This window comes from Malania oleifera, chromosome 4 (assembly GCF_029873635.1).
Source record: "Malania oleifera isolate guangnan ecotype guangnan chromosome 4, ASM2987363v1, whole genome shotgun sequence".
NCBI classification, from domain to species: domain Eukaryota; kingdom Viridiplantae; phylum Streptophyta; class Magnoliopsida; order Santalales; family Ximeniaceae; genus Malania; species Malania oleifera.
In genome coordinates this window covers 114589563-114733741 of record NC_080420.1, presented here as the reverse complement: position 1 = coordinate 114733741, position 144179 = coordinate 114589563, and the positions used below count along the sequence as shown (strand labels likewise).

The 144179-nt window shown below is 37.1% G+C and overlaps 2 protein-coding genes across 4 annotated transcripts; one reads left to right on the top strand and one right to left on the bottom strand.

Moving 5' to 3' along the window:
* The first annotated feature begins 32459 nt into the window (after positions 1 to 32459).
* LOC131152689 (aminopeptidase P2) lies at positions 32460 to 72882 on the top strand. Its single transcript, XM_058104493.1, has 13 exons — positions 32460 to 32955; positions 33932 to 34057; positions 34353 to 34472; positions 34703 to 34978; positions 35245 to 35417; positions 36361 to 36615; positions 38547 to 38698; positions 41805 to 41995; positions 42694 to 42802; positions 43051 to 43205; positions 59777 to 59869; positions 71454 to 71534; positions 72625 to 72882. The coding sequence occupies exons 1-13, from the start codon at positions 32617 to 32619 to the stop codon at positions 72694 to 72696; spliced, it is 2142 nt and encodes a 713-aa protein (XP_057960476.1). The 5' UTR covers positions 32460 to 32616; the 3' UTR covers positions 72697 to 72882.
* Positions 72883 to 73802: 920 nt separating this feature from the next.
* Positions 73803 to 134593, bottom strand: LOC131152690 (long chain acyl-CoA synthetase 7, peroxisomal). 3 transcript variants are annotated; one of them, XM_058104494.1, is made up of 23 exons: positions 134135 to 134593; positions 132584 to 132644; positions 132412 to 132489; positions 132112 to 132183; positions 131915 to 131996; positions 131461 to 131566; positions 131302 to 131378; positions 130503 to 130547; positions 130303 to 130389; positions 104334 to 104423; positions 99055 to 99134; positions 98833 to 98926; positions 97225 to 97313; positions 97045 to 97133; positions 82947 to 83076; positions 82743 to 82861; positions 81058 to 81181; positions 80885 to 80971; positions 75778 to 75881; positions 75617 to 75702; positions 74819 to 74905; positions 74643 to 74729; positions 73803 to 74230 (listed from the first exon to the last, which is right to left on the bottom strand). In XM_058104494.1, the coding sequence occupies exons 1-23, from the start codon at positions 134247 to 134249 to the stop codon at positions 74132 to 74134; spliced, it is 2088 nt and encodes a 695-aa protein (XP_057960477.1). In that variant the 5' UTR covers positions 134250 to 134593; the 3' UTR covers positions 73803 to 74131. The 3 variants fall into 3 exon arrangements, 2 of the variants coding, with proteins under 2 accessions (XP_057960477.1, XP_057960478.1); XM_058104495.1 differs by lacking the exon at positions 134135 to 134593 and adding an exon at positions 132751 to 132799 and having other exon boundaries at positions 132584 to 132669; XR_009136082.1 differs by lacking the exons at positions 73803 to 74230; positions 74643 to 74729; positions 74819 to 74905 and adding an exon at positions 79960 to 80060 and having other exon boundaries at positions 75686 to 75702; positions 134135 to 134587.
* Between the last annotated feature and the right edge of the window lie 9586 nt (positions 134594 to 144179).

Genomic DNA, 144179 nt, shown 5'->3' with positions numbered 1-144179 from the left:
TCGACGAACGTCCTTCTTGGTCATTGACGAGTATGTGTGTCTTGTTGATGAGAAGATACCGAGAGTAAAGAATTTCAGTCCATTAAGGGTTTGTTGATGGATGGATTTTTGTGACTTTTCTACGAAGCCATTCTTCGTCGATGAATGCCCTTCTTTGGCTTGTCGACAAGTACACGTGTCTCGTCGACGAGGCTACGTGGACAACTGTCTGTATAAAGGTTCAAATCATATTTTCAGCGAGGGTTTCATTTCTCTTCACTTTATTTATCTAACTTTCGGTTTCCTCTCCCTTCTCTCTTCAATTTCAGCCCGATTCTTGCATAAATCGACGATCAGAAGTTACCATGATGATCTAGCGATGATTCTCTACAAGATAATCGGAGCAGATTGTTGATTTAGGGTCCTTGGGCACCATCCCAAAATCAGGGTAAGTAAGTTATTTTAGGATTTAAATGATTATTTGGAATATGTAAACCCAGGAAATGTATTAGATGATAAATATACTGGGGGTTGAGTTGATTAAATTGAGGTTGATGCGATTTCAGGGTTTGAAGTTCTGAACGCAGAGGGCGTGGTTTAGGGTTTTAGTAGGCTTCTTAGGAAATAGGTAAGGGGATAGATTAAGTCAGACATTTTTAGTAAATCTATCATTGAATATACAATATTTGATTCAGAAAGGAATATATATATATATATATATATATGAATTAGTATAGTTTTTTGGGAATACTAATGTTGAATTGAGGAAACTTTGAAAACAAAGTTAATATTATTTTGTCAGCAAAATATGTTTTCTTAGGCTAGATAATATATTACAGAGTAGTACTCACTTATGTGTGGTATGAGTATAAATTTTACTGTAAATAATGATATGTGAGAATATTTATGATTTCACAGGATAAACATGATTCGATGACAGTTTTTAGAAAAAAAACCTATAAACATAACAGAAATTATATTTTCAATATATTGTGATATTTAGCTGGCGTAGATGCCGTGATATTTCAGCCAGCCCAGATGTCGTGATAAGATATGTTATAACAGTTATTCATGAAATATTATCATTATAGATATTATACAGAATTATGAAATAATTATATAACAGTATTATGAAATATATTATATGATAGAAGAACCCGGATGACTTAGTTTAGATTCAGAGCACGGTACTGTAGCTATTAGTTCAGGTAGTGCTACCACGCATTTTAGATAAAGTGTGGGAATTGGATAGTCGATTAAGCATCAGGGAAGAGTAGTGTGTCCCTATGGCAATCCGGACCAGGTTGGGTAGGCCAATCGTACTTACATCAGTTTTGGCTTAGCGTGGTAGATCAATCTTTGTTAGGTCCCGCCTATGGGCCGCACAACCCAGTCATATAGGGTTAATATTTGACATCAGCTAGCTATTCATCCAAGGTATGATTTCAGTATTATATAGATATAGCAGATGATTTATATGTATACAAAAAACTAGTATGACACAAAATGTTATATGGAAATATGATTTATTTAGATTTATACATAATAGTTTTACCTGATTTATTAAATGCAGTTAAATTATGTACAGATTTTCCTTACTTATCATATATAGTTTAACATGTATGGTATATGTTATAATACAATAATACTCATGTTGTCACACACTGATATTAGTCTATCTCCTTTATTGAGATGTGTCTCACCCTAGAAATACAAACATTTCAGGATTCTCAGATAGATGAGCGGACCGAGCTCCGAGATAGAGGAGGCTGATAGTGCTACCTTGGCTGAAGGGTAAGTAGTCAAGTCGAGTTCAGAATGGATTTTGTGTAATCTTTTGGTTATTATGGTCCTTTTGGGGATGTATATGTATATTTATGGATACAGTAGAACTCTGGTATTATATATAAGATTAAGTATATTATGGTTTCCGCTGCATAGTTGACATATGTGTATAAACAGGTGTATCCCCGATTCCCTTGGGGTCCGGATTGATTTTGTATATGTTTTACAGTATCAAAGTTATTATTATTATTATGTGGAAAAAAATATAAAGCAGAATTTTGGGGTTGTGACAAATAATTCTTAATTAAATAATATAATATAATATAGTATACATATATATTGAAAGGAAGTCTCAGGGCTTCCTAAGAAGCTTCCTCCCCCCTCTCACTCTCTCTCGTTCTCTCTCTCTCTCTCTCTCTCTCTCTCTCTCTCTCTCTCTCTCTCTCTCTCTCTCTCTCTCTCTCTCTCTCTCAATTTCTTTGTCATTTCTTGGCCGAATTGAAAAACGAACATCATTCTCGAGTCCTAGCTCTGCTCTCCAAGGATTTAACCAGAGAGATTTCATCATTCACACACTGTAGGCACTATTCCAGGGTTAGGGCAAGTGGGCTATATTATGTCAAATTTTACTTTAAAATATGCTTGAACTAAACTGATTACATTAATTTAATTATATCTCATGCTTGAGTTAAATTGTACTACGGGGATTTGATTATATCGGGTTTTCTGATTATATTGGTATTAAATTAAGTAGGTGGATTATTATACATTTTCTATGGTAATTTGTTAAAATTATAATTATTGGACAAATTGTGTGGCATGAGTTAATTTTATATTTTTGCATAATTGAGCAAATTTGGGATTTTTGTGGTGTTTTGTTTATTATGTGATTTATTGAAAATATTTATGCGTTTGATTATAAATTTGATGTTGGGGAAATGTTCAAACTATTATATGGTTTAATTGCATAAATTGTATTATATGTTTTAAGAACCCTGATGGTCATAGTTACAAATGAAAATTGGTGTAGCGACACTATTGTCGAAGTGTTGGCGGTGGATAGTCAATTTGGCCTGAGTATGAGTGTAACGCCACGAAACATACACACCTCTGATACCACATCTGTAACGTATCTCTGATACCACAATTGTAACTACCCGAAACCCAGTGGGGTCCAAGGTACACCTTTCCATATCAAAATTTAAAACAAACATTGGAAACACAATAAACCTCAAATACCATACCAGAGTACTAAAACCATCACCATTATTACATAGATTTCTCCCCAAAAATAATATTACATCTTAAGGTACACAAAAGCATAACTAGTTCAGTTTCATACAAACACTTACCCTAACTCTACTATCTACACCCCACTCTGTAGCTCTTAAGCCTGATTCCCTGTTTGCCCTAAAATGTGAAAATGTTTATTGGGGTAAGACACTTCTCAGTAAAACAGAATAGATTATTATCAGTGTATGACTAATATGAGTTTTAATGTAAGCAAATATATCCATTTATTTAACTTTAACTGAAAAGGGCATTGTAAATTGTACTTACACCAGTATAGTTGAAAACACATATTTTCCTTCAGTTAATAACTCCAGCTCAATAATAGCCCCAAATAAATAAATCTACAATTATGTCTAAAAGAACCTCTCATTCTGGACTAACGATATGTTTAACCCCCATGACGGGTTGTGCGGCTCGAAGACTAAACTTAGCCTTGGCTGGCCTACCACCAAGATAAGTCAAAGTATCTCGTCTGTAAGTCCGATTTGCCTACCGCAACCTGGTCCAGACTCGAGGAGGGTACAACAACTCTTTGCGGTCAAATCAACTATCCCATGGCCTACACTTCCACAATAGTGTGGCTGCACTAATATTCCCACTAGCTACAGTACCGAACTTTCCACTGGTCCATCAAGGTTCTTAGAACATAAAATGCAATTTACATAAATAAAAGAGATAACATGATCATAATTCTCAACACATGATTTGCAATAATCCCTCCCCACCATTCTCAACACATAAATTTCTCAACACTCACGTGATCAGTATATCACCGTGAAATTTACAATCTCTGCATTTTTCTTAACATTTCAAGAATTCAGTATAAAACCACAGTTTTCACCATATAATTCCATAACAAATCCCACATGTTTAATTATGCAGTAAAACAAGCAATTCTCATGCCACACTTATTTGAGTATTAAATCAAAATATAATCGGTATAGTTTGCTGAAAATAAAGGTATGATCACCTCCACAGTTTAATTCAACTTCAAATATATGTTTTACAAGAAAAAGGAGATGATCACCCTACTCACTTTAACTTTTCCCAAATACTTGTATAATAGCAAAATCATCCACATATTCAAGTTTAATCCATTCAATATCTAGTATATACTGACATAATCTATTCCCCTTACCTATTACCGAAGATAAGCCTACCACGACCCAAAATTGAGCTTGTAGTTTTCGGGAGACGGAACCCGAGTCTCCTTAAACCTGGCTGAGGAGATGAATCGGAGCAGAGAGGAGAGAGAGAGAGGATCGGACAGTGAGAGTAGAGACCCAGGAGAACTTAGGAGTGAGAGAGACTCAAGAGAGTGAGAGTGGAGAGAAAGAAAACCTAAAACCCTAAGAGAGAGAGAGAGAGAGAGAGAGAGAGAGAGAGATAAGAGTGTTTGAAAAAATATATATATAAGACCTCCTCACTTAAAGACCCTCGTTAGCTTGAAACCGTCGATGGTTTCCCTAAGCTCCCTGAAACCGTCAACGGTTTGGTCTTGTACCAAACCAATTTATTATTTTTATTATTATTGTTATTTCCCGGTCCTTACAATAAGAATGAGTATGAGGATGTGATAGACAAATTGATATTATAGATATAAACTTTTAATTTAGTTTGGTTGGTTGTGACCAACCAGTTAAGTCTAGTTTTCGGACTGCACAACCCGATCATAGGAGTTAAACATGACATGGCCAAAAAGAAGTTCTTTATACATATTTGTGTATTTATGTGATTATGATCATATGATAAGCTTAAATTATGATATGAAGGAAATTACGTATATTTGTTTATATGTGGTCCACTGTTTTACAATTGCGGGTTTAAGAGTTAAATTATTAAATTAAATATTTACAAATGCAATTTTTATTAGAATAGAATTATTAAATGTATTTATATACTACATCTCATTTTAGCCATACATTGATAATAATCTACTCCATACTTACTGAGAGATGTCTCACCCAATTATTTTCATACATTTTAGATACCCTGAGGAGCCTAACCAAAATCAAAGTAGCGTAACGGAAGCATGGGTGGGATAGAAGAGTTATTTAGAATATATCTTATATTAGTTGTATTTTTTAATGTTTTAGAATTTTACGGATGATAATGTTTGATATTGGAGATATTGTTGCAATTAAGGTTTTTAGTACTCTAGTAAAAATTTGTATTTGAGATCTTTCGCTATATAAAAATTCGGGTTACTACAATATGCGCCTAAGACATATAAGTGAGTGGCGTATAATGGAACTCCATAAGAGAAAATTACTGGAAAGATTGTAAAGTGCATAGTCAATTTTTGTAGGTATCGTGTTTTAGGTAAACATTGCAAAGTAAAATTCAAGTTGTCTTTCCAAAAGAGTAGAGGTATTTTGGATTATGTTCATAGTGATGTTTGGGGGCTTGCAAGGGTACCAGCTATGACGAAGCTCATTATTTTGTTAGCTTCATTAATGGTTACTCTATGAAGCTTTAGGTTTACTTCATGAAGGAAAAGTCAAAGGTATTCTCCAAATTAAAGTAGTGGAAGACAAAGGTTGAGAAACAAATAGGAAAATCAATGAAGTGTCTTAGGTCCGATAATAGGTTGGAGTACAAGTTATATGAGTTTATGAAATTTTTCAGGCATGAGGGAATTGTCAAACGTTTTTTACAATTCATTGAACTCAATAATAAAATGAAGTGGCTGAAATGATGAACAGGACCCTCATTGAGAAAGCTAATAGTATGATACTACATGTAGAATTGCCCAAGAATTAATGGGTATATATAGTTAGCATAGCTTATTATGTCATTAACAAGACACGTTCTACAAAGTTGGATGGTAAAGTAGTTGAGGAACTTTGGACAAGTCAAGAGGTTGACTACTCTATATTTAATATCTTCAGTTGTCCAGCATATGCTCACATTCGTAGTGAGTTTTGATCCAAATTAGACCCTAAATTCAGGAGGTGCATTTTCATTGGTTATGTCAAGTTATGGGATCCAGAGGATAAGAAGGTACTTATGAGTAGAGATGTGGTGTTTGATAAGACATCAATGCTGAGATACAAAGAAGATGAACAAGACAATAAAGTTGACAAGAAGGAGCCAGAGGTGTAGGTGGAGTTTGGTAAACTTTAGGACTAGCAACCAAAGGTGCTTTTATTTGAACAACATGATCAGCGGGAATCAAATGGCCATAGTGTAGCTACAGATAGACCCAAATGCATTGCCCATGCATCCTAAAGTTATGTTTTAAGGGTATGGCTTCCTTTGCTCTAGTTAGTGGTAGTGGAGATCCATATTCTTTCTGGAATGCATTTTTCGATCTAGATAGAAATAAGTGGATGGAAGCTATGATGGAAGAGGTGGAATCTTTACATAAAAATTAGACTTGAGAGTTGGTGGAACTTCCTAAGGGAAGGAAAGTAGTGGTATTCAAATGGGTGTTTATGAAGAAAGATGATATTTTAGAAATAGATGGTAATGATTCAAGGTCAAACTAGTGGCAAAAGGGTACTTTTAGAGGGAAGGGATAGACTATGATAAAGTATTTTCTCTTATTGACCGACCTACCTCCATTCAATTTTTATTGGATATGTCAGCTCAGCTTGATTTAGAGTTAAAGTGGTTGGATGTTAAAACAACATTTCTTTATGGTGATATAGAATAACAAATTTATATGGAACAACCAAAAGGTTTCATAGGGTTTGGGAGGGAGAATTATGCTTGCAGATTAAGGAAATCATTGTATAGCCTAAAGCAATCGCCAAGGTAATGGTACAAGCACTTTGATTCGTATACGATAAGTATTGAATATACTATCTATGAGCATGATTGTTGCGTTTACTTTAGAAGTATATCTAATGGTTCATTTATCTTTCTACAGTTATATATTGATAGTATGTTGATTACTACAAAGAATATATGTGATATCAATGGTTTAAAGTCCTTATTAAGTAAGGAATTTGAGACTAAGGATCTTAGTGCTACAAATAAGATCATTGGGATGGAAATATGGAGATATAGGAAAGATTGGAAGCTTTGTGTTAGCTTTACTGTGAACCCAAAAGGAGGGGGGTGAATTGATATTTTCAAAAATTGAAGCCCTAGGTCAATCCCCTAACAACAGTGTTACACAACCTTAAGGTTAATCTAGTATGGATAAATTAACTCAATTTAAATGTACAGCGGAAATTAGATAGCACAATTAAATTAACCAATCATGCACAGGAAACCTGTAAATGAAGATGACACCCAAAAATGTTATCGAGGTTCATCAAACTGCCTACGTCCCTGCCTTGGCTAACAAACACAAGGATTACCACTATAAGGCTCACTTAATGGGTGGAGTGACACCAAAACAATCAGGTCAATTAGCACAGGGCTAACCTCAACCTTTACAAACAATCATTACCGGGCTGGATTATCGCCCCCTCAGGCCACTCCTGGAATACAACAATATTTCTCAATCAAATATGCGTACAACAGATATGCTTCTCAATTAAGCAGATTATGTACCAATATAATCAATCAACACTTAACAAGATATTATCACCAGAATGTTCAAGAATGTTCTAAACAAGTTATGTCTTTGAAACAAGTTATATTAAATCTCAATAACAAATCAAGGTTTCAAAGATGTAAATCAAATACTCAAACTAACTCAAAGGATTTACTTCAATGAAATATGCACAGGAGTAGTTTGAAAAAATTTTAACTTGTAGGAAATATTTTTGTACAACAAAAACAAAGCTATAGGAATCTTGCAATGACAATGCAAAGATCCTTAAGCTTGCTAGTTTATCCCAACACAAGATTTATAAAATTAAAATTTGTGAGATAAACCTTAGCCAAACTCCCCGAAATCAATATCAAATAATCAATCAATACTTTGGGAGTATTAGCAATATCTACTAATCACAAGCACAATAAATAAGCTCTCACACTACTAAAATGCATCAAGGGAATGGATTTTGAGAGTATTTGGGCAATATGAGCTTTTGGAAGTAGAGAGGATTTTCTGAAATTAGGAATAGCTTCCCAAGAGGGGGGGTGAATTGGATTCTAAAAGTTTCTTTTAATTCCTTTTAAAATACCTTAAACTTCTTTTATTTATTTTAACCAATTCTTGACTTATTTTTTAATTCCTTAATCAATCAAGAACTTAGTTCTTTTATCCAATCAATTAAACACAATCTTCAAAGCAAACAATCAATTTATTTGCCAAGTACAAGTTAAACAACAAATAACCAAACCAAGATATAAAGCATTCAGCAATTTGGTAATATAAGATCTTGAGATAGTTTATTTGTTTGTATAAGCCCTGTGATTATGAATTATAATTTATGCTTACTGAAGTAAAGCCCTGTATAAATAAATCCAATCACTCTTTCCAAATATTTAGAATTCAAATAAACTCTAGGTAAATTTATCTTTGGGGTGTTAACCAAGTAACGTACTCCCGTATGGTTTCCGCAAGATATGGTGTAACCAACGTACTCCCTTTCGGTTTCCGCAACCCAAATCAAAATTGGATTTTAAGTTTACTTGATTTCCAAATATGCATAGTATGTATAATTTAGATATTTAAATCATCCACGCAGTTGTATATGAACTGAAATTAAAGAATAGGGAAAGAGAGAGTGAGACGGAGATTTTTACGAGGTTCGGCTTATACCCAGCCTACGTCCTCGCCTTTGGCAAACCACCAAAGGATTCACTAAACCTATTCCGTTGATGGGTGGAACAAAACCGATTACAACATTCCTTGGTTAAGGCTAGAGCCTACCTTCTCCAAACGATATTCCCTCGTTTGGTCACTCCTTACATAGGCTAGAGTCCGCCTCTCTAAGCAATATCCCCTTGCTTAGTCAACGATCCAAACACCTTGGAACGTCAATGAACTACAAGAAACATAAGATAAAATCTGCGTACAAGTATACTCTCTCAAATAGCAAGTTAGTACAATTTCAGCACTATATACTTAAATGTAAAATATCAATAGTAAATAGAATGAAGCTCAAGTGTAGAATTCACCAATATCCTTCTTAGAAGAGGATTAGCAGTAGGAATTCAAAGGAAGAAGGATCAACACTTCAGAGTTCTCAGCAAAAGAATTTTTCAATGAGTGAGCAAGAGAACTTAGGAAGAACAAGAATACTTTCAACTTCTCAAAACAGATTTTTCAATTCTTAGTTTTTTATTTGTTTTGCAAAACCATGTATTTATAGGCTTTCAAACTTGAAAAAGTTTCCTTAAAGAATTTCCCTATTTATTAGAATATTTAAGGTTCAAACGGCTATAATTTAAAACATTGGAATTTTAAAAATTTGCCCGTTGAACAATTTTTAAATGTCTGACAACAGTGACCTTGTTTCAGTGTTTTGGCCATAACTTTTTCTATATAACTCCAAATTAGGTGATCTTGGTGTCAAACGAAAGCTAAGAGAAAATCCTACAACTTTCGTGTTTATCACTATTTAAAATAATTAGTTCTTGATAGAGAACAATTCACCTCAATGCGGCTATATAAAAACCGACAGCATTTGGGAAAAAAAAACTCGTTTTGGTGCTCTTTATTCCAAAAATGATTTTAACCTTTTTAAAATAATTTTTGACCTTATAAAAATATTATTTAGGTAATTTAAAAAGTATCTAGGTTTAAGAAGTTAACCTAAGAGCTTCAAAATATTTCAAATGATATTTTAAACATTAAAGCACTTACATGAGACTTCTAAAATATTAACACTCTATGTTCTTGAGTCTTCATGCTTTGTCCTTTGATTGAATCCATCTTTTTTTCAAACTTCCATATTCTTTAAGCTTTCTTACTTTGCCTTTCTTTGGATCTTTTGACTTTGATATACCTTGGCTTTCAACAACTTATTCATGTCCTTATGTTCTTCAACAAGTAATTCATGTCTTGGCTCATTTAAGCTTCATTTGATCCTTGTGAGCACTTTAACTTTGCTTCCATCATATTTGATCCTTGTGGGCACTTTGACCTTACTTTCACATATATGAATCCTGAAATATCATTACTCACACAATTACATTAAATTTCACTTGTTTGTTAGCATCAAAACAAGATAACAAGATTTTAAGCCTTGTAAGGCCAACATTTTCACTTAATGATTTTTTCTTATCACTACTAATTCACATAGATGAACTCATATTTATAGACCAAGGCTAAATTATGACCATTTAGGACATGTAGGGTATTATTAAGAAAGTTTTAAAACAATTTAGCAAAGTTATCCCCGTCTAAAAACATTTTAACCTCTGTAAATATTAAGTAACCCAAGAAGATTCGGGTGGCCAAACTTAAGTTCGGTCACCTGAACAGACTTAGCCAATAATTTATTTTTAAACAGTTCGGGTGCCCGAAATTTGATTCGGTTGGCTGAACCAAAGTTAGAGACATTGACATGCGGTTCGGGTGCCCGATGCAAAGTGTGGTTAACTAAACTGACCAATTCGGTTGCTCGAGGTCTAATTTGAACTAAGAATTTCGACAGCCTGAGTAGGCGAGAAGTCCCTTATAAGGGTTCGGTTGCTCGAGGGCAATGCGTTCATTCTTGGTTCTGTAGCCCGATCCAAAGTCAAACTGCTAATTTTCCAGCAGTTTGGGCACTCAAGGAGTTTTGAACTCTTGGGTGGGTTCAGTCGCCCAACCTCACTCATTTTATGCTTATTGTGTTCAATTCAACTCATTTTTATACACCTGATTATGAATGATATTTGTGCAGGACCTAAGCTCTTACTGAACTTACAGTATATCCTATATGCATGACATGTAAGTAATTATTATAGACCTTATATCCTACTTACTATTACAAACCCATATTACATAAAATGAATTTACAATATGAATCCAATTTTCAGGATCTTCATGCTATCATATGCCATTACTTGATCTGCTAAGATGAACCTGCACATACACTTGAAAGCTATCAAATACTAGAGTATCTGTCATTATCAAAACTCGGTGTCACCAATAAGGTCAACATTCTCCCCCTTTTTGATGATGACAAATACATTGTGCAAAAAATGGATATAGCCTTAGAAGGCTCCCCCTAACAATATGCATAATGTAAAACTTTTAAATAATTTTCCATTTAACTTCAATTCAACTCAATTTTCAAGTCAACCCAATTTTTTGCCCCCTTATCCATCTCCCCCTTTTGGCAACAACAAAAAGGGCTATGAAATTAATAGCCTTAGGCAATGGGTATAAAACATTAGTATACAAGCTAAGTTTGGGAATTTTAAAAATTTCGGCAGCATGCCTTTTGAAAACAAGACATTTCCCAAAAAAACAACTTGTATAAAAATGACCTGTTTTGAGTTTTTAAGATCTAACAGTTTATCCACAACTACTCAACTCAAACAGTTCCAGTATGATCAATATATAAAACATAAATACAATTATCATCATGCAGTAGATAAAACATAACCAATTCCATAAAGTCCAAGCTAATAAAAGATACCAATCAATTGTTATATTAATTTTTAGACCTTGAAATTATTAGAAAGCTCCCCCTAAGTTTATGCAAATTATGAGATAGTTAGGAAGCATCTCTACTATGCATGAGACCTAATTTATGTCTAATTTGTATGAACCTATCTTCTGGAAGTGGTTTAGTGAAAATGTCAGCCCATTGTTGAAATGTGCATACAAACTCAAGTGCCACATCCCTTTTCTGCACATGATCACGAAGGAAATGATGTCTAATCTCATTGTGTTCAGTTCGTGAATGTGAGATAGGATTCTTTAAAATGTTGATTGTACTAGAATTATCACATTTAATCGGTACTGTATCGTAGTGCAACCCAAAATCCATAAGTTGTTGTTTCATTTAAAGAGTTTGAGCACAACAACTTCCAACTGCGATATATTCTGCTTCGGCTATAGATAAGACAACTAAGTTTTATTTCTTGGAGAACCAAGAAACGAGAGATTGTCCTAAATAGTGACAAGTACCACTAGTACTTTTCCTATCAACCCTACAACCGATAAAGTCAACGTCAATATAACTCACAATCTCAAAGGTAGTATGCTTAGGATACCATAAGCCTAACTCTATGATTCCAACTAGATACCTAAGGATTCGTTTAACAGCTAATAGATGAGATTCCTTAGGAGCAGCCTGAAACCTAGCACACATGCACACACTAAACATAATATCAAGCCGACTAATAGTGAGATATAGAAGACTTCCAATCATGCCACGATATAATTTCACATCAACAAGGATTCCTTGCTCATATTTGTCAAGTTTGATGGAAGAACTCATAGGAGTACCAAGAGTTTTACTATCTTCCATATTAAATTTCTTTAGCAAGACCCTGTCATATTTAGATTGGCATATGAAAGTTTCATATTTAGTTTGTTTAATTTGCAGCCCTAAAAAGAAACTAAGTTCACCCATCGTGCTTATTTCAAATTCACTTTGCATGCATTCGGCAAACTCATTACACAACTCATCATTAGTGACTCCAAAAATGATATCATCAACATAAATTTGAATGTTAAACATATCGTCATTTTTGGCTTTGATGAAAAGTGTAGTGTCAATCTTGTCGCGGGTAAACTCATTTTTTAGTAGAAACCCACTAAGCCTCTCATACCAAGCTCTAGAAGCTTGATTCAATCCATACAAGGCTTTGGACAACCGGTATACATGATCTGGATATTTATGATTTTTACAACTATGTGGTTGTTCTACATACACTTCTTCATTAATATAGCTATTTAGAAAAGCGCTTTTAACATCCATTTGAAACAATTTAAAGTTTTTAAAAGTGGTATAAGCAAGTAGCATACGTATGGCTTCCATTTTAGCAACTGGAGCATAGGTTTCATCAAAATCAATTCCCTTTCCAGATTATAACCCTGGGCAACTAATCTAGCCTTATTTCTAGTTACTATCCCATTCTCATCTTTCTTATTTCTATATATCCATTTGGTTCCTATAATTGTATGATCATTAGGCCTTGGAACTAGCGTCCACACTTTGCTTCTTTCAAATTGATTAAGTTCTTCTTACATAGACATTACCCAAGACTCATCCTCTATTGCTTCTTTATTATTTGTAGGCTCTTCTTGGGATAAAAAGGCAGAATGACTTACTAGATTCTTCAAGGAAGATCTCGTGGCTACACCACCGGATGGTTCACCTATGATTTGATCTATAGGATGGCTTCTAATAAATTTCCAATCTCTAGGCAGCTCCTGAACTTCATTTTCATTTTCATTATCTTCAGATGATTTATCATTTATTTTTGAATTTTCACTTGCATTATTTTCAATAGATAACTTGTCTAAGCATTTTCTAATGTCAATATCGTCTTCATTATCTTTCTTAGAAAATGGATTAGATTCATCAAATACTATATGGATAGATTCAATAACAGTCTGTGTTCTTTTATTGAAAACTTTATATGCTTTACTATTAAGAGCATAGCTTAGGAAAATGCCTTCATTAGATTTAGAATCAAATTTCCCTAGATGTTCATTATCCCTAAGCACGAAGCATTTACAACCAAAAACCTGAAAAAAGGAAATATTAGGTCTATGGTTGTTCCACAATTCATAAGGGGTTTTATTAAGTGATGGTCTATTCAACACCCTGTTCATGGCATAACATGTAGGATTTATGGCCTCAGCCTAAAAATATTTAGGTAGCTTATGCTCATTCAACATAGTCATACCCATTTCTTGTAATGACCTATTCTTTCTTTCTACCACACCATTTTGTTGAGAGACCTTAGGTGTAGAAAATTTATGTGATATGCCCTCTAGGTCGCAATAATTATCCCATCATTTTTAAATTCAGTGCCTCTATCACTTCTTATGTGAGTTATCTTATAGCCTTTTTCATTTTGAATTCTTCTATAAAGCTTAGTAAACTGTTCACATGATTCCTTTTTATGTGAGAGAAATAGCACCTTTGTGAACCTAGAATAATCATCAACAATCACAAAGGCGTATAATTTTCCACCTATACTTTGCACTGAGTTAGGACCAAATAAGTCTAAGTGAAGCATTTCAAGTGGTCTAGTGGTAGATATGAATTTCTTTTTCTTAAAACATGATTTTGTTTGCTTACCCATTTGACATGCATCACGGACTTTATCTTTCACAAATGGTGTTTTAGGCAAGCCTTTTACTAAATCTTTTCTTACTAGTTTTGAGAATAAGTCCATACTAGCGTCTCCTAATCGCCTATGCCATAACCAACTAGCTTCATTTATTGTAGATAAATAGGTTACTTGTTATAAAACTAAGTTATCAAAAGTAGTAGTATATACATTTTCATGGCGATCTACAGTAAAAAGAACTTTATGATTTGATTTACATTCAACAATGCATTTATCATTTTCAAATGACACCTTGTATCCTTTATCACCCAATTGACTAATGCTCAGTAGATTATGCTTCAAGCTATTAACTAACAGAACATCATCAATGAATAAAGAGGGATCCTTATAGACCTTACCTACGCCAATGATGCGTCCCTTTGCATTGTCGCCAAACGTCATGTATCCTCCATCCTTGGGAGTGATTGACGCAAATTTTTCCTTGTCGCTAGTCATGTGTTGTGAGCACCCGCTATCCAGGTACCACTTGTCCTTGGAGGAGGACAATCTCAAACACACCTGCAAGATAGACTAAGTAACTAACGCTAGTCCCAAAATTCCGTTTGGTCCATGGGGGTTAGTGACTAGATCACTCTTAACTACCCATACTTTTCTAATTTTTACACGTCTATTTCTAAGTGGGCAATCAAATTGAATGTGACCGATTTTTTGCATTTAAAACATTTCATTCTACACTTAGGATCTTTAGGTGGGATTTGAGATTTTGATTCACGAGTGAAATGTCCCAAGTAAAGATTAGATCGTCTAATATTCTTAATGCCATTAAAACAGGGACCCTCTTTACTAAGAGAATTTCTTTGGGCTCCAAGTAGTTTTTCAAAATTGCATTGGGCCTCGGTGAATTTTAAAAACAATTTTGGAGCTATCCTCCAATTTTCTCTCAAGTTCGACAATAGTCAAATCTTTTTCTTTCAAAATCGAAGCAACAATTTTGACCAATTTTCGCATTTCTTTTTCAAATCATCATTTTCTTTGGTCATTTTATTCAACAGTTTAGAGACACAAATATATTCAAATTGCAATTCTCTAAAAGTAGGCATGCTATCAGATTCTCAATCATCAGAAGAGTAATATGAAGATAAAGAACAAGGAAATGATACCTCATCATCATGTGCCATCAAGAACAGATTAGCAACCTTTAAGTTGCTACGGTCCGAGTCTGAGTCTCTGCTACTTAATTTATCCCATGAAGTGTCTGCTTTCACGACTTTCTTCTTTTTCCTAGCATACTTTTTCAGGTAGTGGGCAGTCCAACTTAATGTACCCAACTTTGTTGCAATTGTAACACGTGGGAGCATTAAATTTTTATTTTCTTTTACTAGACTCTCCCTTCTCAGATGTAGACTCCCTATATCTTTTGTATGACTTTCTATTCTTTCTGAAGAATCTGCTGAATTTTCTTGTTAGCATGGCCATATCATCCTCAGAGTTAGGTTCGCTGCATTCACTAGACGTATTAGTGGAAGTTTTCAATGCAATCACCTTTTTCGCCCTAGTATGTTCATTGAGTCTCTCATTTATAGCTAATTCATAAGTAATCAGGGAACCTATCAATTCATCTAGAGCCATGGCCTTAAGGTCTCTACCCTCAGAAATGGTCGTAACCTTAGCTTCCCAAACAGGAGGCAAGTCTCTAAGGATCTTCCTAGTCATCTCATATGTAGGATAGGTCTTACCTAATGCATGCAGTGAGTTTATAATGTGTATGAATCTAGTGTACATGCTCTGAATGGACTCACCTACATTCATCATAAAGGCCTCATATTCACTAGTCAACATATCTATCCTACTATCTTTTACATCCCTAGTACTTTCATATGTGACTTCTAATTTATCCTAGATTTCTTTCGCAGTAGTACATGTCATTACTCTATTAAACTCATTCACCTCAAGACCACAATACAGATTATTCATAGCAGTGGCATTTAAACTAACAGCTTTCATGTCATCATCATTATATTCTTCCTTAATTTTAGGAACTCTAGTTGTACCCTCTGTTTTCATAGGAACATAATTTCCCTTAGAGACAACCTTCCACACCTTCCAATCTATATTTTGAAGGTAGATGCGCATCCTCTGCTTCCAAAAGGTGTAACTAACACCACTAAAAACCAGAGGTCGTGTGGAAGATGGTCCCTCAGGGAAAGGGGTCACGGTACTACAAGCCATCTAAGATCTTTTGCAAAATAACTATTGAGTCTATGCTACGTAGATCTGATACCAATTGTTAGTTTTACCATGAACTTAAAAGCGGGGGTGAATTGGTATTTTCAAAAATTGATGCCCTGGGTCAATCCCCTAATAGCAGTATTACACAACCTTAAGGTCAATCTAGTGCAGATAAATTAACTCAATTTAAATGTACAACGAAAATTAGATAGCACAATTAAATTAACCAATCATACACGAGAAAGCTATAAATGAAGATGATACCTAGAAATGTTATCGAGGTTCAACAAATTGCCTACATCCCCGCCTTGGCTTACAAGTACAAGGATTACCACTATAAGGCTCACTTAACGGGTGGAGCGACACCTAAACAATCAGGTCAATTAGCACAGGGCTGACCTCAACCTTTATAAACAATCCTTACTAGACTGGATTACCGCCCCCTCAGGCCACACTTGGAATACAATAGTATTTCTCAATCAAATTTACGTATGGAAGATATGCTTCTCAACTAAGCAGATTATGTACCAATATAATCAATCACAAGCGCATCCACAATATAGAATATGTAAGCTCAGTGATGTGAATATTAGTGCAAACAACACTCAACAAGATATTATCACCAGAATGTTCAAGAACGTTTTAAACAAGCTATGTCTTTGAAATGAGTTATATTAAATGTCAATAACAAATCAAGGTTTCAAAGATGCAAATCAAATACTCAAACTAACTTAAAAGATTTACTTCAATGAAATATGGACAAGAGTAGTTTGAAAATATTTTAGCTTGCAGGAAATATTTTTGCACAACAAAAACAAAGCTATAGGAATCTTGCAATGACAATGCAAAGATCCTTAAGCTTGCTAGTTTATTCCAACACAAGATTTATAAAATTAAAATCTATGAGATAAACCTTAGCCAAACTCCCCAAAATCAATATCAAATAATCAATCAATACTTTGGGAGTATTAGCAATATCTAGTAATCACAAGCACAATCAATAAGCTCTCCCACTACTAAAATGTATCAAGGGAATGAATCTTGAGAGTATTTGGCAATATGTGCTTTTGGAAGTAGAGAGGATTTTCACTTAATGATTTTTGCTATTCACTACTAATCCACACAAATGAACTCATATTTATAGACCAGGGCTAAATCATGACCATTTAGGACATGTAGGGTATTATTAGGAAAGTTTTAAAACAATATAGCAAAGTTAACCCCGTTTAAAACATTTTAACATCGATAAATATTAAGTGACCTGAGAAGATTCGGGTGGCTGAACTTAAGTTTGGTCACCCAAATAGACTCAGCCAATAATTTATTTTTAAATGGTTCGGGTGCCCAAAATTTGATTCGGTTGGTTGAACCAAAGTTAGAGACATTGGCGCGTGGTTCGGGTGGCCGGTGCAAAGTTCGATTAACCGAACTGACCAATTTGGTCACCTGAGAATTTCGGCAGCCTGAGCCCCTTTCTAAGGGTTCAGTCGCCTGATGACAATGCATTCATTCTTGGTTCGGTAGCCCGAACCTAAGTCAAACTAATGACTTTCTAGCAATTCGGGCGCTTGAGGAGTTTTGAACTTCTGGGGTTCGGTCACCCGACCTCACTTATTTAATGCTTATTGTGTTCAATTTAACTCCTTTTTACACACCTAATTATGAATGATATTTGTGCATGAGTGTTGGGACCAAATGTCTTACTGAGCTTACAGTATATCCTATATGCATGACATGTAAGTAATTATTACAGACCTTATATCCTACTTACTATTATAGATCCATATTACATAAAATGAATTTACAATATGAATCAAATTTTCAGGATCTTCATGCTTTCATGTGCCATTACTTGATCTACTAAGATAAACCTGCACATACACCTAAAAGCTATCAAATATTAGAGTATTTATCATTATCAAAATCAGGTGTGACCAATAAGGTCAATACTTTGGATCTCTTAAAACGGTTATATAGAGAAGATGTTGAAGAGATTTAGCATAAGCAATGCTAAACCATTGTTTACCCCATTGGCAAACCATTTCAAGCTATCTTCAACGCAATGTCCACAATTAGAGGTGGATGTGGAGGAGATGCCAAGGGTACTCTATGCCAATGCAATGGGTTACTTGATGCATGTCATGCAGTGCTAGCCTGACCATAAGGCTATTGAGTAGTTTGCTTGGGACCCCCAAATTTTTTTTAATAATAACATTATTTATGATGTCATCTTTTCTCATACATTGATTTTCCCACTATCTCAAAAGTTAGGGCCCCAATTTTTTTTTTAATGTTAACATTATTTATGATGTCATCTCTTCCCATACATTGACTTTCCCACTATTCAAAAGTAAATGAAATTGTATTTTGAAAAGTAAAAGTAAATGTAATTTAGTTCTTTCTTTTTCAAGTCTCAATGTAATCTTGAATATAAAACGTTAATTAGTTTGCATCTCAAAAACTTAGAAAAATTAATTTTAAATAAAAATAAAAAATTAAACAAAATATTAAGGGCCTCTAGTTAAATCATTCGCCTAGGGCTCCATATTGTGAAGAGCCAGCCCTGATGTCATGTTTTGTGCTCATCCAAATCTTGCACATACAGTTGGTACGGTGAGTAAGTTTATGGCATATCTAGGCAAGGAACATTGGAGTGCTTTGAAGTGGATCCTTAGGTACTTGAAAGGCATTATAGATTTTGGCATTGAGTTTGATAGAAGACAAGATTCAGTTATAGTATAAGGATTCATTGATGCAAATTATGTAAGAGATTTGGATGACAAAAGGTCCACCACATGTTATGTATTCATTATGGCAGGTGGACCTATTTGATGAAAATCAATGTTACAGCCAATTGCTGCATTATTTAATACTAAGGCAGAGTATATGATAGTGACTGAGGCTATAAAGGAGACTGTGTGGTTGAAGGGATTGATAACCTAATTTGACATAGAGCAACAAACTATTCATTTGCATTGTGATAGTCGAAGGACTATTTACTTAGCAATGAACCAAGTTTATCATATCAGAACGAAGCACATTGCAGTTGGATATTCTAATATACAAGAGTTGATTGGTGGTAATGAGATTTAGTTTGTTGAGGTGACTACAAAAGAAAATGCAGCTAACATGTTGATGAAGGTTGTTATTGAGGAGAAGTTATTATATTGCTTGAACTTACTCCATATTATTAGTTGTCAAATCAATATTGTGCAACTTCAGGTGGAGGTATAGGTCTATTCCAAATGGGTGAATATTCGCCAAGATGGAGATTATTGAGTTATGACTCAAATTTAGAGGGTATACACTCGAAGACTATTACAAATTGGAGGGCTTAGGTGCCCTCGATACAATATTTTTAAGTTAGAGTGTAATGTAATTATATATCATATAAGGGTATTTTGGGATTTTCATATGGCCTATATATACACATTGAGTCGAGGGTTGAAATCCTAAAGCAAATTTTCATTTGATAGTCTGCTAGGGACTTCATAGATGTAGGCATATGGTTAAACTACGTAAATTTATGTTTTTCTTCTCCCTTTTGATTTTTGTCTGATATTCGTATTTGTTGTGTGTGCGCATGCATAATCTTAAAGCGCAATTTCATAACATATACAAAGAAGAGGATGAAGCATATCCAATAAATGCTTTGTGTGCAAAGATGTTGAATATATAAGCCATTATCCCTTTCTCTCGCAAGTATTAAACATCCATTATAATTAACTAGATCACAATGTTAATTCTATAAAGAAAAACCAAATAGTTACATCTGAAGGTGCCATGTGTGCTATGAAGAAGGTGGCAAAGTTGGTAATAAGTGCCCTTCTCATTGGACATCTCAGTAAGGAAATACCAGCATAAGGAACACGTGGAACATAAGGAGCATAAGGAAAAAAAAAAAAGGATCATTGGGAACGTAGGATCTATATTAGGCTAGGGCTAAGGGGGAGAGCACCTTTACAAGAAGGTAAAAACTTAAGGTTAAGATAGTACCCTCAAGATATATGGGAAAGAAGCATGGAATGATGAATTGATCTAGATTGGTTTGGTAGCTTTAATAGGGCAAACATTGTTTTGTTTTATCAAAGTTTGTAATTGGTAACTAGTGTGAAAAATATTGTATGCTATACATAGTTTGTGACAAATTTATACATGTAGAATGTGAGTGAAGTATGTCAAGTATGCTCATTTTGTGAGTGAAGTATGTGAAAAAGTATGTTTCGGTTTTGTATATATGTTTAAGTGGAATGTCTATGTTCAAATAAGCATTTACATCTTGTTCTTACTTTTATAAAATCACTTGTGTTCACAAATTTTTTTTTTCTCCACACAGTACCCCTATTGTGAATAATTTACAATAACTATTACAAGTTGAAAAAAAATTCATTGCCATAGGTGCACTAAACCATGATATTTCATTATTTCAACTAGATTAAAACAAAACATATCATTGAAAATGGTACAATAACAAAATTGAAGAAAGAATAAGGCATACCCCTTGATAGAATGTAGAGAACATAACATCAGCAACTACTCACATTAGAATAAGGGAGATCCCTATTGTAACGACTTGAAGAATAATGGTATTCAAATAATAAAAGAAATGGAAATGGAAATAGGAACAAAGGGAGGCAGCTGAGTTCGTATACAAATCTTTGTATACAGTTCACAGATCTTTGTATATAGTTTATCCCAGTAGTACGAAAATATACAGGGATTTGCGAGAGTCGTACTGGTGGAGTGATATGAAGAGAGAAATCGTTGAGTATGTAGCTCAGTGTCTGACGTACCAGCACGTAAAAGCTGAGCACCAGAGGCAGGTAGGGCAGTTGCAACCGCTATTTATCCCAGAGTGGAAATGGGATCATATATTTAAGGACTTCATGTCAGGACTACCGATGGCGTTACATGGCCAGAATGCCATCTGGGTGATTGTTGACCGTTTGACTAAGACCGCCCACTTTTTACCTATCAAGATCAGCTACTCCCTTAACCGTTTAGCAGAGATCTACATTTAGGAGATGGTTCGTTGTCATGGGGTTCCAGTATCGATTGTGTCAGACCGAGACCCGCGTTTTATTTCATGTTTCTAGAAAAGCTTGCAGGAAGCTCTAGGGTCTCAGTTATCGTTTAGCATGGTGTTCCATCCTCAGTCAGATGGGCAGACTGAGAGGACGATACAAATATTATAGGATATGCTTCGTGCGTGCGTATTGGATTTTGGGGGTAGTTGGAATCAGTTTATGCCGCTGGTAGAATTTGCATATAATAACAGTTATCAGACCAGTATTGGCATGACACCATTTGAGACTCTATATGGTAGAAGATATCGTTCTCCTTTATTTTGGGATGAGATGGGTAAGCGGCGAGTTGTGGGACCAGAGCTAGTACAGCAAGCGTGTGATAAAGTTTGACTTATCAGAGATAGAATCAGTGTAGCTCAGAGCCGATAGAAAAGTTATGCTGATAATCGTCGCAGGAATCTGGAATTTGATGTGGGTAATCTTGTGTTTTTGAAGATAGTTCCGTTGAAAGGGGTTGTAAGGTTCGGAAAGAAAGGTAAACTTAGTCCTAGGTTTATCGGTCCATTTGAGATGCTAGATAAAGTGGGGCCGGTTGTCTACAGGCTAGCTTTGCCACCTATGTTGTATAGGATCCACGACTCTATATTGAGAAAATACTTCCTAGATCCTTCTCATATCATTAGTTATGGTGAATTATAGCTCAGTGATTTACTGGTGTATGAGGAGGTACCAGTACAGATTCTGGATAGGAAAGTGCAGGAGTTACGTAACAAGGAGATTCCTCAGGTAAAAGTTTTGTGGAGGAATCATACAGTTGAAGAGGCTTCTTAGGAATCCGAAGAGCAGATGAAGCAGAAGTATCCACACTTATTCCAAGAAGTCTAAACGAGTAAAATGTAAGTAGTTGGATAGTATTTCTTTTTCAGGTACACGTAATGGTTTAATTAGTGTAACATTTTAGTTTTGGGAGAATTTTTCTTTTGTATATGTAATCTCCTAGGACTCAAAATGTAACAACGGTATTCCTTCGCCATAAGTGAGGGTAAGTAATAAAATAAGTAGACCGGTTTGTTTTAAGGGATGATGAGTTATATGAATAATAAATTTCGAGGACGAAATTTTATACGGAGGGGAGAATGTAACAGCCTAGAGAATAATGGTATTTAAATAATAAAAGAAAGGGTAATGGAAATAGGAACAAAAGGAGGGGTTTCGTCGACGAGGGTTCTTTAGGATCTCGTCAACGAAGTTCCATCTCATTGACGAGAAGATACCGATAGAGGATTTTTGGAAGTCTGAAATTCATCCACGAGGGTTCAGGTTCTTTGACGAACTTTCTAAAGGACTTGTCGACGAGGTGACGTGGCTCGTCGATGAATCCCCTCGTATAAATAGCCTAAAACTTCGTCTAAACGCACAAAACTCAGAAATTTTCACACTCTCTCTCTCTCCTCTATGCCCTTCCTACCTTCTCTCTACGATCTCAGGCCAGATTTTCGCCAGTTCGACGATCTGTAGCCACCATGACGCTCCTGGCCAAGTTCTCTCCAAGTTTACCGGGGCGGATCGTCGGTGGGGCTGAGTTGGAAACCATCCCAAATCCTGGGTAAGGTCCAGTATTTGGTTTCTTGATAGTTGTATAAAGCGTAGTATGCGTAGAAATATTGAACTTTAGTTCTGGAAAGTGTCATTTTCAGGGTGTTGAGCGGGGAACCCTGCGGGTGCAGGAGTATTTCTCTTAAGGGCTTCTCAGGACTCAGGTAAGGGGATAAACTAAGCTAGTATTTTATGAAAAATATGTATATTATTACAGCATTTGACTTTAGGAAAATAAATATATTTGTATATGTTTTATACTTGAGAAATACTGCTGAAAATGATGGTATGTTAAATATATGAAAACCATGTTTCGTGTGACATGAGTTGAAATTAATATAAAATACTGTTTTCTGGGAATATGATAAATATATGAGTTTTTATAATGGAAAACCAGCGTAGGGGCTGAGATTTTTATATGTTTGTCGGCGTATGTTTCGTGCTATGGATATGATTTGCCAGCATATGGGCTATGCTATGTATATGATTTGCCGGCGTACGTGCCGAGCTATGGAAATGATTTGCCAGCATACGGGTTGTGCTATGTATATGATTTTCCAGTGTACAGGCCGAGCTATGGAAATGATTTGCCAGCGTACGGGCTATGCTATGGATATGATTTGCGGCGTATAGGCCGAGCTATAGTAAAATGTGAAATACTAGCGTACGGGCTGATGATTTTCATGATATACGTATATATACAAAATGATATGATTGATTTGATAATTAATGATATGAAATATCCATGTATCACAGTTTCAGTATATGTTATATGATATCAGAACCTGGTTGGCTTGGTCTAGGCTAGCACTTGCACAGTACCGCTGCTATGTGTCTATGGTCATTATGATCATGATATTTGTGTTAAGGCCGCTGTACGGAGTGGTGTGAGATTGGATGGTCGATGTGGTTTTAAGAAGTGTGTGAGCACCCCTAGTGTATGGATTAGGTCTGGCAGGCCCATCGAACTTACAAACTGTACTTTTGACTTAGTAGTGGTCGACCAACCATTGTCAGGTCCCGCCTTTGGGCCACGCAACCCAATCATATGGGGGTAATACATGACAATAGCCAGCTAACCTTCCAGGGATGTTTGTTTTGTATTATTATTTATATGAGATGAATTATGTTATGGAAAACATTATGTTCTGCCACATTTTGATTATACTTGTTTTCCTAGAAATATACATACATTTTTACTGGTTATGTTCATGATTATGTATATATATTACAGAAATGCTCATGTTGTCACACACTAGTGTTAGTTTATTTCCCTTACTGAGAGGTGTCTCACCCTGAATTTCATAAACATTTCAAGAGCCCATGATAGAAAAGCAGGTAAAGCACCGCTGATCTAGTACCGTTGATCTGCCCTTCCAGAAGGGTAGGTGTTTTGATAGGGTCGGATGTATTTTGTGGGATGACCCTAAGATATCTTTTCGGTTGTGTACTGTGTGTATATAAATACAGTGGTTGTAGTAACTTTGGTATTGTGATGTATGGTATAATAAGATGTATACGATTGTATGTTTCCTACTATTTAGGCTTCTGTTATATGTTCTGATGTATCCCTGGTAACCACGGGTCCAAGTGGATTATGATCTGCTAAGTTCTATGATTTTGGTTTTTATAAAAAAAAAAAAGTGAAAATTAAGCAGGTCGTTACAGTTTGGTATCAAAGCCTAGGTTGTTAGGTTCTGTAGACTTTAGAATGCAGCGAAAATAATACCAAAGTTTAGGAAATGATTTAAGGTTTTGTTCTACAAACTAGAGGCAAGACTTCTATGGTAGTTTCTGTGTTTTTCCTGAGGTGACGATTTCAAGAAAACCATAGTAAGCTATTATCGGGTTGTGTTCCTAGAATATAGGATTGGGGTTAGGAATAAGTTAGGAATGTTAAGATAAGTGGTGAGGTTAGGTGGGTAAACTATGAGGATAGGATTTCTAAGTTACATTTGTTATTTTTCAAGATGGATCTAGGAGGAAGTAGTGCCCATGCGAGTGGAAGTGATGGAGCAGGGCCATCAGGTGCAGGCAGGACTGACTCTGACGCGGTATTACGTAGCGTGGCTCAGTAGGTTATGGCTGAGATCACTAGGAGCTCCAGGGAGCAGGGTGGTCCGCCGGCAGGCCATGGGTGCACTATCGAGAAGTTTACGAAGATGAATTCTCTGGCCTTTTCAGGAGGAGTCGATCCTGCAGCTGTTGAGAACTAGGTACAGGATACTGAGAAAGTTTTGGCAGTGCTACAGTGTACGGAAGAATAGAAGGTCCTCTTTGCCACCTATAGACTGACAAGAGGTGGTGGATTGCGGTGAGACTGTTGGAGCAGCAGAGGGGGACTCCGATAGCCCTGACATGGGACCAGTTTAAAGAATTGTTCTTTGATAGATATTTTCCAGCTACTGTTAGGGAGGCTAAAGTAGAAGAGTTTATGAGTCTGAAGTAGGGATAGCTATCTGTCCAGCAGTATGCGGCGCTCTCTCATTTCGCCCCGTATATTATTCTTGATGAAGTGAAGAAGGCGAGGCAGTTTGAGAGAGGCTTGAGGCAGAGTATATTCAAGCAGGTGGTGGTGCTGCGGATCTAGGACTTTGCTGAGTTAGTCGACAGGGCAGCCTTAGCAAAGATTGGTGAGTGGCTAGATGTAGAGGAGCAGGGACAGAGGAAGAGATCTGTATCTACAGGTTATCAGTAGGGTCATAGACCGGGTCAATGGGGGAGAGGAAACCATGGCAGAGGGCAGAGACAGGAGACTGAAGGACACGAGGTTCAGGCAGTGCAGGGTCCTCCAGTCTGTCAGACTTGTGGTAGTAGGCACTAGGGAGAGTGTCGAGTTGGTGGTGTGGTCTGCTATCGCTACGGTAGACCGGGACACATGGTGCGAGACTGCCCTACCCCACCAAATGCAGTTCTAGCTCCCAGACCATACCGAGGAGGTTATCAGGCGCCACATGGGGGCCAGCAAAGGAATATGGCTCTAGCCAGTGTATTTACTCTGACGCCGGGTGAGGCTGAGATGGCAGGTGACGTGGTGACAGATATGGTTATTATGCTTTCTTTTAAAGTTATTGCATTATTTGATTTAGGAGCTACAATCTCGTTCATGTCTTTGGGGTGTGTTAAAATATGTGGGGCTGAAACACAACCATTAGATGTTAAATTGTTAGTGTCTACATTGACTGGATCTGTAGTGAGATGTAGTAAGGTACTCCAGGATTATTCAGTTGATATTCAAGGGGAAATTTTGTTTGCTGATCTGATAGTGCTGGACATGCACGACTTTGATGTTATTTTTGGCATGGATTGGCTAGCAGCTAATTTTTCCAACATAGATTGCCGAGCACGAGAAGTGACATTCAGACCTCTGGGACGAGTGGAATATAAGTTCGTAGGGTCGCAGGTGCAATCCCTGCCTTAGCTAGTTTCAGCTATCTAGGCCAGGAGACTACTGCTGAGTGGTTGTCAAGGGTTTGTGGCAGTTGTGAAGGAGATGTTAGAGAATGAATTGAAATTTTCTAATATGCCAGTAGTAAATGAGTTTATTGATGTGTTTCCAGATGAGTTACCAGGCTTGCCACCCGATCGTGAGGTAGATTTCTCTATTGATCTACTTCTAGGTACAACGCCAATTTCCAAAGTACCTTATCGAATGGCGCCAACAGAATTGGTAGAATTGAAGGATTAGTTGCAAAATTTGCTTGATAAGGGTTTCATACGACCTAGTATATCTCCGTGGGGAGCTCCAGTATTATTTGTGAGAAGAAAGATGGGTCAATGAGGATGTGCATAGATTATTGGGAGATTAACAATGTGACAATCAAGAATAAATATCCTCTACCCCATATAGATGATTTGTTTGACCAGCTCCAGGGTACACGGGTGTATTCAAAGATTGACCTCAGATCCGGCTATCATCAAGTGAAAGTGAAAGCAGAAGACGTCTCGAAGACGGCCTTCAGGACCAGGTATGGGCATTACGAGTTCCTTGTTATACCGTTTGGTCTGACAAATGCTCCTACTATATTTATAGACTTGATGAACAGAATCTTCCACCAATACCTAGACCAGTTCGTTGTTATTTTTATTGATGATGTACTAGTCTATTCGAGGAGCTATGAGGAGCATGAGACACACTTGAGGCAGGTTCTACAGATGCTACGGGAAAAGAAATTATACGCCAAGTTCAGTAAATGTGAATTCTGGCTTGAGAAGGTCGTGTTTTTGGGGCATGCTGTATCTAGAGACGGTATTTCTGTGGATTCTAGTAAGGTTGAGGCCGTAGTGAATTGGGCTAGACCGATGAATGTCCAGGAGATTAGGAGTTTCTTGGGGCTAGTTGGGTATTACTGTCGTTTTGTAGAGGGATTCTCGGTGTTATTGGGGCCTCTGACACGACTAACTAAGAAGAATGTTATATTTGAGTGGGACGACAGCTATGAGTAGAGTTTTCAGGAATTGAAGTAAAGATTAGTCACATCACCAGTATTGGTCATCCCATCAGGGGGTGAGGGGTATGTCATTTACAGTGATGCGTCCTTTAAGGGACTTGACTGTGTATTGATGCAGCATGGCAGGGTGGTGGCATATGCTTCTAGACAGTTGAAAGAATATGAAAAGAACTACCCTACACATGATCTTGAATTGGCTGCAGTAGTACATGCCTTGAAGATTTGGAGGCATTACTTGTACGACGAGCGTTGTGAGATCTTCTCCGACTATAAAAGTTTGAAGCACTTTCTCACTCAAAAGGAACTAAATATGAGGCAGAAAATGGGGTTAGAGCTAATTAAGGATTTTGATTGTACCATAAGTTATCACCTAGGGAAAGCAAACGTGGCCGCTGATGCGTTGAGCAGGAAGTCTAGGGAATCAACGTTGGCGACTATGGAGATCCAATATCCGATCATGATGGATCTGGAGAGACTCGACATCAAATTAATTGAAAGTGGCTCTCAGGCTCACATTGCCAGTTTAATGGTGCAGCCTATTCTGCAGGAGAGGATTAAAGCCACCCAAAAGGAAGACCCAAAGTTAGTAGAGGTGATAGAAAGAGTACAGTGTGGTCAGGGGGAGGAATTCAGTATTGCAGATGATGATGCTTTGCGATTTTGTTCCAGATTATGCGTTCTTATCGATATTGAGATCAGAAATACTATTTTTGGAGGAGGCTCACAGATCTTTGTATACAGTTCATCCCGGTAGTATGAAGATATACAGGGATCTGTGAGAGTCATACTGGTGGAGTGGTATGAAGAGAGAGATCGCCGAGTATGTAGCCTAGTGTCTAACGTGCTAGTAGGTAAAAGCTGAGCACTAGAGGTAGGCAGGGCAGTTGTAGCCGCTATTTATCCCATAGTGGAAGTGGGATCATATATCTAAGGACTTCGTGTCAAGACTACCGACTGCGTTGCATGGCCAGAATGCCATCTGGGTGATTGTTGACCGTTTGACTAAGACCGCCCACTTTTTACCTATCAAGATCAGCTACTCCCTTAACCGTTTAGCAGAGATCTACATTCAGGAGATGGTTCGTTGTCATGGGGTGCCAGTATCGATTGTGTCAGATCGAGACCCGTGTTTTATGTCACGTTTCTGGAAAAGCTTGTAGGAAGCTTTAGGGTCTCAGTTATCGTTTAGCATGGTGTTCCATTCTCGGTCGGATGGGCAGACTAAAAGGATGATACAGATATTAGAGGATATGCTCCGTGCGTGCGTATTGGATTTTGGGGGTAGTTGGACTCAGTTCATGCCGCTGGTAGAGTTTGCGTATAACAACAGTTATCAGACCAGTGTTGGCATGACACCATTTGAGACTCTATATGGTAGAAGATATCATTCTCCTTTATTTTGGGATGAGATGAGTGAGCAGTGAGTTGTGGGACCAGAGCTAGTACAGCAAGCGTGTGATAAAGTTTGACTTATCAGAGATAGAATCAGTGTAACTCAGAGTTGACAGAAAAGTTATGCTGATAATTGCCGCAGTAATCTGGAATTTGATGTGGGTTCTTGTGTTTTTGAAGATAACTCTGTTGAAAGGGGTTGTGAGGTTCGGAAAGAAAGGTAAACTTAGTCCTGGGTTTATTGGTCCATTTGAGATTTTAGATAAAGTGGGGCCGGTTGCCTACAGGCTAGCTTTGCCACATATGTTGTCCAGGATCCATGACGTATTCCATGTGTCTATGTTGAGAAAATACGTCCTAGATCCTTCTCATATCATCAGTTATAGTGAATTGGAGCTGAGTGATTCACTGGTGTATGAGGAGGTACCAGTACAAATTCTAGATAGGAAAGTGCAAGAGTTACGTAACAAAGAGATTCCTTAGGTAAAGGTTTTGTGGAGGAATCATACAGTTGAAGAGGCTTCTTAGGAATCCGAGGAGCAGATGAAGCAGAAGTATCCACACCTATTCCAAGAAGTCTAAATAGGTAAAATGTAAGTGGTTAGATAGTATTTCTTTTGCAGGTACATGTAATGGTTTAATTAGTGTAGCATTTTAGTTTTGAGAGAATTTTTATTTTGTATATGTAATCTCCTAGGACTCGGAATATAACCACGGTATTCCTCCGCCATAAGTAAGGGTAAGTAATAAAATAAATAGACCGCTTTGTTTTAAGGGATGATGAGTTATATGAATAGTAAATTTTGAGGATAAAATTTTATAAGGAGGGGAGAATGTAACGACCCGAAGAATAATGGTCTTTAAATAATAAAAGAAAGAGAAATGGAAACAGGAACAGAAGAAGGCAGCCGACTTCGTCGATGACGTTGCATTTTGTATGGGATAATCCCAAGAAATTTTTCAGGCCTCTTCGATGAACACAAGCGTTTCATCGATGATGATTCTTCAGGATCTCGTCAATGTAGTTCTTTCTCGTTGACGAGAAGATATCGAGAGAGGACTTTTGGAAGTCTAAAATTCATCGACAAGGGTTCATGTTCGTTGATGAACTTTCTGAAGGACTTGTTGACAAGGTGACGTAGCTCATCAACGAATCCCCTAGTATAAATTACCTAAAACTTCGTCTAAACGCACAAAACTCTAAAATTCTCACACACACTCTCTCCTCTATGCCCTTCCTACCTTCTCTCTAAGATCTCAGGCCGGATTCTCGCCGGTTCGACGATCTGAAGCCACCACGACGCTCTTGGCAAAGTTCTCTCCAAGTTTACCAGAGCGGATCGTCGGTGGGGCTGAGTTGGAAATCATCCCAAATCCAGGGTAAGACTTTCTACCCAGTATTTGGTTTCTTGATAGGTTTAGAAAACGTAGTATGTGTAGAAATATTGAACTTTAGTTATGAGAAATGTCATTTTCAGGGTGTTGAGTGGGGAAACATGCGGGTGCAGAAGTATTTTTCTCTTAGGGGCTTCTTAGGACTCAGGTAAGGGGATAACTAAGCTAGTATTTTATGAAATAAATATATATTATTACAGTATTTGACTTTAGGAAAATAAATATATTTATATATATTTATACTTGGGAAATACTGCTGAAAATGATGGTATGTTAAATATATGAAAAACCTATTTCGTGTGGCATAAGTTGAAATTAATGTGAAATACTGTTTTTCGGGAATATAATAAAGATATAATTTTTATAATTGAAAACCGGCATACGAGCTAAGATTTTTATATGTTTGTTGGCATACGGGCTGTGCTATGGATATGATTTGCCGGCGTACAGGTCGTTCTATGTATATGATTTGCCGGCATACGGGCCGAGTTATGGAAATGATTTGCCAGCATATAGTCTATGCTATGTATATGATTTTTCGGCGTACGGGCCAGGCTATCGAAATGATTTGCCAGCGTACGGGCTGTGCTATGGATATGATTTGTTGGCGTACGAGCCGAGCTATGGTAAAATGAGAAATACTGGCGTACGGGCCGATGATTTTCATGATATACGTATATATGCAAAATGATATGATTGATTTGATAATTAATGATATGAAATATCCATGTATCCCAGTTTCAATATATGTTATATGATATCAGAACCTGGTTGGCTTGGTCTAGGCTAGCATTTGCACGGTACCGCTGCTATGTGTCCATAGTCATTATGATCATGATATTAGTGTTAACGCCGCTGTACGGAGTGGTATGAGATTAGATGGTCGATGTGGTTTTAAGAAATGTGTGAGCACCCCTAGTGTACAGACCAAGTTTGGCAGACTCATCGGACTTACAAACTGTACTTTTGACTTGGCAGTGGTCGGCCAACCATTGTCAGGTTCCGCCTTCGGCTTACACAACCCAGTCACGTGGGGGTAATACATGACAATAGTAAGCTAACCTTCGAGTGATGTTTGTTTTGTATTATTATTTATATAAGATGAATTATGTATATATATCACAGAAATGCTCATGTTGCCACACACTAGTGTTAGTTTATTTCTCTTATTAAGAGGTGTCTCATCCTGAATTTCATAAACATTTCAGGAGCCCTTGATAGGAGAGCCGGTAAAGCACCGCTAATCTAATACTGTTGATCTGCCCTTCTAGAAGGGTATGTGTTTTGATAAGGTCGGATGTATTTTATGAGATGACCCTAAGATATCTTTTGGGTTGTGTACTGTGTGTATATAAATACAGTGGTTGTAGTAACTCTGGTATTGTGATATGTGGTATAATGAGATGTATATGATTGTATGTTTCTTATTATTTAGGCTTCTGTTATATGTTCTGATGTATCCCTAGTACCCACGGGTTCAGGTGAATTATGATATGCTGAGTTATGTGATTTTGGTTTTTATAAAAAAAAAATGTGGAAATTAAGCAGGTCGTTACACCTATTGAGCACAAAACACCCATCAAATTTTGAGAAGGACTTTAATACGAAATATCTCTAACCACAAAGAAATAAAAAACCCCCTTAGCCTTTGACTCCCCTCTAACCTTTGTGTTTGCTAAGCAGTCCATTATTTACACCTTAGGAAGGATTTGGTTCAAGGAGGTTGGACCACTGAAAAATCCACATGCATTTGGCTTTTGAGAAAGAAAAGAAGCGTAATCAAGAATGTTGGTAGGAAAACTATAGACTTTTCTTAAGACCAAATCATCATATATTTTCAATAGCTAAAAACCTCATTCTTAGGTTAGTCTCCATCTAAGATATTCTCATTTTTGGTTATAAGTTATAGTGGTAGGAATAAGTATTTGCATTCACGCTAGAGATGGATAATATAGAGTTTCAGTTAAGCAATTTCGTCTTACCCTCTATCTTTCAATATCAAAATTTAAAGACTTTTTTTTTTGTGGTTGGTGGAAAATGAAGGTGTCTCACAAGGAGGGACTTAGGTATTTTACACAAATGTATTTAGTAGAAATGTTTAAATTGAACCAAAAAAAAAGAAGAAAGATGATTTAACGGTTGAGTGGATCTTGATACACAACAAAAAAAACTTAGTCACGTCAAATACTTTTTGTTGGTTGCATTACCCACCGTAAAATGAAAAGAATACAGTACTGGAAGCGAGTCGACTCGGCTGCCTCGAAGCCACCCCCGCCCCCATCTTCGTTAGAGTTCGTCTGCTACATGTGTGAACGTTGTCCTCTCCTCTACATCCAGTCTCCTGGGGCCTTATCTCTCTCTCTCTCTCTGGGGTAGCCATGAAGGCCTTTGCGCTGTCTCCTCTCTCTCACTCCACACCCCTCTCCGTATCTACATCTTTCATTCGTTCTTCTTACTCTCGCCGCTTCGGCTCCTTTCTTCTAACCCCACTTCTCCAAAAATTCAAAACCAACACCACAAATTCCACAAAACCTCGAAATTCGCCGCTCTTTGTTGTCCGGACCTGCAGTTCCATCACCGCCAAACCCTCCTCGGAGCTAAGGAAGAAACGCTCGGGTTCGGAGCAGGACGAGAAGCTTTGTGCTCTTCGGCAGCTCTTCTCGAAGCCCGGAATCGGTATCGATGCATATATCATTCCTTCTCAGGACGCTCACCAGGTTTAAATTGAGATATTACGTGCATTGTCTGTTTGAATTCGCAATTTGTAGAGTTGGGTTGTGGTGTATTATTGCTGAATTTTGACTGGGTTTATTGGTTATTTTGTATAATGAATTATTAGTGCTCAATTTGTGACTTTTTCTCGAAATTTTGATGAATGCTGCAGTTTTTCGGCTTTGAAATGTTGTTATACTGCAGAATTGATTTTTGAAATTTTGTGCTTTCAAAGTTGTGTGTAGAAATGCATACAAGTTTGGAAGGTGGTTGTTTATAACTTTATACAGACATACACACAAATTTTAAGCTTTTGAAATTTTGGTCAATTCAGCAAAAGACTAAAAATACTGGGAGAACTTCGTATTTTTTTTTCCCTCGAGCTAAATCATTTTAAAATTTGTTGAAATGAAAGGACCCTACTTCTTTACCAAACCTCTCACCTGCTGATAGCTTCTAGTTGTCTGGTTGTTAAATTGAATATTTATTCGGTGAATGTGCAAAATCTGTGCTCAAAATAGATGGAACTTGGATCTTGCTAGGATTTGTTGAGTTCTACCACTAACAGCGTAATCTTAACTCTCAACTCAAAAATCAAAATTTAGGCTAGTTAACTTAAGCACGGCTCAGCCCACCTATAATAGGGCAAAAAGCCCATATGCGGCCTTATTTTAGGATCAAAAGTAAATATGTCATTCATTATTCTTATCATTTTCTTTATGTGTCTGTATATATATGTTTCATGATGACATCTTTGTTGAGTCTTGATCCGATTCCAATGCACAGGTCAGTCAGTCCACTTATTATTATGAAAAACAAATTAAGCACCTTTAGTGTTCATTGAGGTATTAACAGGTTTCTTACTTACAAAAAGAAGCAATGAACAGGTCTTCCTTTTTTGGCTTATAAATAGCAATTAATAAATTTTTTTTTCAGATGGTTCATAACCATTTCTATGTGCCATTGATTTTTCGATTCCAGAGTGAGTTCATAGCTGAATGTTATATGAGGAGGGCCTACATATCAGGGTTTACAGGTAGCGCCGGAACTGCTGTTGTTACGAAGGACAAAGCTGCTCTTTGGACAGATGGGCGCTATTTTCTCCAGGTTTGGAAAGAAAGTACCATAATTTTGCTTTTGTTGTCCCATTGTTTGCATAAGTTTGGCTCTCTATTGTGTATTTATCCATATAAATTTTTTTTGTTGGATTTTATTTATTTATTTTGGTGGTGGCAGGGGGGGGGGGGGTGAGGAGGGAGGTTTGGGTTGGGGGGCGAAGGAATGTAGTACTTTGAAAACATTTTTTTTTTCCTTAGCAAAGCACCAGAAGGAATTGATGTGATATTTTGCATCTTTACATGTAAAGATTTTTTGACAATTTTCTGTTTTTTGTTATGTTTAGGCAGAGAAGCAGTTAAGCTCTAGTTGGGTTCTCATGCGAGCTGGCAATTTTGGAGTTCCTACTATTGGTGAATGGCTCAATGATGTTTTGGCTCCGGGTTGCAGAATTGGCATTGATCCTGTGAGCAATACTTAAACCTCCTCCTAAATTGGGTTGATTATAATGACTGCATTTACAAGTACGGATTTGTTCACCCCCACACCCACACCACCCCCCACGTGCGTGTGTGGATAAAGGAAATCTCTTCCCCTTTATCTTATCAATTTATGCAGGTTTACATTTTCTGTAGCATTTGTTTGGGCTTCCTTGAGTTTGATGCCACCTTGTTTTAATTTTTATGAAGGGTGCAGTTTCTTTTTTCTTCTGATGCTGCAGAGGAACTAAAGGAGACAATTTGTAAGAAGAACCATGAATTGGTTTACTTGTACAACTTAAATCTTGTGGATGAAATATGGGGCGAGTCAAGGCCAAAGCTTCCAAACAAATCAATAAGAATACATGACCTAAAGTATGCTGGTGTAGATGTGTCATCGAAATTGTCTTCCCTGAGGTCTGAACTCATTGATGCTGGTAGTTCTGCAGTGGTTATTTCCATGCTTGATGAAGTTGCCTGGTTGTTGAACTTGGTAATTCTTCTAAATGATGTCCTTGGATTTGCTCAATTAACCTACAGTTGTATAGAAACCCATATGTTGTCCTGTTTGTCATGATCATTTGAATGTTGATTTGCTGCCTAAAAAAAAGAAAAAAACTGAGACTTTGGGATAGACCGTTACCCCAGAAATATTAAAGTGTCCTTACTTATTTAATGTTAAAACTAAGTAACACTTGTTCACACTTCTATGTTAGACCATTTTATTTCTAATTTGTGTTATTAAATTTTATTTTGCAGAGAGGGAATGATGTTCCACATTCTCCTGTTATGTATGCATATTTAATTGTTGAGATTGGTGGAGCAAAATTATTTATTGATAATTCTAAAGTTACACCGGCTGTGATGGATCACTTACAGATTGCGGGTGTAGAGTTGAGACCATATGAATCCATAATTGCTGAAATAGAAAGGTTTGTATATTCAGGTTCTTTTTTGCATGTAAAGTTGTGTTGACTATCCACTAATCTGTTGAATGGAGGGTTTATTCAATGTGAATCTTTTAGTTCTATGAACTCATAAAAACAATTACCGTCTCTTTGTAGATACTAAAAATAATCAATAATTTAAGGTACCTTCGGAGCAATTTCCGTTTTTTTTTTTGAAATGTGATTGTTTGGATTATTTTGCTTTTCATGGTCTTTCCAACCATTTCCAAAAAAAGAGGTGAGGTGGGGGTCAAAACTTTGAGAACCAAAAAGGTAGGTTTTACCATATTGTTCTTAAAATAGCTGGCCTTTTTATTTAAGAAACAGAAAAAAGGTACAAAACACAAGTTTCTGTTTTTCGGATTATTTTTTTTTAAAACAAAAGTACAAAGCATGAGTCAGATTTAAATACAGTTATTATTCAACTTTAAAAAATGCACGAACATTTCAATAGCATACATACTATCTTGGATATCAGTTTCCCACATGTATTAGTGCTGTGAAGCATCTGAAGTAGACACACAGTAGTTCAAATCACATCAGTAAATCCTTTAAACCACAAGAAATTGGTGCTTGCCATATTTTTTTGGTCTTCCTTTCTGAAGCTCCTGCACTTGTTGCAACAGATTTGCTCATTCATTTTGATGCACATGTCTTTACCATCTTGGACAGATTTCCCTCAAATTTCAACTACTGCTCCTTCACAACAAACTGTCTTCATTTGTTTAGTCACTAGTTTAGATCAAAAGCTGTAGAAACAAAATAAGGTATGTTATTGGGATCAGTATATATGCCATCCACAGGCAGTCTCATGCGCCTTAAACACTCAAAATTTAATAAAATTGGACTCCTTGTTATCTATGCTTTCTTTTCTATTTGTTTTATAGACTCTCACCATTTCTTCTGAAAACATAATTTTATATTTCAGTTTGGTAGCACAAGGGGCATGCCTGTGGTTGGATACCACGTCTGTTAATGCAGCTATCGTCAACAGCTATAAATCTGCCTGCGATAGATACTTTCAGAGCCCTGGGAATAAAACCAAAAGTAATACTAAGATGCATAATGTCGCAGATGGTCAATCTGGTGCACCAATTGGAATCTACAATTTTTCCCCTATATCTTTAGCGAAGGCAATAAAAAATAATGCAGAACTAGAAGGGATGCACAATGCTCATTTAAGGTAATTCCTTTCTCTGGAACATGTGACAATATATTGGCTGCCTTGTATTCATTATACTGATTTGAAGTCTAAGCAATTTTTAAAGGAACATAGTAGATTTTAAGGGTTTTATTTATTTAAGAAAGAAGTATCCTGGCAATATTTAGGTTCCTTAATTTATTTACTTGCTTCTCAAGAATATTGTTTCCTCATGTATGTTTCCTTAGTTTTAGGAGAAAGGCCTATGTAAAGGCTTGATGCATAACTTCGAGAGGTTGCTTGCATTGTTTAAATGGAGAACCCTATTTGTTTTGCTTTGTTTTCCCTTTTTCTTTGATTTCTCTTTATTTTCTTCTATTTTCTCCTTGCCAATTGGTTCTGCATCATTTTGTTTTTCACTTTTTCCTTTATTTATCCGAGAAAATTTCATCCTCCTTGTACATTCTTGTCTTTAAACAATTTTTTTTATATGAAAAAAAGAGATCAAGCCAACAGTGCCAACCAGTCCTGGTGAAAATCTGAAAAAAACACTCCTTTGAAGCAACCAGAAGGAAAAAAGGCCCACAACAAGGCAAGAGAGCCAATTCTATCCAAAGCAGCTGCAAAGGCAGAGGCTGGCCATTAAGGGTGTGGGCATTCCTCTCCAAATAGATGATCCACATAACTGCAAAGACACCACAGTTCAACAACCTATTAATCCTTAACCCTTCAAAGACAAGAAGAAAGTAAGAATCCAAGGATCAGGGATATGCTCATCTTTTTCCGAAGAAACCAAACAGCTTGTTCCACAAATCCAAGCAGTGCAGCATGCAATAAAAAATGAGAATGTGTCTTTTCACTATCAAAAACACATCACACAAGTAGCTAGAGATAAAGCCTTATTAGGCTTCCTAGTCTGCCACAGATTGTTGTTGTATTATTAATATGGATCATGTCATTCTTAAATGGAATTATTGCTAAATGTTTGCACATTCAATTTAAACATATTTCTCGACCAGCCTATGCCCTCATGCCCATCCCCAAACCTATGATGCCTGTGTAATCATTTATTCACTCGATCACTGTCCTGCAGAGGATATTCAAGCACATTTTCTCATAAGTGCAATAAATAAAAATCATTGAGAAACTTATCCAGAATTGTAATTTCTTTTCCTAATTTCCTAATTTCCTAATTGCCAAGAAGATTTCACTTACTTTATTATCATATTATGAAGGATAATTCTTTTTAATATTTTTTCTGTTGCTTTCTATGGAATTTCTATTGAGCATTAGTATTTAATTCTGTCATTAATCCATAAGATCATCCACCTTTTCTATGAATATCCAAAATCCTGCCCATCTTATAGCCTGAGAGTTTGGATATTTGTTAAAGCTTGATATACATCGTTGGGCCACATAACAGGTTAAGCTTTTTGGTAAAGTGGTTGTCTAACATGGTTTTAGAGCTGGTTACCAGGAGGTCTTGGGATCTAGTCTCATTGCCCACGTTTAAATAAAATATTATTGTATTCCCTGTGATGAGGGCGGGCCTTGGATCAATGGCAAGGTTGCTCCTTTGTGGTCAGTTGGTCACAGGTTTGTTCCAAGGAAACAGCTTCTCTGCACGAAAGCAGGTATAAGGCTGCGTACACTGTGACGACCCTCCCCCTACCCTCGCAAAGCGGGTAGCCTTGCGGCCTAGGAAGCCTTTTTATTGTATTACTTGTAATGGGTGTTATCTATCATGTTTTTATCCCTCCACATGCTGTCAGACTGCACGTGTGGGGGAGTGTTAAAGCTTGATATACATTGTTGGCTCACAACCTAACAGCTTTAAGCTTTTAGGTAAAGTGGTTGTCTAACAGGATTTGGAGCTGGAAAAAACAGTCAATCATGCTTTCATATTGTATTTTTGGTTATCAAAATGAGTCTTAGAGAAAGCATCATCGCGTGTGCAACTTTAATGTATGCAGGGATGCAGCTGCTCTAGCACAGTTTTGGGCCTGGCTGGAAGAGGAAATCTGTAACAATGTTGCATTAACAGAAGTAGATGTTGCAGACAAACTTCTTGAAGTCCGCTCAAAGCAGGATGGTTTTTTGGATACAAGTTTTGATACAATTAGTGGTATACTAACTTCTGTATTTGTATTAGTCATTTTTTTGCCCTTATGCTTGATTTGCTTCTTATGAAAATCTAAGAGAAGAAATGAATCATAAGTATCTAAGATTTCTCACTATTTGAGATCCTACGAAATTATGAATATAAAGTCTAAAACATCCTCTCAGAGTTCTTCTTTCAAAAAATTCAAAATACACAAAATAAAATATTCAGTATCTCCTCTCTCTCTCTCTCTCTCTCTCTCTCTCTCTCTCTCCTTCTCCCTCTCCCTCTCTTGCCACTTGTTTTGCTTGCACCCAAAGGGCTGTGTTAGAAAATTTAGTTTCAATCTGAGAAACGGAAAGGCTTCTCTGATCTCTCGTTGCTGCCATTAGAATATTTGCAATTCATTGTATGCTTCTTAAGCTGATGTATGATAAAATTTGGCTGTTATTTCCTCTTTTGTTTAGCAGTTGATGCATTGCCCCTCACTAAAAATATGCTGAATCAATGATGTCCAGGTTGAAGATAGATACATTGTTAGCGTATAATGTAACAGTTAAGCTTTTAGGTGAAGTGGTAATCTGAAACAGTGTTGGAGCCATGGTTACCAGGAGGTCCTGGGTTTTATTCTTGTTGCCTATGTTTATTGGGTGGTTGTTAAAAATTATTTTAACTTGTGTAAAGGTGTTATTCATTGTTTGTTTGTTTCTCCATGTAAAATCAGGCTGGACCTACAGGGAGTTTTAAGGCTTGGTATACATAGTTGTCCTTGGACCAAAAACTAACAGGGGTATTAGAGCTTGTGCTTATTGTGTGATGGTTATGGATTTTCTTTTTTCCTGTAATGGTATTATTGATTGTTTTCCTGTTTATCCATGTAACCTGCATGTGCAGAGGAGTGTAAAGGCTTGATATGTATTGTTGACCCACAACCTAAGAGTTCAAGCTTTTAGGTAAGGTGGTAATCAGCATGATACAAGCAGCAATTATTCCTGTAAGTGATCCCTTGTTATTGCTCTGGGCTGTTTTATCTATCATGGGGTTCGGATCTATTGATACATTGGAGACCTGCCCAAAAAAATGTCAAAGGGCAAATTAAATTTTCTTAATTTATTATTATATCATTATTTGAAGTGTTGGTTAAGAAGCTCTTAATCGTCCGCGTTGGGAAGAAGAAAATGTGTAGATGGTGTTCGTTGGATTGTGATCATTATTTCGTGGCTTGGTTCAAGAACTCATCCTGCCAGGAAAAACAAATTCTTGTGATGATGATTATGTGAATTTATCTCTGAATATATTTTTTTTCAATCCTAAAAGAATAATGTGATAAAAGTGCACGTGATCAAATACAGTTGATGTGATCCTTTATGTAGATTTTTTATATTTTTGATGGGCAAAGAAGAGGATACCAAGGGCATCGAGCCAGAGCACTGTATACTAGAAGAGGAGGATTTATAGAGAAAGAGAGTCAACAAATCAATGGTAGCCTTTGCATGTATAAAATGCTGCACAACACTTACATGGCATCATAACAATTGGTATTAGAGCCAGATCCCTTCCAGATATAGCTTGGGGAGGAGCATAGCAAGAAGCTGGTGGGACTGTGAAACCCTAAAGCACGAGAAGTTGTACATGTATTCACTGTATTGTCACATGACGCTGGACGAGAGAGAAAGGTCTCCGTCTAATGCTCAGGGAGAGCTTCTTGTGGACCTTTTCTAGGCAAGCAGGTGATAGCACCCTAGCCTGGGATGTGGTAAAAGTGGGGAAGAAAGAATGCGGTGGGCCTGCAACGGAATAAATCAAAGTGGGTTGCAAGTGAGTAGGGGTGAGCTTCTTGTGGACCTTTTCTAGGCAAGCAGGTGATAGCACCCTATTCTGGGATGTGGTAAAAACGGGAAGAAAGAATGCGGTGGGCCTGCAATGGAATAAATCTAAAATGGGTATCAAATGAGTATGGGAGCATGTCACTAATAAATAGTGAAGCAACTCAATTGGAAGGAACGGTGAAGCTCTTCAATCTTCATCTTGTATTGGAGTGAGAGCGAACTATGTGTCAGTTTATAAATGTGGATGTTGAATACGTTGACTTGCACTTTAGCTTTTGGCTTCATTAACGTGAGTCACTTCAGGAGTTCAGAGTTTGGTCAACACTACTATGGTGGGATGGGGTTGTTACGCTGAGTGCATCCAACTCGAGTGTTGAAAGAAGATGATTTATTATAGACAATGATAGTAGACAAATTCAATTGCAGCCTTAACATATAGAAAATCCTCCTCTGAAACCTAATATTAGTCTTAAGCCATCTACCTATAAAAGAGAGCCAACATTTCCTCCACATTAAAAACTCTCCTATTTCTTCCCGCCACGCAATATAGAGGGGGAAAATGAAGAAAAAAGAGGTATAGTCCACAGCTACTAATTTATAGTTGCAGCTGCTGTCGAGTAGACTGCCATGGTTGCACTGTAGAAAAAGCAAGCTTCCACAACTATCTCATTTCTAGTCCAAGCACAACTACAGGGCTAGTGTTGGGCCTATTCATTTATCAACTACCATGTTTTGCAAAGAAAGCATTTATTTGCCATAATTTTTCTGTTCAAGATAGTCATTTCCATTGGGTGATGTGTTCTAATTTTTCAATTCGGAGAGGAGGATGAGCATAGGCTGCCATTATCAAACTAAAGTGATCAATACTTGCTTTTCCTTGATATCTCCCTCTTCCCCACCCCTACCCTTGGATCTTTTACTCCCCTTAGGATTCCATTCAGTGACTTGTGAAAATCTTTGCACTTTATGCTTCCTAGAGTTTAGAGAGAGTTCCCACTATGGACTTCACATATAGAATTTTTAAGTTCATCTTTTAGTTGGAAGTTCCTGCTTAACGGAAAATTTCTCAGTTCTTTTATAATGCTGTTGCCTATAATGGGAAATATTTGACGTTTCGTCTCATTCTTTACAAATGATCTGCAAAAAATATAGATAAACTTTCAAGTCAGTCATATGGTTATTTCCAAGAGGTAAAATATGTTAGACACGTGACAAATTACTACAAGTAAATATTCTAGCAGGATAAGTTTTGAACTATTACTTCCTTCATGTTACTGATTTAAATTTAAATGATTCTACAGCTTCTGGAGCAAATGGTGCTGTCATACATTACAAACCGGAGCCAGGCAGTTGTAGTATTTTAGACACAAAGAAACTTTTCCTATTAGACAGTGGAGCTCAATACATTGATGGTACTACTGATATTACAAGGACAGTACACTTTGGCCAGCCCACTGCACAACAGAAAGAATGCTTCACCCGAGTTCTACAGGTGCAAAGTCCTTTAGATCTATCTATCCTGTACAATGCTCTCTCTGTCCATTCCTCACTTCCTCCTACTTTTTGCATGCAGTATCATGTTTATAGAAAATCCATTTTTATTGTTAATTGTAATTGCTTTAGGTGAAGTGCCAAAAGAGGGAAAAAGATACAATATTGGTTATATATCGCCTCTTATCTCTCTCTCTAGCAAATGTTTGTGACTTTGTTGATTCTTGCGTGCGTCTGCATCTGGATTTTTTTTGGGTTTGGATTTGTTTCTTCTTCTTCCTTTTTTTTTTTGGGTTGGGAGGGGAGGGGACGAAGGGGGACACTGTTCAAGTTGGTAGTTGTCTTCTGTTGTGACAGCTATTTTGTGTTTGTCATAAAGGACCATTTTGCAATCATCTAGTGTCATTCCACTGTTATAATTTTGGTGCATTTTACCACAGAGCTGCCCTATGGGCTATGAGGCATGATCCTTATGTCAGACATTTGAGTGTGTCAACTGCATACATTTCTGCTGTGTATATGGTGCACTATAGCTTTGACAAAGCCAACGCTGCTTCTGCTTCTAAAATTTATCTCATTTATTTATTTATTTTTGGTTTTTGTTTTTGTTTTGCTTTTTTGCTTTTGTGTCATTTATTTTGTGTTTTGTTTATTTTTTTTTTTTCTTCTTTTAAATTTCTGATAAGCATTCAGTTGCAGGGTCATATAGCTCTGGATCAGGCGGTATTCCCTGAAAATACGCCTGGCTTTGTGTTGGATGCATTTGCTCGTTCTTCTCTTTGGAAAATTGGACTTGATTACCGGCATGGTACTTGTTCTGACAATTTCCTTTCATTTATAACTTGTGTTTTCAGTATTTATTCGAACCTTTTGAGGATATTGCCCTAGATTATATAAAGTTAGTGGAAAAAGAACTCACATAGTTGACCTCTCATAGTAGAACTTAGGTCTTATTGTTGTTTTATATTTTTGTTCTTTATATGCAACATTAATACCTCATGATCTATTTCATTGGCTCTGCTCATTTACTTGTTTCTTGCCCCATTCGCATGTTAGGTACTGGCCATGGTGTTGGAGCTGCATTAAATGTTCATGAAGGTCCTCAAAGTATAAGCTTTCGATTTGGAAATATGACACCATTGCAAAAAGGAATGATTGTCAGCAATGAACCTGGTTATTATGAGGATCATGCCTTTGGTATTCGGATTGAGGTACTATTTTTATTCTTCTGTATGAATTAAGGGATGAATTCAAATTGTGATTGTTGGACCAGTTAGTTTGCTACAACAAGCGTGTTTCATGTGGTCTATTGTACCAGGAGTCACTGATTTGGACTCAACTGTCTGTGTTCAAAAGTGATGCAGGGGCAGCATCAATGGTCTGCAGCCATGGGTGAAATAAGAAGAAATTTGAGAGGGGAAGGGGTAAGAGAGGAGATACAAGGGGGAAAGTCACATGCAGTTGAATTCAAATTCAACATCAATTGCTAACAACGTGACTTTCATGAACTATTTATAAGAAAGCCTCTAAACACATGAAATTACATACGTATCCCTAGAACTACATTACATTACAAACATACTCCTATAATACATAAATACTACAAACAAGTCCCCAAGATGCATGATCATAATGCAAGCAAACTGCACACACACACTTGAACAACTAACTAACTGAGCACATTTGGGTTTCGGACCCAATAAACCATTGACCCTATTCTTTGACATGGGCCTCCGAATTGGATCAAAATGATCCATCCAAATACCCACTTCTTGTCCTACATCAATTCCCTCCTTCCAAAAAGGACTCAACTCCATCGAGTGGGGGAAAGTACCAAGTAGCTCATCATGATGAATAGAGTCATCTCATTTCATAAGAAAGGAACCAGCAGTACACTTCAACTTGTTGAGTGGGAGAATTCGTGATGGAATCAATTTATACTTCTTGTTGTCAATGGAGTGGGAATAAGAATTCTCATATCAATCATGCTTCACCTTCCTATTGAATAACCATGGTCGGCCCAAAAGGATATGACAAATTTGGATAGGAAGGATATCACATTGCACTGCCTCCACAATCAAATTTGGATAGGAAGGATATCACATTGCACTGTCTCCACAATGGACCCAATCTTGAAGGTAAGTAGCGATCATGAACCATAAAATTTGGTTTTATTCACCCGAGCAATTTTGAATGGTTTGGGATGAGGCTGAACTTACAACATCAACTTCGTCACAACTTCTTTAGAAACTACATTTGTGCAACTACCAAGATCAATAACAAAAGTACAAAGCTGTTTTCGGCATATCACCTGAGTTTGAAAGGTGTTAGTTTGCCTCCATTCCTCTGTTTCTTTTACCTTGTGGGAAGATAGTATATATTGAAGCACTAAGTCACTTGGGATTTCTGTTTCAGCTTCAATTACTTGAGTGTCATCATCATCATCATCATCATCATCATCTTTTTATGCAACAGCCATGATTTGGTTAGGACATTGTGCAACTTGAAGTCTAAAACTTTGACATTTAAAGCATTTGAGTGATGGTTGGCTCTTAGAAGTTGTTTTGGAGTGCTCAGGAGTCTTCCAAGAGGTATTAGTTTGAACACCTTTACTCAATTACTCAACTCTCTTCTCTTGTAGAACTCTACTAGTACTCTTCTCGAACTGAAGGGCTGATGCAGCTCTAGGAAGATTGCGTTGCATCTCCTTAATCTAAGTGGCAACTTGTACTGCATCCCCAACTATAATGAGACAACACATAGCAAGTTTGGAGGCAATAGCAGACTTGAATGGTTTTCTGTTCAAAGCTATCATCACATCCTATTTCCGTTATATATTGGCACGAGTAGCCAAATGATAGAATCTACTAGTGTATACCATCATTGTCTGTTCTTCTTGCTTCAAATTAAGGAGTCGGAGATGAACACGCTGCTGGTAATTGGGACGCACAAATTGCTCTTGCATGGCTTGCTTCATCTCATCACCCATTGTAATCTCACCAAATCTCCTTTAAAGATCTTAGTTGTTTTTTCCATATTTGAGCAGCTCCCTTCAGTTTCGATTCATCCAAGCACAACTTTCTAGCCTTATTCTTGTCATACCATTGGAAATAGTACTACAAGAAAACATCCAAGCATCAAATTCACCAGGACAACTGCTACTATTAAAATCAAAGACTTCTAGTTAATTCCCCTTATTCAAATGATTATTTCAGTCTTCACAGAACTCAAAAGTACAAGGGACAGCAGCTATTCCACCATGTAATTTGGTAGGAAATTCCATGGGCCTTTTACTGAAGGCTGCAACTTCGGCGGTTAGCCTACTTTTAGCATTGGTAATAGTCTCCAAGGCATTTTCATGTTTTGTACCCTACTGGATAACAATCCACCTTCGTAGGCAATTCAACATTGATCACCTTGATGCAATTATATGATGGGCCGTCACAAACTTTATTCTCAATTATTTCAAAACAATATTCAAGTCTCCTTTAATCTTTGAGTATTCACGTAGGAATGAAACAAATTACTCACAAATGCAGCAATAAAATCTGATTTCCAATGTTGGCAGCGGCAATTTCTTGCTTCTCATAGCAAATTATCAAGCTTACTTGCACAATTTCAAGTTTGGAACCAAAATATCAGGCTGCAAATCAAAATCTCGGGAGAAAACACCAATTTCTTGTGGCTGGAACCAGTTTCTCCTGATTCTGGCAGCAGGAGGGGAGTCCAGCAGGATCCCACTTGTAGTTTCCGGCATGTGGGGTGCATGCCCCTCCATCGATGGTGCCCCTGTGATGCTTTTCTGGGAGGGGGTTGATCAAGGGGTGGCGAGTCAAACAGTAGTCATGGTGTGTCAAAAAAACTCTGGCAAGGGTGGATTTGGAGGGGACGGCAGCTTGAGAATTTCGGGTGGCGCATGGGGCTTCAAGGCTGGTTGGATGGTGATGAAATTTCAGTGGGAAGGGTTCAATGGTTTTTGTTTTTGATTGTGGTGGTGGTGTCACAGATTATTTGGTAGAAGTTAGGGCTTCAAAAACTAGGGACATGACTGGAATTTTCAAATTTGTTCAGAACTGCAGAACTGCTTTTCGTTATCTTTTTTTTCTGAAATTTCAGGGCAGAGAAGAATTCAGAGAGAGAATGCGGGAAGAGAAACAGAGAGATTGGATGGTTCCACTAGTAATCAGACCCCTCGGACCATTGGACGGTTCCAACTAAGTAATCAATGCCAAGGGGGGCCTAAATGAAGAAGAAGAAGAAGATGAAGATGAAGAAGAAGACCATTGGATGGTTCCACTAGTAATCAATGAAGAAGAAGATGAAGATGAAGAAGAAGAAGACCATTGGACGGTTCTGCTAGTAATCAATGAAGAAGAAGAAGAAGACCATAGGACGGTTCCACTAGTAATCAATGAAGAAGAAGAAGAAGAAGAAGAAGAAGACCATTGGATGGTTCCACTAGTACTCAAAGAAGACGACCATTGGACGGTTCCACTAGTAATCAATGAAGAAGAAGACCATTGGACGGTTCCACTAGTAATCAATGAAGAAGAAGACCATTGGACGGTCCCACTAAGAAATGCCAAGGGGACCTAAATGAAGAAGCACACTCTTACGTAAGGGGGCCTAAATGAAGAAGCACATTCTTACTTTTCCATCCTAACATTGGGAAGAAGGTAATTTTTGTTTCCCTGTGTAAAAGAAAAGGGTAGGAGGCAGTGACCTATGAATGCCTATCCATTGGGAACTAATGGTGGAGGTTTGAGGATGGTTATTTTGCTCGAGGGATTGAAGAAGAAGAAGACCATTGGACGTTCCACTAGTAATCAATGCCAAGGGTGCCTAAATGAAGAAGCACACTCTTACGTTTCCATCTTAACATTGTGAAGAAGGTAATTTTTGTTTACCTGTGTAAAAGAAAAGGGTAGGGGGCAGTGACCTATGAAAGCCTATCCACTGGGAACTAATGGTGGAGGTTTGAGGATGGTTATTTTGCCCGAGGGATTGAAGAAGAAGAAGACACCATTGGACGGTTCCACTAGTAATCAATGAAGAAGAAGATGAAGAATACCATTGGACGGTTCCACTAGTAATTAATGCCCGGGGGGCCTAAATGAAGAAGCACACTCTTACGTTTCCATCCTAACATTGTGAAGAAGGAAATTTTTGTTTCCTTGTGTAAAAGAAAAGGGTAGGAGGCAGTAACCTAATCCACCTTGGGTGTGACTATGAATGCCTATCCACTGGGAACTAATGGTGGAGGTTTGAGGATGGTTATTTTGCCCGATGGATTTGAATCTCTTGGATGGCAGAAGGTCTTTGTTTGTATAGCTATCTTTACAAAGCTAATGAAAAACACAGAGTAGAAGATATGAGTGTAGAGGGGAAATCAAAGGTTTGGGTAACCTCTGCTCTCTCTCTCTCTCTCAAAATATTTCTTTAATTATCTAAATAAACTTGTGGTCATGGGCCACTATCGAAGATGTGGTTTTGAAATGGCAGGTGAGATGAGTGCTTGGAATAGATGTTATTCCTTGACATCTAGGTTCATGCCAAATTGCATTGGAGTAGGCTTAAGAAATTTGAGCAAGAAATAAAATTGGTCTTAAATGAAATGGGGCATATGTGGACTTTGGTAGGTGGGTTTGTCAAAAGAATCAGGCCCACCAGGACCCCAGGTATTGCAGTGGTTAGATTTAAGTCAAAGAGGGGATGACCGCTTTGCCATTGTTCCTTGAGAGTTGGGACCTTGTTTTGTTGACACTTGAGATTTGTGAGGGTCCCTTAGATGTGATCAATTCTGAACTGCTTGAAGTGATGTTGGCTACAAATGCTTCTCTCGAGAGGGAGAATTACTGTTATAAGGAGCAGGCCTCTAGTTAGGTGTTGAAGAAAGTGAAGGTAGTTGGTAAAATTCTAGTGCTGATATTTCTAACTTGCTTGCGATGCTCTCTTTGCATGATGTCTCCCTCAACGTCTTCCTTCAAATCCGTGAGCATGGTGGAACCTTTTCTTATGAACCCTACTACCTGATGGCTTCGCCTATTGATACCCTAACCAAGAAATTGAACCAAACCACTGAAAAACCAACAATAACCGAGTCTTCTTCTTTCATCTATTTCTAGAAAACTTTTTTGTCTACCGAAAAAACTCTCTCAGCAGACACTTGAACTCCCACCCAGGCTCCTGCAATCATCCTTGGCCTTCAGAGAGCATGATTGATTCCTTAAAGCAGTTGCTATAACTCATCTTTTAGTCTACTTGTCAACCATATTTATGGCCTCCGGAAGACACACAATTAAATCCATAACTTTAATTTAGCTGAGAGCCACATGAGTCAAAAGCCACTTGATTGTTTCGTAATTCTGAGTCTCTAGAGTTGCTGTATGAGCCTGATTCTCTAGCAAATCTGCTTTTTGCGACTTAGGTTCACGAGGGTGTTTCGTGATTCCAATTATGTGACAAAGTTCCTTCCTTTTTCTGTTGAGACGAACAAGACTCTGTCCAGATAGAAGAATGGGGGAGATTATTGCTCGTTAGGTAAGAAGCTGTTCTTGTTCACGGGCAATGGTGAGCTGCTCAAAATTTTGGAGAAGGATGGTAGCTGGAACTTTCATTTCTTCTTAACAAGAGAGGAAAGGAATTGGCTTGCTGAACTATTAACATAATTTCTTATTTATAAAAAAAAAAAAAAAAATCAGAGGATCCCTGAATCAAGTCCTTTAGAGCACCAAATGATTTTTTCATGTTTCGATTGAGAGCTAATTGTTTCAAGTGGTTCTTATTAGGGGTGAGCATAATTTGGTTTTAATTGAATTCGGTCAGTTCGGTTTTAAAATGGGGTAAATTCGGGTATTCAGTTATCAGTTCAATTATGGGGAAAATGTAATTCGGTTAACCGAATTACCTAAATTTTAATTAATTAATAATTAAATATAAATTATTAAGTTATATAATTTTATGTTAGGGTTCCATTCCATTTGATTTCGGCCATTCCCAACAGAAACCCAGGTTCCCTTCCCATTTAGTTCAGCCATTCCCATTTCGGCTTCAAAACTTTGACGCACGGAGGCTACGTAGCGCCGCGGCGACACGCCGGCAACTGGCAGTGGCACTCCCAGTCCCAGTTCTCTTCGGCTTCCACCTTCCTTTCCCAGTTCCTTCCCACCTCACACTGCACATTGTGCATGTAGTCGGCGATTTGGCGGCACTCCTAGTTCCCCGGTGTTGGTGTTGCCATGTTGGTCTGATGTTGGTGTTGGTCTGATGTTCCTCGGCGGCACTCCCCCTTCCCAATTCGGCGACGGCGATTGTCGCAACTCGGTCAGTTTGTACTTAAGCAGCAGATCTAGTGAGTTAGTGACAGTTCATATATATATATATTCTCTTAGTCAACTTTCCTATTTTTCTAAGAGAATCTCAGCTATAAATGTGTGAATATCCTAGAATATTTAGTTTCCTTAGAAGTTAGCATCTTTGGTTATTTCCTTCTTAGTTATTTCCTTCTATTCTTTTGCTCTACATCTTTTTATACAAGCCTGTACCTATGTTACGATTAATGAGAATTATTTCCATAAGAAGCTATCTCATTCTAGATGGTATCAGAGACAGGTCCGGCTCTTGGCCTTGTGTAAACCATAGTTTCCTTTGGTGGCTCCAATCTGACCCTAATCTCTATAGGGTTTTCTTCCTTGTTCAACTCTACCCTAATCTCTTCTGTTGCTGTAGCCATGGCTGAAACTTCAATCAAAGCTAAACCTGAAACCAAACCTGAAACCAAACCTACTCATTCTGAACCTTACTTTGTCCAAGTTACCAATATACGATTGAATGAGGCCAACTTCCTACGGTGGTCACAATCTGTTAGGATGTATATTCGTGGAAGAGGGAAGATAGGGTACTTGATTGGTGAAGCTAAGGAGCCAGAGAAAACAGACCCATCTTATACTATATGGGATGCTGAAAATCCCATGGTGATGGCATGACTCGTGAATGCTATGGATGAAGAGATTAGTGCTAATTACATGTGCTATTCTGCTGCAAAGGGACTCTAGGACAATGTGAGTCAAATGTACTCTGACCTTGGGAATTACTCTCAGATTTATGAACTGCAGCAGAAGATCATCAATACTTATCAAGGAGACGGTAGTGTAACAAGGTATTTCAATGTTCTTAAGAGCCTATGGCAAGATCTGGATTTATTCAATATTTATGAATGGAAAAATCCTTCTAATTGCAATCACAATAAGAAGATGGCGGAGAAGGCAAAAATTTTTAAATTCTTGGATGGACTTAATGATGAGTTTGATGAAGTAAGGGGAAGAATCCTAGAGAGACAGCCTCTACCCTCACTCGGGGAAGTATTTTCTGAGGTACGACGAGAAGATTGTCGAAGGAGTGTGATGATGAAGAAAAAGGATGATGAGACTGTAGAAAATTCTGCTCTACTTGCTGCCAATAATCCTGCTCCTCATGCTACTGGTAACATAGATTTGGCTACTGCCAATATTACTGCATAGCGGCCTTACTCTAATCAAAGGAGGTTGGAAGATAAGCCTTGAGTATGGAGTGACTATTGCAATAAGCCATGCCACACTCGAGAAAACTGTTGGAAACTGCATTGAAAGCTAGTAAACTGGAAGAGCAACAAATCTGGACCCTCTGGCAGCAGTCATGCAGTCCCTAAAGCCAATGAAGCTAATTTCCTAAGTGCTGAGCAGGTGGATCATCTTCTTCAACTGGTGAAATCTACTTCTCCCTCTGGTCTTCCTACTAGTTCATTGGCCCAAACAGGTGATAGCTCTAGTGCCTACCCTTGTTGCTTAAATCTTGCACCATGGGTTATTGATTCTGGTGCATCTGATCACATGACCAGTACCTCACAATTGTTTCAATCTTATTCTCCTTGTTCTGGTAATAAAAAGATTAGAATTGCAGATGGAAGTTTTTCATCCATTGCTGGAGCAGGTTTGGTCCAAATCTCTGAAAAAATCGAACTCAAATCTGTCCTTCACGTCCCTAAACTTGCTTGTAACCTGCTGTCTATTAGTAAACTCTCACGGGATTCTAATTGTTGTGTCATTTTCTTTGATTCCCATTGTGAATTTTAGGACCAACTATTGGGGAGGATGATTGGCAATGCTAGAATGATTGATGGACTCTACTACTTCGATGAGACTTTATTCAACAATAGACATGTTCAAGATTTGAGTAGTAGTACTAGTTCTGTTTCTGTACGCGAACAAATAATGCTTTGGCATATTAGACTAGGACATCCTAGTTTTCTTTATTTAAGACATTTTTTTCCTAGCTTATTTGAAAAACTGGATTGCAATTCTCTTCATTGTGATGTTTGCCACATATCCAAAAGTCACTGAAGCACCTATCAATCAAAAGCTTATCATTCTTCCAAACCTTTTTATTTAATTCATAGTGATGTTTGGGGTCCCTAAAAAATCACAACTACTTCTGATAAGAAATGGTTTGTTACGTTTATTGATGATCATACACGTTTGTGTTGGGTGTACTTATTGAGTGACAAATCTGAGGTTGAATTTTTTTTTTCAGGATTTTTATAATATGGTTGAAACCCAATTCCAAATGAAAATCAGTATCCTTAGAACTAATAATGGTACTGAATATTTTAACAAATGTTTAGGAACGTTTCTTTCAACAAAGGGTATTCAACATCAACCTACATCTTGTGACACCCCACAACAAAATGGCATTGCTGAGAGAAAAACTCACCATTTGTTAGAGGTTGCATGGGCCCTAATGTTTTCAATGCAAGTTCCTAAATATCTATGGGGTGATGCTATTTTAACTGCATGCTATCTCATTAATAGGAAGCCTACTCGAGTGCTAAAATATATCACTCCCTTAGATTGCCTAAAAAAATTGTTTCCTACATGTCAGATAACATCAGACTTGCGACTAAAAGTGTTTGGATGCACTGTTTTTGTTCATATACCTACCAATCTTCGATCCAAGCTTGATCCTAGGCCAGAAAAAATGTGTCTTCCTTGGATATGCTCCTAATAAAAAAGGGTACAAATGTTTTAACCCTCTAACAAGAAAAATTCATATCAGTATGGATGTTGTTTTTATTGAAAACCAGCCCTTTTTTGGCCATAATTATCTTCAGGGGGAGAAAAAGGAAGTTGAAGATGAGTTCTGGCAAATCTCTAAGCCTCTTTCAAATATTTTCCTTGACATTGACATCCACTCTTTAAAGGGTCTGGAAACTGATACTTTAACTGGCGAAAATTATGGAAATCCTAGTCTACCTATACAAGGCATACTTGATTCACAAACAGGGGGAGAAGTATTATCAAATATTCCCTAATTTGAACTTCGTGTTTATACCAGAAGAAGAAATCATCAGAATAATAGAGCTTTTTCTTCAAATATAGAGCAAGGCCAATCATCATCACCTACACAAGTTAGTACTCCTTCACATACTCCAGGTACTTTTTCTTCTCTAGATCCTTGTTTTGATAATTCTTTTGATCTTGACCTGCCCATTGCCCTTAGGAAAGGAGTTAGAACCTATACCACACATCCTATTTCCAACCATCTATCCTATCATTGACTCTCCGACTCTTATAAGGCTTTTACTTCAAATGTTTTTCATCTGTTTATTCCAAAAACCATTCAGGAAGCACTAGATCACCCGGAATGGAGATTGGCTGTTCAAGAAGAGATGGATGCACTAATTGCTAACGGCACTTGGGAAATTGGTGACCTACTGGAAGGGAAGATGATTGTTGGCTATAAATGGGTATTTACAGTAAAATTCAAGGCTGTTGGCAATATAGAAAGGTACAAAGCAAGACTTGTGGCGAAAGGGTTCACTCAGGAATTGACTACCAGGAAACATTTGCTCCTGTGGCCAAGATGAACTCAATCTGTGTGTTGTTCTCTCAAGTAGCTCACTCTAACTGGCTCTTATATCAACTAGATGTGAAGAATGCCTTCTTAAATGGAGACTTAGAGGAGGAAGTCTTTATGGATCTACTGCCAGGATTTGAAGGGAAAGGTGGCAAAGGCAAGGTGTGTAGATTGAGGAAATCATTGTATCGACTCAAACAATCTCCTAGAGCTTGATTTGAACACTTTGGGAAGGTAGTAAAGAGTCATGGCTATCGCCAAGGTCAAGCCGATCATACTATGTTCTATAGACACACAAGTGAAGGTAAAATGGCTATCCTTATTGTCTATGTAGATGATATAATTCTGACATGTGATGATAGCAATGAGCTAGAGAGGTTAGAGAAGATCCTTGCTCAGGAATTTGAGATCAAAGACTTAGGCAACTTGAAGTATTTTCTTGGTATGGAATTTGCTAGGTCAAAGAATAGGAATTTTTGTTTCCCAACACAAGTATGTGCTTGATTTACTTGGAGAAATAGGTCTGCTAGGGTGCAAAGCAGCAGAAGCACCTATAGAGCTGAACATAAAACTCCAACCAGCTAAGGTTGAAGAAGTGATCAACAGAGAGCAATACCAAAGATTGGTAGGCAAACTCCTTTATTTCTCTCATACACGTCTTGACATAGCCTTTGCAACAAGCATGGTAAGTCAATTTATGCACTCACCAGGACCCAAGCATTTTGATGTTGTGTATAGGATTCTAAGGTACCTAAAAGGGACTCCAAGTAAAGGTTTATTATTTGGAGGACATGGGACTTTACAGGTTGAAGTATACACTAATGCAGATTAGACTGGAAGTATCACTGATAGAAGATCAACTTCTGGCTATTGCACCTTTGTTGGAGGAAACCTAGTAACATGGCATAATAAGAAACAAAATGTGGTGACAAGGAGTTGTGCAGAGGTAGAATTTAGGGCTGTTGCGCATGGAATTTGTGAAGCACTATGGATCAAAAGGTTGCTGGAAGAATTAAAGATTACTAATTCACTACCAATGAAACTGTATTGTGACAATAAAGCTGCAATAGCTATTGCTCGCAATCCAGTTCTTCATGATAAAACTAAACATGTGGAGGTAGACAAGCATTTTATCAAGGAGAAAATAGATGAGGGAGTAATTTGTCTGCCGTATATCTCGACAACTGAGCAAGGAGCAGACATATTGACAAAGGGACTGCCGAAGAAACAATTTGAAAACTTCATTAGCAAGCTGGCCATGGAAGATATCCTCAAGCCAGCTTGAGGGGGAGTGTTGGAAAGTTTCAAATCTGTTTAGTCAACTTTCCTATTTTTCTAAGAGAATCTTGGCTGTAAATGTGTGAATAGCCTAGAATATTTAGTTTCCTTAGAAGTTAGCTCTTTGGTTCTTTCGTTCTATTCTTCTGTTGTACATCTATTTATATAGACTTGTGCCTATGTTACGATTAATGAGAATTATTTCCACAAGAAGCTATCTCATTCTAGATATGGGGTGGGGTTAATCGAAAAAATTCGGTTAATTGGCCAAACTGGCTGAACTGAGCGATTGCACACCCCTAGTTCTTATCCTTGGAAAGGATCTCAAACCAAGGTGTGATATGGATGGTGTGCATACTAGAAGGGAGGGAGGTAGGGGGATGGATAAGATTTTTCAATAATCAAAGTTCTCAAAAGAAAAGAAAAACGTAAGTTTGAATTGTGAGGGGCTGATATTGTGTGCTGTTTGGACTGTGGTTCAACAAATATATGACCAAAGGTTGGGCACACCAATCAGAGGCTTAGCGGGAACAAGCAGTCAGATAGTGGTTTGGGGGGGCTACAAACCAGACAGGAGAGGGGTTTTCTGGCAAAGATCAGCGGAGAGGGAGAAACTCTGGTGATGGTAATTGAGAAAGGAGACAAAAGAATGAATCTATTCAGGGACAGATTCATAATACCTTGAATAGGGGGAGTTTTGAGAGATCTCAGTGCTGGAATTCTGGGTTAACATGTGTAATTACAGGGGAAGGTTATTTCAGTGCTGGAATTCTGGATATAATTACTATAATACGCGTAATTACAGGGGAAGATATTTTTGGGGCAAGTTCAGTAGACAAAGGTGTTAAAAGGACCGATAGAATAATTGTGGCATGTCCAACTTTAATTGGTCCAGAGTGAATAATTTTAGTGGGCCTAAGAAAAATCTAATCCCAACAATTGGGGTGCAACCTACTGTCAAGTGCTGAAAACAGGGATAAAAGAAGTGGAAATGGAAATTGAGACAGATCATAGTTTTGTTTGGTTGGGAGGTATTCAGGCCTTTGTACACTTAAGTGGACAGTGGCCCTCCTCTTCATGTGAATCATTCTTTTTGGGTCTTTAAAAATGAAAAGGAAAAGTGATCAATGGTTCAGTTAAAGGAATTACAAAATGACGAAGAAGAAAGGAGAGAACAAGAGGCAAGTGGGATAAATAGAAACATGGCAAAAGAGGTGCTAGACAGTGAGATGGAAGAGGCTCCGATTGTGTCTGAGAAATGGTCAATAGTCTTAAAAAGACTTTTAGGAGCATGCAAACAAGTGAAGACAAAGATAGAAGAGGAAGGTTTTTGTGAAAAATTAAAAGGAAAAGAGGTTACTGACTCTTGGAATAAAAAGACGACTTGTTTGAGTTCACGGAAGATGGGAAGGAGTCAACTTCCTTTTTTGATCTTGAAGCTGATGAACTGTTAATTGATAAATTGAGGAGAGAAGTTGAAGAAAGAGACAAAGTGGATTGCAAGAACCACTGGGAGGATGGAGAAGTTGATGTTGGCTTAAATTCAGGGTCTCATTCTTTAGCAGATCGCTGCCTTGAATTGGGTTCGAGAATTCAAGGTTCGGATACTGCCAGGACTTGTAAGGAATCAACCTATCCACAGCTACTAAATATTCTAATTCTTCCAAAAAATCTGAACCTTCTACTCCCCTTCTAAATGCCAATTCATCAAATAAGGATTTGAAGAAGCAATGATCCAGGAGTGAGCGTGGGGACTCTACAACTCCCACCGGTAACCATTCTAAGTTTGTGTCTTCCCATATTAACTTCGATTTACTGAAATGCCATAAAGAATTAGGATCTGAGGGAAACCAAAATGTTGTTGATCTATTGGGGGATAAGAGAGAAAACCAAGTGGCCCAAGAAGTGATGATTTGAGTTTCTCCTTTGCAGTTCCCTCTGAGGATTTGGCCCAACTTACGAAGGAGGGGATAGAGGATAGAAAAAGAGCTAATAAGTTGAGTAGAGAATTAGTTAGATTAGCGGCCTCAATGAACTATGAGAAAAGGGGCAGGTGCTTGGGAGCTGATAGTGTTACCAAATGAAGATTTTATCCTTGAACGTTAGAGGTCTAGGGGAGGTTAGACAATAGAAGAGTTGTTAGAGACCTGGTGAATAGAGTGAACCCTGACATTTTGTTTTTACAAGAGTCTAAATTAGGTGAGGTTTGATTCCTTTGCTTTTAGGACCATTTGGGATACTAGTTTTAAGGATTGGGTATCTCTGCCTTCTTTTGGGGCTTCAGGGGGGCAGTGTGTGGCTTGGGAGGGTTATGTCTTGTAAGGAATATGTTTTAGGTTCCTTCTCCTTGTCCGTAGTACTTGAGATCATGGGGGTTGGGGATTGGTGGTTTACTTCTGTATACGGCCCAACGATACACTCCCAGAGGAGTGGTTATGTGGTGAGCACAACAAATTGAGAGTTTGAATACAGAAACTAAGAACTGGAATCAAGAGGTATTTAGGGATTGGAATGTCATGAAGGAGAGCCTATGAGGGGGATAGTAAAGAAGCTGTGGAGGGGTCGGTTTTCACTAAATAGAGAAGATTCTCTTGTGTGTGTGTGTGTGTAGAAACAGCTTTCTAGTGTGATTGGGATGGAGGAAATCTCTTGGAGACAAAAAAGAGCTCTTTGGCTAAAAAAGGGGGATAAAAACACAATTTTTTCATTGAGTTTCTGTTGAGGCCTGATATATATTGTTGGCCCACAACCTAACAGCTTAAGCTTTTAGGTAAAGTTGTAATCTAACATAGTATTAGAGCTGGTTACCAAGAGGTCTTGGGTTCTAGTCTTGTTGCTCACATTTATTATATGATGTTTAAAAATTTATTATATTCCCTGTAAAGGGTTTTGTTTAATGTTTGTTTATCTCTCCATGTGCGGGAGAGTGTTAAGGGCTGATATATGTTGTTGGTCCACAACCTAACAGCTTAAGATTTTGGGTAAAGTGGTCTTCTAACGGTTGCAAACTTTCACAAAAGGTAGAACTGTTTAGAAAGGTGGAGGTGGAACATATAATTTATTATGAGGAAGAGAAGGTGAAGGATGCTATATGCAACTTTCACAGAAAGTTCTGCACAGATCTGGTGGACCGAAGAGAATGCTATATGCAACTTTTACAGAAATTCTACACACAACCAGTGGACCAAAGACCTTCAGCAGAAGGCATAGACTTCGAAAAAATAGTGGATTCTATGGTCAGCTGCATGGAGAGTCGTGAGATCCTTGATGATGATGTGGTAGTGGCGGCTTTAAAAGACTGTAGCAGCGATGAGGCTTCAGGGCCCAACAGCTTCACCATGACATTTCCTTTCTTTTTTGCGTGGTTTAGGGGGGGTGGGGGGTGGGGGCTGGTGTGGGGATTCCCCTTTGAAGAGGCAATTTCCAGATTTTTTATGTAGACTCGAGATTGGAATGCTCTGATTCTTGTATGCATATTACAGACGGGTAATTTAGGATGTTCCCTTATTGAGAAGGGCATAAAACATTTATTTCCTTGAGGCCATTTGGAAGACTAGTGCTCCCCCTAAAGAAGTTTGCTTTTGCTTGGGAGACTATATGGATTAAGATTGATGCTTGAGAACCTGCACAAGGGGGCATGGTTATGGTGTGAGAGACAATACTTTAAACTGTTAGGTTATGGGCCAACAATGCTATATGCAACTTTTACAGAAATTCTACACACAGCCAGTGGACCAAAGACCTTCAGCAGAAGGCATAGACTTTGAAAAAATAGTGGATTCTATGGTCAGCTGCGTGGAGAGTCGTGAGATCCTTGATGATGATGTGGTGGTGGCGGCTTTAAAAGACTGTAGCAGCGTTGAGGCTTCAGGGCCCAACAGCTTCACCATGACATTTCCTTTCTTTTTTGGGTGGTTTAGGGTGGGTGGGGGGAAGGGGGGTGAGGTGAAGGATGATAGCTGGTGTTGGAATTCCCCTTTGAAGAGGCAATTTCCAGATTTTTTATGTAGACTTGAGATTGGAATGCTCTGATTCTTGTATGCATATTACAGATGGGTAATTTAGGATGTTCCCTTATTGAGAAGGGCCAAAAACATTTATTTCTTGGAGGCCATTTGGAACACTAGTGCTCCCCCTAAAGAAGTTTGCTTTTGCTTGGGAGACTATATGGATTAAGATTGATGCTTGAGAACCTGCACAAGGGGGCATGGTTATGGTGTGAGAGACAACACTTTAAACTGTTAGGTTATGGGCCAACAATGTATATGAAGCCTTAACACTCCCCGGTATGTGCAGCTCAACAGCACACGGGGAGATAAAAACAGGATAAATAAGAACCTTTATAGGGAATACTATAACTTTTTAAACACCGCACACTAGATGCGGGCAATGAAACTAGAACCCAGGACATCCTGGTTAGGGGTGTATTTGGGCTGAGTCGAGTTGACATAATAAAATATTTGAACTCGACTCGACTCAAAAATGTTTATCTTGAAACTCAACTCGAACTTGATCAATTTCAAAAGTGTTAAACTCAAACTCGACTCAGTTACAAGTTCATAAAACTCAAGTTCGACTTGATTATAAATTAATATTAAATACAAATTAATATATATAATACACATTTATAAAAAAAATATATTATATAGCATATATAATATGAAAATAGTAAAATTAAAAAGCTCAATTAGACTTGAAACTCGACTCGAATACTATTACTGAGCTAGAACTTGACTCGCTAAAATATTTGAGTAGCCTGAACTCGACTCGAAACTCGAGTAGAATCAAGTCTAGTCGAGTTAGGGAACAAGTTGAGTCTGAGTAGCTTGCGAATAAAGTTTGACTCACTTATACTCCTACTCCTCATAACTAGCTTTGATACTATGTTAGACAATCACTTTATCTAAAACCTAAAGCTGTTAGGTTGTGGGCCAACAATGTATGTCAAGTCTTAACATGGTGATAGATGCTTCCTATGTAAGAGTGAGGCTGGTTCAGTGCATCATCCTTTGGTTGGTTGCAGTTGAAAAAAGCTGCGGGATAGTGCTTTGGCTATGATGGGAATTCTATGGATGGTAGCAGGATCTGTCTTGGGGGATTTGTGGGGTTGGAGGGACTTTAAGGCTCACAAAGAAAGAAAATTGTAGAGCTAATCCCTGTTAACTATTTTTTAGATGATGGAGAGAGAAATTGTGGGGTTTTTGAAGGAGTTGATATTGCTGTCAGAAATGTAGAGGATAAATTGCTCAAAACATTTTAATTTTGATTTAGTTGGCAGCATTTAATCAATAGTCAGGCTGGGAATGATTTTGTTGATGCTATATCCTTGTAATTTCTTCTTTTGTCATAGGGCTGCACCCCCTTGGTGCTCTAACTAAAGGTTTTCTCTTTGCTTATTTAGAAAAAAAGGTATTGTAGCAGTGAGCTGAAGGAAATGCAAATATTGCTGACTGTTTTGAAAATTTTCATATATGCAAATATTGTGGACCAGTCTGATGCATAGACATTATTTTTTTTTTGTGTGTTTGTCCTCCTACTACATGGAAAAAATTCAGTATTTTATGTCTTTCAATTTTCATTGGTTTACTGTAATATGAGTCATCTTTTCATGCAGAATCTACTTTGTGTGAAAGAGGTTGTCACCCCAAATCGATTTGGAGGAAAGCGATATTTAGGATTTGAGAAGCTGACTTTTGTTCCCATTCAGGTATTATAGCGAATGCTTGTTACTGCATAACTTCTATGCAAAGAATACTATTTTAATGAGGCGGCTTGATAATTTCTGTTCTAGTATATCTACAGATGCTGAAACCAATTTTGAGATAAACATTTGCTAGCCAATAAAAGTCATGAACAGAATGTGCTATTTGCTTATGCTTTGGAGATTTGGAATTGAGGTCATATTCACCTAGTTTTTTTTTTTTTTTACAAGAAAATCCAATTTATTGGTCCAAATAAAACAAAACAGCAATTTATATTTGTAGAGTTCACAATATCTAATAAACCATAAGCCCTGATTCTAATTACAGCAATAATCTTTTATTGCTGGAGTTCACAACATCTAAATAATGAACTTGGACTCTAATTACTGATCTACTCCCTTCAAGCAAATATTCTTCAGTTCTGGTTGAAGAAGAGAACATCCTTTCTTTTCCATCGAGATGCTGTAAATCAGTCTTCCAAACAGTCTTCAGAAACAAGGCCTTCAGAGCTGACTCCTTAGCATGACTGATCTCCATGCTCCAACTCTTTCGTTAATGCAGTAAAAGGCAAGACAGTTTGATGCAGGGGCAGCATCAAGGTTCTGCAGCCATGGAGAAATTAGAAGAGAGGAAGGAAGGGGAAGGGAGGAGAGAGAGGAGATACCAGGGGGATAATCCATGTCCAATCAACAATTCAAATTCATTTACAACTACCTACAATATGGCTTTCACACACTATTTATAAGCCTCTTCACATGAAATTACATATAAACCCCTAAAACTACATAGCATTACGAACATACCCCTAGAATACACAAATACTACAAACAAGCTCTCAAAATACACATAATACTATACAAATTAAACTAAACACATAATAAACTACTAATTAAACCCAACAATTCCTTGACCCAACTCTTCTTAATTATTCTCTAGCAAGGATCTTCCCACGGTCTTTCTCCTTGTCCTACATCAACTCCCCTCCCCCCGGTTAGAAAACATTTAGCCTTGAATTTTGAAATGTTCGGAGGATCAAAAGGGAGAAGCAAACTTGGACTCTTCAAAAGCCAGCACTTGAGTGAGACAAGAAACCATGTTCCATTGGCAGCACCATAAACTTGACTTGAGAATTAGCATCAATGAACTAATCGGGGGTGGCAAACTCTACAACAGGAATGTTTGAAAGACTTTGGATGTCTTCAAACACATTCATTGCCTTGCTTGTAGTGTCTTCAACTTGAGTAACTTTGACATGATCAATAATCTCATATTCTTTATCTTGGTTGGTTGGTGGAGCAGACTTCAAAATGACTTTCTTCTATTATAGTGTAAGACATATGTGTTTTCATGTCCTTGAGTCACACCCAAATCATCTTTTTGATATTTTGATTAAATGAATGACCTAACTTGAACATATGTCTCTTCCTCTATTTATAATACAAATCAAATACATTCTAATGACAATAATACCCTTACCAACTCCCATTAATTAACATTCTTACAAACTTAATAATAATACTAAAAGACATAAATAACCTCTAACACTCCCCCTCAAGCTAGAGCATAAATATCGCATGCTCCTATCTAGTTACAAATAAATTTAACACAAGCACCCCTCAAAGCTTTGGTAAACAAATCAGCAAGCTGCATATCATACTTCAAATAAGCAGTAGTAATGAGCTTCTGCACAAGTTTCTCCCGAAAAAAATGGCAATCAACTTCAATGTGTTTCGTCTGCTCATGAAAGACCAGGTTGGAGGCAATATGACAAGCAACTTGATTATTACACATCAAATTCATAGGCTAAGAATGTGAAAAACTCAATTTTTTGAACATGTTATTCAACTAGACAATCTCATAAGTAGTGTGAGCCATAGCTTTATATTCTGATTCAACACTTGACCTGGCCACTATAGTTTGTTTCTTACTCATCCAAGAAACCAAATTACCACCAACCAAGATACAATACCTTGTAGTGGATCTTCAGTCGAAAGGCGACCCAACCCAATCTACATCCGTGTATCCATAAATATAAGTGTGACCCTGTTCATGATATAAAAGACCTCTCCAAGGTGCACCTTTGAGATACTTCAAGATGCAAATGATTGCGTCCCGATGATTTGTCCTTGGAGAATCTAGAAATTGACTCACAACACTTGTTGCAAAAGACTTTTCCGACCGAATGACTGTGAGATAATTCAACTTTACAACAAGACTCGGGTATTGCCCAGGATTAGACAACAAATAACCCATATCTGGCACTAACTTGTTGTTAGGATCCATGGGTGTAACAGCCGGTTTGGATCCCAAAAATCCAATTTCATCCAACAGATCATGAACATACTTCCTCTATGACAAAGTAGTTCCCATATGAGATCTAGATACTTCTATTCCCAAGAAGTATTTCAACGGTCCCAAATCTTTGATTTGAAACTTAGTTTGTAGAAAAAGGTTGAGACTTTGAATACGTTTATTATCATCACCTGTTATAACAATACCATCCACATACACAACAAGAAGGATCCTACTTGATGAAGTATAATGATAGAACACAAAATGATCCACTACACATCGTCAAAGACCAAAGTCAGGTACTACAACACTGAAATGACTAAACCATGCTCTAGGAGACTATTTTAAACAATATAGTGCCTTTTTGAGCCGACACACTGAGCTTGATTTGCCTTGAGCAACAAATGCATGTGGTTGCTTTATATAGACCTCCTCCTCAAGATCACCATGCAAGAACATTCTTCTCATCGAACTAATGTGAAGGCTAGTGACAAGTAGTAGCCAAGGAGATGAACAAATGTACTGATGTAAGTTTGGAAACTGGAGAAAAAGTGTTAGAATAATCCAAATCATACACTGGAGTATACCTTTTAGCAACAAGATGGGCCTTCAAACGAGCCGTAGAACCATAAAGGTTGACTTTCACAGTGTATACCCAATGACAACCAACCACTGACTTGTCAGGAGGAAGAGATACCAAATCCCAAGTGCCATTGTCCTATAAAGGATGCATCTCTTCAACCGTAGCATTCCTCCACCTAGGGTAGGCTAAGGCTTCCAAAACAGATTTAGGAAGTGTAGTAGATGATAGAGCAGTAACAAAACAATAATAGGAGGGTGATAAGAAGTTATAACAAACATAGTTGGAAATGGGATGTTGGGTACATGTGCGTTTACCTTTCTAGATAGCAATGGAAGGATCAACATCATGGGAAACATGATCATCAGATGAGGAAACCAAAGGTGTGGTAGTAGAAGCTAGAGGGGACTCTCTTCCTTGAAGTTGCCATTGTGAATACCATAGTAATCAGAGGCGCAAGGCGAGCTGAGGCGCAAAGGGTCTTTGAAGCTAAGGCGCAAGGCACGAGGCAAAGGCGCGTGCCTCACGAAGGTGAGGTGTACAATTATTAAAATGGTGTAAAATGTCTATTTGGGGTAATTGATATATGAACATATGAATATCTAGTAATATTAGAATTTAAAATGCCAAAACATTCAATAACAAAATTGGAAATTTAATAAAATTGCCAAGACGAAGCCCAAAAGCATCAACAATTCAACATAGTTCAACATCAAAAGAAAAGAGTACAATAAAAGATTTCAAAGTATAAAATCTAAAAATCCTCCTCAATCATCAATCATCACTCATCATCAACTAAGTCCGTGAAGATACCATCGTCCTCCTCTTCATCATCAGAATTGTTTTCTCCAACATCTTTTTCCTCTTCCGTCTCCTCTGTACTATCCACTTGGATTTCATCCTCATCTACAAGTTCCAATATTGTGGTCCGGACCCTAGCACTAGTTGCACTGCTAGATGAAGCTCGTCCTCTTCCTCTAGACGATGATGGCATATTTGCACCTATTCTTGATCTAGTGTGATGCGGGGGGTTATTTAGTCCAGCAGCTCTAGCAACAGAATCCCAAGTCAAAATATCATCTTCAAACACAAGTTCATCATCCTCATCGGAATCGCCATCCATCCTACCAATCAACCACTCATTACTATTATCAATGTCCTTTAGGAGGATGAGATCAATGGTGTTGTGTTTTTCGTATTGACGCCTCAGAGTTCGATTATATTTCACAAATACCAAATCATTCAAGCGTTGCTAGGATTGCCTATTTCTCCTTTTGCTATGAAGCTGCAAAAAGTTTAAAGTAATATGGTAAATAATGATTCTAAAAAGCAATAGACCGGTAGTTCTTGTTCTTTAATAATTAATCCATGGTATACTAACGACTTACATGTTGGAATATGCTCCAATTTATTTTGTAGCTGGCAGCACTACACGTGAGGCTAAGAAGGACTGGAACTTCATGGAGACTTAGATCGTTGATTGGGCAAGGAAAACAAACTAGAATCTAGAAGATTAGGCAGGGGAAGAGACTCATTGAGCTCAGAAGCACTTAGGGACTGGGTGTGTAAGGTGTAAACCTAAAGAAGGTGACATTTGCAAGAACACAAAAGGGATGCGACACAAGACTATAACAACGATATCCCTTTTACGCATATTAGTAGCCAAAAAAGATGCATTTTATAAGACAAGGATCCAATTTATCCACCCCAAGAGTTAGTAGATGAACAATGGATACACACCCGTATATATGAGGAGGGAGAGAGAATAAGGGTGAATTAGGAAAGAGAATGGAGTAGGTAATTTTACCACTAAGAATAGAGCATGACATCTTGTTGATCAGATAGCAAGCAGTAAGTACGATATCACTCCAAAATACTTTGGGTACATCCATTTGGTAAAGTAAGGTGTGAGTGATTTAAAGGATATGTATATTTTTGCTCTCTTCAACCCCATTTCATTAAGAAGTGTGGGCATAGGATGATTGATGGACAATACCAAACTAGGTCATATAATTAGTGAATTGTGAATTGAAATACTCTTTAGCATTATCACTTCAAAATATTTGAACTAGCAAACTAAATTGAGTCTTTATTTCAGAACAGATGGCACAAATATATGAAATAACTCGGAATGATCTTTTATTAAATATAGCCAAGTCATTCTTGAATGATCATCCACAAAGATTACAAAGAACCAAAAATCCAACTTGGACACAACTCTTCTAGGACTCCAAACATGAGAATGGACTAACATGAAAGGGCTTGCAGCCCGTGTATTGACTCGGGAAGCGAAAGGAAGACGGTGGTGCTTTCCGAACTGAAAAGACTCACAGTCAAGGCTAGACACAAATTTCAAATCAGGAACAAGATATTTCAACTTTTCTAGTGAAGGATGACCAAGAGGACAATAAATTTGGAGAGGTGTGGCAGCAGCAGTGCGGGCAGTAGAAGGAGCTAAGGACTCAAAATGATAAAGTCCACTAGCTTCAGGCCCTCCGCCAATCGTCTTCCTTGATTTCAAATCTTGAATAATCAAAGAATCAGAAAAGAATGTTACCGAACAATTCATGGATTTAGTAATCTTGCTAACGGACATAAGATTGAAAGGAAACTTGCGAATATACAAAATAGAAGGAAGAGAAATAGAAGAAGTCGGATTTACTGTTCCAATTCCTTTGATAGTGGTGGTGGATCCATCAAGAAGAGTAGCATAAGGTAAATTTGCAGGGTACTGAAAAGTAGAGAAGAAATTAGGTATACCTATGATATGATCAATGGCAGCGGAGTTTATGACCCAAGGACTAGGACAAGAAGTAGTGGATCACATGCATGCTTTGGGATTACCTGTTTGGGCAAGAGATGCAATGGAAGAGAAGCTTGTTGTGATGCTTGGTACTGCTGGAACTTAGAATATTCTTCCTCTAACATGGATATAGTATGTTGCCCCCCACTTGGCCCCAAAGGTGTGGAGTTGGTGTTGGTTGCATTGGCTGCCCCCAAAGGTGTGAAGTCGGTGGTGACTGCATTGGTAACACGTGAAGGTCTACTGTGGAGATCCCAACACTGCTCAATGTATGATTACCTTATCCACAATGAGTGCACTTGCCAGGAGTGCCTCTACCGCATCTATCTCTACCACCATGACCACTGGAACCACCGCGATAACTTCTGCAGTTGTTTGGTAGAGAACTAGAATCACCCTGTGTCACAACATGTTGTCCTCTTAGAGCCAAATGCAAGAGCAGAAGAATGTGTGCAAAATGGAGCACGAAGGACGCAAGAATAAACATCGACAAATGATGGCAACTATGCACTACTAATTTTCTGGGACTGGACTGCCTCAAGCTCGGGTATCAAGCCCGCTAAAACTCAAAGAACTGTCATATGCTCCTTTTTCTTCTGCGTCTCACGAATATTGGTGGTTATAGGTTGCACGACGTTAAGCTTCTCATGAATACGTTTCATCTCTCCGAAATAATTTGAAATGCTCCTATCTCCTCCTTGTAAATGAAAATACTCCTAGGATAAATCATAAATAGGTTCAGTGTTACTAGACTATCAAGCTTGGCATAATCCCAAATCCCCTTGCACGTATCTAGATGCATGTACATTTGTGCAATTTGTGGCTCCATTGAATTCGACAAGAGGGAAACAATCAATGCATCTTCTTGAATCCACACTTCTTTTCTCTTCTTATCAGAAGAATCAAATTGTAGCAAGTGGTCAGATTTTCCTGATCCTGCTAAATAAACTTGAACAACTTTAGAGCAGTGAACATAATTCTTTCCATCCAACTTTTGAGTCGTTATCTGTGGCAACGATGAAGGAAACATGTTTTTTGGATTTATAGACTCCATCCCAACACTCACAAATAAGCAGCCACACCTGGAACACAATTGCAAATGATGTGAAGCACCGACACAACCATGGATGAGGTGAACGACTTACCAACTGATATAGCAATGCTGCAACCTCACAACTCAAGTTACGAACACTGCCACGGCTCCAAGAAACTCACAAAGAAGCCTTTACGAACACCAAACAGCAACTAACCATGGTTTTTAAATAACGGCCATGACCGTTACATAACGTCGTTACATAATGATTTTTTGGGTTACCGATACCATTGCACACCTCGAAATCGGTGAAAAGAAAAATCACGACTGTGGAGGCCGTTACACACCGGGACTGTTATGTAAAGGCTGCTGCAGCCTTTACCTATCCGCTACATGACTGTTGCACCAAAAAAAATTATTTTATTTTTTACTATTTCTTCTCACTTTTTTCCTTTCCCTTTCATAAATTATTCTCAATATACTATGTGGCAAAAGAGGGAAAGATTATAATAAGGATGATAATGATACAAAATTTACTTATTTTTTACGTACTTACAAGAGATGCGTTAATTAACAATTTGAAAATACTAACTTGTTAGGAAAATATTTTATTTTGATAATATTAGTAATTCGTGATTTATGTTCTATATTTTTCAACTTTGATCTTATTTCTTTTCTATTTATTTTATATTTGTATTATTCATATGCCTTATGTGCTAATAGATTAATGTAGTGTATAATGTATTTTTTTTTTATTAATTAATTTAGTTAATAATATGCACAAGGTTATTATGCATGCTTGAAAAATATTCACAGCTGTTACACTTGCTCCCCTTATGTAACATCAGCTACTCCCGCTTCCTGTTACACTTGTACCTTTAAGTTACACTACCCGCTACCATGATTCAAAACCATGCAACTAACGGATTACCACGAGTGAATGATCAAAACAGGTTGGATCTTTGTGCAAAACATGCCCAACAGCTTGATAATATGATCTAGACAAGGAATCAAAACATGGCAGAGAAAAGAAAAAAAAAAAAAAAAGGTGGCCAGAAACTCTCCCATGCGCCAGCACATGGGGTCAGCATTACCGGCAGTTGGCTTGTGTGTGGCGGCGCTTTGTGCACTTGCCAGCAATGGGGTTTTTTGGGGGTTGGCTATAGAGGGTTTTGCTTTTGGCTATATGGTTGATTTTTTGAAATAATGAAGGGTGGAGGTGAATCTGAGAAGGGCAGCAATGGGAAGGTGTTTTTCGGCGATGATTGAGTATGATAGGTTTTAGGTTGTATCATGCTTTGGTACCATGTTGAGATTCTGATTAAATAAATGACCTAACTTGAAGATAGGTCTCTCCCTCTATTTATAATACAATCACATACATTCTAATGACAATAATACCCTTACTTACTCTCACTAATTAACATAATAACAACTTAATAATAATACTGAAAGACATAAGTAACCTCTAACACATCCAACCAAGGAGAACGAAGGAGTACATGGCCAATCTTTATAGGTATGCTATCACACCAAACTTTAGCCAAATACCACCCATTTGGATAGGAACCAAACATCTCTCGCAAACATGTATAGTAGAGTTATCAACCCAAGATACCACATGAGGCTCTGGGTGAGGTTCCGGATGAAGCTGCATTCGAGTGACTCCATTTATAGAAACCACATTCATTGGACATCTTCCATCAATAATGATTTTGCAAACCTTTTCTCCACACTTGAGAAAAGTGTCGGAGAGCTTGAAATTGTGCCCAAGGTATGATAAATGGCATTTCTTTGCCCTATAATTTGTCATATGTTGCTGAATTTATGTGTGTATATATATATATATATATATGCTGCAGCTTCATATCACCAACTGCTTTTAAACACAATTTCCCTCAAGCCTTGCTCCCAATTTCTCAAAAACTGTCTTTAATTCACCTTGATATTGATTGCCCTGCTGAAATGAAACAAATTCAAGAAGAAAACTCACAAATTACAGCAACAAAACCTGATTTTTGATGCTGGCAGCGACAATTTCTAGAGTTTCTTGCCAAATTATTGTGCTTGCTTGCAATATATTATGTCCGCGATCAAAATATCAAGCCGCAGATCAAATTATCATGGAGAAACTCAAAATATCTTTGCCTATAGGCAATTTCTTGCGAGGCAGGAAATTGTAGAAGACTCTGGGAGACTTTCTCACGTGCTTTGCCAGTGTGTGGGGCATGTGAGATGCTGGTTGCAAGATTCTGGTGATGAAACTTCAGGCGAGTGCTGGTCAGTGGGTGGGGAGCACAGTGGTGGTGCTGCTGTGATGAGAAAAACACAAGACACTAGGGATTCTTGAAGGCCGACAGCTGGAATCCTTTTGGCTGGCATGTGAGACTGGTGATCGGAAGGCGATGAAATTGTAAGGGAAGGGGCATCGGGGTGTTATGTCGTTGATGGTGTATGTAGTGTTGCAGGATGGTGGCTGGAAAGTATTGTTCGAACTAATGGGGACACGGCTGGAATTTCTGCCTTTCGGTGGGGGTTTTTTTTTTTTTTAATACTGAAATTTCATAGCAGAAATGATGAGATGGGAGAGTAACAGAGAAGGAGAGATTAATGGAGATAATGGAAGAAGAAGAAGAAGAAGAAGAAGGGAGAAAAACATTACAGAGAAGGGAGGATCAATACAGAACGGAGAGTGAGAGAACAGAACAGAGAAAAGAAAGAAGAAGAAAAGGAAGAAGAAGAGAAGCGAAGAAGAGTGAGGGAGAATGGATGGACTGAAAGCTAGAGTGCAAGAAAAGAAGAAGAAGCAGCCGATAGGGAGCGAGAGTTAGAGAAGGAAAGAAGAATAAGAGAGGGAGAAGAACAGGGCAGAAGTGAAGCGAGAAGGGGATGATTTTGGGGGCGGGGGGGGGTTTTGAATTAGAAGAATGGAGATCGAAGTTGGGCTCTAATACCAAATGATGCTGGGGCAGCATCAAGGTTCTGCAGCCATGGAGAAATTAGAAGAGATGAAGGGGAAGGGAGGAGAGAGGACATACCAGGTGGAAAACTCACGTTCAATCAATGATTCAAATTCATCAACTGCCTACAATATGGATTTCACACACTATTTATAAGAAATCCTCTTCACATGAAATTACATATAAACCCCTAAAACTACATAGCATTACAAGCATACCCCTAGAATACACAAATGCCACAAACATACCCCTAGAATACACCAATACTACAAACAAGCCCCCAAAATACACATAATGCTTTATTAAACACATAGTAAACTACTAATTAAACCCAACAATTCCTTCGCTCAACTCTTAATTATTCTCCAGCAAGGATCTTCCTACGGTCTTGCTTCTTGTCCTACATCACATTTCTTCCACAATCTTGCTGATAATCAATATTAGAAAGAAAAAAAAAAAAAAAAATGATCCCCGCTCTCAGAGGCTGCAAAGCAGAATAATGTTGGTAGATAACCAACCCATGTATCCTGCCTGTCTTTGGTGGCGAGCTTATTTTTATGGATTACCAACCTAAAGAATGGTGCTTAGCTGACAATGCCTAACCAGTAAATGGCTGTAAAATGCAGGATATAAACCAAACATTGACAGACCTTGCTATTTTCTCTGTTCACAATGCTGGCTGTATGTTCTAGATTCCTCTAGTGTTATGTTAAAAAATTGGAATATAGAATTAATTAGTTATGATAGGCTAGGAATTATCATGACATTGAACACAATGCTCTGCCTATAAAGGTTTGTTCTTTACCCTTTTGGAGCATATTCATTTTGGTTTCATTAACTTGTTTTGGAATTTATGTGTTTGTAGTTATAATTCTTCTCTTGGATTAAAGTTGGTTCTGCTGTACGTTTACATTTTATAATATTGATACTCCTATATGTTTGTATAATTATTCAGCTCTCTTATGGAAATCCATCTCCTTCATGTTTTTCCTCCTCTCAAAGAGAACAAAATGAGCGAGGAGAAAAAAGGCATGTAGTTGTGCGAGGGAGCGCTATCCTGTATTAATATGTTTCTTGTTAAGCAAGGTTTAGGATGTTCAGTTGTAGTTTGTTTGAAATGCCTCACATAGTTTATTTTGGATGTGGATTATATCCCCAATCAAAATGATTGTTGAAATAATTTACAGATGTTAGATCTCTCATGCTGGCTGCCTCTCATGGAGAAATCGATCTGAAAGATTTTGGGTCAAAATGCACTAGCTTCCCAAGACACATACCTCCACTGATGTTTAGAAAAATGTTCAGGGTTTACTTCTACACCCTTAGTTAGTTGACTCTCATGATGGTTTGGTTTATTTGTCTTAATAACAAATTTGATCCCCTACATGGTAAGTAGAAGAATCCCTAATGCCAAAAAGTTCACAATACTTTTCTTGAATGAGTTTCAACAAGAACACTGACACCTGCCAATGCAAAATGGGCTCATTGAAAGATGCTCCTTTGGATATGAAAATGCAAACCTTAAAAAATACACGTATTATTTGCTACTGTGTTAATTTCTTCAGATTCTTTCACAAGTTACATGTCAGTTTTGAAGTAGGGCAGCACATTAGCTGAGCTTTGTTTCCATTTGACATTGTAAAAGGGGTTTAATTGTCATTATATTAAATGTCCAGGGAGGCTATGTCATTTTTTGAACAATGCCTCATGGTTAATCTATTTTGCCCTCAAATATGTGATATGTGGGTAGCTACAAACCCTATAGAATTGACTTCAAGTTTATCTTATATATCACTTAATGTGTTGTCTTATTAGTGTGCATTTGTTTTCAGTTGTACATCTTAGATCAGTATTTTTGGCGATTAATATATGCATTGGTTGTTTGCACCTTTTGAAAAATTATGCTGCTTTTGTTATGCAGAGTAAAATGGTTAACACATCCTTGCTGTCTATTGCGGAGATAGATTGGCTCAATGAGTACCATTCTAAAGTTTGGGAGAAGGTAAATTATATGTTTGAGTATTTTTTCCTTTTTTTTACCCTCTTTTCTTTTTCTGATGTACATTCTTCTCTCTTTGAATAAATTTATTTGTTTATAAAAAAAACAGCAATTTAATTATTTCACAGGATCCCGCAATTCCAAATGCTGAACCATCTTGCTTCCCTCCCTCAAAGAGGCAACACCTTTACAACCTGAGTAATACATTAATTAATTAATACCATTGAGCTGTAGAACAACTTCAGTAGTAGATTAGATTTTAAACATGTCCTATATTCCTCCAAATTGGGTATACATTACATAATAAATGCAACTGTGCTATAAAATTTCCCCACATATGATATGTCATTTATTTATTTTGTCTATATTGAAAATGAGAATTAAAGCAACAATTATAACAACTCTCTACCCAGTTATTCTATGTTGAATGCATCCTCCTTGAATTCTTCTCCATTTGCTGAATTTATCTTCTGCTCTTCTGTTAAATTATTATGAATCTTTTAACCACCCTAGCCTACATGCTTGGTCTTTTAACCACCCTAGCCTCACAGTGATCCTCCACTTTATCCCAGTTGCCCTTGATTTATGTTCATGGGTGTTACTGTCAAAACAATATCTCTCATCTCATTGGTCATTGCCATTATTTGCTTGCTTTTACAATAATACTCTTTTCTGTCTTTTAACTGTATGCAGATTGTGGATCTCTAAACTGGATGCCATAGGTTCAAGTCCTACAGAGCACTATTTGATTCATATTAGGACTAGTCACAGTGAATGACTTCACTAAAACCTCAAAAAAAAAACATGAATTGGACCTCTTGTGAATTAAAGAAAGGACCATGGACATGGAGAGAGATGTTTTGCTGTTTATCCATCTCAGCATCCTCATTTTAGTTGCATTCATTTTTTTGAAACACGCCTTCAATGTTTTGATTGGAATCACATGTTTGTCTTGTGTCCATCTCATAACTTTTTCTTGAATTGGATATTTTGTTTCTGAATATGCACTATAGAACTTTTAAAGTACTTCCACTTTTTTTTTTTTTTTGCCCCTTGAAAAAAACACTACAATAGCTGATCCAATGTCTCACAGGTTTCTCCATTGCTGGCTGGCTCAGCACTTCAGTGGCTCTGGAACAATACAAGACCAGTTACCAAACAGTGATTTCCAGCTTCATTTTTACCTTTCCAATATATTTCTCCTGTCCCAATTGGTTGTCTCAAGTTGCGGAATATACTACATTAGTTAGTGTTTATTTATGGTTGGAAATCTTGTAAATAATCTCATTCAGTGAATCATATGATGAGAAAATTTATAGAAATGCATTATATTTAAGCTTTTGTGGGTCAAGTTGCAGTTATTCTGGTAATTGGTGGTTGGCAAATTGATGCGTGATTTTAAAATTTCTTGAATTCATCATTGAAGAGTTCTTGTAGGAATAAGGGTGCTCTGTGATCTGGAAAGTGGTTTTTACACTTTATTATGTGTTTGTTTATAAAGGAGCCAGACCATACATTAAATCAGCCTCTTTAGGGACAATTAGTGGAGCATTCACTTAAAATATCTTGTGAACAATCAACAAGAAATCAAATCCAAGATACTTGAATTGACGACTCATCTTAGAAATTTGCTTTCAGGCTACTTATGAGGGATGGGATGGCATTTCTTACCAGCCAAACACTTCCAAAAAATAGTAAATATGGTATGGATCACCAAACAAAATACAGGTCCTCGGTATCTTGTAATCCTTCGCCAAAATCCCAATGTTTAACCTCTCCCCCATAGTAATACACAACCGTGATAAATAACTAGGCAATGAAATAAAAAACAAAGATGGGCATCTCTCTTATACTCTTGCTTGTTAATAATTTGTTAAATTTCATGGTGATTTTGTTCAAGAAGTTCTAATGAAAAAAAAATTCAAGTTCTAATGAAAAAAAAAATGTCAAGTCATTTGAAATCATCTGCTGTACCAAGACAAGTTTCTGATAACGTATCCGTGAGATGAACTAGGCCTATTCAAAATATCTACACATGCTCATAACCAGTTAACTGGCTAATGTCTGCCAAAATCAAGGTCCTGCAGACTGATTCTAAGTTTCTAACAGGACTTTTGGGCTTGACGGCCAGGTTTGGTTCAAGAGTTTTGGCTTCCAATCTGTTTCTATGATAAGCATTTACCTGGTTTTTATTTTCCTTGAGAATAGTGCAGAAGCCCGTCGTCAAAAGATTTCTATGAAGTAGATGAAAGCTTATAAGGTGACTAAATATTTTATAAACCATTTTCCATTTACCAAACCTTTGGAATGTTTTGAACAATTAGATACAATTGCAACATCCCTGCTTTCTTGAAGAATCAAACCTTCTGAATTCAACATTCAGATAAAATTGATCAAAAATTTGAAAGCTTGTGACACATTACAAAGAAACAATGTCGTCTCCAATAAATGGAGCTCAGGCAGGCACCCCAACCAACCGAAATTACAATAATCACCGGTGATTTTTATCAAGGCAATTATATACCACCTACACATATAGATGACATTCTTTTATGCTTGTTACTCACAGCCCACCTTTATGATTGATCCCAAAAGACCACTCACAGCATTTTTTGCAGCTTCACATCAGATGCAGAAAGCTCTGCATACATGGTTGATATTGCTTTGGCGAAATACTCCTTTGCTTGAGGTCTCTTGATCTGAAAGGAGGAAGAGGAAAAAGGAATTTGAAATATGCACATCCAAATTTCATTTTTGCTCCACTCAGGAGAGGCTTTCGTTGTTAAAAACTAAAAGTTGGATAGAATTGAAATTATATACAGCCAATCTAACCTGATCTCTGCACTTTTTTTTTTTTTTCCTTTGGGGTTTATCATATTTTACTTAGTAGATATCTCTTCTCCTGATTGTGCATTCTTAATCTATCTAATGAATTTCTTTTGCAAACAAAAAGAAAAAAAAAAATGCAGCCTATCCAATCAGTCATAAGGTTCTTCAATTATTTATTTATTTTTTTTTTTTGCTTTCGAAATTTTAGCAATGAGATAGAGCATTAATGTTTTCTGCTAAAAGATATTGTATGACTGGATGAGGGAAGATGCTGCAAATTACCTTGAATGTTGGAGTGAGAAGGCCATTCTCCATGGAAAAAGGTTCAAGCACTAACGTTACAGCTTTTGCATATTCAAAACCGCGCAACTGCATGGTATTGAAGGGACAAAAGGTAAAATAAAAATAAATTAAAGGTCCAGCATACCACTTGAATATGTATCCATTAAAGAGACTACCTGAGCTTCTCTTCCAACAGCATCCATGTCAGCAAGAACAGCTCTCCTTGCTCTTGAATCATTGCACAGTTGTCCTAGATCTTGATACTGCAACATTGCGTTTGAAAATTATGGGACGGTAAAGAAAGTCTCTCTCAAGGAATGTTGACCTATATGGACAGACAAATATCTATGCAGAGTGCTGAAATAATCAGAATCACAGAGGAACAAAGCCTAGGTTTATGATTTTTTATCTAGTTCATAACGTTTCAAACATCCAGCTTCTTGAATAAATAAACAAAAATGTCTTGAACTAGTGGAGCGGAATTGAGCAGTTTTGCTGTAGTTCAAGAACTTTCCTCACAAAGATCAATCCAATAATTGTGAAGCATTAAGCTTTAGTCTTTGGATATTGTAGTAAAATGTACAGCAACCATGGGTCAACATATGAAGAATGCTAATAAATATGCCTGGAATGTAAACTAAGAGAAATAAATATTTTTTCTGCCAAGAATCAGGGTAAGCAGGTATCTTAAACTAAGCAAGTCCATTTCGCACCCATGAAATGAAAAACCACTCTTGGATTTGTGTAGATTTGGACAAAATGTAATATAAAATTATATTGAGTTTTGTATAAATCCACATAAATCCAAATCCAAGGCCCCAAATCCATGCTCTCAAACACAGCATCAATGTATCAACAACTTCTTTGAAACATGAGGGTCCGCACAATCTCCTCAGATTCAGTGTTCCTGAGATAAAGATTATCAATATCATGTGTACATCAATGTGAATGAAGTAACAGAGCGAAGAAGCCACCTTGATGCCTTCAGATGCAGCCCACTCCTTTAACACATCTTGGTCCACACAGACAATAGCTATCAAGCAGGAATTCAAGCTGTCGCCTATAAACCAATGGTAGTCAGCAAATACATAATAGCTCAGCAGTTTTAAATGCATAAAATTGAACACTTCCTTACCATATACAAAACACTGAGAAATAAATTTGCACTTGGCATACACATTCTCAATCTTCTCAGGGGCAATATATTCACCTTGTGCCAACTTGAAAATATTCTTTTTCCTGTCATAATTGATAAATCAAAAGTAAATTTTTAATATGATGATAAGAGTTATGAATATAATCTTTATATGTTTATGCTTCATCAGATGATTCCTCATCAAATGAAAAAGGGATAATTCTTAGAGCAGGCTGGATTTTTTTTTCAAGTTTTTATGGTAATTGGAATTAATATCTGGGAAAAGAAAAGGAAAGAGAACTTCTCTGTTCTACAATTAAAAAATTGAAGAGGAAAATCCCTACATTACACGTGCCTTTTAATCCTATAATGAACTTAGATTATGAAAACTCTGGGTACGTAGATCCTGTTTTGTTGTGTTTTCTAATGCATTTTTAAAAATTATGGCAATGGAAAAAAATGTTTGAGAATGAAATTGGCTGAACTTTTTGAGGAAAATGTGAGGTTTGGATAATTTTAGACCAAGTTGAGGGATGACATGTGAAATAACTATTAAGCATTAGCAGAAAAGCTTGTTTTTAATAATTTGCCAACAATGCATCCAGAATGCAAAGTGCAGGCACATATTCTGCCCCAACTGCAGTTTTTTATTTTTTTTCCTTTCCTGAGACAGATGACTATGAATGTATCAACTGTGCCCCCTATTTATTCAGTGAAGGTTAGTTCTAAATTCATTGGATGACAGTGCATGCTCACAAAAGTATGTGTACATAGATACACAATTGTGACTAATATGCATTACCAATAGCTCTTTTTGTCATATTTAAAAGCAATATGTACAGACAAGCCTTGAAACTAATAAACAACACACGCACATACACACTCAAGGGTAACATGGTATTTCCACTGCTTTCGCATTCGTACTTCATGCAGCTCTTACTATGTAGTAACAACAAAACTTTAATCTCCATAATGTTGTGTGTTGGGGAAGCATGGATTTGGTTAGCTTTGGCGCTTGGGCATAATATCAAATATGTGAGAGTTCCTACATCATTTTGGTCGTGGGTGGGTAAAAAAGTAAGCTCTGGTGACTACAATTAGATTAGCAACTTGGAAAGGGAACTTGGAGATAATTGACACAATAATTAGAACAAAAATTAACATAACCTGCTTTAAAGAAACTGAAGATATTCTTCTGCGAAGAATCTAAATGAGTAGGGGGAAAAGTTAGAGAAATTGAAAAAATTAAGATTTAAACTGTGTCACACTGGAAAGAAAAGCATAAGAATGGGGTAGGAATCATTGTAGACAAAGAATAGCGTGCTAGATGTTAAAGGAGTAGAAGATAGAATCATAAAAATCAAGGTAGTCCCAGGAAAATAGATAATAAATGTTATTAGAGCTCATGCTCCTCAAATAGTCTTAGTAGAATATCACAATATTCAGAAAATGTGGATAATACCATACAAAGAATATGAGGGACTCAGAAAATATTCATAGGAGTGTATGTGAATGGATAAATTGGAAAGGACAATACGGGTTATAAGAATTAAGAGGATACATGAAGATATGGATAGGGAGATAAAAATGAGATCATACGATCTTAAGCTTTACCACGTCAAGAGAGGGATGCTTAATAACCTTCGAAGTGGATGGAATAAATGTCAAATAGAATTTTTCTTAAGAGGGTAGATCATTTATCATGCGAGGATTTTAAAGTTATCAAGGTAACACGGATTTTAAGTGTTATATATATGCGCAAATGGAAGAGAAATGGTAATATAAATCAATTCAAGAGAACTAGTTGGTGGAACCTCAAGGGAGAAGACATAATAAAATTTTAAAAAGATAGCAAAAGAGGTTTTACGTGAATCTAGATGAGGATTCTAGAACAGTAAAGAAAGCTGGTAGTGGTAGGGCTGTAATCGTTTCTATTCAGTTTGGTTAGAGGGAAAACCGAACACTGAACTGAATTGTTTGGTTTTCAAATTCTATGAACTGAAACTGAACTGTAGTCAATTTAGAAATCAAACCGTCAGTTTCCCAGTTTGGTTCAGTTAAAATTGGTTTTCAAGATTTAGATTTTAAAACTATTTAAATGGGCCTTAATGGGAAAGGAGGCACACGAGTTGGGCAAAGGCAACTAGCCTTCAGTTGGCTTAAGCCCCAAGCCCAGAACGCCACGCCAGAAGATGGAGGAAAGAATGGGAGGAGTTATAGAAAGGGAAATCAATTCCCTTCCTTTGCACAACCAAAGTGGTAACTGGGAATACTGAAAGGGGACTAGGGGAGGCTGGCCGGGCAGGCAGCAGTAGCGCTCAGCACTTTGCCACGATGGAATAGTTTACAAAATGGATTTCGATCCACTAAATGGGTCATTTTGATTACAAAATTTGAGCTTGTTGATGGCCGCCAATAGTGGAGCAGCGAGCTGCTCTGCCACTGAGACGATGACGCTGCCATTGCTGCCTTCTCTGAACTCACCAGTGCGAGATAGAAGAAACAAGAAGATAGAGATAGAGAGATAAGAAGAAGAAGAATATGTCAGAGCTCACGTGCCCTGATAGGCAAAAGCAAAGAACATTGTTGTTTTTATTTTTTGTTTGCTTAAAGCCTTTAAGCAATGTAGCTCATTGTGCAGTGCACACTGCACAGGCGGTTAAGGGGCGGGTATAGCTGTTGCCTACTGCTTACATTGAACTTGACTTGCCCCACATCGCTCGTTTACAATGCAGGGAACCTCACCACCTAGGATTAATTATTAAATGTAATTTATAATTATATATTATATATTTTTAAATTATCTTGGTTAAAAATGCTATTAACTTTGATTAAAATAATTAATATATAAGGATATGAATATATTTTATACAAAATTAGTATATATTTACAAATAAATTCGGTTTTTTGGTTTGGTTTTGGTCTGGAAACCAAAACCGAAACTGAATTTTTATCTTAAGAACTGAAACCAAAACTGAGAACCAAAAAACCTAAACGGAACTTAGTTCAGTTCAGTTCCGGCCCAGTTTTTGGTTTCTTGGTAATTTTTGTACACCCCTAGGTGGTGGGGCATGTTTAAAAATCTGTGAAGGCAAACGAACGTGGTTTAGGATGTGATAAAAATATATAAACGTGGAAAACTTTAAAAAGTATAAAGAGGCAAGAAAAAAATGCAAAAAAAGGTCATTAGTGAGGGCAAGCATAGAGCATATAGTGATTATATACTAGACTAGGTACAAAAGAAGGGAAAGGAGATGTATTTAAACTTTCTAGAGCTAGAGAAAGAAAAAGCAAAGGCTTTGGTAATGTCAAATACATAAAAAATGAGGATGACAGCGTTTTTAGAAGAATACATAAAAGAAAGATGGCAATGCTAGTTCAATAAGATATTTAATGGAACCAAGTAGAAGACTTAGAATTGACAAATGAAGAAAAGGCTAAAAATTCAAGATTTATCCACAAAACTACAGTAAATGAAGCTAAGATTGCATTAAAAAAATGAAAAATAGAAAAGCTATAGGAACAAATGGCATCCTAATTGAATTTTGGAAATGCCTAGGTGAGAACAGAATTATTTGATTAACTAATTTATTTAACACAATTATAAGAACAAAGAAAATGCTATGCTAGTGAAGGGAAAACACTTTATACCTATATATATATATATATATATATAAAAGAGATATTCAAAATTGTAGTAACTATTGTGGAATTAAATTACAATGAAACATTGAGAGAGGGCAATTGAACAAATACTAAGGTTAGAAATGACCATTTGGTTTTATGCCTAGGAGGTCAACAACAAAAGCTATACATTTATTGATAAGATTAATGAAAAAGTTCAGGGAAAATAAAAGGGACTTACACATGGTGTTTATTGACCTAGAAAAAATTTATGATAAATTGCCATCATTGAGCCCTTATCATTTTACATTGGTGATGGATGGACTTAATAAGAGTATCCGAAATGAGATTTCATGGTGTAGGTTGTATCGATGAAACTAGGGAGGGAGTAGAATCTAAGTTAGATTACTGAGAAAAGCTTTAGAATCCAGAAGTTTTAAGATAAGTAAAAATAAGACAAAATATATGAAACCTGATTTTAACCAAAGTAGGAGAAATATCAAAGAGAAGATTAAACTTGATGGTCAAGAACTTAATAGCACTAGTAGATTTCAATACCTTGGATATATTATGTAAGTTGAAGGAGAAACTGAAGCTGCAAAAGCAGGTTGAGTAAAATGGAGAAGTGCTTCAGGCGTATTGTGTCATCATAGAATATCCTTAAAATGAAAAAGAAAGTTTTGTAAGATGGCTATAAGGCTAATTATGGATCAAAATGTTGGGAAACTACGAAATAACATATCCAAAAAGCAAATGTTGCTGAAATGAGAATGCCAAGGAGATGAATGATATAACATTACAAGATAAACGAACGAATGAACACATTCATGGTAAGTTATGCATAGCACTTGTAGAAGATAAGATAAAAGAAGGCGGTTGAGTTGGTTTGAACAGCTGCAACGTAGGCCAAAGAAAATGCATCGGTGAGGAAGAGTGAACTAATTATTGTTGGCGGTCGTAAAAAGGGTGGTAGTAGACCTAAAATAACTTGGAATCTAACAGGCTGAGTGCCAACTTGAATCTAACAGCTGCCACTTTGGGACTCAAATTTTTTTCCCCTTTTTGGGGCTCAATTTTTTCAAGAAGGTTAAAATTTATTAGATTTATCTTCCGGTTGGCATTGACCAATTTCAGATGTCATGTATAATCTAACAGCAGTAAAGAATCCAAACTGTCTGAAACAGAGCATGAGACTGATTGGAGATGAGCTGGCCCTGCAAAAGTCCACAACGCCTTAAGTTGTTTTTATGCACTTTTCAAATTTGGCAGAACATACTATCCATAGTTGACATGATCAGCCAGAATGAGACTCAGTAACCAAAGTTCAACTAGCACGAGAGACTAAAATTCAACATGTTGAAGTTCGATCACAGTAATATGGGTAATAACTACCAACCATGTTGTTGATACTTTTAACTGGAAGTAAGAAGCATGGGTATTGATTCCTTGAAATAATTTGAAGAAAAGGTTTATAGGATCTCACCTGTCAATAATTTTAAGACGCCCGCCAGTTAACCACAACCCAACATCCCCAGTATGCAGCCAACCATCATTGTCAATAATTTCTTTCCTGTTCAATAACTGGATGGTCAGATAGGCTCCAGAATCCATATTTTCAACCTCACTGTTATTATAGTAACATATAAAAATTGATACGTTTGAATTTCATCATTATAGTAGCCTTGGAAAACAATGGGACCCCTGACACAGATTTCACCACGTGGATAAGGCTGATCCTCAGACGTGTAATTCATTTCAGGAACATCCACAAGCTTTACTTCTGTGAAGCAAATATATAAATAACTTAGCACAAGGGAAATCAAACACAAAGGACAATACTGGATATTAGAATCAATTACCCAAAACAAATGTTGGTAATTAGAAACCAAAATCTATTCTCTGCAAATTAGTTCATATTCATCACTCACATATTCTATGTTTGGGATCTTCAACATGCATATTGTAATCACATACAATTTCACATTGTAACATGGATGAACCAGATGGGCAGCAAAAAGTATATATACATATATTAATGAACAAGAATAAAATCCTTTTGTTCTTAACCACAGCATTTCAAACAAGTCTATTTTTAATTCCATCATTTTTCTGGAAGGTGATTTTATATTACGTTCCAAATTTGTGCACTTGCGCTTTTAAAAATGAGAATGAAAACTTAAAGTTATAAATGTGGCATGTGGAAAAAAAAAGGTTCATATATTTGATATGGTGATGATGCAACTCTACAATCATGTTTATTCTGATATATATATATATATATATATATATATATATATATATATATATATATTGGTGCTTTTCCTCCATTTGGAGGGCTCTTTATCTTTATTTTTATTTTTTTGACCTCTACAAACTCATTGAACAATTATAGAACTAGATTACAATCATTATTGTCCACAAGCTTCAAATCCCCAATGAAAATTTCATAGCATCCTAAATTTCACTTAGTTTCATCTAACTTTGAGCTTATCAAACTTCAAATACCTTAGTTCTTTAGAAAATTCCTGCGAATTGTATCCCTATTCTCTTATTAAGGAAAAAGAAGAAAAGGAAAAAGCATATCAACCAATGCACAAAGTTCTCATGTCTTTTCAAGGATCTAGGAGAGGTATTTTATACACGGCCTATACCTGGATCAAAAAGAGAGAAGACGATATAAGTGTATTGCAATAGTTTAATAAGGTAAAATCTCCCAGATGAGACAATTTTGCTTGTCAAGTACTATTCTTCTCCACTCCTAAGATTGCTACCATTATCATAAACATCTTTTAGTTTTCTCCTATTGGTGCATCATGACTAAAATGAGTTCTCATCCTTGTGGCTGGTGATGAAGCTGGCTACATGTAAGTTACTAATTATCAATCCTCAATCTTTAGCAGAACAAGGCAACAGCAGGCCCCAGGCCAGTGGAAGAGGGGCCCGGTGGAGCTATTGGGGAAGGCCCTGCCTGCTTCATGACCTCGGTTGGTTGACTAGTTGCTTCACGCCCCCCTCCGTTTGGGGCTGATGAAGGAACTTCCGGATTAAGCCACCTTCCAATCCATGACACTGAGGAGGATGCTTCATTCTGGATCAGCCCTTGGTCTGAACTCAGAATTTCTTCACTTCGATTCTGCCCCTACTTCAATTCGATTTCAACTACATAGTTGAACATCTATTTTGTATAGATGAGTCTATTTAGGAGAATATTCTCTGGCTAAACAAATCTATTTATATCTCAGTACTAATAGTATGGAGAGTATCTGTTGGACAATTTCAAATGCTTCCTACATGAAAAAAAGGTGTGAAAATATTTTCAGACTCAAAAGACAACAGCTCACCACAAGCAGGATTAGGAGACCCAACATGGCCACAGAGGTTGTCACTCTCATCCATACTGCTTATAACACAAGAAGTCTCTGTCATTCCATATCCTTCAATTACTGGACAGCCAAAACATCTGTAAGAATGGATACATTAGAAAAGATAATTAGTCACCATGAGCAAACTTGCAAAAAAAGCATAGTTTTAGCAAAATAGCTTACACCCTCAGAAAGTCCAAGACATCAGGAGACAAAGGCGAAGCACCGGAAGTCATAATACGAACCCTTCCTCCAATCTTTTCCTTTATTTTATTGAATACCAATTTGTCCCACATTAATGATGAATTCCGTCCTGACAATAACGTGTTCATGGTCAGGTCAGTGGAAATACTTTTCATGAGTGTTCTTACTCCAACTCTCATGAATATGGTGTAGGCTAAGAAAGATTATGAAAATAATAATATTTCCAGTATGCAGGTTTAATTGAAGCGAATTTATAAGAAGGTTACACAAATGTCTCCACAGACGCAGCCTGAGAGTTTGATCTTGGGATATCCATGTAGGAGGCTCTAGGTTTAAACCTTGAAAGGGGTGGGGAGGCTTTGGGATGGGGAATAGACGACACTTAGATATTTAAGATAGGATGTTGAGGTATTTCTGTAAGTTTAAACATAAACATGATTTATATATTTAATTTTTAAGGACCTTCGAAACTCGTAATTTTACACAACAAACATTAAAAGAAAATCATACCTTGATCCATAACCTCCAAGCATATATCTTTAGACTGTGTTTCTATCTCACAACCTTACGCTTCCTTATGCTCTTTCTTAATTTGATGGAAATCTTAGCACAAGCTTTCTAGGATGAGATAGGACCAGCCCCAAACCTCCTTTATATATTAATCACTTCCATCAAGGGATAAATTAATATACATAATTTATCATAATTACAGACTTCTCATATTCCAAGATATCATTATTGTAAATTATGATAACATTATTATATTTAATATTAAAGACCTTTCATATTACCTCAATAAATATGATCATAATTTTATTTGAGGCAATTAATGTCTTTACATTCTCCCACTTGGTTCAAGTGAAATTACTTAACGTAGTTGATCATATAAACATAATGCGCATACATTAGTTATCATCAATATGTAGAAAACTTGTAGGAGTAATGGCGGTTCCATATCATCTTTATTAACATAGTCCCTTCCATGCACTAAGATACAAGTTCCACCACATATGATGATCTTTAAGTGAGAGGCATACATTAGGTCCAACTTTAATGACTTAATTGAGATAATCCTGTTATCATTATTCCATAGCAATTATGTATACAAAAATGGAAAACAGAAATAACAGAAACATTTTCATTATCGAGTTCAAGTATCAATTAAACAACATACATTAAGATTCAATAATGCCCATCTTTTCAACATGACCAATAAATGTTTTGGGCGGCAATCCTTTCATCAAAGGATCAGCTATCATACCATCGGTGCTAATATGTTCAATTGACACTTTCATGTTTCTTTACTTTCTTTTCAACTCCTTGATTGTTCACATAACGAATAGAGTGAATTCCTTGATTGTTCAATCGTATTTTCTTTTGAACTAGCATACTGTGCAACTCATGCACATTCCATTTATCTTTCATGGTGTTATAGTTCATTTGAAAAGCTCCATACTCGGTCGGTAATGAGTTTAAAATGAACTGAACAAGAAAATTTTCATTCACATCCATTCCCAAAGTCTTAAATTTTGCTGCAACATTTATCATTTCAATAACATGCTCATGCATAGTACGTGAACCATCAAACTTCATGGTGGTTAACATACCCATTAATGCTCCAGCAAGAGACTTATCTACTGTTTGGGAACGCTCTCCCACAAACTTTAAAAACTCTTTGGCACTTTCAGCTTTGGGAATAGTTGTCTTAATGTTATTTGCAACACTCATTCGCATAAACATCAAACTTAATATGTTTGATCTCTCTCAATTATTATAATAGGTTATTTCTTCAGCATTGCTAGAATCAGTAATAGCAGTAATAGCAGCAGGCTGATCATTTAAGAGTGCCAAATCAAAATTCAATACACCGAGGTGAAATTGAACTTGTTCACTCCGATCAGCAAAATTCAACCCATTAAACATTGGAACAGATGAAGCATGCAAGTGTAACGATCCAGGCACAGATACTGCAAGAATTAAACACACTTAATGCTTGGAATGAAACATTTATAAGATTACAAACATAAATATATTAATGTTTTCCTTTGGGAAACACACTAATGTAAAGAGCTTTAAAATGATGCTAATTAAATTTTAAATTTTAACATTACTTTGGTAACATTATAAGTACTCATTATAAGTATCTATTATCTTTGGATAAATAGATAAAATAATAATATATAATAATATTACGAAAACATTATCCTTATATTATAAGAACAATTAATCGACCTTTAGGCGATTATTGATGTCTTATAATAATTTTATATCATTCTAGCATCAAACATATGAGTACTTTACTTAATGATTTAGTCACTTTGGTGATTAAAGTCAAAATATTTTATAACATCACAATGTTAAAATATTGTGAGTAACATAAACATGTTGGCAAAATACTTGTAGATTCATATTAGCATACATTAACATTATATATATTTACTATCACATCAGACATTCTGCACCATCATTATTATTACATAGATTTTAAGAAGTATCATGGCAGAACATAATTAAACACAGTGCACATAAAATAAGTTTGGAGACGTGCTGCATTGTTAGATTTTATTAACCAAGACATACCATACTTACATTGTTATACCTTAGAAAAACAAAAGGTTACTGTGCCTTGATTCATGAACTAAAATTAACGGAACATGAACCTTTAATCAAAATCGAAAATCATGAGTTTCTACAACTTGGCTCTGATACTACATGTAAGTTTAAACATAAACATGATTTATACATTTTAATTTTAAGGACCTTCGAAACTCGTAATTTTACACAACAAACATTAAAAGAAAATCATACCTTGATCCATAGCCTCCAAGCATATATCCTTAGACTGTGTTTCTATCTCACAACCTTACGCTTCCTTGTGCTCTTTCTTAATTTGATGGAAATCTTAGAAAAAGCTTTCTAGTTTGAGATAGGACCAACCCCAAACCTCCTTTATATATTAATCACTTCCATCAAGTGATTAATTAATATACATAATTTATCATAATTATAGACTTCTCATATTACGAGATATCATTATTGTAAATTATGATAACATTAGTATATTTAATATTAAAGACCTTTCATATTACCTCAATAAATATGATCATAATTTTATTTGAGGCAATTAATGTCTTACAGTTTCAAGATCTAAAAGCGAAGTAGATTAATAATGACTGAAGAGAAAATCATAATGTGATAATGCTGCACTTTTATCAACAAAGTATGCCATATGGAAATTATAATGTGATGACGGTCCACTTTGTTAATAAAATTATATAGTATGAAAATCTTGAATCAAAACTTTAGATTACCATGCTTTGGGATGTTCATTTCAAGTCACAGTTCAATGATAGAAATAGTGCAGAGATGGAATATTTATTGTACATAAATACAACTTCATACACAAGAAAAAATGCCTAGCCGTTCAAAAGCCAATGAGCATGCAAAAGATGGTGTTATTCCAGCCAACATGAAACAGCATCACTCCTCATTGAGAGATTTGGGAATAGTCATTCCTTGCTTATTCCATGATGATTGGAATAACACCAACTTTTGCATGTTCATTTGCCTTAGAACATCACTGCCCTTTTCTTTCATAATATTATATTCTTATACAATAGCTATCATTCCCACCTTATTCTGTCCTTCAAAACATGCACAATGTAAGGATGGTAGCTTTTTCTAGTAACTATAGGCATGTAGATAAATCAAATATGATACTCGTATCGGGTAGGAAGTTTAAGAGATTGGCCCATGATTTTATTTTAATAAAATCTTGGTGTTTGTTAGCCTTGTACTTAGGAAGTCCTATTCATTTAACATAGAGTGTCGTTTGTGTAACAGCTTCCTATGGTCCCTAACTACATTAAAGGGCATAAACTTGAGGGGAATTTATGAAACAATAACCTAATCTTCAAAGAGGTAATGTAGACTTCGTGTTGATGTAATAACGTGAGGAGGGATAATACAATATTTCTACAAACTCAGGCGCCATTTGGGGTCTAGATTGGAGGTAATCCCATTCCCATGCTCCCCCATGGGTGAGCTTCATGGTAATCAGATTCCTACCAGCATTCAATTTTAGGGAGTAAATTGCCCTCATTATTTTGGTCGGCTGGACATTAATGCTCCCATAATATAGTATTATTACATGCTATTATTATATTTATGATAATAAATTACTATAACAATAGAAATAAAATTTGAGAAAATTTATATTATTATTATTATTTATAATAACATAACATAGGTTGATATTTACAAACCATATTGTCCCCATGATTTTGGTTAATTGGATTATCATCGTTGAATTCCTTTTACATATAATGATTGAAAATTTTAGGACATGGATCTAATTTGGTGCATATTCTTAGTAAGTTTTTGGACTGAAAATATGATTATGCTTCATTGTTTATATAAAGTCAAGGATATAGTGGTAATGTTCTTAAAATGTTTGCTAGGATTCCCATGTTGAATCGCGCACTAACATAGGCATGTTGCACATATTTCTGGGAGCCTTACAACAAGAACCAAACAAAAATATTCATAATAGTGCGTATTTCATTCCTTGGGATGAGATTTCATAATGTCATTCCACTGGAATATTTTTTATCCCACGAGCCAAATGCTACCTTAAAGTTTTCTATATACTAATCATATATTTAAACCAGAGAGAGGGCAAGAGAGAGAGAGTGCCACCTTTGCCCTTTATGATAAGGTTTAGCATCTATATTTTAACCTTTCTTGCTACGAAATTCCTTTATGATAAAATTTCAATCAGGATGCATTAATCACCCAACTCCTTTCTTTCTATAAAACTCCTTCATGATAACATTTCAACCAAGGTGCATTAATCACCAATTACCTAGACAGGCATATGTTTCTCTTCTTAATTTTTTGCGAAAATTACTAAATTTCGAATGCAATATAACTTAATGTTACTCCAACTATTCGGCATGGCAAGAAAAAAAAAAAAAAAGGTAAGGCTATTTGCTGCCTAATCAGTATAGTTGCAAACATATGCTATTTTTGTAAGTATGACCTCTGAGACTTTCTTTTCCCTAAATGCGCTAGAGTAAATATCATCAATACGCAACCATGGAGATTTTCTAAATCTACATGGCATGTTTATTCATAAGTCACAACCGCTATAAAAACATGATGGTTTAATATTAATATTTAACATAAAGAAGTAAAAGACAATTGAGGTTGAAATTTGATCAGGTTTCTTGCAATCATTCTCAAACTAATTATGCTCCACTGTACATGTCCTCAATGACAATGAAACATCTAGTTGATTCCATTTTACACCCTTGGACATAGTGACTACATTTTCTTATTTCTATTCCTTAGCAACAAATAACATACCATGATAGGCAACAACATTAGATTCTATGATGTAACCAAAAGATAAGGAAGAGGCAACTGAATGGTGGTAATGATGCCAGCTCCAGCTTTTTGGTGTTGATAAACCCTCAATGTTCTTAGTAAGCTATGGATAGAAAAGAGAATTGGAAGTGTTCTCTAGAGGAATGAGAGTAGGAAGAGGAGAATCAACACATGGGACTCAGGAGGGTGCCAAAAATTGTCAATGGACTCGAGATAGACACCAGGAAGACCTGACATTGGAGAAATAAGGCATCCCCTAAAAAAAAAAAATGTGCCATCAGACACTGTTGAATTATGGCTCATTTCTAGAAGCTCACCATTGTTGAACTTGAGATTGCCATGGAAGTCTTCAACGGTGGGCTAGTTTTTAATGGTAGGTGATGGGTTGTTGTAATAGTGTTATTCTCTAACCTATATAAACTCATCACTTACATTTGTAAATCCATCCTAAATTTGCCTACTTCTCTCTTAGGCACATTCTCTCTTTTCTCTCTCCTTTTGTAATATTTCTGTAATAGAGGAATATTAGTTGATAGTATTCGAGGACGTAGGCACAATTAGCCGAACGTCGTTAAATTCTGGTGTTCTTCCTTTCATCTATTCAGTGGTTGGCTATTGTCGGGTATAATAATATATTGTGTTAATTACATGTCTAAGGAAAATTATGTCTAGGAAAGTGGGACTTAAGTGGTCTGTTGTGACCCCCCACTTCCCTAGGAATTTACCTGGTGTAATTTTGCACAATCATTCACTCTCTATTTACCTGTGCAATAGTAAACTGTGGTGAAGCTAGGTGGAATAATCCCAAGATTCACAACAATTGGTATCAGAGCCAAGGTTATTCTTAGCATGCTCTATGGTTGTAGCTTAGTCTGATCTTCCACATCAGAAAATTTTTCCTTGGGCTATTGCCATTCCGCATCGGCAGCTATTAAATAGCATTTATGGCAGAGATGGTAGATAGCGCAAAAAAATTCACATCAAACTTGTCTATTCTAGCAAGAACTACTATGATAAATGCCAAATTTGCAGTGGAGATTTTTTATGGCACCAGTCATTTTGGTATATGGCAAAGTGAGGTTCTAGACGCTCTCTTTCAGCAAGGTCTAGACATTGCCATTGAAGAAGAGAAACCAGAAGATATTGAAAAGAAAGAATGGGGGACCATCAATCGGTTAGCATGTGGTACAATTCGATCGTGTCTTTCAAGAAAGCAGAAGTATGCATTCTGTAAGGAAACTTCTGCAAATAAGTTGTGGAAGGCACTGGAGGAAAAGTTGTTGAAGAAAAGCTCTCAGAACAAACTCCATATGAAGAAGAGACTATTTTGCTTCACTTATGTCGCGGGTACCACTATGAATGATCATATCACCAACTTTAATAGGTTAGTTACTGATCTAGTTAATCTGGATGAGACTTTTAAAGATGAAGACCTGGCTTTGATGTTGTTGGGATCCCTTCTTGAGGAGTTTAAGTTTCTTGAAATTACTCTACTCCATGGAAAGGATAAAGTGTCTCTTAACGAGGTTTGTGTTGCTTTGTACAGCTATGAATTGAGGAAGAAGGACAAACTTGAAAGCACAAGTGGAGCCAACGAGGCTCTAGTGGTTCGAGGTCATTCACAAAGACAGAATAGAAGAAAGAAAGAGAGATCCAAGTCAAGGTCCAGACTAAACAAAGATGAATGTGCCTTTTGTCGGGAAAAAGGGCACTAGAAGAAAGACTGTCCGAAGCTAAAGAATAAAGGCAAACCTGATAAAGGAAAGGCTGTCTCGAATGTGACTGAGTACAAAAATGGAAGCTTAGATCTTTCACTTGCTGTTACGCCATCAACTAGTTTTTCGAGTATATGGCTACTAGATTCTAGGTGGAGCCATCATATGTGTCCCAATCGGGATTGATTCTTTGATTTTAAAGAACTAGAAGGTGGAGTTATCTACACAGCAAATGATATCCCTCTTACCACACATGGGATTGGTTCAGTCCGCTTGAGGAATCAAGATGGATCAATCAAAATATTGACGGACGTTAGATATGTACCAAGTTTGATGAAGAATCTTATTTTTGTGGGAACCCTTGAATCAAAGAGGTTCAAAGTAACAGCAGAAAATGGGGTCATGAAGATCATCTCTGGTGCACTCATGGTAATCAAGGGAATTCGGAAGAATAATAACTTGTATCACTATCAAGGTCGTACAGTTATTGGGACGGCAGCAACAGTTTCTACTAATGATAAGGAAATAGAAGCAACCAGGTCATGACATATACGCTTGGGGCATGCAGGTGAAAAATCCTTGAGACTTCTTACAAATCAAGGATTATTAAACGGAACAAAGACTTGCAAGCTAGATTTCTGTGAACACTGCATCAAAGGGAAGCAAACAAGAGTGAAATTTGGTACTGCAATCCATGATACCAAGGGTATTTTGGATTATGTTCACTCTGATGTGTGGGGACCTTCCAAGACAACTTCAATGGGAGGAAAACATTACTATGTGACCTTTGTTGACAATTTTTCTCGAAGAGTATGGGTGTATACTATGAAAACTAAGGATGAAGAGTTGGGAATCTTCCTCAAATGGAAAAATATGGTGGAAACTCAAACAAGCAGAAGGATCATGCGCCTCCATGCAGATAATGGTGAAGAATATAGAAGTGATCCATTTCTTAAAGTCAGCAAAGAAGGAGGTATTATACGACACTTCACAGTGAGAAGTACATCATAACAGAATGGAGTGGCAGAACCTATGAATCGAACATTGATAGAGAAGGTTCGGTGTATGTTGTCCAATGCTGGGTTGGGTAGAGAATTTTGGGCTGAGGCTGTAACATATGCCTGCCACCTCATCATCCGCCTACCATCTACTGCTATTTGTGGTAAAACACTATTGGAGAAATGGTTTGGAAAGCCTGCTATAGATTATGATTCCTTACATGTATTCGATTCCAGCCTACTATCATGTCAAGGAATCAAAGCTGGATCCGAGGGCTAAGAAGCAATCTTTATGGGAATCACCTCTGGAGTAAAGAGATATTGCCTTTGGTATCCAGAAACAAAGAAGATAATCTTCAACAGGGAGGTTACCTCTAATGAATCTACTTTTTAAAAAAAAGGTGACAACAGAAAGTGTTAAGCAGACAGATGGTGCTCCAAAACAGGTGGAGTTTGATAGAAGAATTGTTTTCCTAGAAAATGAAGACTCTCCTATGGTAGAAGAAGAGTCGCCTAAAGAAGAGGTTTCAACCCAAGAACCTCCACAGCAACATGAATCTATCGCATTGAGTAAGCCAAAGAGAAAAATTAGAAAGCCTACTCGCTTTGTTGACATGGTGGGTTACGCATCTCCAATTGCAAACAATGATACTCCTGTCACTTACAATGAAGCAATTCAAAGTTCAGAAGAAGAAAAGTGGAGAGGAGCCATGAATGAAGAAATGCAGTCCCTTCATAAGAATCGAACATGGAAGCTTGTTAGTCTTCCGAAGGGAAAGAAGGCATTTGGGTGCAAATGGGTATATACAAAGAAAGATGGATTTCCTGACAAGAATAGTGTTCGCTACAAAGCAAGGTTGGTAGCTAAAGGCTACACACAAACGGAGGGAATTGATTACAATGAGGTATTTTCGCCAGTAGTAAAGCATTCCTCCATTAGAATCTTATTGGCTTTGGTAGCAAAATTGGATATGGAACTAGTTCAATTGGATGTAAAAACTGCATTTTTACATGGAGACTTGGAAGAGGAAATTTACATGACTCAGTCAAGAGGTTTCAAAGTTGCTGGAAAAGAAAATATGGTGTGCAAACTTGAAAAATCGTTGTATGGATTAAAGCAATCCCCAAGGCAGTGGTACAAATGATTTGACAAGTTTATGATGGGGCAAAAGTACAGAAGAAGCAAATATGATCACTGTGTGTATTTTTTCAAGCTACAAGATAGATCTTACATATATCTTCTTCTTTATATTGATGATATATTGATAGCCTCCAAGAGTCAGACAGAAATTAACAAATTGAAGGCTCAGTTGAATAGGGAGTTTGAGATGAAGGATCTAAGCAAAGCAAATAAGATTCTCCGTATGGAGATAAGTAGAGATAGGAAATTGGGGAGGCTTTGTTTGACTCAAAAACAATATTTGAGAAAAGTACTGAAGCGTTTTGGTATGAATGAGAAGTCAAAACCTGTTAGTACTCCGCTTGCTCCTCATTTCAAGCTGAATGCATCTATGTCTCCAAAAATTGAAGCAGAATGAGAATACATGTCAAAAGTATCGTATTCAAGTGTTGTTGGTAGCTTGATGTATGTCATGGTCTGTACAAGGCCCGATATTCACAAGTCGTTGGAGTTGTGAGCAGGTATATGCATGATCCTGGAAATGAACATTGACAAGCTGTGAAATGGATTCTACGATACATTCTATATACGGTAGATGTTGGACTGATATTTGAGCAAGATAAGCAAGATGGTCATAGTATTGTTGGATACTATAATTCTGACTATGTTGGTGTTTTGGATAAGCGATGGTCAACTACTGGCTATGTATTTACTCTTGCAAAAGCGCTGGTTAGTTGGAGGTCTACCTTACAGTCAACTGCTTTGTCCACTACAGAGGTAGAGTATATGACAGTCACAGAGGCTATGAAGGAGGCAATTTGGCTTCAAGGATTGATGAAAGAATTGGGAATTGAACATAAGCACATCAAGGTGCATTGTGATAGTCAAAGTGCTATCCATCTAGCAAAGAACTAAGTCTATCATTCAAGGACAAAGCACATCGACATTCTATATCACTTTGTTCGAGAAATTCTGGAAGAAGGTGAAGTAGTAATCCAGAAGATTCGAACCACTGAGAATCCTATTGATATGATGACAAAAGTGGTGACTACGGTCAAGTTTCAACATTGCTTGAACTTGATCAACATTGTTGAAAATTGAAAGATTGGCGCCACAAGCGCGTTTGAAGACACTATGGAATCCATGAGAGATTTTAAGAGATGGAATTTCGCCAAGGTGGAGATTTATTGAATTATGGCTCATTTCTAGAAGCTCACCATTGTTGAACTTGAGATTGCCATGGAAGTCTTCAATGGTGGGCTGGTTTTCAATGGTAAGTGATGGGTTGTTGTAATAGTGTTATTCTCTAACCTATATAAACCCATCACTTCCATTTGTAAATCCATCCTAAACTTGCCTACTTCTCTCTAAGGCACATTCTCTCTTCTCTCTTCTCTCTTCTCTCTTCTCTCTTCTCTCTCTCCTTTTTTAATATTTTGGCAATAGAGGAATATTGGTAGATAGTGTCCGAGGACGTAGGCACAATTAGCCGAACCTCGTTAAATTCTGGTGTTCTTCCTTTCATCTATTCAGTAGTTGGCTATTGTCGGGTATAGTTGTAGTAATATATTGTGCTAATTACATGTCTAAGGAAAATTCTTTCTAGGAAAGTGGGACTTAAGTGGTCCTTTGTGACCCCCTCCCTGGGAATTTACCAGGTGTAACTTTGCACAATCATTCACTCTCTATTCGCCTGTGCAATAGTAAACTGTGGTGAAGCTAGGTGGAATAGTCTCGAGTTTCATAACAGACACAATTTCTGCAAGTGTGGGGATCATAACATCTTTATACTTTCTAAATTCTTGAGCACCCAACAAAGACGATTAAAAACATGAGATAAGTTGTCCAAACCAGTATGTGGAACATGGAAAAAAAAGCATGTGCTCCCATAGACACTAGGAAAACAGGGAACATGATGCTTTGGGTATATGATAGGGAAGGGAATTCACTCCCTAGAGAACGTGAGGGTATCATCTTAATCTGAAAATAATTAATAAGGAGAGCATCTGTCTGTTAATTTTTTGGAATTTGGAACATGCATATGACAAAGAAGAACATGCCACAACAAATTTTATTTTCCCATTTAGCTATTCCATATTGTTGAGGAGTATGTACAGACAATGTTTGATGAATAATCCCTTTAACCAAGAAAAATGGTTGATGCACATTTTGAACTAATTCAAGTGCACTATCAAATCGAAAATTTGAATACCAATGCCAAACTGTGTTTATTTTCTGGTAGAATTAAGTGGATGCATTAAGAAATCCAGACCTTTATTTGAACAAATAGATCTAGGTCATACTCAAAAAACATCCACAAGGAACACAAATATCAATGATGATTCAAATTCTTGACTCTGCATTGGACCCCAAATATCTAAATGAATTAGAGAAAATAATGGTTTTCTGTGAGACTCAACTCTAGACACAAAGAAGTGATAACCTACTTTCTAATTGACATGCAGAAACACTTAAAATGAGAAATAGACTTGAAAACATGAAGAAAAATTGATGAAACGTTTTAAGGGGCCAAAATAAGTGTGCAACTTCCAAAGAAACACCATAAGCAAAACTTGAAGAATTCATACGATAGGAATTGGATCTAACACCACCAAAACAAAGATAGTGTGGTCATCCTTCTCAAACCCTCCACAATTCTTCTTCATGTAGAGATCCTCAATAACACAATAAAAGTAAACTATGGAGCAGTTACATGATTTAATTGATTAACAGGAAAAAGTTCAATGGGAATTTAGGCACATATAACACATATGAAAGAGGCATTGAAGGCCATAACCAAAAACTATGGTAGCTGAACCATTAGCAAGAATAGCTTTTGAGCGTAAAGTACTGGGATTTAACAATTGTTTAAGACTATTTGTTATGTGAGAAGAGGCACCAAAATCAATAACTAAGAGGAAGACAGAGGCAAGAAGCTTGATTGTATGTGAATGGGCTCAGTTAGCCCTATATGTAGAAAATTGAGTTTTGAGTGGTAGGACATTGCAGATAATACTCAATTCCCCAATGGAGTGTCCAGGTGTGGCAGTATGAATGATAAAATCACCCTCGACAAGAGATTTATAGGCCCAAGTCTGTTTCCCCATGGAGATCTCAACAAAAATCAACAATAGGGTTTCCGCTGCCACAATATGTAGAAATGCAAGAAATTGCCACTATGATATCCTCGTCCTGATACACTACGTCTACCACAACCACCTTCCAAACCGCAGCCTCGTCCTCCAACACTCCCCTTACCACAATTAGAGACAATGCAAACCATGGCTGAACTTTCATGGGAAGAATTGAATCTTAAGAAAAGGGCTGAGAGCCATCCTTGGTGGCCTATTGAATTCTAGCATATAGTCCATGCATAAATGTTATGGATTCACGAGCAAGAATCCAATACAGATAGGTTGAAGCTCAGGTCTCAACCCAGACAAAGATTTGTCAACCTAGAACTCGCATATTGCCTCTTTATCATCTGAAGGTTAGAACTCTAAATGGTTGGTAGATATTGAGCTCTTCCCACATACCCTTGAGAGTGCTATAATACTCACTAGGGACCTACCTTTTTCATCAAATTTTAAAAACTCCTCATACAGGTCAAAAACACAGGTTTTTCACAAAGATCATCCCTTACAACTTTGACAGCTTTACGAAACCTCACATTGTAGCTCCATGCTATTCAACAACCACAAAACAGCTTGTCATTCGCCTTCGTCCAACTTTCTTAATCCTTGGAATCTGGAGATGGTGGAGAATACTAGAGATACGTGGACTTCCCTGTTGCATTAATATATACTTGCACTGCTTGAGACCACAAGAAGTAAATTGAGGACTCAACTAGTTTGATGGCTGTGATTTGCACCTTAACAGTATGAGCAGAAGCTTTCTCTGTAAAGGCCAACAGAAAAACCCAGCACTTTGCACACAAACTTCAACAAGCAACCATGACCATAACAAAACACAGCACCACAATACAGAAACTACTGTAACCTAAGTAGGATGGCAGGCAGGGAGAAAACCATGCGGAATGCCAGAAGATCTGCGACAATCACATATCACCGAGGGCTGCAAAGATTAGCCTTGCCACTAACAAAAGCACAGCCTGACATAATTGAATGTATATGCAAGAGAGAACAGGAAACAAGTAAGCCAAACACTTATCAAGCCCCAAAGGCAACAGATAAACAGGTACATGTAGGAAAGGATCATTCCAGAATTTTACACAACTAAAAACACCACAACCAACCCAAGTATGGATTGACTAGCAGCAGCAGTTACCACTAACAGAATTCAACTGCTTTAAATTCAGCAACGTCTTGTGACCACACATTGCATCCAATAATGGACATACACATCCCAACCGAGAAAACTAGTTCCCCCAAACAACTCTTAAACAAGAGGGGGCATCAGATTTAAGAGATGACTGAGGAAGATACAGAAACCGAAAAAATTGTTGAAAGCTGATTCAGATCAACAGTAGCGATGAACTGACTGTGAAAGAATGAATTAACAAAAAGAGCAATGAACATCAGCAATGAACAGCAGCTGTAAACAGTAGCAATGAACAGTGACTGAACAGTGATGACCAGTACTCGAGAACAATGAAAAAATTCAAACATGGAGGATCAAAGCTTGCTCTGATACCATAGGAGCTAGAGAGAGAGAGAGAGGAAACCACCGTTGAATGGAAAAATATGAGTGACGGGCTAAACTAGGATGAAATTTGCATCTCTACAGGCCAGCTCTCATTGTATTAATAAAAAAAAGATACAAAGGACATAAATACCACCATATGCACCACCTATCCTAAAATAATATATTGTGTTCTAACATTTATAAACACATACCACTCATTATAGCCTGCTTCTTGGAATTATACGCAGCATTAAAAAGTCTCCTCCTCAAAATTCCTGAAGTATTTACAGCATTTTTAATCCTACAAAATGAACCAATTAAGGTACTACTTGGAGGCCAAAATGATTACAGTTAGGTAAATCGACTTAAGCTAAGGTAACCTGTGTCTTTACCCAGCGTATATTCTGTTGTACACCCGAGGAACACTGCAAAATGTTGTTGGTCTTAGAGCAGCTATATCATCCAACAACTTCAAATTGTCCTGCAAATAACAGCAAGTGTGCCACCACATAAGCATTTATGAGAACAAATTTATAATATAAATGACCCTAATGAAGCGGTTGAAAATATATGTCACGAAGAACAGACTTGGCAATTAGCAGTTAATAGACTAGATTTAGAGGGACACCTGAATGTCCAGCAACTGTTATGCGATTCCATGGCTCTAAATCTACCTAAACCTTAATACTACCATACATCCAACAACGAAAACATTGAGTACCTGGCACTAAACATCTATTTTCCCGATTTATACTCTTTAATCTTTATAATTTATATCCAACTTTAGCTGGCATAATAAATGAGCTGTTTAACATAAATATTTCATGATTTTATTAACAGTTTCATCTTAGATTCATCAAATATGCTTTTTATTTTTTATGAAAGGAATGGTTAGCCATGGAAGCTCCCCTACCATCATTTTCCTTATTCCCCCCCCCCCCCCCAAATTTTTGGTTGAGGAGAAGGTGCGGTATATTTAAATTTATAATGGAAAAAAACAAGAAAAGTTTGGATCTTTTCATTGTGCCTGAATCATTCACAGAATTTCATTCATAATTTCTATAATTTGCTATAAGTTTGTTTGTTCCTTTAAATTGAAATTGAAATTGAAATTTCTTTTGAAATGAAAATTTCTATTGGAATCAAATTTTTAGTCCTTAGTCCCACTACATATATGAATCCTCTCCAACCATTCAGCTGAATTGAAATCCACATCCTCTTAACAGTTGGAGCGCCATATACACACTGCATAAAATTAAGGGCAAAAGACATGGAACCAACTCAAGGCTTTGCAGAAAGACATGGACCTCCCTGAGCTTTCAAAAATCCCATAAACTTCCCTTGAGGATTGGTAGAAAGAAGTGACCTCTTTAAGGTTAAAAAAAATCCCACAGACCTCTCTGGGCATTTGATTTTTGGGACATGTATAACCCCTTCATTAATTTTCTGTCAGTCCCTAGGAGGAAGTGTAAGTGTTCCAGAAGTCAAATGTCCAAGGAGGTCCATGAGACTTTTAAAATCTTGGGGAGGTTCGCGTCTTTTTTCCAAACTCATAGGTCCGCATCTTTTTACCAAATCCCATACGAGATTGATCTCTTTTTCCCTATAATTTAAAAAAGGACTAAGACTTTGTTGTTGTTGTATGAAATTGAAAAAAAAGAAGAAGTTCAAGGTTTCAAAATTTCTTAATAAAAAGAAAAGTTTTGATTGGACAAACAGAGGGGTAAAAGAAGAGGGTAACTTCCACTCATAAGATGATATATTTCTTGATCTCACAAATCCATTGGTCCAATAGAACAACAAACAGATTTCAGGCAGCCATAATTGGAAACCTGATAAATTATTTGGACAAATTTGGTCTCATTCTTATGGCCATGAGTTTTTACTTAGAGCCTTTAATAAGACCATGTAACCAAAAAAAAAAAAAAAAATCTAATGCTAATGGTAGCCATAAGGCCCTAAAAAACACACCAGAGTAACTAAAAAACATAATATCATACCCCCTGGTAGAAACCAACAGCACCGCCGTAGTATACTCCCAGAATAAGGTTAGTTCGTTCATAGATGTGTGCCAAAGGAAGGTAGGATATGTGACTGTCAGAAAGTGACATACAATTCAAAACATAATTCTAGCAAAAATAATAATAATAATAAAACTGAAAGTCCTTTTTGAGATAATAAAGGTAGCAGTTTATCATGTAATAAGTTAAGTACAAAACTACATGTCTGTGGGGTAAAATTTGATTGAAATACTCGTGCCAGCAACACTTGCAATTAAGTTCCCATGAGTCAACACAACTCCCTGTCCAGAGCACAAAAGAAGAAGAAAAAGAAAAGCCATTATGCAGTTAACATGGGAAGAAACATCATTATAGTTGTCAATTGTATTGAATACCTCTCTCTGTGAGGGTTCTCATATTATATAGCAAATAGAAACATCAGTTACAAGGCTGAAAATCAGCAATTACAGCCATCTAGGAGACTAAATAAGGCAATTACAATCAACCATCAATAAGGCAATTACAATCAGCCTATTAATTACAGAATATCAACTACAATCAGCCTACTAATCACAGAATATTTACAGCAATAATATAAAATCATGCCATAATTAGAGAGACTAATTATGGCACCGTGTCTAATTGACATCCCCCCCTCAAATTGATGTTGGCCAATCTAGAAGCATCAATTTGCCCACAAGGAACTGGTGGCGTTGTCGTGTCATAGCCTTCATGAAGACGTCAGCTATCTAGAGGTGAGTAAAAACATGAGGCAAAGATATAATCCGAGTGTCCAAGGCTTCTCGAATAAAATGACAGTCTACTTCAATGTGCTTTGTACACTCATGAAAAACAGGATTAGCAGCTATTTGAATGGCACTAGGATTATCAGCATGAAGAGGAGGAGAATCAGATTGAGAAAAACCAAGCTCAGCTAGAAGCCCGCAAAGCCAGACAATCTCAGAACATGCAGCAGACATTGCCCGGTATTCGGATTTAGTAGAGGATTTAGAAACACGAGCTTGTTTCTTACTTTTCCAAAAGATCAAAGAATCGCCAAGAAACATGCACCAACCCGTGACAGGCCGCCGAGTATCAGGACACCTAGCCCAATCCGCATCACTATAAGCGGCAAGGTGAAGCGGAGAGCCAGTTGGAAAGAACAACCCACGACTAGGTGACTCCCGAAGATATCAAATAATACAGCGAACATTAGCTAAATGAAGGTGGCGGGAGTGCATAAATTGACTAACCTACTGGACACAAAGGAAATATCAGGCTGAGTAATAGTCAAATAGTTCAAGCTCCCTACCAACTGTCGGAACACAATGGGATCAGAAAGAAGATCACCCTCCTCAATTCAATATTTCACATTGACCTCCATAGGAGTATCCACCGAAGGCGAATCCTGAAGACCGGCTAGCCCAATCAAATCCTGGGTATATTTGCTTTGATTCAAGAATATACCTAAAGAATCTGTGTGCACTTCCAAACCCAAAAAATAAGTAAGAGGACCAAGATCTTTTATATGAAAAAAAAATCCTGAAGATTCTGCTTAAGATGATCAATCAAGTTGGAGTCGGTGCCAATAATGACAATATCATCCACATATACAAGTAAGAGAACGAGCCCAGTCGGAGTCTTGCACAGAAAACAAAGAAGAGTCATATTGGCTTTGAACAAAGGAGAGACGAAGCAAAGTAGACCTAAATTTTTCAAACCATGCTCAGGGAGCTTGTTTTAAGCCATAGAGAGATCACTTTAACTTACATACCGCGGAAGACGGAGAAGATAACAAACCCGGAGGAGGACTCGTGTAAATGTCCTCTTTGAGATCACCATGAAGAAAAGCATTTTTTACATCCATCTGGTGAAGTGGCCAGCCTTGGGGAGGTAGCAATCGAAAGAATCGTACACAATGTAGTCATCTTTGCCACACGAGCAAAAAATGTCTCCTCATAGTCCACTCTATATTCTTGTCTATTTCCAAGTGCAACTAAGAGTGCCCTGTACCTGTCTAGAGTCCCATCAAAACGAAGCTTAACCGAGAAACCCCATTTACAACCAATGGCTTTAACAGTAGAGGGGCAAGGAACAATATCCCAGGTATGATTGGCCTAGAGAGCCTGAAGTTCCTCATCCATTGCTTTTCGCCAACATTCATGTTTAACAGCCTCTGAAAAGCATATAGGAATGAAAATAGACAACAAAGTAGTGTTTAAAGAAGTGTGGTAATCATCATACCGATCAGGAGGATGTGATACTCGAGTAGATCGTCGAGGACCTCAAGAGGCATAGGAGAACTGATCGGACCTGTCTCGGATGTCATGTCAATCTTAGGAGAAGTCATCGAAATAGTTTCAGATGAAGGGTCAGTCTCAGGAAGAGGCAGAGTTGGTCGATGTCAAGTATACACAAGTCCGGGTTTGAACCAGTCAGGAAGAGATGGCAATTCATCAAAACAAGGTAGAATACTAATCTCAGACAACAACTCAACATGTGCAGGAAAGAAACATTGATTCTCAAAGAAAACAACATTATGAGATATACGAAATTTGTTAGCACAAGAATCATAGCAAACATAACCTTTGTAGGAAATACTATAACCTATAAAGGCACATTTAACAAACCGAGCAAAGAGTTTGTGACGTTCATGATGAGGTAAATGAACGAAGCAAACACATCCAAAAATATGCAGATTAAGATAGCTAGGATGTTGATGGTACAAACGTTAATAAGAAGAATCAAAATTCAAGATCTAAGAGGGCAGTCTATTAATTAAGTATACTGCGGTAGATAATGCCTCAACCCAGAATTTAGACGGGACAAATGATTCAAGCAATAAGGTGCGAACAACATCCAAGAGGTGTTGGTTCTTTCGTTCCGCCACCCCATTTTGCTGAGGGTTTGAGGACAAGAACACTGAGAGACAATCCCCTTGTGATGTAAATAATCATGAAACTCGTGGGACATGTACTCTCCACTAGAATCAGACCTCAACATCTTAATACATGTAGAAAATTGGTTCTCAATATATGCAACAAAGTTCTAAAAAACAGATAGGACCTCAGATTTGGCCAGAAGAAAATAGACCCAAGTATACCGACTGAAATCATCTATGAATGTCACAAAATATTTTTATCAAGCATGAGAAATTATAGGAGAAATGCCCCATACATCACTATGCACAATATCAAAGCATTTTGCCGCACGACTACCATAAGAACGAAACGACAGAGTCTTACTCTTACCAAGTTTGCATACAGAACAATCAAATGACAAGTGTTTAGAAACATGTTCTTTATTGCCCTAACAAACCATAATTTAACATACGAGACAACACAACAGAGTTTGGATGGCCCAAACGTTTATGCCATACTTCACTAAGAGTATTAATTATCATACAAGCCAAAGATAAACTACTAGGAATAGAAAACTGCAATGGAAAGAGTCTGCTAGCTTTAGGCCCCTTCGCAAGTATCTTCCCCGACACCTGATCCTGCACAAGACAACCATCACGAGAAAAATGGACATTACATTTTTTCTCAATTAACTGGCCAATCGAAATAAGATTATTAGACAGTCCAGGAGATACATAAACATCTTTGAATGAAGGATTGATATCTCCTATTTCATTAATAGCTAAATGACTCTCATTTGCTACCTAAATTTGCGACGAACCATGATATGGACGAACATTACACAATGCATCAGATGATTTGGTCATATGATTGGATGTAGCAGAATCAATAAGCCAAGACTTATCCGAAGTATTACCTTGAAGCCCCAAGGCAGAGAAAGCTAACATAATCATTTGTTGGACCATTTCAGGGGTAAGACTAGAGGACCCAGTGGCAAACGATGAAAATTGAGGACATCCTTGGAGCAGAAGAAGTGTTCACTGTAGCCTGATAAGCAATGGCATGAGGAGGTCGAGTGGGACATTCTCTGATAAAGTGGCCTTGTTTCTTACAATAGTTGCACACTTTCTTTGCACAGTTGGCGGCAATATGACCATATTCCTTGCAGCCAAAACATTGGACCTTGCGCATATCCTTACCCTTCCCTCTCCCATAGGCTGCATAGGCAACGGGATTGAGGTTAGCATCCTGCTGGAACTCAGCCTGTGTGAGAAGGCACTGCTCCAAAGATAGTGAAGGATCTCAATTCATTAAATTTGAGTGAGTAGCCTCAAATTCAGGGCGCAATTTCAACAAAAAATGATCTCTTGCTCTGCTCATGAACAACTTGGACAGTAGAGATGGATGCAGGAGGTACCTTCGCATAAACCACATCATAAAAATCTCCCCATAAATTCTGAAAACCATAAAAATACTCCTGAATGGAGAGATTGCCTTGAGTGTAACTAGCTATCTCATATTCCAACTGAAATCAATGTGCAGTATTATCTTGGTGATAAACCTTTAGCAAGTACTCCCACATAGTCTTCGCAGTCTTATAGGCCCTTAAATTGAGCACAATAAGAAGATCAACCGACCTTAAAATCCATGACATCACATGTGCATCTTTGACCTTCCACTTGGCCAACTCCTTAGGCTCCGTAGGAGCTGGATCACTACCATCAATCTGTCCCCACAATTCTTTCCCCATAACAAATAAACGAAACTGGAATTCCCAAGCAGAGTAATTTTTTCTAGTAAAACACACCCCAAAGGAATCACTAGAAGACATGATGAAACCCCCAAAGGAATCTCTAGAAGACACGATGAAAACCCAACAAAAAATTGAATTACAAAAAAAAAAACCTGATTCACGTGTCAACAACCTTTGGTGGGACCTCCAGAAACTTGAATCGGCAAACACCAAAGATCAACACCACCAAAGATTTGTGTGATGAAACAGAACACCAACAGCCACCAAAGATTCTGAAGCAAACAAAATCAATACCACAGATCAACACCACCAAAGATTTGTGTGACGAAACAGAACACTGACAGCCACCAAAGATTCTAAAGCAAATAGAATCAACCGCCCAATCCCAACCTAACAGAAACTGCCGAATAGCAATTTAACACCCACCAGAAACCGAACAAAAAAATGCCGACAATCAGAAACTGCTGACAACCCAGAAATTGCCGCTACCCAGAGGAAAGAACAGAAAAAAAAAAATTAGAACAACCCTAATTGAGATAAAGCTCTGATACCATGTCAATTGGATTGAATACCTCTCTCTGTGAGGGTTCTCGTATTATATAGCAAATAGAAACATCAGTTACAAAGCTGAAAATCAGCAATTACAGCCATCTAGGAGACTAAATGAGGCAATTACAATCAACCATCAATAAGGCAATTACAATCAGCCTATTAATTACAGAATATCAACTACAATCAGCCTACTAATCACAGAATATTTATAGCAATAATATAAAATCATGCCATAGTTAGAGAGACTAATTATGGCATTGTGTCTGACTAACAATAGTGATATCATTTCAATTGCAGAAGCAAAGAATTAAAGTTCAAAACCATAAATTTCCAACCTTTGGTGTCCCAGTGGTACCACTTGTGTAGCATATAGTTGCAATGTCTTCTGGCTTGGGAGCGCAAAAAGGTTGAAGATTTATTTTGCCCTATGAGAAATGCAATTATGGATTAATGAAATATTTTTAATTCTGAGCATGAATAAGAACAAAATATTTTTAGAATAAAGGTAATTTTGCAGCCTAAACGTAGCATTTCAGATCTACGATGGGCAAGAAGGTAGTTCCTTGACCTGAATGGAGGCAAAAATCAACCAAATGATGGATGAACTGTCAGTTACAAAACATTCTAAGATTTCAGAGCAAATAGTATGACAGTCCAAGTAGACTGTAACAGGTACCAACATGAATAGTGCTTAGTGTTCACAAATACCAGCACAAAAGCACGTGCACAAAAAGAAAGAATTTAGATGCCATTAATCATGATAGTGTTGCTCACAACACATGAACAGTTTTTGACTATAGAGTCCATATGTATGTCAAAATGGAATTTATGCATGTTGAAATGCCCAAAAACAAAGATATTTATGCTATTAGAATGATTCAAGCCAGGATAATTATCTCATTCAGTGACTAGCAGATTGGTTATTCATTATGATAGCCATGTCAAGTATACCTTCTTATAAATGGAAACTACGCCAAAAATATTACTCTTTTCACATCCATGCACAAAATCAAGTGGTAAGGTAGAATATAATAAATTCACAAGAAGACTGATGTATAGCCATGTCTGACCAGATATAGTGCAGCTGTGTCCTAACTACTTGAGTCTAGGTCAACATGCAAGACTTGCTCTGCAGCCAGAGGTCCTAGCTTATGTGCAAACCTATTGAACATGACTTAAGCATGTAGCAAGCCTTGTGATCAGAATCTGGTCAGGCAGTGAATGCATGGTAGATTAATGACTGAGTCGCTGACTGCTTTATTCTTCTATACATGAAATCAAGCATAAATTTTGGCAGCCTTAGGTTTTAAGGCTTTAAGCAAAATATAGAAGTTAGGAAATTGAAGTTGTATAAGTATAAATGGTAATCTCTTGGAAAGTTTCTTAATATTCTCCCTTGACAAGTTAAAACTTTTTAAATAAAGAAATCTTTTATTGGTTTTTTTACAGATTAGGAAAAAAAAAAAAAAAAAAACCTCCATGGTTTTCACCTATAATTGCATTCAAAAGTAACAAATTTAATTAAAAGGGAAAATGCATTGATATTCGCCATTTTATTTCAAAGAGCACCCTTGTCAGTCCTTTTCCAGGTGAGGTTTTGAGCTACTAAAGGATCCTACAAACAGAGTCCCCAAGTTAAAAATCAATCAGCTTTCCAACCAATTTCTTATACTAATGAAGGTCTTCAAATTAGGTTCGCCATCTTTGAATACCTTCTTGTTTAGGACCATGGGAGTCTTATCAGCTGGTTTAGCTCCCCTACGGTCCAATCTGATAAAGCAAATCTAAAAAATATTTCTAAATCACTCGTTGTCGCACCTAGCAACCTCAATGCAAAGGAAATACAGAATGTTTCCTAGGTCCTTGATTTGGAATTGCTTCCGAAACCAACATTTCACATTTGCAATCCTTCTAGAATCATTGCATGTGTTGACGATATCATCAACATAAAGCACTAGAAGTGCCGCGCTATATCTTTTCTCGATTTCTCCCAAGTCCTCTAATCCAGTGACCAATGGTTTCACCAACTTGGTCACCAGTTGGAATCTTAAAACCATGTGTCCATGTGACTATGCCCAGTCCAACCCAGTCAAACCACACGACCAATCTGGGTTTGAAAACCATACTTAACACATTTGCATATGAATTCAAGAGAAATAATAGTAGTTAGCAGTAGTAGTGTTAATATGGTAGTAGTAATAATAATAATAATAATAAGATGATGATGATCTAAGACTAAGATACTGTTTGGCAGCACTTATAAAACGTGCATATAGCACTTATCATTTAAAAGAAGTGCTTGTGAGGTTTCTGAGGGATTGTGAGGTTTCATTTCTTGACATTGGGAAGTCTTAGATAAGCAAAGAAGAGCTTGTATTGAGTGATGCCAAGATATGTGAACCATTAAAGATGGCAGCATTCACAATGGGAAGTTTCTTCTAACCAGGGGGAACGATGCAATACTGCAGCAGCAGGGAAGCATTATTTCATGTTTTCCATCTTCCGGAAGATAGTTCACTCTTTTCCTCGTTAGTTGCAATAATGGTTATTAGTTATTGTTATCTAGGTGTCATCTCTAGTCGAAGTGTGTTATTTCCTAAGTCCAACTTTATTTACAAAGTTCATTATGAGTCTAGTTCACAAGTGTATTTATGAGATCTTTTTGAGTCTAGAAGTCAAAAAAGATGCAGAATAGTCATTTCCCTGGCAAATTAATGCGCAAGTCCATTATGTATTTTATATTTATCTTAGCCCAAATAATGAGGAGGAAGTACAAAAGTTTCCCTTTCCATTTGCTAACCAGTTCTGATTTATTCCGAATTTTCTCGAGATCTGGAAGTGTGGGTTGAGAATTCACCCATCCATCTCTGTGTTGCTGCACAGGAGGATCTCTCTTTTCCACTGAACATTGTTGCAAGATTTCTAATCCAACAAACCCTAGAGTCTATTTCCACCTCGCATGCTGCATCACCCAAATAGCATAGATCATTTTATAGCCATCTAAAACATTCCTTTTAATCTTAACAATATATTTTATGATTGCATAACATGCCTGAAGCACTTCTCCATTTTACCCAACTATTTTAACCCTATGGATTACATATTACCTTAAAACCTATCTCTCTGCAATTCCAACTTAAATTCTACTCCACAAATATTTTCATCAATCCACAAAACATCATCTGCAAACAACATACACCAGGGAACTTGATTTTGCACATTCCAAGTAAGTTCATTCATGACGGAAGCACAAAAGATAAGGACTCAAGACAGACCTTTGATGCATTCTTGTTGTAATTGGAAAGTCTCTAAACTCTCCATTTGTAATCCTCTACGTAATCCTAGCACTAGTTTCACCCTAATTGGTCTTCTCTAGATCAATAAAGACCATGTGCAAGTCCCTCTTCTTTTCCCTTAAATTTTTTTTATTAATCTTCTATATATATAGATAGCTTCATGATCTCCTGGGCATAAAGCCAAGTTGATTTTTTGAAACCCTCAATCTAACCTTTGACTTGGTTTAATTACCCTTACCTGATGATGCAATTCTGCAATATAAAATTAGTTTTATGCTTATGTCAAGTGTTGTTATATATGGGTTCTAGGGGTATTTTTGTAATTTCAGAGGCTTGGGTTTGGAAGAGTCAACCCTGCGGTGCCTACCAATCCCTCCATCACTACTAAATGCGCAAGAGGCTAGCAAAAAGCTGTTGTTACAGTTCTGAAACAGTGCCAAAACAGGTACTAATCTGAGGATTAACTTGCTGTTGTCCCAAAAAACAGCCCTATTTTTTTTGTTGTACGTAGAATCAGCAGTAATCTCTTTTATTATTTGGAGGATTCAGTAGTTATTTGAATCAAGAAAGGTTGCTAAAACAATATCTTGAAATCTGAGTCTTTATTTATGAATTCCTTGTTCTGTTTCTACACCTATTTGCATCAAATTGGAATCAGAGCAAGTTCAATCTTGTTGCTGCAAGGGTGCATGGCTGTTGAGATGTTTGGAGAGCTGCAGGAACAAGTTAGACAATTTACTCAGCTTGCTATGTGTAATCGAGGCTGCCAAAATGATGGGCATAATGTATAGCTTGTTAGAGTACGAAGAAATGAAATAAATGAGCAATTTAAGGCTGAAATTGACAGCTGTGGTGATGATAGTTGTTCTGAAAATGAAAGGCCTGCATGAAAAAATGAAAAGCCTCATAGATGGGAAGATCGTATTTCACGTGCTCTACAAAATTCCAAAGAGTAAGTGTACAAGTGAATATTTCAGAGGGTGATATGAAACCCAAAGAATTCTTGGACTGAATTGATAGCATTCAGAGTTATTTTAAAGATGTGCCAGAAGAGAGCAACGTGAAGCTTGTGGGAGCAAAGCTCAGGGGACCTGCTTCTACTTGGTGGAAACATTACCAAAATGAAAGTGAGAACAGGGGGAAAGGAAAATCAGAAGATGGAAGAAGGTGAAAAGAAGCTGAAGGCTCAATTCCTACCCTGGGATTGCAAACCTTGTACCAAAGGGTTCAAAACTTGAGGCAGCATTGGAAGTCAGTTAAAGAGAACATCTAGGAGTTTCATAGGCGCTCATGGAGATGCAATCTTGCTGAAACTGACACTCGAAGGGTTGGACGCTATGTGAGTAGTCTAAAAGTAAGTGAGCTTGCAGCATCCTCATAAGTTGAGTGATGCCTATCAGCTCGCACTAAAAGTTGAGTTATAAGCCTGGGTTAAGTTATCACAACTTTTAGTGCGCAACATGCCTAAGAAACCTGGGATAGAACGCAGCATGGTGCATCAACTAGTAAGGTGGGTGGCAGTGCTAGAGGTGGTCAAACAGCAGCCCCTATGTGTGCTAACCAACCAATCAGCAATAATAGTGGAAAGCAGCCAAAGTAAACAAGGGGAAAACAGTAGTGAAATGCTACAGATGCTTTGAGCTTGGTCACATGTCCAACAAGTGTCCAAAGAGGGCTGAAGGCAGATTTTATCTTGCTGAGGATCAAGAGGCTGACTATGAAGAGAATTTTGCAATTCTTGAGGGCCAAGAGAAGCAACTAGAATCTGAAAATGATGTGCCAGAATAAGAGCTTTAGGGTGGCATCCTTGGTGAGTCAGTAGTCATTTGAAGGTCATTACTTTCCGATCCAGCCAGCAGCAACAATTGGCTACATAAAAATATCTTTCAAACTGGGTGGAAAGATGTGCAACTTGATAATTGATAGTGGAACTAGTGAGAATCTGGTTTCTCAAGAAATGGTAGACAATCTAGGACTGAAATAGAAAGACATCCACAGCCATATCAGATTTTGTGGATCACCAAAGGAAATGAGGTAATCATCTCTTCGAGATGCCTTGTTAATTTCTCAATCGGTTCCTGTAAGGAGTCTATTTATTGGGATGTGGCTCCCATGGATGCATGTCACATTCTTCTTGGGTAGCCTTGGCAATATGCGGGAGCGCAATCCATGGTGGTATCAAGAATACTGATTCATTTTCTGTGAATAGTGGTGAGACAAAGAAGAAGCTTGTGCCGAAACCAATGAAGGATGATGGTGTTAAGAGGCAAGAAAATGGTTGTTCACTTGCTCTCTTAAATCAAAGGGATTTTGTTCAAGAAAGTAAGGAAAGTGGTCTGATTTACATCCTCTTTCAAAAGGAAGAGAAGCTACAGTTCCCAAATGATGTCAAAAGAAATTCTAGATGATTTCAAATATGTCATGCCAATGAATTACCTGATGGGCTTCCTCCCATGAGGGATATAGAATGAGCCAAAAGGAGCATGAAGACCTTCAAAAGCAAGTTAGGGAACATCTAAGAAAGGGATTTATTCAAGAAAGCTTAGGCCCCTGCATCGTACCAGCTTTATTCACTCCTAAGAAGATAGAACTGTCAAAGTATTGTGTGAATGGATGAATTGTCTGGCCTTGAGTTCTATATATTATATATAGACTTTACAAGAATTCTATACATGGAAAGCATATAAGTTCCCGCATGATTCTTGCCCTATACATGTAAACTATAATTTGTCAATGGAAAGCAAATAAGTTCCCGCATAATTCTAGCCCTATACATGTAAACTATAATTTGTCAAATAATGTATGCCAACTGTACAGATTAATGAATGGAGAAATAAGGAAATAATTGTGGGCTGAAATAAGGAAAGAAGTGTGGCTTTGATGTCCATTGACAGCCCCCCTCAAATTGATGCAGGTTGATAAACAAACATCAATTTGCTACTAAGGAAGCAAGTTCAATGACGAGTGAGGGCCTTGGTGAAGATATCAGTAATTTGTAATTTGATGGAAATATGTGGCAGAGTGATAACACAAGCTTCAAATGCTTCATGGATAGAGTGACAATCGACTTCAATATGCTTTGTGCACTCAAGATAGACATGATTGGCCGTGATCTGAATAGCACTCGTATTATCGACATGTAAAGGTGTAGGATTGGTCTCTAGAATAATCAAGCTCAGCAAGCAAACCTCGAAGCCAAATAATTTCAAAACAAACAAGAGACATCGCCCTGTATTCAGATTCCATAGATGACTTAGAAACTCTGTCTTGTTTCTTCCTCTTCCAAGAGATCAATGCAAGACCTAAGAACACACACCAACTAGAGATGGAGTGACTTGTATCCGCACAACCAGCCCAATCAGCATTGCTATAAGCAGCAAGGCGAGTAGAATTGCCTATAGGGAAGAATAAACCATAGGCAGAAGTGCCCCGCACATAGCGTATGATCCTACTTACAGCAGCCAAATGAAGATGACGAGGCATCTGAAGAAACTGGCTGACTTGTTGTACAGCAAAAGAAATGTCTGGTCTAGTAATGGTGAGATAAACAAGGTTACCCACCAACTTCCGGTATAAACTGGGATAAGCAAGTAAGTCACCTTCCTCTTTGCAAAGCTTGACATTTAATTCCATGGGAGTATCAACAAAAGTAGCCTTCTAAAGGCCAGCTATAGCCACCAAGTCACTAGCATACTTATGTTGATTGAGTGAAATACTGGAGGGACTACGATGCACCTCAAGACCAGGAAAATATGTGAGACACCCAAGATATTTCATATGAAAGGACTCTGGGAGATAAGTCTTGAGCTGACCAAGTAAAGCAGAATCGGAACCAGTGATCACAATATCATCAACATAAACCAAAAGAACAACAATACCCATGTCTGATTTCCAAAGAAACAATGAAGTGTCATAGTTGCTCTGCTTGAATGAAAATTGTAATAAAGCGGTGCGGGATTTATCAAACCAGGCCCTCAAAGCTTGTTTGAGCCCATAAATAGAGCGACGAAGCTTACACACATGTGAAGTCGGAGAGGGAAACAAACCCTAGGGTGGCTTCATATAAATACACTCTTTAAGATCTCCGTGAAGAAAAGCATTCTTGACATCCATATGATGTAGTGACCAATAACTAGAAGCAGCAAGATCTAGAATTGTATGAACAGCAATCATCTTAGCCACAGGAGTAAAGGTCACTTCATAATTGACACCATATTCCTGATTACTCCCAAGTGCAACAAGGCAAGCTTTGTAACGATCCAAACTTCCATCAGATCGGACCTTGACTGAGTAAACCTATTTGCAACCCAAAGGAACAATGGTGGGATGACAAGGCCCAATGTCCTAGGTGTGATTGGCCTCTAAAGCAACAATTTCTTTCTGCATAGCTTGTCGCCAACAATCATCCTTGGCAGTGTGTGGGTAGGATGTGGGAATATCAAAATTGGACAATGCAATAGTAAGAGCTGAAATAGAGTTGCCAAAACTGGAAAAGGGAAACACATACCTATCCAGGGGTATAGATACTCGAGGAGAGCGACATACCAAAGGTTCTTGAGGTGCTGCAACTGACTGAATATGGAGCGCGGTAGGATCAGATATCAGGTGAGCCACCGGAAGAGACTGTGGGCGGGAGCGTCTCATATACACAATACCTAGTTTAAAGCGAGAACTGACTTTAGGAAGATCCGAGAACTGCTACTCAAAGGAGGTAAGAACCGCGGTACAAGAGGAAGGCACAGAGGGCATAGGAAAGAAATGTTGATTTTCAAAGAAAATAACATTCCTAGAAATGCATGTACGATGTAATGTAAAATCATAGCAAACAAATCCCTTTTGACACACATTATAGCCCAAAAATGCACATCGAACAGATTGAGCAGATAATTTATGTCACTCATGAAAAGGTAAATGAACAAAACATATGCAACCAAATGTATGGAGGTTGTCGTAACTAGATTGCTTAGCAAATAAGAGAAAACAGGGAGACTCCATGAGTAGGACTTGAGAAGGTAAACGATTAATCAAGTAGCAGTTTTCAAAGCCTCAACCCAGAATATGGATGGAACAGAGGATTCTAGCAAGAGAGTACGTACCACACCTAGGAGATGATGATTTTTGCGTTGGGCTACTCCATTCTATTGGGGAGTAGCAGAACATGATCGTTGATGAATAATACCTTTAGAAGCCAAAAATGGCTGAAACTCAGTAGACAAATATTCACCACCGGAATATGTGCGTAATTTCTTAATATAAGCAGAAAATTGATTGTCAACATACGCTAAAAACTCAATGAAAGTACGAAAAACCTCAGATTTAGAGCAAAGATTGTAGACCCAAGTAAATCTGCTATGATCATCAATGAAAGTCACATAGTATTTAAATTTTTCATGTGAACTAACCGGGGAAGGTCCCCAAACATCACTATGGATAAGATCAAAGCACTGAGAGGCTCTACTAGCATGCAAAGGAAAAAGAAGAGTTTTGCTTTTACCAAGTTTGCAAGAAGCACACTCAAGAGATAAAGAAGAACATTCTTTATTACCAAGTAAACCAGAGTTCAATACATGAGATAAGATCTGAGTATTGGGATGACCTAAACGATGATGCCACTCCATACTAAGATCTGAAACATTATTACAAGCAAAAGACTTAATAGAAGAAACTGAAGAAAGTGTTGGAACAAGCAAAAGTAGTGGAAACAAGTGCCCCACTTTAGGTCCCTTCACGATCGGCTCCCCCGTTACTTGGTCTTGCACAACACAACCATCACCAAAAAAATTAACAGCACAATTGTTATCAACTAATTGACCAACAAGAAATTAGATTCGTGGAAAGCTGAGGAGCAAGAAACACATCAGTGAACTTAGAAGAGGCATCTCCGATAGTAGCTATTGGCAAAGAACTGCCATTGGCAGTCTAAATAGAAGATTGACCAGCGTATGGCTGAACATGACACAGAACAGTGAGATAATTCGTCATGCAATTAGAGGCACCCAAGTCCACATACCAGAGTTAAGTAGAATTGTTACCTTGGAACCCCATTGCTAATAATGCTGGAATTAGCATCTGTTGCACCATTTCGGGTGTGCAGTAACTCGTTGCAGGAGGTGCAGGAACAGAGGAATCACCTGAAGAATAGCCAAGGGCGGCAGAAGTCACTGTGGGGGGTACAATAATAGAAGTCTGAAATGCCTAGGCCTGACGATTTAGAAAGCAGATACGATAGTCTTTGATAATGTGACCCTTCTTCTTGCAATAAGAGCAGTATTTCTTGGAACAATTAGCAATGATATCCCCAAATTCCTTGCAGCAAAAACACTGCAAGGTGCTAGAATGCGCAGGCAATCCTCGTTGTAGAGCAACATAAGCCACAGGGACGGACCCTGAACTACCATAAGATTGCTCTAGAGTAACTTGAGTACTAAGCCATTGTTCTTCACGAAGTAACTCACCAAAAAAAACATCAAGAGAAGGAACAGGAGAGCGATTCAGCAAAGAAGAGCGAACAGATTCATACTCGGGGCAGAGTTTCATAAGAAACTAATCACGAAGACTAGTCTCATGAAGACATTGAACAATGGAAAGAGAGGCAATAGGAACATCCGTGGTAACCAGATCACAATATTCATTCCAAAGAGTCAGAAAAGCCGAATAATAGTCTTGGATGGAACGATTGTCATGTTGAAACATGGCAATTGCATGCTCTAACTAAAAACGATGGGCACCGTTACCTTGATGTTATACGTTTTTTTAAGTAAGTCCACATGGATTGAGCGGTGCGATGAGGCCGAAAGTTGGGGACAATACGTGGCTCAACCGAGCCAAGAAGCCAAGACATAATTCGAGCATCAAGCACAACTCATGAAGGAGAAGACGCTGAATCCTTGGATTTATCAGGATTGGGTGCACAATTCGTGCCATCAATATGGCCCCAAGGATCTTTGCCCTTATGGAAAAGTTCAAATTGAAAAAGCCACATAGAATAATTGTTGCCCATAAACTTGGCACACATAGGTGCGAAGTCCATGCTAAATAAAGGGGAAAAAATAAAGGCTGAGACAGAAACAAAATAACCAAAAAACAAACTGTGCCGAAAGACAAATAGTACCAGAAAATTGAGAAGCACAAAAAATTAATCAACACAGGTGCAACAAAAACTGAGAGCGACCTACCTGCACTAAAAATAAATAAATCACGAACCAAGAAAACTGTAAAGGGACGTCGTACAACACCTCCAATACCCTCAGACTACTGTTCTAAGAATCACAAGGACATAGAGTCATCGTAAACAACACCAGAAGACCGTTCCAACAGCCACTCAGTCACAAAGTTGCTAAGAAATCAAGATTAAGGTTGCGCCGACAGCCACTGAGCCTCAGAAATACAGAAAACCAGAGAACCAAAAAATAAATCTCAAAAGAGAACAGACCCACAACAGCCATAGAAATACCGAAAAAAAAATTGTTGGATAAAGCACTAGTCAACACAAACCTGACCAAAAGGCACGAGAGATACCTCCGAAACCGAGAAGACAAAAAAATTCGAGGGAAAATAAAAAAATTAGCAGTCGGCTCTGGTTCCATGTCAAAGTATTGTGTGAATGGCTGAATTGTCTGGCCTTGAGTTCTATATATTATATATAGACTTTACAAGAATGTTATACATGGAAAGCAAATAAGTTCCCGCATGATTCTAGCCCTATACATGTAAACTATAATCTGTCAATGGAAAGCAAATAAGTTCCATCATGATTCTAGCCCTATACATGTAAACTATGATATGTCAACTAATGTATGCTAACTATACAGAATAATGAATGGAAAAATAAGGAAATAAATGTGGGCTGAAATAAGGAAAGAAGTGTGGGCAGCAAAGCTTTTGCTGTCCGTTGACAAGGACTTGGAGAATTGTGTGTGGACAACAGGGCTATCAATAAAATCAACACTGAATACAGGTTTATTCCAAGATTAGATGATATGCTTGACATGCTAGCCAGATCTCAGGTTTATTCCAAGATTGACTTGAGCAGTGGTTAACACCCAATCAAATTAAGCTTGGAGATGAGTGGAAAACAGCCTTTAAGACCAAGGAAGGGTGAGTGGCTGGTCATGCCCTTCAGGTTGTCCAACGCACCTAGTGGCTAATACCTTCATGAGGCTTTTGAATCAGGTGCTAAGACCTTCCATTGGGAAGTTCTTTGTGTTTGTTTTGATAAAAATTTTGGTGTGTAACACATACAAGCAAGGTCTTGTGAACGATTTGACGGCTATCCTACATATCTTGAGGCAAAATCAACTTTATGCCAATATGAAGAAGTGCAGATTTATGGTGCACAGGTTGGACTTCCTAGGTTTCATTGTCTGTAAAAAGGGAATAGAAGTTGATCCATCAGCAATTGAAGCTATAGCCACCTGGCCTACTCCAAGAACATTTAGATAGATGAGAAGTTTGCATGGTTTGGACACATTATACTGGAGATTTATAAGGAATTTCAGCAATATAGTTGCTCCTATCACTGAGTGTCTTGAAGGAGGGCAGTTCATTTGGTCTTCGGAGGCTAAAGGAAGCTTTAATGAGATAAAGAAGATGATGACCCAAGCACCGTAAGGCTAGCTTGCAAAATAAGGTGGCAGATGCATTGAGTATAAGGGCTTATTTGCTAAAATCTATGTCTACTAGTGTTGTTGGGTTGGAGCTGATCAAGGGCAATACAAAAAGAAACCTTATTTTCTTGAAATTCTTGAGAAATTTGCAGCTAGGGATCATGATGTGCGTGCAGAATTTGTCGTAAATGATGGATTTGGGTTCAAGGGTGTTAAGCTGCATTGCCCAAGGTTCTTAAGGGAATACTTGGCATCTGAATTGCATAGGGGAGGTTTAAAAGGTCATTTTGGAAGGGATAAGACACTAAATTTAGTGGTAAAAAACAGCTACTTTTGGCCTTTCATGTGCCAGGATGTGTATAAGTATGTTTATTGGTGTCACACTTGCCAAGTTTCATAGAAGCAGCAGCATAATACTGGTCGTTACACTCATTTATCAATACCAACAGCCCCGTGAGTGATGTTAGCGGGATTTGGTGCTCAAATTGCCACAAATGTCTAGGAGTGTTGACTCCATCTTTGTGCTTGTGGATCATTTTTTAAAATGGCTCACTTTACTGCACATGAGAAGACACTAGATGCATCCCATGTGGCAACCCTTTTCTTTTGAAAAGTGGTCAGATTACTTGGGGTACATCTGATCAAGATTCAAGACACAAAGTTCTTTAGCCATTTCTGGAAGACCTTATGGAAGTTATTGGCTACAAAATTGCAGCACAATAATGGCTATCAACCACAAACAAAAGGGCAAACTGAAGTGGTGAATAGAAGTTTGGGAAATTTATTGCGGTGCCTTGCAAAGGAGAACATTCGGAAATGGGATTTGATCTTACCACAAGCTGATTTTGCTTATAGCAGGCCCATTAACAGATCTATGGGTCAAATTCCTTTTCAGGTGGTGTATGGTAGAAATCTAAATCAGGTTGTTGACCTTGTGGATGTCTCTAACCAACCAAGGCCTAGTGATCATGATACTGCTTATGCTTAAAATTTAGAAGAGGGCCAAGAAAGGGTGTGAAACAACTCTACAAGGAAGCTCTTAATCAACAAGGAGTTTTAGATTGGTGATTGGGTGATGGTTTTCCTTCGAAAAAATGAATTTCCAGTAAGCCCTTTCCACGAGTTGGAAAGTCAAAAAGATTGGACCATGCAAAGCTCTGTGCAAATTTAGTGAAAATGCCTATGAAATTGAACTCCCTATTTGCTTGGATATATCCCCAATCTTTAATGTGACTAATTTGTACCCATTCCATGGTGATATACAAAGTTTTGAGTGCAAGAACTCCACCAAAGTCACTTCTAGCAACAGAAAAAATTGAGGATGTCATATATGTGTGAGAGACTGAGAGGTGAAGACTAGGGCCGGAATTTATTTTAGGTTCTTAGTAAAATGGCCTGGTAGACCTAATTATGAGAATTCATGGATTAGCGAGGAATTCATGAAATTGACCCTAACATGTGTTGTTCCACAGAGATGACAACTCGCACAGAAGTGAGCCCTTACTAAGAAGGGGGGTAATGATGCAATTCTGCAATATAAATTTAATTTTCTGTTTATGTCAAGTGCTGTTGCTTATGGGTGCTGGGGTATTTTTGTAATTTCTGAAATTTGGGGGTTTATTTTGGTCAAAATATTTTTGGGGGTCATTTTTAATATTCAAGGGTATTTCTGTGATTGTAGTTATTTTTGGTGGGGCTTTAGAAGGTAAGTGGTTTTTAGAGGGGTTATGTGCAAAATAGAAGCTGGCTTCACTTTGAAGGTTTAGGCCTAGCATAACTAGGAGTCTTCAGCTACTTTCCAAGAGGTTTTTTGGCATTTTATCTTCCAGAAGGTTTCTCTCCAAAGCTCACCTCCAAACCAGCTAGGGTTTGAAGATTTGGAGGCTTGGGTTTTGAGGACTCAACCCTGGGGTGCCTACAGGCTTGGGTTTTGAGGACTATACCTTGGGGTGCCTACCAATCCCACCATCACTGCTAAAGGCGTGAGAGGCTAGTAGAAAGCCGCTGTTACAGTTCTGAAACAGTGCCAGAACAGGTACTAATCTGAGGATTAACCAGCTGTTGTGCAAAAAATCTATCCTATTTGTCTGTTGTGCATAGAGACAACAGTAATCTCTCAATTATTTCAAGGAGTGAATAGCTATTTGAATCAAGAAAGATTGCTAAAACACTATCTTGAAATCTCAGTCTTTATTTCTGAATTTCTTGTTCTATTTCTGCACATATTTGCATCACCTGAATTTCATTGTATGACTCGTAAGATAGTCATTACAGTTTTGAATATCTCCTTTATTTTTTGTACGCAGGTATTAAAGTATTCTTCCTCCATTCATTTGGCATTTTCTTAGCCCCTATAATTTTAATAAATAAATTAGTTAATGGTATTATTTTATTATCTCCTAAGCATTCCCATTTTCCATCTTCTTTACCTTGCACACTTAATTCATTAACTCTAATTTTGCAAATAAATATAAAATTTTTATCCTTTCCCTCATTTGTGAAATCTAAAGACTTAGTTTTCATTAAATAGCTCATGAAAATAGGTTTATCATCTTTCATTTATATCTTCTTCTTTAGCTAAAATACTAAGACCATTTGTACCTAAGTCCCAACTCTTTCTTTCTCTAGCTCTAGCAGATTTAAATGTCTTTTTCCCCTTCTCTAGTGTCTAGCCCAATATATAAATATGATCTATATTTAGCTTCTACTGAACCTTGATAGTTGGCCCACAACCTAACAACTTAAACTTTTTAGTAAAGTGGTAATCTAACAATTTCTTTCTACATCTTTTCTTGCCTTCTTATACTTTTCAAAGGTTTCCATATTTCTACATTGTTGCCATGTCTTAAATCATTTTAAACATCTCTTGATCCCACTACAAGCTCTCTTTACTAGCCATGCATCTATTCTAGGTAACAAAGAACCTATTTTCCGATCTATTCAATAGAACCAGACATCCCACTCTAAATAGTGTTAGTGTCTACAGTATCTAGCCATCCTACTCTAAGGAGTGTGTGTGTCAAAGTTATCTCCTATTGTCCAATCACCTTTTTTATTATTTTATCTCTAAATTTTATTACATCTTCTCCCTTTACGTTCCACTACCTAGGTCTCTTGTGGTGACCTATGTTACTCCTTCTCTTCCATTTTTAAATGCATAAATTGTTGGAAATTTAATAGAAGTAAAAAAATTTTATTAATAAAATTAAGATTAAATAAAACATAAATACTTATCAAAAGCTGAGGCATGGAAGGACCACTGTACTTAAAGCTGATTTTGAACCTATGGAGAACATTTCTCAGTGCATATAGTCACTACGCACATGGCCTTCAGGATTACTCAGCTGGTTTGGTTTTATGTGCACCCACAAACATAGGAGCGATAGGAGATGTAGTGTAGTGTCATTTAGTTACCCAATAAAATATAAGTCTCAAGAAAGAGTAGAAGATAAAGTTATTTTGAAGAAGAAAATTGTATCTTGAAATGAAGTTGGGTCACAATTAATATAGGTAAAATTAAGTGTAACTTCCAGCAACATAAATACAAAACCGTTACGGTAGTAGTTAATATTTTAAAATGTTAAAACTAATATATTTTATTTAACGTATAGTCAATTAAAATAAAACAGACAATGGTTATATAATATTCTTTTTAATTTGAAACATCCAAGATTAATGTGGTAATACCAACAATCCCACACATGGTTCAAATTAACCAAAAAAAAAAAAAAAACGAAGAAAGATAAAAACTGGTGTTGGATAACCATGAGATGTAATGCATTAGGTGACAATACCTTTCGGCTTGAATTACACGTAGAGAAAATATGTCTTGAATTACAAAAACTTAGTGAATATTAAATTCTTAAACCAAATTCTTTTAGTGTAACACTATAAACATATCACTCACATAACATCTCTAGACACAAAACTCCTGCAAATTGGTACAAATAGGCCATGCACCATACCTGGATATTCATTAGTGTTCTAGAAAGCTTTATAGCCCAATAAATTTTCATAGGAAGTGGCCCCACTTCAACACTGACACAAGTAAATCCATCAAGTGTGTAACTGTAACTAAAAACACCACCTAACAAAGGATATGGATTTATTAAAAGATAGAATCAACCTCACAATCATTACAGTCACACCATTCAAACACCATAGGAATGACCAAAACAAATAATAGTGCTCACCAAACTATTTACTAACTTGTTTTTACCCATTGAACTTAATTCACGGGGTCTTAAATCACATAGGTTGGGTTGCCAACATTAGCAGTTTATATTAAGGGCTTAAGACACATCCCTCAATGTTTATTTTCTACTCGCTTTTTTAGCTAGTCCTTCAATTAAGGAATTCATTAATCAATAGTTTTTTCTCAATTTTCATATTTTGATCATATCGGTACTAGGTACCCCCACATTTTTGTGATCACACTAACAATAGCCCAATTTGACTATTCAATTAGTTTAGGTTAAACATACACAAATATACTAACCAAAGCCATGTGTTTATTATCCACTTAGGCAATTCATTGTAAAATTACACATCTATGTGTATTATTATCATACCCGAATTAATTTTCTTGTGCCATTTAAGGCTTGCAAATTTAGGTGACTCAATCACCATACTAATGCTCTCATGCAAAGACTGTGCCTCATTTGCACTCATCTCACTTTGCAAAAACATTAATAATAATTAATTAATTATCGAGCATATTAATTTAATTGCATATTTATGCACGCAGCACCACTATCTATTTCACACATGAATAGAATATTAAAACACTTTAACCCCAACAATTAAAGATAACAAATTTACTTGCCTTACTAAAATCACATAATCATATAATTGGGAAAAATAGATTATAATTTTTTTCCATACACGTAGTGAAATAGAATAAAATATTAAAATGTTATCTACTAGATAACAATAAAAAAATAATAGTTTCGTCTCATTTATGCACATATACATCTCCTATTTAACTAAACAAGTCAAGACCAACAATAGGAAGAAAAAGAAAAAAAAAAACCTTCTAATTCAATTATTCAAGCCACAATCCTTATACTTGACTCAAATATAATAAATCTTATTTCTAAATCTAACAATACTTAAATAAGTTCAATAAAATATTGCTATGCGACTAACATATCTCAAACATGGTTATACTAGAGACAAGAAATTTCAGAATTAACAAATTAATCGAAAATACACAATATCAAGCATGATGTCTTGGAGGGTTTTGGCTTTTCTAGTCAAGTTTGTAACTTAATAGCAGAATGTGTTAAGATTCCATGGTTTTCGATCATGATGAATGGTACTTATAGGGGTTTTTTCAAGTCTCAACGGGGCCTTCGGCAAGGTGATCCACCATCTCCATATTTATATATTTCGATGGAAGAGATTCTGTCTAGATTATTAAAAATATATATATTTTTGAGGAAGGCAAAATTGGAAATTTTTATCTTCTGAGGGGAGCTCCTTTAATCTATCCTCTATTATACGCGGATGACTTACTTGTTTTTGCTAACAGAGAAAGGAGATCTTTAAAGATGCTTTTCAATACGTTGGATGTGTATGAAAGTTGGTCTGGTCAATTAATCAACAAGGAAAAATCAGCTCTCTTTTTGTCCAACAAGATCAACATTTCTAGAAGAAGGGGGCTATTTCAATTGACGGGTTTTGCGGAAGGAAAATTCCCAACGATGTACCTTGGGGCACTTTTGATTTCTAGACGCCTTACTGCTAGAATGCTTGAGCCGTTGGTCTCAAAAATTCAAAATAAGGTGGCAAGTTAGAAGATGAGGTTGCTGTCTCAAGGAGTTCATCTCATCTTGTTTAGGCATGTTCTATCATGTATGGCGACACATAAGCTAGCGGTTCTTTCAGTTCCTTCGGTGGCGATCAGAAATATTAATTACATTCTCTCTTCTTTTCTCTGGGGGTGAGAATAATGGTAGGGTGAAAATGAAATGGTGTGCTTGGTCAAAGGTTTGTAAACCCTTAAGTGAAGGGGGCGTTGGCGTAAGGGACCTTAATGACATGAAGTTTGCTTGGAGACTTATGACGTTAGATAATCTTTGGACCAATTTCTTTAAGGCTAAATATGTTAAATCAAGTCATATGGCTTCAACCAATTCTACTCCTACGGGCTCCCGGTTTTGGAAGACAATCTTAAAGGTTTTTCCAGAAGTTTATGAGAATATTTATATGAAGGTTAGAGAAGGAAAAACTTCTTTTTGGTTTTATAAGTGGTTGAGCAGTGGTCCCTTTGCTAAGTGTTCTTACACGGTCCATCATCCTAAGTTAAAGATTCAAGGCTACTGGGAGTCTGAGAATTGAGATACTGATATGCTGAAAGAATTGGTAGGGCTCCCCAAAACGGATGAGATTTTTTTGTCGTCTATAAAGCACAGAGCAGAGCCTGATGTGTTTATTTGGAAGCCTTCCATAAATGGACAATTTTCAACCGCCTCGGCTTGGGAGGTAATAAGAATTAAAGGGGAGTAGTGCCAGTGGATGGAGTGGGTCTGACATAAACTACTTCCTAAGAAAGTATCACTGTGTATGTGGAAAGTCATGTTCCAATGTCTTCCTGTAGATGAGAGAGTGCGGAAACGGAGAATTGATATGGTCTCATGTTGCAACTGTTGCGTGCATAAAAAAGAGGAGTCACTCAATCATGTTCTAAGTACGGGATCCATTGCAAGTATGGTTTGGAAGAGAGCAGCGTTTGTCTTGGGAATTCTAAATTTTGAGGCTGAACCATGGAGGGTAAAAATTAGTATATGGTTCAAATGTGCCAAAAAATCAACCCAAAAAGGTACGATCATCAGTTTATTACCTAATATAATATCTTGGAAACTATGGCTCAGACATTGTAACGCCCGCATGGAAGATAAGTATGAGTCGGGGAATGTAGTTTGGTTATCTATGAGGTTTTGGCTCACAAGAATTGCAAAAGGCATGAAAGGTTCTCTGCCCTCTATAGATAAGTATTTATTGGAAGAGCTTCAAGTGAAAACAAAAATGCCGAAGTTTAGAACTCTGGTTGGTTGAAGCTAAATAAAGATGGCTCTTGTAGAGGGAATCCGGGTTCTTGTGGTGGTGGTGGTATCATCCGTGACTCGTCGGGTAATATTAAGGCCGCTTTCTCTAAAAAATTTGAGTCAAGTACTAACAATGGAGCGGAGTTGCGGGCTCTTACTAGTGGTGTTCGGCTCTGTAAAGAGTTGGAGAATCAAATATTTGTATTGAAAGCGACTCAAAATTGGTGGTGGGATGGCTCACATCTGGAATTTGTTCCTCCTGGTACTTATGGGATTTTTGGGAATTGTTAAAGGAGGAGTAACAAGGTCTTCGGTTTTCTATAAAGCACCAATTTAGAGAAGATAATCAGGTGGTGGATTTCTTGGCTCGTCAATGCGAGGAAGGCAACACGAGGAGATATTTTGTAGGTATGTATTGCCGAATAAAATGAGAGGTCTCATTCGTATGGATAAGATAAGTATTCCAAGCCTTCGTCTTTAATTGTCATCATTTGGTTTTCCTTGTTTTCCTTTTATTTATGTTTGCAGGTAATTGACATCATTTTGCAGGTAATTTGTTTATATTTGTTTTATTTGGTTTTGATTATATTTAGGCATGTTTAGATTGTTTTAGTTGGATAATGGTACAGATTTTTTTAGTATTGGTTTTGATGCTTGGGATGGTTTTGATAGTTTAATTGTAAATCTCACGTGTCCTGCGACTCCTGCTTTTATCCACAGTATTCCTCCGCCATAAGTGAGGGCTATCAATAAAATTGGGATTTTCATAAATATATATATATATATATATATATATAATTTAATCAATCATGTAACCAGAACAGACATGCTCGTGTTTATTGAAAAATATAAAGTAATACCAACAATTCCAGCCAACCTTCATGAATTCAAAGTTTTTTTTAAAAAAATTTTCAATATTTGCAATTTAATTTTTTTCCTTCTTAAATATATAATAACAGTCGACTTTAAGATTGTTGGAAATATATTAGAAGGAAAAATATTTAGTAATAAAATTAAGATTAAATAAAATATAAATACTTATCAGAAGCTGAGACGTGGGAAGACCACTGTCCTTAAAGCCGATTTCGTGCCTACGGAGAACATTTCACGGTGCACATAGTCACTACGCACATGACCTCTAGGATTACTCAGCTGGCTCAGTTTTGTGTGTGTGCTCACAAACACCAAAGCGATGGGAGATGTAGTGCCATTTAGTTACCCAACAAAATATAAGTCTCAAAAAAGTTATTTTGAAGAAGCAAACCGTATCTTGAAATGAAGCTTGATCACAGTTTATATAGATAAAATTAAGTATAACTTCCAGCATCATAAATACCAAACCGTTAAAGTAGTAGTTAATATTTTAAAAAGTTAAAACTAATATATTAAATTTAACATATACTTAATTAAAATAAAATGGACGACTGTTATTTTTTTTTTTTTTAATTTTGAAACATCCAATATTAATGCGGTGATACCAACATATAAGAAGGGCATCCCCGGGCTACAAGGCTCCCTACCCTTTGCAAAGGTAAGGAAAGGATCATCATAGTGTACCCTGCGGTCCCTGCTTTTATACAAAGAGGTTGTTTCCTTGGACTTGAACTCGTGACCAATCGATCACAAAGGAACAACCTTACCGTTGATCTAAACTTAATATCCTACATTCTATAAATAAACTTTCACTTCCTAAATTACAATCTTCATATGACAAATGATCTACCCTCCTAGTTTAGAAACAATCTGCTTGAATTTTATTTTTTCTACCCCTGAAATTTATTAAGTGTTTTTTTCTCTACTTAAAGGACATATTCATTTTTATAACATCATAAGCGACACAATAATTGTAGCAAGGAAACTGCCAAAATGAAAATTGGGAGAGAAATAGAAAGAGGAGGAGGGAAGGAGGAGGAAGAAGAAAATACCTAAGGAGCAAAGGCGCTCACATTTTTTAATTTTCACTTTCATATTCACCAAAATGCTCTTACATGGTTTTCACACGGTATTTAAAAGCATGGTCTTAAATTTCCACGAAATTGTTAAGACTTCCATTGAAATTTCTGCTTTCCACCACCCTCAAAATTGAAATGGCAATTGATTTCCGTCTTACAAAATTTTGACAAATCAGTAGAAATTTATGGAAATTTCGAAATTTCAGTGAAATGTCAAAATTTTAACTATAGAATAAAAGTTCCTCAAATTCAAAACCAAATTTGAGATTCTCTTTTAATTACTAACAAGGTACCTTTTTGGGGAGAGGGTAAAGGCTCCGTGATAAAGTGGTATCAGAGCAAACCCGACTCAATTCGACTCATGCCAAGCGCCCAAGGGGGTAGGCAAGGTGGCCATCGGCGAGGAGGACGTCGTGGGATTGGGTGGGGGAGAATCTCACGCCAAGCGCCCAGGAGGGTAGGCAGGGTAACACACCAAGCACCCAAGAGGAGTAGGTAGGGTGTCTCGCCAAGCACCAAAGGTCAAGCAGGGTGCTTTTGTCCCACATCAGAAACGGTTAGGAGATCCTAAGGGCATATAAGCGTGGGCGTTGCACACCCTAACAAGGTACCTTTTTGGGGAGAGGGTAATGGCCTCGTGATAAAGGAATGATAGCTTTCATCTATTTAAATTGCATGAAAAGTTAAACTTGAAATTAGCTACTACAGTTTATTCGACCATTCACATATAAATTATCTGTATTTGTAGGATAAATAATAGTCATCTAATTCATGAACTTCATTACTTTAGCTAAATATGTTTAATCTTGGGCAGGCCGGTGCACAAAGCACCTTATTAACAAGTTTCAAAGATTCAAAAAGAACTCCATGCTCCACACTAATTTCCATCATTTTTTACAACCAAAATTTCCATCTTTTTGTAGCCTTGAAATTTTAGTTGAAATTGAAATTTAAGACCTTGTTTGTAACAATGCCTAAACTACAAGATGTTAAAATAAACATTAAAGATGCAAGAAATTACAAATAAAACTTATAAAAGACAAATCTATTCCAAACAAACCTGCTAACACACATAAGCCTACCACAAATTAAAAGCCAATGATCCCTTTACCTGATTCTTTAAATTAGTTTACAAACTGGGTAAAAGTGATCCATCACATTACTTGCTTCCCATACATCAATTCCCTCCTTCCGAAAAGAACTTGAATCGGTCAAGTTGGGTAAAGCACCAAGAATCCATCACCATGAAAAGAATATCGCTTCTTAGGAAAGGAGCCAGCAGAGTGCTTCACTTTGGTGATTGGGAGAGTTCGAGAAGTGATCGACCTATACTTCTTCTTGTCAATGAGAGGATATAAGAATTTTCTTAGGTATGAATATGCTTAACCCTCCTATTAGACAAGCATGGACACCCCAAAAAGATATGACAGGTCTTGGGAGGAAGGATATCACATTACACTATCTCGACAAGTGAACCAATCTTAAAGGTAAGCAAGCAACAAACATGGACCTCTAAGTTGGTATTCTTCACTCATGCAATCTTGTATGGATTAGGGTATGGTTCAACCATCAAATTTAACTTTCTCACTATATCTTCAAAAACTTGTGAAAATATGAAGATCAATGACCAAAGTACATAGTTACTTGTGACAAATCATTTAATTTGAAAAATGTTGGTTCATCACCAAGCTTCATTTTCTTCCACCTTGCAGAAAAGGAGGATAGACCAATGTAATAAATAGTCTCTTGGGACTTGTGTCTTAGCCTTAATTACTTGGATGACATCATCATCATCTTCTCTTTTGGAAATTTTGATTACTTGGACAGGACATTGCGCAGCTTAATGTCTTAAACCCTTGAACTACTTGATTGCAAGTTGGACATTAGATTTTGTTCTGGAGTGCTCTTTTTACTACTTGCGCACAACCCAAGGGTTGATGTAACCTTAGGAGGATTACATAGGCTAGCTTCCTCTAACAGAGTGGCAAACTGCACGACACCCTCAATTGTAGCGAGACAACATGCAACAATCTTGGAGGAAATAGTTGGCATCAACCCTTTCCCCTTTCCTGTACAACGATATCATCACATGATTCACATCCTCTTTCCATTCTATTTCGGAACGAGTAGCCAAATGATAAAACATACCAGTTTAACTTGTCACTGTCTCGCCTTCCTACTTAAATCAAAGATTTGAAAATGAACATGCTGCTGGTAATTGGGAGGTAAAAATTCCTCTCGAATCTTGCTTCATCTCATCTAAAGTTTCGATCTCATAATTTCTCCTCCTTCTGAAGATTTTCTATTATTTAATACACCAAATTCGAGCAATAACTTTCAGTTCTAAATTGTTTGTACAACTTTCGAGCATCATTCATGTCATAGAATCAAAAATAGTACTCCAAAGAATACACCCAATCATCAAATTCATCAGGACAGCCATCACTGTTAAAATCAGAAATTTCCAATTTAATTCCCCTATTCAATTTCAAACAATCATTTCAATCTTCATGCAACTAAAAAAATGTTGGTAGCAACTGCAGCTATACCACTTTCCTGTTGGTAGAAAATAAACGGGTCTCTAGCCCAGGGTTGCGACTTCAGTTAGCCAATTAAAAGCATTAGTAGTCTCCAAAGCATTCTCCATGATGCTTTGTACCGTTCTAGACAATTCAATATTAGTGATAGTGTTATTGATTTTATATACACACACACACCCACAAACACACAGACTGCAACTCTGCATCACCAAAGACCCTTAGCACAATTGCCTACAATTGTCAGTCTAATCATGCAGTTCCCAAGTTTGACTCCCAAGTCCCAATTTCTCAAGAACAATCTTCAGTTCACCTTTAATATCAAGTAACATGCAGAAATTAAACAAATCCATGTAGAAAATTTACATAATGCAGCAATGGAGCTAGTTCTTAATGCTGGTAGCTGCTAGATACCTCCAAACGTGCAGTGAACTCAGACAAAAAGGTTCAAATTTTCCGGAAGAAAATCAATATTTCATGGCTGGAACAAATTCTTCACAATTTTGGAAAAAAATTTTTGAGATTATACCGTCCATAAGGTGTGTGAACCACCAGCAGCAACTTTCCAGGGATGAAACTGGGAGCAAAGACAGATGGTGGTTTAAAAATTTCAGCAGTGGTGTTGGTATGAGGATAAAAGCCCAGGAAATTGGGGATTGTTGAAGGGCAGACAGCTTGATAATATTTCACCTGCACATGAGACAACACAACTTGTCGAACAGCAATGGAATTTGGCAGAGAGGCAGATCGGTAATGTCTGTTTCCAACGATAGTGGAGGTGTCACAAAATAGTTCCTGAAAAGTGGTCTTCAAAACAGGGTCAGTAACTGTAATTTCAGCTGTTCTGGCAATGAACAGCACTGCTGTAATTGTAACAGAAACGGCTGCAGCTTTATTTATTTCAAAGGATATTGGGATGCAACAACAAGTACAGGGAAGTGGAGATTGTGGGTGGATTGTGGAATTGGATAGAAATGGAGCATTGAGGAGGGGATATGGAATGTGGAATGTTACAGCAGTAGAGTGTGATTGAATCAACTCTGCGCTCTGATACCAATTGATGCAGTAACAACAGAAATGGGTACTTTCAGAAGGATAATAGGGATAGAAATAAAAATAGGAGGGAAGAAGAAGGAAGAAGAAAGAAGAGAGAAGGAAGAAAGGAAGAAAATACAGGTGGGGGAACATCATGTTTAGCTTCCACTTTCAAATTCACCAAAAACTGCAATCAGCTTAAATTACAAGATAATTATGAGTAAACCCCTAAAAGACACATCTGTTACAAACCAACCCCCAAATTCACATAAGTCTACTAAAAATTAAACTGAACACACATAATAACTACAAATTAACTAAACACCCACAGATGGGTTTAGGACCCAACAATCCCTTCACCCTATCCTTCAAAATTGATCTCCAAAGTGGGACAATCTGATCCATCCAATTACTCGATTCCCATCGTACATCAAAATGACATAACAAACTCTAATATCATGTCACCTAACTAGTTTTTACCTCCATACAAATGTCCTCCATTCATCCTCGCATATCCTTTATTGTTCTTTCCAAAATGATCATTCAAATCCAAGTCCTACAAACATTTTCCCACTCCCAGATATTTCTTGTGTACTAGTTTTTACCTCCATATCCATGTCCTCCATTCATCCTCTCATATCCTTATTGTTCTTTCCAAAATGATCATTCAAATCCAAGTCCTACAAACATTTTCCCACTCCCAGATATTTCTTGGATACTATTACCCATATTTTCCCAAAATTACCTTTTGGATTTTTTTTTGCTTAGCCTATTAGAGGAGTGTTAAGGGCCTTAAGGCTTGATATACATTGTTGGCCCACAATCTAACAACTTAAGATTTTAGATGAAGTGCCTACTTAACATGGTATCAGAGCTTTTATGACCAAATGGTCTAGAGTTCAAATCTCACTCCCACATTCTTCTAATTAAAATTAAATTGTAGCACAAGGTATGGTGGATTTGTGCTTCATCCATGCTTCAAGTCCAAATGGGCTTCCAAAGGCAGGGGTGTCTTAGAGATACTAAACTAGACCTCATTTAACAAGCGTAAGCTTCTAGGCGAATCAGTTCTTTGACAAGTAGCATAAGCTCTGATAATATTTATTATCTCTTGTCCTAAATCCATCTTAATTTTAAAGATTCTATTCACCACTATCGTAACATATATTACAGCATCTTTTTTTAGGTCTTTGTCTACTATGATGCCTACCCCATTCTTGTGTTTTTTTCTCTACAGTGTAAAAGTTCAATTCCTGATTTCTCATATCTCTAGATTTTTCCCCCTTCCCACTTCCTTTGTTGAAGGCAAATTAAGTTAATTTTTCTCATAATCATTGTGTCTACTACCTACATGCCTTTACTAGAGCAAGAGTCCATATTTTCCAAGTTGCTAACCTAACCCAAGCATCCCAAACTGGCTTCTTTACCGGCCCATGTCTAGAATAATGCGTGAATTCATACATCTGACACCAAAACCTGGTACCAACATGACTCATCGCTATAGGACAATGATCTAGCCCACCCTCTCTCATTTTTTGCTACACCCAGGTGGGGAAAGTCCAAGAAATCACTCATAAGGGACACCCCAACAAATAATCCTAGATATAACCACTTTTAGGATGGCTGTCAACTACCTAATGCAAGCCTCCACCTTCACCAAGGCTTGGGGACTGGCTGTGTAAGGAAAGAATGAAGACTGAAGTGCAACACTTATGGAGTTAAATTCTAAATTGTCTAAAATTATTTGAATTTTAAGTGTCGAGATACTGTCTTCAGAGAAACATTACCAAATATCTACTCAAGAAATGTAGGAAAAAAGTCAAAATCACCTGATTAAGTAGCTCCGAATATGGTAGAATGTTAACCCCAGTTGTTGATGGGAGTGAGGGCAAGAATCCATCAAACCCTCCCACAACCTAAGTCACAGAGGATGCAAAAAATTAAAATAATTATAATTACTGAGAGGATAGAATCGAGCAACTGTTAGCTTTGACATGTATTGGATGAAATATTTAATATATTTGCTCACCACTATTAAATGTACGGATGGGATCTCAGGCAAGAAGCTCAACAACTGCAATAAGATAAACACAAAATACATACAAAATTTGAATAGTACAATCACTATGGATGTTTAAGATCATATTCGTATACCGTCCATACATTTTGAACATTGCAGTTTCAATTGCTAACTTTATAAAATAAGAACTTAATGCTTAGTAATTAGCTTGAATCTTGATGTATAAGGTTTTAAAATAGATGCCAATAGCTAATCCTCCAACAAAAGCAAGTAAAGAATAGTTCCCTAAAGAAAGAGTACTTCCATGCATCTAATTCAGAAGGGGGCAAAATATTAAGAGATCCAAAATTCATAACATGACATTGAAAATTACTGATGCGAAACCATTATCAGAGATCAACCAAAGGAAACCTAATGTTCAAGACCAATGCAGACATAAAGTTAGGACCAAAATTATTACTGGAACCGTGTATCAGATCTGCAACTTGCATTCTACAATAAAATATCTGCATTTGTGCACATCCAAATATCTTTTTACTCGTAGTTTTAGTATCCCTCTTTATTTTGAAAAAATTAGCATCGATTCAATACATAGTTCAGCTTGCAAAACAAAAAACTGATTCCGTGAGATTAATATATGGAAACAGTTGCAGTTCTCCACATTTTTCCCATTATTAACTCTACTTTGGAAGAGTATGTAATACAAACCATACAAAATGTACAAAATTTTCTTCATTAAAAAAATAAAAATGAAAGAAAACATGGTTATATGGCTACACTGAAAAGAAGCATATATTTTTTATCTCACCGTGTTTAATGTTTGTGACACACAGAAAATAGCTTGTACACCAGCATGATTCACAATATACTTCACAGCATCTGGACCTGCAAAGGAAACACAACATCATTAAACTTCAATTTATTTGATCAAACTATGGGAACACCCAATTGATGAAAAAATACATACCAAGAGTGTCATACAGAGGAACTGAAACAAAAGAATATGCTGAGCATGCATGATCCACGACCAGCCACTCTGGTCGATTGATAAAATAAATTCCAATGCAAGCTCCCTATTTCAATAGAAAAATGACGCGTTTGGTTCACAAAATGGAATGAGGTGGGAATGAAATGAATAAAAAATTAAATGAATATCATGAAGAAATTATGTGACAAATTTTATTCTGTTCCATTCCCACATAACAAATGTATAGCAAAAATCAAACCCGGTAATGTGAAATGTCAGCCCACAACTTTTATCTTTAGTCTTAAAACTAGATATATGCCCATTGAAAAAGTTCATTGAGTGGGATTAAATAAAGAAGGAAAAACGATAGAATACGATGCTATAGGAGCATATACAAATTTGATTTAAATATGATCATTAAACCAAGAGTCCAAGTTTGCAGGATACAACTTACATTTGATAACCCATTATACAGAAGGCCAGAACCTATTGCTGATCTAGCAGTGCCTGCTTCTCCATATGTTGCCCACTTGTACCTTCAAGTGTTGAGAAATAAAAACAGTGAAAAAATAACTTCTGTAGGAGAACGATTTATTGTTTAGCCATCTTGTATCCCATATTCCAAATACTGAAAAATGACAGCTGACGTACTCTCCAATAGTTCCATCCCCTCGGATTCGTGTACCCATGTATTTGTAATCTTGGAAAGTTTCAACTGCACGTCTGTATCCAAAGATTTATCAGCAACATATTTTATTTTCTTTGATTAATTGTCTGCAAAGGCAGATCCTCAGGTTCATATTGTTGCAATTAAGCCTCAAAAGTTAATCATACAGGCCACACAAGCGCATTTTCCATTCGAGTCCAATTACTAATTGATGATAAAATAGCCATTATGGAACAAGAAATTACTCCAACCAAGTTAATTGATAAGATGAGAAAGATTCTTACACGAAATTGTCATGCAATGTGCCAATTTCAGGATGATCAGGGAATCTGCTCACAAAGTTCAAAGGAGAGTGCACAGATCTGCCATGGAGGAATAACTTAACTCAACTCAACCAATGTCACAGGGACAATTAGCTAAATATACCAACCTAATGCACAGGAAAATGTATCCTACCTGTATACATTCCATTTTCCTGTTTGCAATTTTTCTGGAAGAACAACACTGTACCTCTGACCTGCTCAAAATATGAAGTCACAACTCTACCAAATGAAAACATGCAAGTGTAATAGGAAAATGGCGGGAAAAGATAATATAAACAAGAAGATCAAATAGTATCTAACCATGAGTAAATGAAAGTAGGTAATCAATCAGGGTAAGTATTTCCCTCCCAATCTATTGGTACTCTTGTATAAAGAAGTCAAGTGTGTTAAAAGTCCCATATATTACTTCTTTCAGATGATGAAATGGGTTTAAGAATTTTGTTTAAGACCATTAAGGACCATGCGGTTATCCAGTGGCTCCATTTGCAGTATTACCACATAATCAGTTGCTGCTCTCATTTCCATGATTCCCCACTCTGAACAAATACTACATGAAACAAATGAGCTAAAATTATTAGTAATATTGTGTTTCCATGCCCCAAGTTGAAACCATGAGTCATCAATTCCCAGAATCAACCAATTAATCTCATTCAAACTATTAAGAATAGATTGTTCAAGTAGTAGAAAATCATCAAGGCCAAGAAGATGAAAACAAAACACTTCCTTGTGAAAGTTCATTGCATAGAACTGCAAATTTCAATTAGATTAATAGAGATAATGTTAGTTTGCTAGATTACTCTTGCAAGTTCTCAGCAAAGTGATCCATTTTTCAACGAAATTAAAATAAACCAAAGCTCCCTCTGCACTTCTCAGGAACGTGTGTACAGTGAACAGTTTTTTAACATAAAGTTCAGGAAGAAGCAGTCAACCACATCCTACTTCTTTGTGATCAGGTGAGAGTATTGAGGTGCCTAGTGTATGCTACTTTGGCATTCAATTTGGTGGTAGCTGATAGTATTAAATCTGAGCTGCAGGGGGTAAGGGGTTCCGGTGCAAACAGAAAAAAGGAAGAAAGAACCAAAAGGACGAAAGAACCATGGTATGCTATTCCTCTTGCACTGTTTAGTGTCATATGGAGAGAGGAATGGGATGGAGATTTTGAAGGAAAACAATGCAATTCGGAAGAACTGAATGAGAAATGATTCTTTTCTTCAATTTTGGAAAATGGGTTCCTACTGTTAAAACTTAAAACACTGTTCGTTTTGAAGATTTTGTAGATAGTCATATTTGCGGCTTAGCTGTTCTTTTTTTTTTTTTCTTCTCTGCTGTGCTTGGGATGACAGTCATGAATTCCGCATTTTTCGAATCCCAAAAAATTCCACACATTAATATTTGTTGCTCCAAAAACTCACATTTTGGTAATGCTCTCTCTCTCTCTCTCTCTCTCTCTCTCTGTCTCTGAGGTGGGGGGAGCAGATGGCAGAGCATGAGGAGTATGCAGACTAGGGCCTGCATAAAACTCCACCACGGAATGCCACAAATCAAACTCAATCAAGCAATTTGTTCAGAATATCAAAAGAAAATGCAGAATTAAGGCAGAGGAGACAATCTATAAAGACGCACAGACGCACTGAAGAAAAACATGTTCCTACAGTGCGCGGAGACAAAGGTAGAGAGAGGGTACCGAGGACAAACTCTCCGGCGGTGATGTTCGAATGGATGAGCGAGTGAGGATCAGAGGTGGTGGGAAGGAGATGGTCTTGGACTGATTTCAGTCGTCGCTCAGCGGCTGACTCCATGAAATTCCAGAGAGAGAGGAATAGAGAGTTGTTGCAATTTCAGAGAGTTGTTGAACCTCTGGAGAGAGAGAGAGGCAGAGAGATTCAATGAAGATGTGCATATAGATATAATATATATGAATTTATGAGTGGGAGATAAGCATTGATGTTGTTAGCATTTGAGAAATGTTGGAATTTCATAAGCAAAAATCTCCGCTTCTGCGGAGGTTGGGAAAGATGACGAGGCTGATGGCGACGATGACGCATTGGAACGTTTGCCGATGGCAGCGCCGCGTCTGGCGTCGCACTCTAACGTTCGCCGCAGGCGCACTGCGCACTACCCACAAGCAAAACGGTGGTCGGTTGATTATGGCGGGGTGTTCCCTTTTTTGGTTAAATTACAATTATTAAACGAAACGCACGCCAAAATTTTATACTATTTGCACTAATATTCTCTTATAATTTTAAAAATACGATTAGACCCCTGGATGTTTCACATTAAATTACAGCAAAACCCCTATTTCAAAGTCACATTTTCTAGTCTTTTTTATTTATTTAGACCAGCGTAGTAAGGCAGCAACGATAGAGAGATGAGATGGAAGGGTATTTTAGGGTTTTGGTTAATTTCATAAAATAAATAAATAAGATAATACAATATTAAAAAATAGAAATAGGTTGCCACCTGCACCTAGTAGCCCTTGGTAAAGCCACGTGACAAAGCTATATGTTGCCACATTTCCACCTTTCTTTTATTTCTTTCTTAATTTCTTTCTTTTAAAAAATAATAATAAATATTGTTTAATAAATTTTTTCAAAAATAAAGAAAAAAAAAAAGAATAAATTCTTTAAACCAAAATGTCATTAAAATCTTAAAAAAAAGTGTTTTAAAATTCTAAAATTTGTAAAATTCTTTTAAAATTCAAATAGGTAATGTTTTTATAAATAAAAAAATAATGTTTTTAAAAATTAAAAAATGATAAAAATGTTGTAAAAAAAATAACATAAAATATCATACTAAAAATCATTAATATCCTTAACATAAAAAATCTAAAAAAAAAATACAAATAAAATCAAAATAGAAATGCAAGAAAAATATACAAAAATTCAAATAAGCCAAAGAAACATTTAGAAAAATTCTAGGAACCTTTAAATTCCCCTAAGACCCCTTTTCAAGTATTTAGGCTTTATTTAACTTTACTTTCATATTTTGTGTTAGTATACATGTTTGTTTACATGTCTTTCTAATTTTGAGTGTGTATCTCGTATTTTGTCTTTCTCTACTTCTATTCACTGACATATTTCGTATTTGTTATTGAATAAAATTAAGTGATATTTGGATACGTTCCTCGATCACGACCACCTAACAGAGAGAAGGTATGGAATGGCTTGGAGGACAAGGGGTGTAATCCTTGAAATCACTCAAATGCCTAAGTAAGAGACTTGTTAATAGGTTAATTAGTGGAGTTTGACCTTCATTGATCCGATATTAATAAACACATTATTGTGCTTGTGGAAGTTACATAAGCTTTATGGGCATTTATGAGGGGGGGTTTGAATATGAGTTCGTAATTGTCCCCCTCTTTAATCTGTGTAATTTAATTTACCCGTCAGTTATGGAAGGTGGTTTAATGGTAGAATCAAAATCGTTCCTCCTTTGAAATAATGATATTTTGGGGTATATCAGTTGCCTCCCCCCACCCCCCTTAAGTTTCGAAACTCGTTTCCGAAGTTCAAAAACTTTAAACATTGTCAGAAAATAACCTTTTTTTTTAGCCGTGTATTTGTCTGAGCTGCTTTAGATCCTACAAATAGCTTATCGGCTCATCCAAGCCACCTTTGTCTCATCTGCGCTGTCCTTCGCTCTTCCGAGCCGCGTAGTCATTTGCTGAGTTGTTAGTAACATCTCGACTTATTCGATTCGTTCACAAACAGCCAAGTAGACTTCGGTTCTTCCGAGCCAGTTATCTGATCAGGGGTTTGGTGCACTCTAAGCATGTATTTTGACTGGTGTCGGTCTGAAACCCATGAGACAGGGGTCTCTTCCTCTATTTCTCTACCCCCTCACACTCCTGTATATTGATGTAGGACACTCCTAGGAACCCTAGTCCTACCAAAGACCCTCTCACAAATGCACACACCAGATACACTTTAAGATGAGAATTTAATTAACCGCAATGACCAATATAAATTATATGCGAGAACAACAAGTTGTGGAAAATTCAAAAAGTTATAGGATTCATGTAGACTTGTCCTTAAGGACCTAATCAAGTAGGATAAGATAATTACTTGAAAGATGGTAAATTCAAGCCTTAGAATTAAGCCTAAACATTCAAATTATATATCCTTAGAATAAGACACAATCAAGCATTCAAGCATGAAAATCTTTTGGACTTTGAAGAGTTTGTCTGCAGATATTATTCAAAGACATGCAATGGATATTTTGAAAGGCTAATGGAAGGTAAATATCATATTGGCTTTCTAGGAGTTATTTTGGAAGTAATTGAAATGAGCTTACTGAAATTATTCGGAATGATGAACACAACACACTCGAACCGTGCTCGATATCTCGAATGGTGATTCTCGACTTTCTTGGGGTTGTGATTGATCTGCTTGACTGTTGAAGTACTAATCTCACAAAATAGCTATCGGAATGGTAATATGTAAAATGTATAATGATAATCTCGTGGCCTCTCACCACTCAATCTCCAAAGGAGAAGGGATGTGGTCTCTCACCACTCACTCACAAAGAGGGAACAAGCTTAAAGCTTAAACACAAGGCAATAAATCTTGATTCAATTCAAATACTTGATGTCCTAATAACTTACATGCCCAGCTATATATAGAGGTGTTGGAACAACCCTCCAACCATAAGTAAATAAAATATAACAAGCTTTGAATGGAAAATGATAAAATGACACCAAAAAGTCAAAAATGTAAAATTTTCAAAACAAGTAGTCTCATTCTTTGGCCTTCTAGACGTTCCATACTTTGAATTAGTTTACCTAACATATACCAAATTAAAGATATGGAAGTATTCTTTGCAACACACTTTGAACCACTCCATTTGGACTTTTCTTGGGAAAGTTATGGCATATTTGATGAGAGGTGTGCAGCTGTCCATGTGATGCAGAATTTCTGGAAGATTGCCTACTGTTATTGAGCTGCCAATCCGTGCAAAATTTGAATTACATGGTTTTCCCTATACCCAAAGAAAGGTATGGGAGTCTTCTTTCCAGCCCAATTGGAATCGGGTTATTTGGGCCTCTGTAGACGAAATTATGCATTTTCTTATACAGGTGCGCAGTTGCCTTCATCCCAGCGAATGCATCCACGTGACACCATCTTTGCAAATGTTATGTTTGGGGAATGTTGATCCCCATCATATATTGGCCTCCACTACCATGGCCTTTTCCACTAGTTTAGAGAAACTTTGGTCTTGCAACGCCACCACCTGCGCTTGTATTCCCTGCCTCAGACCTCTCTCAAACCTTTGGGCCTTCTTCGGCTCATCCAGGACCATGTATGGGGCGAAATGAGATAACTCCACAAACTTGGCCACGTATTGTTGTAAGATGAAGCGCCCCTATGTTAGATTCAGGAACTCCTCTGCCTTAACTTTCTTGATGGAAGCAGGGAAATACCTGTCGAAGAAGATCTCTCAAAAACGGCTCCAGGTGATAGCCGCAAATCCTGGCCTCTAATCCTCCACCAGCTTCACTACTCTCCACCACCTCTTAGCCTCCCCGACCAACTTGAAAGTAGCATACTACACCCTCTACTCATCGGTGCAATGTAGAACAGTCAAAAGTTCATCTATCTCCTAAACCCAATCCTCAACCGCAATTGGGTCTGCTCCTCCTACTAATGTCGCGAACTCATATAGGCAAACTGCTCGATAGTGTAGCCCCGATCTACCTACGGGTGATTTTGTCCTCTAGGGTCCCGCCGAATTTCCTTCCTAACTTGCTAGGCTAAATCTTGCAGCACCGTCGAGGTATCTACATCCTCCTCGCTAGAAGTATCTACATTATTATTACCTCCGGCGTCTACGCCCTTATCCCTGGGATCCATTGTGAAAACAAAGTAAAAAATAGTTTCTTAGAATCCTATTGCTGGGACCTGAGCAGTACAAAAATTTAGGTAAAACTATAGAATTTCCTATATTCTCATAATGAAATACTTAGACTTCCCCGATGCACTTTTCTCGCACAAATAAATCATCTAACCTCCAACTCCCCAATCCAAGGGTCAACCTTACCACTTAGAAACAAAATCGTTGATGGTTTGCCATGATTTTTCTGAGACCGTCGCCTCAGGAAAACCATAGAAGACCGTCAAGGAAATTCTGCCTCTAAGCTATAAGACAAACCCCAACATCTCAAGTACTTTGATCCACTATCCACCCTATACCTGACCCACTTTACCTTACCTAGGCTACCCCTTTCTTACTCTTATTACCACTCATTCCTATACTTTGGTAGTATAATTCCTCTAGAATCTGCAGAACCTAGCAACCTAGGTTCTGATACCACAATTGTAGCGCCCCAAACCCAATGGGTCCCGAAGTGTTAATATTCCATAAATAACCCAATAATGCTCTGATACCACAATTGTAACGCCCCAGAATCTGATCCACAAATAATTATTATAATGACATCATCAATGCTATTTTTGATACCACACACACCATATCCTCAAACCTAGTGGGGTCCAAAGTAATACCATCCCATAATTAATTTAAACAAACAAGCACTGGAAACAAAATATGCTTTTACAACCATGCATACCAGAGTACTACCTCTCAACCTTAATATCAACATCTCCCCAAAAACATATTGCAACCGCAAATAACCAAAACAACCAGATATAAACAAAATATTGTCCCAACACTACTCTCTCTCAGCTAGCTCGTCTAGGTCCCGCCCTGAAACTCCTAGACTCAGTTTCCTGAAGGTCCTGAAAATTTTGTATATTTAATAGGGTGAGACACTTCTAAGTAAGATTGAATAAATTATTGTCAGTGTGTGGCTAACATGAGTTTTAGTGAAATCAAACACCTCTCTTAATTTACTTTATCTAGCAAATATGGCTTTTGTATAATATAACTCACACTTATACAGTTGGAAATACACATTTTCTTCGCAATATAATAAGTTTAGTAAATAATATCATTTACATAAATTTACATATATGCATTGAAGGAACCCCCTTTTGGACATACAACATCATCATGTATAAACCCCCATGATCGGGTTGTGCGGTCCAAAGACTGGACCTAGCCCTAGTTGGCCTATTAGGTTAAGTCAAACCTCATGTCTGCAAGTTCGTTTGCCTACCCAGCCTGGTCTAGACTCCAGGGGGGTACACAACCCTTCAGTGGCCAAATGGACTTTTCAATACCAACACTTCTATCCAGAACAGTGTGGTTGCACTATCTCAATTACTAGTTACGATACCGTGCTCTCATCACATTTGGTCCTCAAGGTTCTTAAACCATATAATGCAATTTAAGTAATAAAAACTGTTTTTTAAACTCATTTCGTCATTTAGTATAAAATTTGTCATATAAAAATCCAGCATTCAGTCGTCATATCAAACCCTCGGCATACAACCGTCATATCAAAATCCAGCACTTAGCTGTCAAATCAATCTCGGCATACAACCGTTATATCAAAACTCGACACTTAGCCGTCAAATCAATCTCAGCATATAGCCGTCATATTAAAACCCGACACTTAGCCATCAAATCAATCTCAGCATATAGCTGTCATATCAAAACCCGGCACTTAGCCGTCATTTCAAAGTTTCACCATTTCTCACATTTCTAGTATTTTCATCAATCAATATAAATCACATTTTTTCCACGATAATACCAAAAAAAATACTCAGATTCAATTATGCAGTAAAATATAATTAAATTTCATACCACACGATTTATTCAATAATTATAATTTCACTAATTGCCTGCAAAATTTTCAAAATATATAATTGGTAAATTTAATTATAATGCAAGTATGATCAATTCCCAATTTTTAAATTTAATTCCTAATATATTTTAAAAACCTGAATATGATCAAATCCTCGCAATTTTAATTTAACTCCAAAATATTCCCAAAAAATCTGATTTGATCGAATCCCTAGAATTTAACTTAATTAGAATATATTCCCAAAAATCCCGATATAATCAAAACCCTACAGTTTAATTTAATTAAAATTTATTCCCCAAAACATACGTATAATAATTCAAAATTACCATTTCCATAAGCCTAATTACTCAGAAAATCATGTATATTATTCTTGAAACCAATTACTACAATTTAATCGGGAATATTTTCAAAATAAATTGACATAATTTATTCCCCTTACCTTACCCCAGAAGTGGTGCTTATGATGCTCGTACAACAAATCCACTCTGATTAAAATGTTGGTGGCTCAGATAGGAACCCAATGATATTTTTTGCTTTTCAATCAACGCACTTATCGCCGAGAAATTGAGGCGAGAGTGAGGAGAGAGACTTGGCGAGAGAGAGAGAGAGAGAGAGAGAGAGAGAGAGAGAGAGAAGGGGGGGCGTATGCTTTCAGGAAATTTTATTTCCTTCAGGAATGAACTTATATATATATTATATTATATTATATTATATTATTATATTAATTAATTAATTAATTTTTTATTTTTATTTTTATTTTTTGGAATCACTACACTTTCCCTCATTCCCGTCCTTGTGATTTAACTCTAATTTGTCTTAGTTATAAACATTTTAATTTTTATTATATTACTATTATTGATGAAGACAATTAATGTCGCCTTTTTAAATGTGTGTTTTGCAAATGATTTTCTTGTTCATTTAGGGTTCATTTAAATCAAGGATTTTACGTAGGAAAGGAAAGGAAAATAAGGAAGAAATTTATTTTTTTAATATTTTTATTTATTTATTAAATACTATCAAAATTTAAAGATTGTTTCAATATGAATAAAAATTAGGAAAAACTAAATATTAATGACATGTAAAATTCAAATTTAGTTCATAAATTTGGTATATATTTTTATTTTCTTTCTCATTTTTCTTGATAATTAAACACAAAAAATGAGAATTTCTTGATATTTTTCTTTTCTTTTCTTAATATTGAGAGCCTTATAATTTTGACAAATCATAAATATGGTGTAAAGTCATTAATTTTTTTTCTTTTTGTGTAGTAACAATTGACTGATGGGGCAGAAATATTTAAAACGAATATGAAATTCTTTATCCCTTTGGTATTGTGGGGTCTCTGTTTGATATTTATAACATAAAACTATAATATCACGTCACATACAAAATAGAGCGATCGTATGTATGCTAACTAAGAGTCCCTAACTGTGATATTTGATAGTTTTAAAAAATTTATGTCCACGTAACAAATATAAGAAAATGCAATCACAAAGAATGTCCAATTCTCATTTGTGACAAAAATAATTAAAAGCCATTAGTATTTTCATGCTCATTGGAATATCCAAATTGAAATATCACAAATTAGTTCCACATCAAATATAAGCTCATCACAAAGAATCACAAAGGAACATCTTCTATAATAATTTTTTAAATACAACTGATTATACAAACATTGTTCCTCGAAGTCTAACCTCACAACACGTATTCAATAAGGCAATGTTTAGGAGTATGAATTTCAAGTTTTAGATTTGAATTTGTATAGATTTTGAAAAAAGTTCATATAATTTTATATTACATTTTATTCAAATTCACATAAATCCGAATTCAAGGGTTTTTTCCAAACAAAGAAATAAAAAATTTGATAATTTTACTAATAGTTTTTTAAACCCAAATCACATCTTATCCTCTAGCTCCACAAAAAAGGGATTTCATCCCTTGAAATTCAATTCACTTTAGTCAAACCAATACGAAGATTATGCACATACCTCTACCCCATGATTTTTTTTTTCTTTTTAAAGAATAGCTATCATTTATTTATTTTTTTTTTTAAAAAGCCATATGTAATTAGTGTATCCATATCATTGAGGGTATATATGATGGAATTATGACTAGCGTTGGGACTATAAATAGAGAGGTTCGAAAATGTTCAATGACAATAGGTATATATCAAGGATTTGCTTTGAACCCATATTCTTTTGCTCTTGTGATGGATGAACTTTTTTGTTGTTTGCAAATGATATTGTCTTGATCGATAAACTTATAGGTGGTGTAGATTCTAAGTTAGAAATATGAAGAGAATCTTTAGACTTACGAGATTTTATGATAAGTAGAATAAGATATAACATATGAAATGTGATTTTAGTCATACTAGGATGAATACTGGAGAAAAGATTAAAATGGTCAAGAAATCAATAATAGTAGTAGATTTTGATTGAATTGTTGTGCTGGAGTCAGGAGACATTGAGCTGGAGACGCATGAGGAGCTGGAGACGCGTTGCAAGATGGAGCTGTTGTCCGCCATTTAATTTAAATGGATGAAACTTCTCTTTTTGATTTATTGTATTTAATTGTAATTGATTCCAAGCTCCCTATAAATAGAGGAGCTGTGGAGAGTTGAAAGATGCACAGAGTAGATACAGAGAAGAAAAGAGAGGAAGAAGAGAGTGTGAGGAAGAGAGAAGTTGAGAGAGTTGTATTTTTCCGACGGTTTTTAGTGAATTTGTGGTGTGCTCCGTGGACGTAGGTCGATCTTGACCGAACCACGTAAATTTTTGGTGTTCTAATTTTTATGATTGCTCATGGGGTCCTAACAAGTGGTACCAGAGCCGACAGTTCATAATTCTAGATGAGCGACATCATAAAACTCAAGACGTGAAACTAATTCTCCTGATGTGCTAATAGTTAGAGGACCAAGTGTGTGACCAAGGCCAATAAGGATCATCTAGGCCTGGGATGGATCCGAATAGGGTCAAGGCGTGTGAGGTAGGATTGCTTCAAAGGCACGTGGAATGGAATTCGAGGCACGTAAGGCACTAGTGGTAAGGCCCAATTGAGCAACTATTGGAGAATTGAGCTTACTCCCAAAAGGGAGACAGTTTCCATTCAAGGGGGAGCAGCTGGAACTCACAAGTGAGGGGGAGATTGTTGAGAATTCCACTTGTGAGCTTGTCTCACGTTGGAAAATTCGAGTGGATGATGGGTGCTTACATACATGGTTGGGCTCAAAACCCAATAGGCTTAAGATTTTGGGTCAAGTTGGTGTTCACTCATGTGTATCAAGCACACCCATAGGCTCCTTCGGTCCTAACAAGTGGTATCAAAGTCCGATTGGAGCAGAACAACTAGATTGGAGTTGTTCACCAAAATCAAAGCTCTATCCAATGGCTCGAAATTGAATTTTAAGGCCACCATCACGTTCACCTCGTTGAGACGAAGCCAACGATGCAAACCGGAGCTCAAAAGGAGCTCAAACGGAGGCACACGCGCCGCCATGCGCCTTCCAGAAGAAGAACGCCTCGTCATGCGCTGGTGACCTGCTGCTCATGCGCCCCACGTGCGCCATACATCTTCCTCGCCCGAACCGCCTTGACCCAACCCGACTATCCTTGATCCGACCCGAAAACCAATCCTTGACTCGACCCCGATCCGGATCCATATTCGGATCTAGTGATGCGCTAAGTCAGCGCCACGTCAGCCGCCAGGGACACGTCAACTCCACTTCACCTGCCACGTCAGTGCAACGCTAGCATGTGGGCCCTAGTACCACATTAGCAAGTGGGCCCGACTATCCTTGATCCGACCCGAAAACCAATCCTTGACTCGACCCCGATCCGGATCCATATTCGGATCTAGTGATGCGCTAAGTCAGCGCCACGTCAGCCGCCAGGGACACGTCAACTCCACTTCACCTGCCACGTCAGTGCAACGCTAGCATGTGGGCCCTAGTACCACATTAGCAAGTGGGCCCTGGTGCCACGTTAGCGGGTGGACTCCACAGTGACACGTCATCACCTGCCACGTC

Bases quoted from the DNA above. Each gene is read 5' to 3' on its own strand.
- LOC131152689 (XM_058104493.1), top strand. From the start codon at position 32,617: ATGAAGGCCTTTGCGCTGTCTCCTCTCTCTCACTCCACACCCCTCTCC. The intron at 43,206-59,776 runs GTACTATTTTTA...CTTTTCATGCAG, and splicing joins CCTTTGGTATTCGGATTGAG to AATCTACTTTGTGTGAAAGA. The intron at 59,870-71,453 runs GTATTATAGCGA...TTTGTTATGCAG, and splicing joins TGACTTTTGTTCCCATTCAG to AGTAAAATGGTTAACACATC.
- LOC131152690 (XM_058104494.1), bottom strand. From the start codon at position 134,249: ATGGAGTCAGCCGCTGAGCGACGACTGAAATCAGTCCAAGACCATCTC. The intron at 131,567-131,914 runs GTAAGTTGTATC...CTATTGAAATAG, and splicing joins TGTATAATGGGTTATCAAAT to GGAGCTTGCATTGGAATTTA. The intron at 130,390-130,502 runs GTGAGCAAATAT...TCTGTGACTTAG, and splicing joins CATCCGTACATTTAATAGTG to GTTGTGGGAGGGTTTGATGG.